Consider the following 129,560-nt stretch of genomic DNA (forward strand, 5'->3'; position numbering starts at 1 on the left):
ATACCGAAGAAATATAATGTTAACCAAACTATTGTCCCAAATTTCTATTAACTTTGGTGCATGAGATTAGTCAGACAACTACACATTTATTACAGTGCACCCAGAATGTATTCACAGCTCTTTACTTTCTCCACACTTAGCATTCATAGCCTTATTCAAAACTGGAAAATATTTTCACCCTTGACACAACACCTCATAATGACAACATACATTTTTTTTTTTTTTAGAAATGTTGGCAAATTTATAAAAAAAATAAAAACGTACATTTCTATTCCCAGTCATTTCTCAATACTTTGTTGATACACCTTTGACAGCAAATACAACCTATGTTAGTATGATGTATCAAATTTGGCCCACCTATTCTTGGGCATTTTACCCTTTCTTCTTTGCAGCAGCTCTCACGGTTCATCAGGTTGGATGGGGCCCGTGCATAGCCATTTTCACATCTCTTCAGAGCAGAGGTGGCAGTACGACTTTGATAGGTACTAAGGCGGCTCCAGCTATCTTTTAATTCTTCTGATGTTTATTGAAAATGCACCCGGACAGAAAATGGTTTTATGGGACAGACTGCCCAGACTTGTCCACTCTGCCCCTCTGGACGAGGGGTGAGAACCACAGCAGAACAATAGTGAGACAGTTTAGATATTTGAATACAAGTAACATTACAACAGTCAAATCGTGTTATTATTTGTGGAAATTGGGGTGGGGGGCGGGTCGGCACACACACCCGGTGAGGACATGCAATAACTAGCCAAGAGAGGACAGAAAAGGATGTGGGACAATGAGCAAGGCAGTGCGACTGACGAGTTGTGCGGTGGGATTCTTTTTCAGTGTCTAGACACCTGTAAGAACACGTGAGTTGATATGTTAGTTATTAGTGGTCCCAGCACAAGCAATTAAAGCCTATTGTGTGTCTATCCAACGTATTAGTGAATGAACACCATATCACATACATGTTAGTCAACTGGTGTACGGAGTTGCTGAGCCGGCACATTGAGGAAGGGTGGGCCTGGCCCCCTTCACCCACATTGGGGTCAAGCCAATGAGCCCGTCCAGCATAGAAGCTATAGAAATTGAAACCATTAATATTATTAAACATTATATTGTATTTTGACATTCACGTTCTGACAAATCAGAAGATACAATTTACTCAGTACTAGAGTAGTTTTTTTCCACTGAGTACTTTCTTACGCTTACTCAAGTAATTTTTTGGAGGACTACTTTTTACTTTTACTTGAGTAAAGTAACAGTAATCTTGAGTACAACATTTCGCTACTTCACCCACCTCTGCTCAGCAGTGACGTCTACAAAGAGAGAGTCCTTTAGGTCCTGAGAGTCCTTTAGGTGCTTTTGGGCAAACAAGGCGGGCTGCCCAACCTTGAAGGTTATCGCGGGGCACATACAGTTATGCTTTCCCTCAGAAGGCAGTTATGACTGGGAAACCAGTTCCAGTAAATGTTCACATAATCAATAAATGTTTACATAATCACCAAATTAATAAATACACAGCAAATTGACATAACTAGTTTTGAAATCAGAAGCAAATGAAAATTGTTCAACTACTGTTCAATTTGTTTTAAAAGGGGGATTGATAACAAAAATTGTTGCAATACCCCTTCTCAACATTATCAACGCACATGATTTGCTTTTGTGGCCCACATAAAATGATGTGGTGGGCCAGATCTGGCCATTGGGCCTTTAGCTTGACATTGATGGTCTGGACACTTTCTTTGAGTTCATGCTCGATTTGTGCTGTCAACTGTGGGACAAATTATGTCTAAGCAGTTGAATTTACCACAAGTGGACGCCAGTTAAGCTGCAGAAACATCTCAAGGACGACCAGTGGAAACAGGATGCACCTGAGCTGAAATTTGAATTTCATTGCAAATGCTACATTTATGCATATGTGAATTCTCATTATTGCTTTTGATAAATTTGCAAAAATCTTTTTTTTTAACACCGTCATTATGGGGTGTTGTGTGTAGAATTTTGAGGAAAATAATTAATTTAATCCATAATGGAATAAGAAACAAAAGTGCTGTAAACACTTACGGGATGTACTGTGGTGTCCTCCACCAATGTAAGTTTTTTCCCCAACTAAATTAAAAGGCTAAATTTAAAACATTTGACATGAATGTAATTTTTAACTTCACTCGACCATGTTTTCAGTGGCTATTAACATGCTTTCGTTTTTGAGGGTGTGCACTAACTGTCCAGATGTTGAAGGGGGTGTATGGCTTAAAAGGTTTGGGAAAGCCTGGTTTAAGGTATTGCATTAAAACTAGAATTAGTTAATTCACCAAGACTACAACTGTCTGTTTGAAATTAAAATATGTTCACTTTATTTAAGTAAACCCCCCCCCCCCAAGAAAAAGCATACAAACAGAATTATTCAGTAATCATAATATTTTGCACATACTGTACAATATATACAAAGAGGCTTTCCACTGAGTTTCAAATGATTTGGAAATGGTATGATAGCAACTTCAGTAAAATCATGCACTTGATTGTCTTTCCTCTGTTTTTGTCTCATCTGTTTTTGCAGGAGCAGTGTCAGCACCTTGACCCATCAATGCTCTCAACATCTCTTTGTACTGCTTCTTATGGTGATGGCGAATTATATTTCCAAATCCTTCAGAAGAGAAAGAAAAGTAAAGGTAAACTGAAAAAAGACATTCAAACATGATGAGACTACTTACTCAGTAAAAGGCTGAAGTTTTCATCTCTCTCTGTGAATAAGGCAACAGCCGCAGTCACCATATTTTCATAGTTGTCTGTCTTCTTGTAGGCGTTAACGGCTTGATAGAGTTGAGCTGATCCCTCTGGGCCAAGTGCTTTTTTCACATCAGCCAAAAAGGCAGCCTGGACTTGACTCTTTGGATCAGTGCCTGGTAAACATGGAGGAGTCTGGACTTTCTTGTTCAATAAGAACACTACCTAATACCTAAGATTGTGATTCCAAAATTACTTTATTCTGCAGAAGCCAAACTTTTGTTTATTTTTGAGACCATTAATAAGCCCTTCGGCCTTATGTAAAATCTCCAAGTTCCAGCTACAGTAAAATAATCAAATGCCACAGCATTGTGCTGCTCACAGAATGCGTCAATGTTGGTGTTCAGGATGTAGTTTGCCAAAAATTCCCCCAAATCAGCTGAACTTTATTTAGACGTAACCAGAGCTTTAATTGTCAGCAGGAGTGAACTGACATTCGTTTGATTTGGCACATCCCTGGTTATATAAAAGTGTGCACATGAAGGTAACCATAAACCTCAAGTTTTTGCCCCCCCAAGAAAATAAACTATTTTCCCCCCCTCCCGGTACACCACAAAAAAAGCAGCATTTACAGGTTGTTCTTTTTTACGTCTCTGCCAATGCGTTACATGACTGACATTCAATGCTCATGTTTATGAATTGCGCTCTGTGCATAGAGTTACATTTCCTTTGTATGCATGACCTACCAGTCTGAGTTTCTCGAGGACCTTGATGTCCTCGTTTGAATTGTTCTACATTCAGCTGCGTACTTGATGTAAAACTGGAACTGGATGATGAAAGCCCACTGGGTTGTTCATCTGTTGGACAGGAAAATAAAGATTAAGACTTTGGATGTACAGCTACTGTCTTGTGTGACTTAGGGTAGGCTGCTTGACTGGACTTGTTTTGTAGTTGTACCACTATGCGACATCCCTGCTCTCTTCTCATCTTTGTACAGAGACTCTTCCAGTTTGTATCCACAGCCAGTACCAGTCAGCTCCAGGCATTTCTCGTCAAATGTCTTCCTGTGATGTGGTCGTATAAAGGAGTATAAACCTGTGACACATTTGGTGACTTTTATTCAACTAATAACTCAGAAATACATGTAACACTGTAATACATAAGGAACATCTCATTCTTTAAGCCCCTGTTTATATATAGGCCTCAGATTTTCCCTTGGGGATCAGCAAAGTTTACAATTTAAAAATGTCATAAGATACTGAGAATTGTAATAGAATATTATAACAGTAGTGCTCTCTTTCCAGAATAGTGCATTACTTGGAGGTCCTAATGCCACTTTTCCACTGTATTAGGATGTGTGTTTATTTTTGTCATGGCTACCCGTGTAACCTCAAACATTACAATGACACGATGATGACGAATCTGCTTGACAAATGAGCAACAATCCACAGTTTATGTCACAAAAATGGTATCAGCTCAGCACGTTTGGACCCCAGACTGACCAGATACTTGAAGTAGTACTAGGTAGTACAAGTACCTCAATTAACCAATGGTTCTATAGTGAAGAGAAGCTAAATATTCTGTCAGTGGGAATTAATGTTCACAACTTCACGCTTGTGTATACACAAAGATATGCAAACAGACTTGAGCAACGTAGTGTGTCAATTTAAAAATGGTCACTGAAAGAACTCAGACAAGTACTTTATAATACAAATGACTTACCCTGGTAAAGTCTGTAAGTATGAGGGTCATGGGTTAATAAAGACGTGTCTAGCAGCAGATTGTCCAGGTTGTCATTTTTCTTGTATGAATACAGAGCCTGGCGAATTTGCTCAAAGTTGACCTGGCTGAGTGATGATTTCATTTCTCCCAGGAAGTTCCTAGCGAAGTTGTTTTTCCCATCACCAGTAACAACACAAGAAACACTTGGCTTCTTTAAAAAGAATAAAGATGAGGACAAATTATTAATAGCTGTTAATACACAATGACAGTGACATATACAGAGACAGCTGTATAAGATAGACCTCCGTTTCCAGTAGGACGCTTGTTATAACAAGCAAAATCTCCAATTAAAGTCTAAAAAACTTGTTTGATACAGGGTCAATGAGCAAGGTTTTTGCTAGGATTGAAGAATAACTGGTTTTGGTGCAGATATATGGATGAGGGGGACCCAAATCATACGTGATTTCCACACTATCATGCTTCAGTGGGGAGGAACAAAACCCCTTTGTGAGACAATAAATGTCATTAAAATACATAATTTTACATTTAAAATAATGGGTCATTACAGCTTAGTCATTCATTCATTTTCCGTACCGTTTATCCTCACTACCTAATGAAATGCTTTAGTGGGGCAAAATAGACACTCAAGTGTTTGCATGGAAGTCATTCTACTGTTCTACTTGAAGTGTATTTACTAACACAGCTGAGACAAATATCGAAACGGCAACTATAGCAGTTTAAATGATCACCTTTTGCTATTATTGATTTATTAATGCAATAACAATTGGAATGACTAAATGCAAGTACATTAGTTGGCTTGGCTTCTTAAGCTTGGTCAGATTTGTTCCACATTTTCTGCTGTCAATTAAAAAATGTGACATAAGGGTAAATTACTTCACAACTGTAGAGGCAGCTGTGGAGGAAGATAAACTGTTTTAATGCTTTCAAAAAATATACTGTAGAATAGGCTCTGCCAAATAGTTCAGGAGTGTCAAACTCATTTTTGTCACGGGCTACGGACTTACGGTTTCCCTCAGTGGGCCAATATGAATGGGAAACCTTATGAATGTTTAACCCCCTCATATTATTACATGAGAACAAATTGATGGATAACTAGTTTAGATATCAGAAGTCAAGGACAACAGTTTGTTCAACTATTGATCAAATTACTGTAAAAACGGGTTTGGCAACAAAAATGTTTTTGCAATAATTATTATCTATTACATATGACAATAATTTTGGTACAGATTTAAACAAGATCCATGGAAGCTGACACACATTTGATTTGCTTTCGTGGGCCACATAAAATGATGTGGCGGGCCCGATCCGTCCCCCAGGCTTTGTGTTTGATACCTGTGAAATTGTTGTTTTATTGAAAATGACAAATACCTTTTCTTGGACCAATTTTATTTTGCGTTTCCCTCCACGCATCATCTCATCCATCCTCTTGTCGTATTGAAGTGACAGTGTGGACAAATTATTTTGCTAGAAAAGAAATGGGCAATTTAAAAAAGATTAAAATAAAAAACCAAAATAATCCATCCATTTTCTATACCATCCATCCATCCATTTTCTTCCGCTTATCTGAAGTCGGGTCGCGGGGGCAGTAGCTTTAGCAGGGAAGCCCAGACTCACCTCTCCCCAGCCACTTCCTCCAGCTCTTCCGAGGGGATCAACAAGGTGTTCCCAGGCAAGCTGAGAGACGTAGTCTCTCCAGCGTGTCCTGGGCTGTCCCCGGGTCTCCTGCCGGTGGGACGTACCCGAAACACCTCATCACCCCTTCTGGATGACCAAACTTCTCACCCTATCTCTAAGGGTGAGCCCGGACACCCTGCGGAGGAAACTCATTTTGGCCACTTGCATCCGGGATATTGTTCTTTCGGTCACGACCCACAGCTCGTGACCATAGGTGAGGGTAGGAACGTAGACTGACTGGTAAATAGAGAGCTTCGCCTTTCAGCTAAGCTCCTTCTTCACCACAACGGACCGATACAAAGTCCGCATCACTGCAGACGCTCCACCGATCCGCCTGTCGATCTCCCGTTCCGTTCTTCCCTCACTCGTGAACAAGACCCCAATATATTTGAACTTCTCCACTTGGGGAAGGATCTCATCCCGACCTGAAAAAGGGTGGCGTGCCCTCCACCCTTTTCCGACTGAGGACCTTGGTCACATATTTGGAGGTGCTGATTCTCATCCGAGCCTCCTCACACTTCAAACTGCTCCAGTGAGAGTTGGAGATCACGGCTTGATCAAGCCAACAGAACCACATCAGTGACATCGGTGACAAAAGGCAGCCTTGGCGGAGTCCAACCCTAACCGGAAAGGAGTCAGACTTGCTGCCAGCAATGCGTACCAAACTCTGGCACTGGTCGTACAGGGACCGAACAGCCCTTATCAGGGGGTTCTGGCACCCCATACTCCCGAAGCACCCTCCATAGGACTCCCCGAGGTACATGGTCGAACGCCTTCTCCAAGTCCACAAAACACATGTAGACTGGTTGGGCGAACGCCCATGCACACTCGAGGACCCTGCTGAGGGTGTAGAGCTGGTCTACTGTTGCATGGCCAGGACGGAAAGCACACTGCTCCTCCTGAATCTGAGATTCAACTTCCCGATGTACCCTCCTCTCCACCACCCTGAATAAACCTTACCAGGGAGGCTGAGGAGTGTGATCCCCTGTAGTTGGAACACACCCTGCGGTACCCCATTTTCAAAAGGCGGACGACCACCCCAGTCTGACAATCCAGAAGCACTGTCCTTGATGTCCACGTGATGTTGCAGAAGCCTGTCAACCAGGACAGCCCCACAACATCCAGAGCCTTTAGGAACTCCATGCGAATCTCATCTAGCCCTGGGGCCTTGCCACAGAGGAGCTTTTTAACCAAGTCGGTGACCTCAGCCCCAGAGATAGAAGAGCCCGTGTTAGATATATTGTAGAAGTTATCATTTATTTGCTTAGCTTGCATTAGTATTATGGACAATGTTTAGAAAGAAAGATGTCTCGCCTTCAAGAAGATGACTCAGCAGGAATCATCTGAGAGAAGGACGTGGCAGGTGCCATGTTTTCACCTTGAAACCCTACCCTTAGTGTGTTGTGTCTTGTAGCTTAGTACGTTATGTCTTGTAAACTTAGAAACCTCCCTATTTTCAAATAAATGCAGGAGCGACGGGAGAGATTGTTCAGAGCGTGTTGAGAGGCTGTAATCTGAACAATCTCCCATGCGCCCTCCTCATGAGAAAAAGAAACCAGCGTCTTCATTCCTTTTGTGTCTATTTTTTATAATGTTGGGCAAGATAAATCCAACAGCCCGCCTCAGAGAACCCAGACTCTGCTTCGTCATGGGAAGGCGTGTCGGTGGAATTGAGGAGATCCTCGAAATATTCTCCCCACCGCCTCACAACGTCCCGAGTTGAGGTGAGCAGTCCCCTATCCCCACTATACACAGTGTTGATGGTGCACTGCTTCCCCCTCCAGAGACGCCGGATGGTGGACCAGAATTTCCTCGAAGCCGTTGGAAATCGTTCTCCATGGCCTCACCGAACTCCTACCACGCCAGAGTTTTTGCCTCAGCGACCACCAAAGCTGCATTCCGCTTGGCCAGCTGGTACCCATCAGTTGCCTCAAGAGTCCCACATGCCAAAAAGGCCCGATAGGACTCCTTCTTCAGCTTGACGGCATCCCTCACCACTGGTGTCCACCAACGGGTTCGGGGATTGCCACCACAACATGCACCGACTAACCCAATCACGCCCTTCCAGGTCATTGCCCACGTGAGCATTAAAGTCCCCCAGGAGAACGATAGAGTCCCCAGCGGGGGGGCTCTCCAGCAACCCCTCCAAGGATTCCAAAAAGGGTGGGTACTCTGAACTGCTGTTTGGTGCATAGGCACAAACAACAGTCAGGACCCGAAGGCAGAGGGAGGCAACCTTCTCGTCCACTGGGGTGAACCCCAATGTACAAGCGCCGAGCCGGGGGGGGGGTACAATAAGTATACCCACACCTACTCGGCGCCTCTCACCGTGGGCAACTCCAGAGCGGAAGAGATTCCAACCCCTCTCAAGACAACTGGTACCAGAGCCCAAGCCATGTGTGGAGGTGAGCAGACTATATCTAGTCAGAACTTCTCGACCTCACATACCAGCTCAGACTCCTTCCCTGCCAGAGAGGTGACATTCCACGTCCCGAGACCCAGTTTCTGTAGCCGAGGATTGGATTGCCAAGGTCCTCGCCTTCGACCACCGCCGAGCTCACACTGCACCCGACAACTATGGCCCCTCCCACAGGTGGTGAGCCCACGAGAAAGGGGACCCAGGTTACCCTTTCGGGCTGTGCTCGGCCGGGCCCAATGGGTGCAGGCCCCGCCACCAGGCGCTCGCCTTTGAGCCCCACCTCCAGAGTGGGGCCCCGGTGACCTGCATCCGGGCAAGGGAAACCTATGTCCATTTATTTTGCTCGTCATAGGGGTTTTTAGAGCCTTGCTTTGTCTGGTCCCTCACCTAGGACCTGTTTTCCATGGGTGACCCTCCTAGGGCCGTGAAGCCCCAAACAACTTAGTTCCTAGGACCATTGGGACACACAAACCCCTCCACCATGATAAGGTGACGACTCAAGGAGGGGATTTTCTATACCGCTTATCCTTATTCGGGTTGCAGGTGAGCTTCATCCTATACCAGAGAAAACCTACGCAGGCACGGGGAGAACATGCAAACTCCACACAGGCGTGGCCGGATTTGAACCCGGATGCCCAGAACTGTGAGGCAGATTTGCTAACCAGTCGATCACCGTGCCGCCGCGTGGATGATTTTAATTCAAATGTAATTTATTTCCTGGAGGCACCTTATAAACAATATTTCATCCTAAATACTAGAAAATGTTGGTTTGGCAAAATATGTCTCCTGTAAGAGCTTGAAAAGTTCCTCACCAAAAGCTGTTGTATGGAACACACAGGGGAGCGAAAATAGTTCATCATATTTCCCTATACTGTTTCTGAAATTTGAAAAATATTTTTCATTGTGGTCTCTCAAGACAAAAACACCCATCCATCCATTTTCTGAGCAGCTTCTCCTCACTAGGGTCGCAGGCGTGCTGGAGCCTATCCCAGCTGCCATCGGGCAGGAGGCGGGGTACACCCTGAACTGGTTGCCAGCCAATCGCAGGGTATATACAAACAAACAACCATTCGCACTCACAGTCACACCTACGGGCAATTTAGAGTCACCAATGAATGCATGTTTTTGGGATGTGGGAGGAAACCGGAGTGCCCGGAGAAAACCCACACAGGCACGGGGAGAACGTGCAAACTCCACACAGGCGTGGCCGGATTTGAACTCGGATGCCCAGAACTGTGAGGCAGATGTGCTAACCAGTCGATCACCGTGCCGCCGCGTGGATGATATTAATTCAAATGTAATTTGGAGGCACCTTAGAAACAATATTTCATCCCAAATACTAGAAAATGTTGGTTTGGCAAAATATGTCTCCTGTAAGAGCTTGAAAAGTTCCTCACCAAAAGCTGTTGTATGGAACACACAGGGGAGCGAAAATAGTTCATCATATTTCCCTATACTGTATATGAAATGTGAAAAATATTTTTCATTGTGGTCTCTCAAGACAAAAAAAAACCCAAAATAAATAAATATATATATATAATAAATAAATAAATTAATTAACCTACCGTCCCTGCTCCCAAAGTCCCATTGCCTCCTCTTTGGTGCTCTACTCGCTCAAGTGCATCAAACAGGTTGCTTGGTTTTATTTCACTCTTTTGAGTCTGAGACTCATACTGTTTAAACATACTAGCATATTCAGTATCTTCATCTACAAGGAGACAGGATAAGACGAAATCAAAATAATATATTGAAGAGGTTAAGCAGAAAGTGTCTACAAGCTCAAATAAACACTGACCCCTCCTTCTTTTTAGAGTAGAAGTGTGCATGTCCAGCATTTTGGCCTTCTGAGTGTATGGTTTCTGGGATGGTGTGTAAGAAGTAGAACCAGAGCACTGAGGGACTGACAACAGAGAACTACTGGCAGCAAACACTGAGGGATCAGAGCCAGGGTTCTTCTCCAACACAGGCCTCTGGTTAGACATTTACAAAAAATAAAAATAAAAAATAAAATAAAAAATAAAGAAAAAGAACAACAACATATCCATTATGTAGAATGGTAAAACTAGTATTGAAAGTCTTCACAACTTTTGAACCCCATCATGATTATACAACACATTTTCACTATAACCAGAAATGCAACAGAAGTATAGCATATATTGTATGATTTACAAATTACAATACATCACATACTGTAAATTCGTAGTAGGAGCATGAGTCAAGAACAACTGGCGTACCATTTTCTGCGCCACCCTGAAGAACTGGCAGACATCACGGACAATGTTCCCAAAGTTGTCATAAAAACGCACACAAGGCCTCACCCATGAAGGAAGGTGAGATTGTGCGTCTCTGTTTTTAAACCTGTGAAAATTACATTTTAGAAATCGGTTTTCATTACCTATCTTGGAATGTCACATAGTTTATGGCTTTCCAATGAGGTGAACTGTTATAGTTTAAGTTGCTGTGGTGTATCTGATCCAAAAGTAAAAGAATAGAAGGAAAGAAAAAGAAAATGAGCAGCCATTGTACAAAATAAACTCCCAGGTGAATCAGAGTATAGTAAAATAATATGATGAATAACCTTGTGTAATTGTTTTAATAATTACACAAGGTAATCCTGAGCCATCACCTTATCGTGGTGGAGGGGTTAGTGTGTCCCAATGAGCCTAGGCGCTACAGTATGCGTGTCCCGTTATCGGACTTCTGTGCTTGTCACAGCTCCGTAACGAACACCATGTTCAGACCATGGTGCTGAGGCCTATCGGGCCTTTTTGGCCTGTGGACTCCGCAGGTAACTGATGGGTACTGGCTGGCCAAGAGGACTGCAGCTCTGGTGGTCACCGAGGCAAAAACTCAGGTGTAGGAGGAGCTTGGTGAGGCCATGGAGAACGACATCCAGATGGGTTCCAAGAAATTCTGGTCCACCAAGCGGTGTCTCAGGAGGGGGGAAGCAGTGAACCATCAACACTGTATAGTGGGGATAGGGCGCAACTGACCTCGACACAAGATGTTGTGAGTCGGTGGGCCGAATACTTTGAAGAGTACCTCCATTCCACGGACACACTTTCCTATGAAGAAGCCGAATCTGGGGACTCTGAGATGGGCTTTCCTATCTCTGGGGTTGAGGTGTATCGAGGTGGTGCAAAAGCTCCTCGGTGGTAAGGCCCCGGGGGTGGATGAGATCCTAAAGGCTCGGGATGTTGTTGGGCTCTCCTGGTTGACATGCCTCTGCAACATCGCATGGACATCGGGGACTGCGCCTCTGGATTGGCAGATGGGGGTGTTAGCCCCCCTTTTTAAGAAGGGGGACCAGAGGGTTTGTTGTAACTATTGGTTGATCACACTCCCCAGCCTCCCTGGTAAGGTCTAGTCTGGGGTTCTGGAGAGGAGAATCTGTTGGGAAGTCGAATCTCAGATTTAGGAGGAGCAGTGTGGTTCTCGTCCTGGGTGGGGAATAGTGGACCAGTTCTACACCTTCAGCATGGTCCCGTGGGTGCATGGGAGTTTGCCCAACCGGTCTAAGCTTTGTTTTGTGAACTTGGAGAAGGCATTCGACTGTGTCCCTCGGTGTGCCCTGTAGAAGTTGCTACGGCAGTATAGGGTAAAAGACCCCCTACTAGGGGCTGTTCGATCCCTGTACAACCGGTGTCAGAATTTGGTTCGCATTGTAAGTCGGATTCGTTTCCAGTGAGGGTTGGACTGGGCCAAGGCTGCCTTTTGTCACCAATTCTGTTCATAACCTTTATGGAAAGACTTTACAGGCGCAGCCGAGGCATTGAGGGGGTCCGGTTTGGTGACCTCAGTATTACATCTCTGCTTTTTGCAGATGGTTTGAAGCTCTGATAGCTTCAAACCATGATCTTCCACTCTCACTGGACCGGTTCACAGCAGAGTGTGAAGCGGTTGGGATAAGAAACAGCACCCTCAGAATCTGAGACCATGGTACTCAGTTGGAGAGGGGTACCATAAAATGCCCTCTCCGGGTCGGGGATGAGATCCTGGCCCAAGTGGAGAAGTTCAAGTATCTTGGGGTCTTATTCACAAGTGAGGGAAGAATGGAGCGGAAGATCAACCGGTGGATCGGTGCAGGTTGTGTAGTAATACAGGCTCTGTACTGGTCTGTTATGAAGAAGGGGCTGAGTCAAAATTCTAAGCTTTTGATTTACTGGTCGATCTACGTTCCTACCCTCACCAATGGTCACGGGTCGTGACCGAAAGAACAAGATCACAAATCCAAGTGGCCGAAATGAGTCTCCTCTGCAAGGTGTCCAGGCTCTCCCTTAGAGACAGGGTGAAAAGCTTGGTCATCCAGGATGGGTACAGAGTCGAGCCACTGCTCCTCCACATCTCAAGGAGCCAGATGAGGCTCTTGTTAGGATGACTCCTGGAGGTGTTCCGGGCACATCCCACTGGGGGGAGGCCCCGGGGACGACGCAGGACGTGCTGGAGAGACTATGTCTTCCGTTTGGTCTCGGAACGCCTCAGGATCCCCCTGGAGGAGTTGGATGAAGTGGCTGAGGAGAGGGAAATCTGGGCTTCCCTGCTTAAGATGCTGTCCCCGCGACCCGAGCCCGGATAAGCGGAAGAATATCACGGAAAATAAAAATTTTCGCAGCAATTAAGTAGATAATTGGCATGCCCTGTGTTCACATTGGAATTAAATGTGTGTCCCATGTTATTCTTAACACTGATGTTATCAAGCATAAACTACCTAGAAGAAAAACACACTCACTTTAGCATCCTTATTCCACAACAACTATTAGGAAATTTATAGCAGCATTTTATAATCAAGAGACTGGTTTACAGCGAATGATAAGCAGTGTATCTGACCTCTGATCACACAGGAAGATGGCTCCATAGTCATCCTTGTGGCGAATGACTCTGCCAATCGCCTGGTTGACAGCTCTGAACGCCTGCTCTCTGTACCACTCCTGCCCTGTAAGGAACTGCAACAGATACATACACACCTCAAACAACAAACATGTCAAAGCAAGACTAAAATAATGTCCTAATACTAGATTTTATTTTACCAAGCAGGTGTTCCAGAATGGCCTTGGAATGCTAAACCTCAATTTACAGTCCTTGTATATGTCAGGTAAATAAGTCTCAAACAATCTTGTCTGTCATTCGGGTAAATTCCCTATTAGGCATTCGTCAAGGTACGAGCCCCAAAATTCTTGGCTCCTCCATAGCAAAATGGATGACTAACTGTTCACTTTCTGGCATATGGACTTAACCTTTTTTGTGAGTAGGGCTGCATGATATTGGAAGAAAATAATGTGCTTTTTGTTAAACTTACGATACATATTGCAATGTGAAATAATACAGGATCAGTGTTGGGAAAGTTCATTTTCAACGCAAACTAGTTCAAAGTTCAGTTCATCGTTCCAAAAATGAACCAGTTCAGTTCATTAATTAAAAGTTTTGAACTACATTCACTGGGACAAAAACTAATTACTCCATAGTTCTGCACCCCCAATATGTTGCTTATGAGCTATTAGCCTCAAAATACTGGCATTTCATTTCAACATTGTTTCCACTCATTCAGTCCATACTAGTAGCCAGCTGCAGCTTTCAACCTACAATCTCAAAAACATGAGGAAAAACGTGTTGCTTGAATGGTCTTTTTTAAAATGAGGAATTAAAACAAAAACAGGACTTTCGTCTTTAATGTGCAAACAAAAACACGAAACACAGTATGACAGGAATGATCGGTGAAAGGACATTGATAACTTTGCATTCCTCGCAGCTCTGGCTGACTATATTAAAAAAAATGTATCTATTCTTATATTACAAAACAAAATCAATTCCATATAATCACAGTGTGATTGTAACTTGTTTTAACTAAAGCGTTCTGATACAAATTTTCCTATTAATTTATTTTTACAATCATGCACTGTATTGCAAAATAACACATTCCCTCCCATTTACATAGTGTCCCTGAACACACCTCGTGCACTCACGTAGCTGCCGTGGCTGTGTAGTTTCATTCTGAAGAGCGAAATAGGGAATGTAGCAGGTTTAGATTCTTTCCCCTGTCCTCATTCATAGTTATCATACATGCAGATGAGTATAAAATACTGGGCTGCTCCGTGTGTTAAAATAAAATAAATAAAAATTACACCAACATCGGTCCTAATCTTTTGAGCATAGCCAAACAGGTCCCTCTGCTGGTCAGTTTTAATATGAAAAGTTGATTCACTGTATATTACAGTACACCAACATCGCAGCAGACTCTGCGCTGTGACTAGTGCGCGGACGTACATCACGATGTCAATGCTCAAACACAATATCATGCGGCCCTAGTGTCGAGGCAAACTTTTCAAGGTGCACTACTGGGTACTGGGTAATTTTTAGGGGGGTTATGTTCAGGTTGCCTAATATACACACATTTACACCAGGATAATGGCACTTGCAAAGATGGGTGAATTTTCAAGCATGGTCAGGCCCACTCATTTAAAAAGGCCATACTGACATCGAAAGTAACAAGTACATTCATTTTGCATGTTCTAAATAATAAATATAATTCATCTTACCTTCTGGCCAGGCAATTTTTTTCGGTTCATCTCATCTAAGAATTGCATCTTCAAAATGATTCGAGGGTCTAACTTCGGTGGAAAGGGGAGTCCAGTGATTATAACACCTCGACCAAATGTATCAGTAAAGTCCAAACCCTCGCTTGCCTACAAAAGAATGTTGAGAGCTGGTGTGACATAAAAACAGTCATGCATATTACGTAAGGATTTCTTTTTAAATAATACATTAACAGTCGTGATCTTTACACCTCCTCTGTTTAAAACGAGGGCTATGTGCTCCTAGTAGGGTCTCCCTCTGCAAGTATGAATCCAGTGGTTGGAACAAAGAATGAGACTGCCTCGATGCAGTGGTGTGAGAGTGTTTGCTTCCTTACTGATTTCTTATTTTTTGCATGTTTGTAAAGGCTTTGATGCAGGACGGGGCACAAGTAAACACAAATGCAGTTTTTAAAGAAGTTTTTTTAAATTAATTAATTGTTTTTATTTTTTTTTTATAAAATGGTAAATGGACTGCACATACAGTGCCGTGATAAAGTATTGGGCCCCTTCTCAAATTCTAATATTGTTTGCATAGTTTTCCCACTTATGTTTAAGATGAAATGCAATGTGAAATGGAGAATGAGAAATGTAAATATCAGACAAATAACATGAGCGAATGCAGTTTTTAAATGGTAATTTCATTTATTAAGGAAAAAAACTATTCAAAGTTACCTAAAAAGTAATTACCCTCCTTTTCCTTTCGGTTTGTCCCGTTAGGAGTCGCCACAGCGTGTCATCATTTTCCATGTAAACCCATCTCCTGCATCCTTCTCTCAAACACCAACTGCCCTCATGTCTTCCCTCACGACATCCATCAACCTTCTCTTTGGTCTTCCTCTAACTCTCTTGTCTGGCAGCTCCATCCTCATCATCCTTCTACCAATATACTCACTATTTCTCCTCTGGACGTGTCCAAACCATCCAAGTCTGCTCTCCCTAACTTGGTCTCCAATACATCGAACCTCGGCTCTCCCTCTGATGAGCTAATTTCTAATTTTATCCAACCAGGTCACACCGAGAGTGAACCTCAACATCTTCATTTCCGCCACCTCCAGCTCTGCTTCCTGTTGTCTCTTCAGTGCCACTGTCTCTAATCTGTCCATCATGGCTGGCCTCACCCCTGTTTTATAAACTTTGCCCTTCATCCTCGCAGAGACTCTTCTGTCACATAACACATCTGACACCTTCCTCCACCCGTTCCAATCTGCTTGGACCAGTTTCTTCACTTCCTTACCACACACCATTGCTGTGGACTCTTGACCCCAAGTATTTAAAGGCCTCCACCCTTGCTATCTCTTCTCCCTGTAGCCTCACTCTTTCCCCTCCACCCCTCTCATTCATGCACATATATTCTGCTTTTACTTCAACTAATCTTCATTCCTCTCCTTTTCAGTGCATGCCTCAATCTTTCTAACTGTTCCTCCACCTGCTCCCTGCTTTCACTGCAGATCACAATGTCATCTGCAAACATCATGGTCCATGGGGATTCCAGTCTAACCTCATCTGTCAGCCTATCCATCACCACTGCAAACAGGAAGGGGCTCAGGGCTGATCCCTGATGCAGTCCCACCTCCACCTTAAACTCCTCTGTCACACCTACAGCACACCTCACAACTGTTCTTCTGCGCTCATACATGTCCTGTATTATTCTAACATATTTCTCTGCCACTCCAGACTTCCGCATGCAGTACCACAGTTCCTCTCTGGTTACTCTGTCATAGGCTTTCTCTGGATCCACAAAGACACAATGTAGCTCCTTCTGACCTTCTCTCTACATTTCCATTACTCTTTCTAGGCATGCAACCATACTGTTGCTCGCAAATACTCACTTCTGTCCTGAGTCTAGCCTCCACTACTCTTTCCCATAACTTCATTATGTGCCTCATCAACTTTATTTCTCTATAGTTCCCAATATAGTTCTTAGTTAGTTATAACTAGTTCGTTATAGTTCTGCACATCACCATTGTTCTAAAAAATGGGCAGCAGCACACTTTTCCTTCATTCCTCAGGCATCTTCTCACCCGCTAGAATTCTGTTGAACAAGCTGGTCACTTCCTGGTCCACCACACTTGCCTCTTGTACTCTTCGTTCTCTCATTCATCAACTCCTCAAAGTATTCTTTCCATCTGTCCAGCACACTATTGGCACCAGTCAACACATTTCCATCTCAATCTTTAATCACCCTAACCTGTTGCACATCCTTCCCATCTCTATCCCTCTGTCTGGCCAACCTGTATAGATATATTTCTCCTTCTTTAGTGTCCAACCTGGCATACATGTCATCATATGCCTCTTGTTTGGCCTTTGCCACCGCTACCTTTGCCCTACGTCGCAACTCAATGTATTCCTTTCGCCTCTCCTCTGTCCTCTCAGTGTCCCACTTCTTCTTAACTAACCTCTTTCCTTGTATGTTTTGCTGTACTGCGAGGTTCCACCACCACGTCTCCTTCTCTCCTTTCCTGCTAGAAGATACACCAAGCACTCTCCTGCCTGTCTCTCTGATCACCTTGGCTGTAGTGGGCCAGTCTTTTGCAAGGTCCTCCTGTCTACCGAGAGCCTGTCTCTCATCTTCCCGAAAAGCTGCACAACATTCTTCCATTCCCAGCTTCCACATGGCTCTCTGCTCTGCCTTTGTCTTATTAATCTTCCTTCCTCCCAACCACCAGAGTCCTCTTACATACCACCATCCTATGCTGTCTAGCCACACTCTCCCCTACTAGTACTTTACAGTCAGTAACCTCCTTCAGATTACATTGTCTGCACAAGATGTCATCCACTTGCGTGCTTCTACCACCGCTCTTGTAGTCCGCCCTATGTTCCTGCCTCTTCTGGAAGAAAGTGTTCACTACAGCCATTTCAATCCTTTTTGCAAAGTCTACCACCATCTGTCCCTCCAAGTTCCTTTCCTGGATGTCGTACTTACATATTACTTCTTCATCACCCCGGTTTCCTTCACCAACATGTCCATTAAGATCTGCACCAATCACGTCACTCTCTCTGTCTGGGATGCTCAAAACTACTTCATCTAGCTCCTTCCAGAAATGTTCCTTTCACCTCTAGGTCACATCCTACCTATGGGGCATAGCCGCTAATCACATTATACATAACACCCTCAATTTCAAGTTTCAGCCTCATCACTCGATCTGATACTCTTTTCACCTCCAAGACATTCTTAGCTAACTCTTCCTTTAAAATAACCCCTACTCCATTTATCTTCCCATCTACACCATGGTTAAAATAATTTAAACCCTGTCCTTAAAATTCTAGCCTTACTGCCTTTACACCTGGTCTCCTGGACACACAATATATCATCCTTTCTCCTAATCATCATGTCAACCAACTCCGAGATTTTCCTGTCATAGTCCCAACATTCCAAGTCCCCACATTCAATTCTAGGTGCTGGGCTTTCTCCCCTTCTCTTTCTGCCTAAGAACCCGCTTTCGACCTCTCCTTTGTCTTCGACCCACAGTAGCTGACTTTCCACCGGGGCCCTGCAGGTTACCGGTATCGGACGTTGTTAACCCGTGCCACGACCAATCCGGTATGGAATTCTTTAGATGAAAAAGTATTTACCCCCCTTAGTTAAATCCCAAATTAATTGTGCCTAATCACAATTTTCACTGATCACACCAAATCTTGATTACCTCCAGACCTGTTCAATTGAGAAATCACTGAAAAAGAATCTGCCCCAACAAAATCATGGAAAAAAAAAAAATCAAAAAAAATCTAAAAAAGCTGCAACAAGATGATATGATCCAAAGAAATTCCAGAACAGTCGAGAAATAATCGGTCTGAAAAGGGTTACAAAAGTTATTTCTAAAGTTTTAGGATTTAGGCGAACCAGAGTGAGAGCAATTATCCTCACATGGAGAAAACATGGAACAGTGGTGAACCTTTCGAAGAGTGGCCAGCCAAGAAAGATTACCCCAAGAGAACAGCAATGACTGATCCAGGAGGCTACAAAGGAACTCAGGACAACTTCTAAAGTACTACAGGTCTCCCTTGCCTCAATTAAGGTCATAAGGACTATAAGGAAGAGACTGGGCAAAAATGCCATCTGTGGCAGAGTTCGAAGGCGAAAACCATACTGACCAAAAAAAACCAAAGGCTCTTCTTACTTTTGCAAAACACATCTGAATGACTCCCAAGACTTTTTGGAAAATATTATATGAACTGACGAGATAAAAGTTGAGCTTTTTGGTAGGTGTGTGTCTCGTTACATTTGGCATAAATGTAGCACAGCATTTCAGAAAAGAACATCATATGAACAGTCAAATATGGCGGTCATAGTGTGATGGTCTTGGGCTGCTTAGCGCCTTCAGGACCTGGACAACTTGGTGATAGATGGAACACGGAATTCTGCTCTTTTAACAGTAAATCCTTAAGGAGAATGTTCAGCCATCAGTTTGTGACCTCAAGCTGAAGCTCACTTGGGTTTCTGCAGCAGGATAGCGATCCAAAACACACCAGCAATCATGTCTTAAAAAACAACAAAACAAAGGTTTTGGTGTACCCTATTCATAGTCCAGACTTTAATCCGATTGAAATGCAGTGGCATGACATTAAAAAGGCCATTCATGCTCAAAAACACCCCTTTTTTAAAAATAGTTTTTTTATAAACTAAATTAAAAAATTCTGCAAGGGAGAGTATCTTCAGAGAGATGTGAAAGACTCATTGCCAGTTATAGAAAACGTTTGATTTGAGTTGTTGATGTTGAAGATGGCCCAACCAGTTATTAGGTTTTGGGGGACATTACTTTTCCCACACAGGGCTAAGGAACTTTGAATAGTTTTTTTCTTTAATACTGTACAGTGCCGTGAAAAAGTACTGGCCCCATTCTAAAATTCTTATATATATATTTTTTTTAAGATCATCAAACACATGTAAATCGACAAATATAGACTTTAAATACTTATGGTCAGAAGTCCAGATCAATGGTGAGTGTGGAAGTAAAAAACAGGTCCAAGCAGGTTGGAACAGGTAAAGTAAATATCAGACAAATAACATTAACCTAATAAATTAACATCGCAAAGAGAAATTATGCAGAAAAGATGGAAAAACAGTTTACTGCTAACAACTCTGTCAGTCTGGCATGGATTACAATCGTTAACCAACTACAAGCAACCATCCCCTCAAGCAGAGAACAATAAAGGACTAGCTGACGACCTGATTACCTTCTACTGCAGCTTTGAAAAGGAAACTTTCACACCCCACACCCACCCAGCCGCACCACTGACCACCATCACACCTCTGATTCCCCCCTCCTGCGTTGACCATCCACGAACAGGATGCAGGTCTACAATATTGTTTCTGGTGTCCTTTGACAGCTCTTTGGTCTTGGCCACAGTGGAGTTTGGAGTGTGACTGTTTGAGGTTGTGGACAGGTGTCTTTTATAATGATAAGTAGTTCAAACAGTTTAATACGGGTAATACGGGTTAATACGGGTAACGAGTGGAGGACAGAGGAGCCTCTTAAAGAAGTTACAGGTCTGTGAGAGCCAGAAATCTTGCTAGTTTGTCGGTGACCAAATACTTATTTTCCACCATAATTTGCTAATAAATTATTTAAAACAAATCAGACTGTGATTTTCTGGATTTTTTTTCTCATTTTGTCTCTCATAGATGAGGTATACCTATGATGACAATTATAGGCCTCTCATCTTTTTAAGTGGGAGAACTTGCATAATTGGTGGCTGACTAAATACTATTTTGCCCCACTGTATATAGCGCTTTATCTACACAATCACAGTATCCAAAGCGGTTTCCAAAGCCTCACATTCACCCATTCACACACACATTCATACACCAATGGGCGACTGCTGCCATGCAAGGTGCTGCCAGGGCCACTGGGAGCAAATTAGAGCACTTCGACATGCAGACAGTTGGAGCCAGGATTCGAACTAGCAACCCTTCCGTCACCGGGTGACCTGCTTGTGTCTCATCGGTGGGTAGGTTAAGGACTCAACGTATTATAGCGTTTGGTTCCATTACTTTCATTGTAAAAATTCACCAGTATCGTGTGAAGTTACCTTTCGTGACAAAATGCTGAGTGCCGGTATGTACCCTCGTACTCCTCAAAATAAAAGGCTACATGCTTAAAACTTGCACATATAAACGATTTGACGTGATAAAACAGTCGCAAGTAACTATTTTAACAATGCTGTATTTAACATTTAGCTGAAACAATAATTAATGAATATTGAGTCAATTGGGTTAGTTCCACACACATTGCCTTTTAGTTCATAAGTTTGCTATTGATACTGGTTATAAAGAAGCCCGAGTCAAATGTTCATTTTAGTTTATGCTGCAGGCTGCTAAGAAAATTGATGGACACCCTTTGGACACCCTTTATTGAAACAATGCAAACTTTTTTTACCCAGACCCCTAAAAGAATTTGAATCAAGAATCATTTCACCGGAATCACTCAAATTCAAACGATGCCCAACCCTACCCCTCAGCCTTGGCCCAATGGTTAAGATCATCGCCTGCCACCGTTGGGGACCGAGGTTCAAGACCCCGACTGGACCATCCACCAACATCCCCCGGACTCACGGCTATGGTGTCCATGAGCAAGACACTGATACCCCAAAATGCTGCCCGGGCGCTTCAGCTGCCCCCTGCTCCAGTGTGTTCCACTAACATGTGTATGTGTTCACTGTGATGGGTTAAATGCAGAGAACAAATTTCATGTGCATGCATGGATGTTCATGACAAGGTAATTCTTCTTCTTCATTATTCTTGGGGACAGCTAACGACTCTGTGTCAGTCTGGTGAAGATTACAAACGCTGACCAACTACAAGCAACCATCCCTCTAGAGAGAGCACAATAAAGGACTAGCTGATGACTTCAATACCTTCTACTGTAGATTTGAAAAGGACATTTTCACACCCCACACCCAGCCAGCCGCACCACTGACGACCACCATCACTCTTCTGACTTCCCCTTCTGCGTTGACAATCAATTAATAGCAGGTGAGACGTATGTTCAAATAACAAAAGATCAACAAAAGCGGCGGGCCAAGACCTTGTTTCCCCAACCTGCCTCAAAGTCTGTGTGGACCAGCTAGCTCCAGTCTTTACAGAGATCTTCAATAGATTTATGGAAATGTGTGAAGTACCATCCAACACTATACCATCATCCAAGTCTCCAAGAAATCTGCAATCCCGGGTCTGAATGACAATAGCCCTGTTGCCCTGACATCTGTGGTAATGAAGTCCTTTGAACGCCTCGTGATCGACTACCTCAAGAGCGTCACAGGGCCCCTGCTGGATCCCCTGCAGTTTGCCTACCAAGCAAACAGGTCTATGGATGACACAGACAACATGTTCTACACAGTAGTCATTGAATCGGTCCAGTTGGGTGCTGCTACAAAAAAGGACAAACTCCGACTACAAGGGACAGTCGGGACTGCTGAAAAAAATCGTTGGGAGTCTATTACCCACTCTTGAGGACTTGCATGCTGCCAGGACTTAGACAAGAGCATGCAAAATCCTCTTGGACCCTCAACATCCTGGTCACCACCTATTCCAGCTCCTTCCCTCAGGTAGGCGTTATCAAACAATGCAAACCAAAACCAGCAGAGATTCCAAAAGCTTCTTCCCTCTTGCCACTAACTTCTTAAACAGTTGACTTACAATGTGACTGTAACAGCTGCCATTTGGACATCTCTGTTGAGACCCTACTACATTATTGATGTACTCACTGTAGTAGTCTAGTCACTCTGCACTATTTTCACATTTGTTGTTGACCAATACTGTTCACTCAAGCGCTTGAGAACTAAGTGCACCATTTGCACAATTGTCACTGTTCCAGATTATCGCACTACGAGTCACTTTAAACTGCTTGAATTTCCTGAGAACCATCTACAAAATTGTTATATTATCAGCATTATCACATTACTGGTAACCTTTCATTGGTCAATGACTCTCCGTAATATGTTTTTTATGTTCTAAAAGTATATTTTGTCACAATGGCTGTCTGTTGTCGTTCAAGAATGACTCCAACTACCGGATACAAATTCCTTGTGTGTTTTTGACATACTTGGCAAATAAAGATGATACTGATTATTGTGATTCTGCTTTTGTCGACCAGAAAAACACTTTTATCCTACGGTGCTCCTGGAGCGTCTGTGGCCTGTTAGCACATTCTGTCAGTATATAATCGTGTTGGAGTGACTTTGTCTCACAGCTGCCTTTGGGGACATACCCTCGGATAAGCGGAGGAAAATAGATTGGTGGATTGACACTGGGTATGTAATGTATAGACAACCCCAATTCCAATGAAGTTGGGACATTGTGTTAAACATAAATAAAAACAGAATACAATTATTTACAAATCATGTTCAACCTATACTTAATTGAATACACTACAAAGACAAGATATCTAATGTTCAAACTGAGAGAGAGTAGAAGAGGCAAGTGTGGTGGACCAGGAATTAGCAATGATTAGTACGGGGGAAGTTAGAAAGGCATTAAAGAGGATGAAAAATGGAAAGGCAGTTGATCCTGATGACATTTCTGTGGAGGTATGGAAGCATCTAGGAGAGGTGGCTGTGGAGTTTTTCACCAGTTTGTTCAATAGAATTCTAGCGCGTGAGAAGATGCCTGAGGAATAGAGGAAAAGTGTGCTGGTGCCCATTTTTAAGAACAAGGAGGAATTAAGGAATTATAGAGGAATTAAGTTGATGAGCCAGATGAGCTCTTTCCCATAATGAAGTTATGGGAAAGAGTAGCGGAGGCTAGACTCAGGACAGGTGGCGGAAATGAAGATGTTGAGGTTCGCTCTCAGAGTGACCAGGTTGGATAAAATTAGAAATGAGCTCATCAGAGGGACAGCCGAGGTTCGATGTTTTGGAGACGAAGTTAGAGAGAGCAGATTTCGATGGTTTGGACAGGTCCAGAGGAGAAATAGTTAGTATATTGGTAGAAGGATGATGAGGATGGAGCTGCCAGGTAAGAGAGCTAGAGGAAGACCAAAGAGAAGGTTGATGGATGTCGTGAGGGAAGACATGAGGGGAGTTGGTGTTCGAGAGGAGGATGCAGGAGATAGGCTTACATGGAAAAGGATGATGCCCTGTGGCGACCCCTAAAAGGACAGCCCGAAAGGAAAAGAAGTAAATGCAGTTCGGCGCTAAAGCCATAAGTGCAACTTGAAACTCTACTATGCAAAGCAAAAGCCATTTATCAACAACACCCAGAAACGCCGCTGGCTTCTCTGGGCCCGAGCTCATCTCAGATGGACTGATGCAAAGTGAAAAAGAGTTCTGTGGTCCGACGATTCCACATTCCAAATTGTGGATGTCGTGTCCTCTGGGCCAAAGAGGAACAGAACCATCCAGACTGGTATGAACGCAAAGTTAAAAAAGCCAGCTTATGTGATGGTTTGGGGCTGTGTTAGTGCCAATGGCATGGATAACTTATACATCTGTGAAGGCACCATTAATGTTGAAAGGTACATACAGATTTTGGAGAAACATATGCTGCCATCCAAGCAATGACGTTTTCATGGATGCCTCTGCTTATTTCAGCAAGACAATGCAAAAGCACATTCTGCACGTGTTACAACAGCATGGCTTCATAGTAAAAGAGTGCGGGTACTAGACTGGCCTGCCTGCAGTCCAGACCTGTCTCCCATTGAAAATGTGTGGCGCATTATGAAGCGTAAAATACGACAACGGAGACCCCGGACTGTTGAACAGCTGAAACTGTACATCAAGCAAGAATGGGAAAGAATTCCACCTACAAAGCTTCAACAATTAGTGTCCTCAGTTCCCAAACGTTTATTGAATGTAGTTCAAAGAAAAGGTGATGTAACACAGTGGTAAACATGACACTGTCCCAGCTTTTTTGGAATGTGTTGCAGCCATAAAATTCCAAGTTAATGATTATTTGCTAAAAACAATAAAGTTCACAAGTTTGAACATTAAATATCTTGTCTTTGTAGTGTATTAAATTAAATATAGGTTGAACATGATTTGCAAATCATTGTATTCTGTTTTTACACAATGTCCCAACTTCATTGGAATTGGGGTTGTATAAAACATGTATCTATATGTAAAACAACCAAGACAAAATAATGAAATTCAAATTTTAAGTACAACCAGGATCCTTATCCATGAATATTCACCTTTCCTCGACACACTGCAGCAAAGATTCCGCCTCGAGATTGGGAGTCACTGACTTTGTTGTAATAACCCCCAATAGTCTAAAAATAGAAACAACACACATACAATACCTACTTTTTTACATGTTCAATATTATTGCAAAACATTCATGAAAGATTTTGGTGAACAAAATAAATTAGGGGATTCGTTAGGGATGCACGATAATTTTTTTTCCACGGATAACATAACTTGCTGCTTCTCTCCAAACCGATAGCAGATAGACGATAATTTTTTAAAATTGTTTATATCAGTGGTTCTCAACCATTTCTAGGCCAAGGACCCCCAAAATGATGGAAAGCTGGAGCAGGGACCCCCTTCTTATGTATATTGTATACAATTGTATTTTATATCAAACTGGTCATATAATAGAATGGCTCTTTATTCATCCATCCATCCATTGTCCGTGCTGCTTATTCTCACTGGGGTCGTGGGTGTGCTGGTACCTCCTGGCTAGAGGTGGGGTACACCCTGTACTGGTCGCCAGCCAATCACAGGCGACATATAAACAAACAACCACTCACATTCACACCTACGGACAATTTAGTGTCTTCAATCAACCTACCATGCCTATTTTTGGAATGTGGGAGAAACCGGAGTACCCAGAAAATACCCACGGAGCCACAGGGAAAACGTGCAACCTCCACACAGGGGAGGCTTACAATTGTATTATATCATATAATTTATTGTCATATATCATGTGTATATAACATATAATGTAATATAATAATAAAAGAATGCCTTTTTATTGTCCCTATACACAAGTATAATGAGACTGAGATGAGATGCGATGTAAATGTACTTTATCATTGTGCAATCAATACTACAGTGCCGGGAAAAAGTATTGGCCCACTTCTCAAATTCTTATATTTTTGCATAGTTTCTTCACTTAAATGTTTAAGACCATTGAGCAAATGTAAATAGAAAAATATAACCAAAGTGAACTTAAAATGCTGTTTTTAAATGGTGATTTCATTTATTAAGGAAAAAAAAAATATTCAAAGTTACCTGGGCCCTGTGTGAAAAAGTAATTGCCCCGTAAACCTCATAACTGGTTGGGCCAGCAACAGCAGTAAGAACTGAAATCAAATCAACTGACATTTCTATAACTGGCACTGAGTCTTTCACATCTCTGTGGAGATATTTTGGCTCACTCTTCCTTGCAGAATTGTTTTAAGCAAAAATGGAGGGTTTTCGAGCACAAACGGCCTTTTTAAGGTCATACCACTACATTTCAATCGTATTCAAGTCCGGACTTTGACTACCCAGCCCAAAACCTTGTTTTTTTAATTTTTTATTTATTTATTTATTAAAAAGCAGTACAGAAGTTGACTTGCTGGCGTGTTTTGGATTGTTGTCCAGCTGAAGAACTCAAGTGCACGTCAGCTTGAGATCACAAACAGATGGCTGAACATTCTCCTTCAGGATATTCTGGTAAAGAGCAGAATTCATGGTTCCATCAATCACAGCAAGTTGTCCTAGCCCAAGACCATCAAACTACCACCACCATGTTTGACTGTTGGTATGATGTTCTTTTTCTGAAATGCTGTGGTACCTTTTTGCCAGATGGTTCGCTGGAAATTGCTTTGTAATAATCTTTTCCAGACTGATAGACTGTTCTTGAATTTGTTGGGATCATGTCATTTTGTTGCAGGTGTTTTTTAGATCTTTTGTCCGACTTGATTTTGACAGACAGATACTGTATAAATTATTTATTGATTGAACAGGTCTGGAGGTAATAAGGCTTGGATGTGATCAGTGAAAATTAAGTTGTGATTAGCCACAATTTATTCATGATTTAACAAGGGGATAATTACTTTTTCAGACTGGGGCAGGTAACTGAATATTTTTTTTCCTTAATGAAATCATTTAAAAACAGCATTTTAAGTCCACTTGGGTTGTATTTGTCTGATATTTAAATATTTTTGATGATTTCAAACAGTGTCCCAAAACTATACAAAAATAAGAATTTCAGAAGGAGGCCAATACTTTTTCACAGCATCGTATAGTATTGATAAGTCGAACTTTTTTTCCGCTTCTTGAATAATACACAGGTTTAAATATTCATGTTCTTTATTTTTACACAATATAAGAACTGACGAACGTTCATGTTAATGTTTGTTTATTTGAAGACATTTGAATTTGTGGCTGGGCAAAGAGTGCCAGAGCGGAAAGGTGTGTTGGTGTTGAGAAAACGCGTCATTAGTGGATACATACTCGCGCTTTCCCTGCCAAACGATGGAGGGCCATTGTGTGTTTTGATGTTAATTTCATTTGGAGATGACATAAATTTATTGTCCAGTGCGTGAATGTTGGAACATAGGAGCAGCGTTTGCAGGGGTTAGCTGTTGTTACCTTAGCTGTAAGCCCATCAAGACAACCGTGCTTTTGCAAGCAGCCAAACCGTCCCCCCGTGTTCCTCTGTCGGCTTGAGCAGCTAAGTGAGTCCGCTGCTTCGTAGGCCGCTGGGTCTTATCGCGAGCGTCGTTACGAACTCAAAGGTACTGGATGATCTTAATTCCAGCAAGTGCTGGTGATGATAAGACATTTTTAATGCAGACATTGACTATTTTTGGTGTCACAGGTAAATAATTTTGGGCATAATATCCATGACTGTAAAGAGTCAATAACAGGCAGGCGAGTGGTGTCCAGCACAGCGGTGAAAAATGCGGCTGTTGTTATCGGTCCAGTTTTTTGGGGTATCGGACCAATGAGTGTGACAACGCCCGACGCCCCCCGACCCCCCCCAATATCAGGTCAATTGTTATCGTGCATCCCTGTATGAGGTTTTACAGAAAGGTGGTTTGTACCAAACGCAGAGGTATTTTGCAGAAATATATACCACATTTACATTTACCTCAGTAAAAGCTCCCTTCCCTTTAGGTTCGACAAACATTGGCTTTACACTTTCAATGCGATCGGCATGTCCATTGTCCTGGTGAGAATTATTGCAATTTTATAGTGGAAATACAGTACATTGCCAAAGGTATTCACTCACCTGCCTTGACTCACATGATTTTAAGTGATATCCCACTCTAAATCCATATGGTTTAATATGATGTTGGTCTTTCTTTTGCAGCTCTAACAGCTTCAACAGCTTTCCACAAGGTTTAGGAGTGAGTTTATGGGACTTTTTGCCCATTCTTCCAGGAGCTTATTTGTGAGGTCATACACAGATGTTGGACGAGAAGGTCTGGCTCACTGTCTGCTCGAAATCAACCCAAATATGTTCCATTGGGTTAGGGCAGGACTTGTGCAGGCCAGTCAAGTGTATCCATACCAAATTCTGTCATCCATGTCTTTAAGGACCTTACTTTGTGCACTGGTGCACAGATATGTTGGAACAGGTAGGGGTTATGTCCAAAATCTCTTGGTGTGCTGAAGCATTCAGAATTCCTTTCACTGGAGCTCATAAGCTAATATTTTGGATATTTCCAAGAACATTTTGGAGATGGTCCCTTCCTATTCCAACATGACTGCGCATATGCGCACAAATGAAGGTTCATAAAAACATGGATGAGAGAGGTTGATGTGGATGAATTTGACTGGCTTGCACAATCCTGACCTCAACACTTTATATAACACTTTTGGATGAATTAGAGTAGGGACTGAGAGCCAGGCCTTCTTCCAACATCAGTGTGTAACCTCACAAATGCGCTTCTGGAAAAAATTTCATTAATTCCCATAATCACACTCCTAAACCTTGTGGAAAGCCTTCCCAGAAGAGTTTATGTTGTTATAATTGCAGAGGGTGGAGCAATTTCATCTAAACCCCTGTGGATTAAGAATGGGATGTCAATCAAATTCATATCTGAGTCAAGGTAGGTCAACAAATACCTTTGGCAATACAGTGTATTTTGACACAAAGGATAAAACATTTAAAACACAAAATATAATAATAAGTTAATCTTCACTCACTCTCCAGAACTCCAAAGTTTTTTCCATTAAGTAGAAGGAGGGAAAAAACAATAGGAGACCATGGGGTACAATCCGGGTAAGGTTTACTGAGGAGACAGCAAAAGAATAGGGTTGTTCGCCGAGATAATCATTGTGAGGGTTCATGAATATTGCATTAAAACATTGGTATGCAGTTTGTACTTACCCACAGTGTTTCCTAAAGACGACAAATTTTCAGGAACAAATCTTGAAGAGAAAAACATTTAACCTTGTTAACATTAAGGGCTTTTCACACCGCATTTGCTCCATGTGAAAGGTCCGTGCAGCTGCGCACAAGTACGACGGCACCCCGTGCGGCCAATGCCAATATTTGGAAGTGCTGACGTAGCAGCCTACAAGGAAGTCATGAGGCTATCAGCTCTTAAACTAAACTCAGAGCTATTTTTTCTCTCATCATTATAACTGTCCAAACAAATGTACCTTTAGTTGGATAAAGCATTAAAAATGCACAAGAAAATGAAGAAAGGGTGGTCTCATAATTTTTTCCATGACTTAATACATTTTACAAAGCTATAAAGCTTAAGCTAGACACGTGTTCTTAAGTTCAGGAAAAGGAAGAAAAGGGATATTTGTTCTGCACAGCTAACAATGTCGAGAGCAGCTCGTGAAAACACAGGGCTTGACACTAAAATTTCTTTGCTCACCAGCCATTGTGGCTAGTGGCTTCCCAGAGTCACTACCCACTCAGCATTTTTACTAGCATAATTTTTTTTTGTTGAATAATTATGATCCAAATGATTAAAAGTACTCTGGATTTCCTCCCACATTCCAAAAACACACAAGATAGATTCATTGAAGACTAAATTTCCCATAGGTGTGAATGTGAATTGCTGTTTGTTTTTACAATATATGTGCCCTGCTATTGGCTGGCGACCAGTTAAGGGTGTGGCCTGCCTCTCGCCAGTCAGGTGAGATAGGCTGAGCACATCCTAAAGCGACCCGTCAGGAGGATAAGCAGTACTGAGAATGGATGGATGGATGATTAAAGCTAGATGAAATAACTAGTCCTATATACTAGCTATTGAAAACTTTCGATTTGTAGCCACTGGGTGTTTGCAAACAACTCGAAAGTAAATGCTGAAGCTTTTTTTTTTAATAATCCAAACATGCATAGTTATTTGGCTTACTACAAGTTTATTTTTTTAACAGTGTTGCTGCTTTCAAAATGTATAATAATTCATCCATCCAATCCAAGTTCGGGTCACGGGGGAAGTACCTTTACCAGGGATGTCCAGACTTCCCTCTCCCCAGTCACTTCATCCAGCTCTTCCGGGGGGAACCCGAGACATTCCCAGGCCAGCCGGAAGACATGGTCTCTCCAGCATGTCCTGGGTCATCCCCGGGGTTTCCTCCCAGTGGGACGTGCCCGGAAAACCTCATCAGGGAGGCATCCAGGAGGCCCAGCCACCTCATCTGGCTTCTCGCAATGTGAAGAAGCAGCGACTCTACTCTGAGCCCCTCCCGGATGTTTCTCACCCTATCTCTAAGTGAGAGCCCGGGCACCCTGCGGAGGAAACTCATTTCGGCCGCTTGTATCCGGGATCTTGTTCTTTCGGTCACGACCCACAGCTCGTGACCATAGGTGAAGGTAGGAACGTAGCTTGACCGGTAAATTGAGAGCTTCCCCTTTTAACTCCTTCACCACAACGGACGGATACAAAGTCTGCATCATTGCACCGATCTGCCTGTCAAACTCCCATTCCATTCCAGTCTTTGAGTGTACTTTGTCTGTTCCCTCACCTTGGACCTGTTTGCCAAGGGTGACCCTATCAGGCGCGTGAAGCCCCAGACAACTTAGCTACTAGGATCATCGGGACACAGAAACCCCTCAACCACAATAAGGTGACGGCTCCAGGAGGGGTATAATAATTCAAACTACTACTAAATTCCAAGATGGCGCCTACCAGTGTGGTCGCCTCGGTAACGCGCTCTCTAGTATTGTCTTTGTTTTTGTGTTTTTCGTCCGTCTTTGGAGACCTTACACGACTCACTTACACAAGGGGAGACCTGCTAACCATCAAGGAGGCTACTCCGGACTTTCTGTCACCAACTTTCTAAAATCCGCTCAGTTTTTTCCTCGAGTTACTCACCGGAGCGTCGTCCGCGGTTTTCGGCGCATGGATGCGGAAGCGGCGCCACAGAGGAAAACGAGCCGGCATTCAGGTGAAACTCCGCAAGAGAGGACACAGATTGGCGTTCCCGTCGATCCACCTCGCGAATGTAGGCTCCCTACCCAACAAAATGGACGAGCTTCATCTTCTGTTAAAGACCAGTAAAGACTTCGGACGTTCCGCGGCCATGTGCTTCACGGAGACCTGGCTTTGCGACGCTGTACCCGATGGCGCCGTCACGCTTCCCGGCTTCAACATTCATCGAGCGGACCGCGACATGGAATCATCGGGGAAAACGAAGGGCGGCGGGATATGCCTCCATATAAACGAAAAATGGTGTACGGACGTCACGGTGCTCAGCACACACTGCAGCCCGCATTTGGAGTCGCTGTTTTTGAACTGTAAACCATTTTACTCGCCACGTGAGTTTGCATCGTTTATACTGGCTGGAGTCTATATTACACCGCAAGCTAACACGAACGCCGCATTGCTAACGCTCGCCGAACAAGTCAACGAAATTGAAAAAAAACACCCTGACTCACCCCTCATTATTCTCGGGGACTTTAACAAAGCTAAACTCAACCACGAACTCCCTAAATACAAGCAGCACATCGACTGTCCTACCAGGGAAAATAATACTTTAGACCACTGCTACACTACGGTAAAAAACGCATACCGTGCTATACCTCGTGCAGCCCTGGGCTCGTCTGATCACTGCTTAATTCACTTAATACCGACGTACAAGCAAGAACTTAAATGTGCGAAGCCTACAGTGAAAACAGTCAAAAAGTGGACCAATGAAGCAAAGATGGAACTTCAAAGCTGTTTACACTGCACAGACTGGAGTGTCTTTGAAAATTCAGCTGGCAGCCTGGATGAATATACGGACACTGTCACATCCTATATCAGTTTCTGTGAAGAGGTTTGTGTACCAACAAAATCATTTTGCACATTCAACAACAACAAGCCGTGGTTCACTGCTAAACTTAAGCAGCTTCGCCAAGCTGAGGAGGACGCATATCAGAGCGGGGACAGGGCCCTGTATAATCGAGCTAGAAACCAGCTGACTAAAGAAATTAACATTGCAAAGAGGATCTATGCAGCAAAGTTGGAAAAACAGTTTAGCGCGAACGACTCAAAATCAGTCTGGCGTGCATTCCAATCGCTGACTAATTACAAGCGACGATCCCCCCAAGCTGAGAACAATAGCACACTAGCCAACGACTTGAATACCTTCTATTGCAGATTTGAAAAGGACAGTTTCACTCCACACACCCACCCGGCCGCACCCGCGACCACAACCACACCTCTGACTTCTGCGTTAACCATCCATGAACAGGATGTGAGACGCATCTTCAAACAACAGAAGATTAACAAAGCGACAGGACCGGACCATGTGTCCCCATCCTGCCTCAAAGTCTGCGGGGACCAGCTCGCTCCACTCTTCACTCAGATCTTTAACAGATCTTTGGAAATGTGCGAAGTTCCATCCTGTTTCAAACGCTCCACCATCATTCCAGTCCCCAAGTAACCTGCAATCTCTGGTCTGAATGACTACAGGCCTGTCACTTTGACATCTGTGGTCATGAAGTCCTTTGAACGTCTCGTGCTGGACCACCTCAAGAGTGTCACAGGTCCCCTGCTGGACCCCCTGCAGTTTGCCTACCAAGCGAACAGGTCTGCGGATGATGCAGTCAAAATGGGACTGCACTTCATCCTAGAACACCTCGACAGTGCAGGGACCTACGCGAGGATCCTGTTCGTGGACTTCAGCTCAGCGTTCAACACCATCATCCCTGAACTCCTTTCAACCAAGCTTCTCCAGCTCAGCGTCTCACCTGCCATCTGCCAGTGGATTTACAGCTTTCTGACGGGCAGGACACAGCAGGTCAGGCTGGGGGGGGGGCCACCTCATCCGCACGCAGCATCAGCACTGGGGCGCCCCAAGGTTGTGTCCTCTCTCCGCTGCTCTTCTCTCTCTACACGAACGACTGCACCTCAGCGAACCCGACTGTCAAGCTCCTGAAGTTTGCAGATGACACCACTGTCATCGGCCTCATCAAGGACGGTGACGAGTCTGCATATCGACAGGAAGCGGAGCGGCTGGAGCTGTGGTGCGGCCGACACAACCTGGAGCTGAACACGCTCAAGACGGTAGAGATGATCGTGGACTTCAGGAGGCATCCTTCGACACAGCTCTGTCAATTGACTGCCTGTTGTCGTACTAGAGCGGCTCCAACTACCGGAGTCAAATTCCTTGTGTGTTTTTTGGATATACTTTGCAAATAAAGATGATTCTGATTCTGACTGCAGACTTGACAACTGGCCAGAAGATCATTATTGATACCCTCCATAGGATGGAGGGTATCAATTTCCTTCCTGGGAATTACAATATCTCAGGACCTGAAGTGGGCGAACAACATCAACTCCGTCCTCAAAAAGGCCCAGCAGAGGATGTACTTCCTGCGGCTTCTGAGAAAGCACGGCCTGCCACCGGAGCTGCTGAGACAGTTCTACACAGCGGTCATCGAATCAGTCCTGTGTTCTTCCATCACAGTCTGGTTTGGTGCTGCTACAAAAAAGGACAAACTCCGACTGCAACGGACAATCAAAACTGCTGAAAGGATTGTCGGTACCCCCCTACCCACCATTGAGGACTTGCACGCTGCCAGAACTAAGACAAGGGCGTGCAAAATCCTCTCGGACCGTCTGCACCCCGGTCACCAGCTCTTCCAGCTCCTTCCCTCAGGTAGGCGCTACCGATCAACGCAAACTAGAACTAGTAGACATTCCAACAGCTTCTTCCCTCTTGCGATCAACTTCTTAAACACCTAACCTATAATTCCATTACAACAAGCTGGCAATTTTTTGACTTGATTTCGTTGTCACATTTCTGTGGGGCCAATTATGTATTACTCGTGCACTCACCGTAGTTGTCTCGCCATGCTGCACTATTTGCATATACTAGCCACTCATGCCAGAGTAGCATCTGTTACATTTGCACACTGATTGAGGAGTATCTGTAACATTTGCACAACCAACATTGTCCCAGATGATCGCACTACTCGTCACTTTAAACCGCATACACTCCTTGAAGTCTCAGCGCCCTTTGCACAATGGTCATTGCACCGGACTATTGCAATATTAGTCGTTCGAACTGCTCTAAGTGCTGGAGGACTCTGCATCTTTTTGCACAATTGTTTTTTGTCAATGTCTTTATGTCCCCAAAGTGTTCTGTAAATTGACTGTCTGTTGTACTAGAGCGGCTCCAACTACCGGAGACAAATTCCTTGTGTGTTTTGGACATACTTGGCAAATAAAGATGATTCTGATTCTGATTAAGCAACTTCGCCAAGCAAAGGAAGACGCATATCGAAACGGGGACAGGGCCCTGTATAATCAAGCTAGAAACCAGCTGACGAAAGAAATTAACAGTGCAAAGAGAAACTATGTAGCAAAGTTGGGAAAAACAGTTTAGCGCTAACTGTTTAGCGCGACCCTAAATCAGTCTGGCATGCATTACAATCACTAACCAATTACAAACGATGATCCCCCCAAGCTGAGAACAATAGTAGACTAGCCGACGACTTGAAACCTTCTACTGCAGATTTGAAAAGGACATACCTGTATGTACGTACTGACCTTCTATCAAATGCTGAACTCAACGGTACCCTATCTGGGCCCTGTTCAATGACGCTTACAAAGATCTGATCCCGCTCAATTACATGGTTGTTTTCCAAAGACACTGGAAACGGTCTGCACATGAAGCAAGAGAAAAACACATGATCAACAAAAACACTTTTTCGACAGGTTATTCTAGGTCCGGCAAGAAAGGGCATCAGATATTTAAAAAATAATAATTTACATATATAGTTAACTATTTGGTCAATTTTCAGACAAGTGTGCTCTATGAAGCTGTAATGGGCTTGACTAAAAAAAAAAAAAAACGTACATCCTCATCTCTGAGGTAAAGGAGCTCAGGGGAGAAAGGGTACCGCTGGTCAGAATGATGCAGCGAACACCTTGATTTTTCAGGTCCTGCATGCTGAAGCTCGGAGAGAAACACCAATAACTCAGAATGTTTCCTGGAAGATACAAAATACATAAAAGTGAATAAACACCACTAAAAATGTCAATGTAAGGTTAAATATTACATACAGTACTGTTTTCCACATTCATAAAGAAGATATTTCAGCAGCACAACAAAAGTCATAAGTTGCTGCAGTTTAGAACACTAACCTTAACAGTAATACCCCACAGCAAACTCTCTTTTCTCAAACCAAAAACAATTAACAACTCAATCAAAGCACTCTGGACAAAGTAGTAATTGAAGTGGTGGATGGGTCAGTAGCTTCTGAATTGTGCAAAGTTATACTGCATAAAGTTATTTGCAATCCATTTATCATTCGATATTCATCATCTCTAAATCCTGCGATTGGCTGGCGACCAGTCCAGGGTGTACCCTGCCTCTCCCCCAAAGTCAGCTGGGAAAAGCTTTGCCCACCAGTGATCTTCATTAGGATAAGCAGTATAGATAATGGATTGATCTCTTAAGCCTTGTGTGTGCATGTGTGTATGTTAGGACAAACATGTTGGATATGTAAAGTGCTTTAATAAAGTATAAAATAATGTGATTGATTTATCCATCTAATAAGACAGTGGTAACACTATTTTGGCTGGTCTGTATATGTATGGAGCAGTCATAGACTGGTTAAGTAAAGAAAGGCAGAATAAATTATGGTATCTGAATTCATTTAGTACCGTATTTTCACGACCATAGGGCGCACCGTATTAAAAGGCGCAGGCATGCTAAAACATACGCTATCTTAAAACATACGGTAGTATGCATGCACGCTAAAACAACGTTTTTAAAAAGGCAGCGGGAGCAAAATTGAGTTCGGTTGCATTTTATTGAAGTATTTAACAACGTACTCACATTATTTTTTTAATCAATTCTCAACCACAAATCCATAAAAGTCCTCATCGTCTGTATTCGAAATGAACAGCAGGCCAAGTTCACCAACAAACACGCCGGGTTCCCTCTCGTCATTGTCAGAGTCAGTCTCGTTGCCGGAGGGCTGTTCAGCAATGATGCCGGCTTTCGCGAAAGCTCGGACAACAGTCAAAGCAGACACGTTAGCCCAAACATTCACAATGCATTCACATATGATGGCGTAACTCGCCCGGCGTTGGCTCCCAGTCTTAGTAAAGCTCTGTTCGCCATGTTTACACTGATGTCCAGTGGTTCTTCAAGCCTCCCTGAATGATGGCAAACTCCAAGTTATTGCACTCAGTCGAATGTTGACTGAAGAGACGCTTCTCCCGGCTGTTCTTTGCTCATTAATACAACTAGGGCCACCTCGCCTTGTTTCCGCGTTTTCTTTTTTTCCCCGCGGAAACTCAGCTTCGTCTTCTTGACTTGGCGAAGCTCGTTTTCCTGCTTCCTCCACTTGCGTACCATGGATTTGTTGATCTTGAATTCTCTCACGGCTGCTCAATTCCCATGTTCCTCCGCGTAACTGATAGCTTGCAGTTTAAACTGTGCTTCGTAAGCGTATCTCTTCGTAGGTGCAGTTTTCGACTGCGGTCAAGCCAGCCTCCACTCGTAAAGTAGCAGTCAAGCCAGCCGCCCCTAATTTTGTTCATACTAGGCATTACGGTAATAGGTCGCCAACTCGCGGCAAAAGCCACCTTCAAAATAGAAGCTTCACAATAATGCGGACTTTAGTGCTCTTCAGTTAAGGAATGCAACCAGCAAAGTTAATTTGAATCTTGAGATACATTAAAAAGAAATGTAGTTTATTTGATATCTTAGGAAAAATTAATGGACTACACTTACATAGCACTTCAGCTACATCATCACAGTGCCCAAAGCGCTTTACAAAGCCTAACATTCACACACACATTCATAAACCAATGGGCGACTGCTGCCATGCCAGGCCCACTGGGAGCAAATTAGGGTTCAGTGTCTTGCCCAAGGACACTTCGACATGCGGACAGTCATAGCAGGGATTCGAACCTGTTCTACCTACTGAGCCAAAGCCACCCCAACATAATCCCATTGGTATCGCAAGACAAGTCCAGATGTGTGTGACAGACCACCAAGGACTCCACTAAAAGAGGTTTGATGAAGATCTGATATTGTATTTCAAAATAAAAGTCTCAGAAAACTAATAATTTTTTTAACGCATCTCAAGAGTCCAATTAACCTTGCTGGTTGCATTCCTTTAACCGAAGAGCATTGACGTCCGTATTATTTGGAAGCTTTTATTTTGAAGGTGGCTTTCGGCACGAGCTGGTGACTTATTACCGTAATGCCTAGTATGAACAAAATTAGGGGTGGCTGGCTTGATTGCTACTTTATGAGTGGAGGCTGGCTTGACCGGCGCTATATACCTACTGGGGGCGTGGCTTTAGCATTCTCCTTCATGCGCACCCTTCCCCCTTTACGTCCGCATGCTGTCCTCAGCCACGTCCGCTTTTCCTCTGTATAAGCAGCGTGTCGGTAGGAAATGCTCCCTGTCAGTCAAGCGGAGTGCTCATCACACAACAACATTTATGGATTTTGGAAATCAGCGCACACAAGGTGCGCTGCATTATAAAGGTGGCCCGTCCATTTTGAAGAAAATTTAAAACTTTTAAATGCGCCTTATGGTCGTGAAAATACGGTACTCTATCAGCTGGACAAAATCAACAATACTACCAACAACAGCAAACTCATGGACTCCTGCAGATCAAATCCCAGATTACCCTATTCCTATAGGAAACATTAAATATTTAGGTATTAATATTTTGTCAAAACTCACGGAGCTAACCAAAACCTTATCTCAAATAAATTATTTATTTTCAATGATTCCATTTAAATGGTTTCAAACCTTAGATTCTGCTGTAATAAATTTTTATTCAAAAAACAAGAAAAATAGAATTAGTCTATCCACTCTTCAGAAAAGTAAACAGGAGGGAGGCCGAAATGCACTATTATTTAGCTAACCAATTACAATACCTCATCAAATTGTTGCACTACAATGAGTAGTATGATTGTTGTCTAGAATTGGAACAAACAGACTGCAACAACATCAAAATCCCAAAACTCCTATTTATTTCCACAAGTCTTAAACACCTTAAATGCTTCAAGAACCCAATAATTGCATCCACCTTAACGGCTTGGTGGAAAAGTTTAGAATCTACAGGATCTCAATTAGCTCCCAGTATGCTCTCCCCAATCTGGCATAATCCAGATTTCGAAATCAATAATATACCCCTTCATTTTAGTACATGGGAACAACATTGACCACGTACAACTATTTACGAATAATGTTTTTAGGACACCTGATGAACTGTTCCAAGAATTCCAAATAACAGGCGGAAGCTTTCTTCAATAATACAATAAATTAAAAGCAGCAATTAAAAAAAATAAAAATAAAAAAATAAAAAAATACCAACAATCCAGAGCATTCTCTAACTGCCGGAGTTTGTCAAGTAAATAGTGAAGCTTCTCCCGCAAAGTAAGCTCTATATAAGGAGCGTGTCGGCAGGAAATGCTCCCAGTCAGTCAAGCGGAGCGCTCATCAAAGTCACACATAAGGCGCGCCGCATTATAAGGCGCCCGTCCATTTTGGAGAAGATTTACGACTTTTAAGTGCGCCTTGAGGTCGTGAAAATACGGTACTTAATAGCTCAACAACTTTGAACAGTGGTCATATTTTGACAGTGGCTTGGCACTGCATTTAAAACAAAAAGGTAATAATGTGCACTGAATTTGTTTTACAGCTTAACCACTACATACTCAACTCATTTACCTGCTTTCTTTGTTGATGAAGCCCATGGGCCATTTTTTTGTTTTCTCTGAGCGCTGGTGTCTTGATGGATGTGAACCTGCGGCCAGTAAACAAATATGATGGCTGATGTCCTGTGCCTAATACTGATGTTACTACAAAAAAAAAAGAGACCATACATGTGTAATCATCTTGTGAAGTGATTATTATTATTGAGGAAAATAAAAAACTGGCAAACAAAAGGTGCTGAAAAATAATAACAAAACAAGAATGAAGGAAGGAAGAAAGAAGCAAAGAAAGTAATTTATGTGGCTGCAGTGGGAAAATTCCAGTTTAGAGACTGAAATTATTAGGGGTGTAACGATTTGTTTTAGCAATAATTCGATTTGTGATTGCCGATTCAAATCAAGGACAATATTGGTTCATTTAAAACAATCTGAAACGATTCTTTTGGGGTGTAAATCGATTCAGTAACTTTTTAGCAAAACAATTCATCCAGTGTGTCTGTGAAATAAATAACTGCATACAGTTGAAATTTCTGAGATTCTTGTTCTTTCTTGTAAGGGAATCGGGTAAACACTAATTATGGTAATTACACAAAGATTTTCCCTCCTTTTCCCTCCACCTTATCGTGGTGGAGGGGTTTGTGTGCCCCAATGATCCTAGGAGCTAAGTTGTCTGGGACTTTACGCCCCATGGCAAACAGGTCCTAGGTGAGGGACCAGACAAAGTACGGCTCCAAAAACCCCGATGAAGAACAAATTAAATGGACATAGGTTTCCCTTGCCCGTACGCGGGTCACCGGGTACCCCCTCTGGAGCCAGGCCTGGAGGTTGGGCTCAAAGGCGAGCGCCTGGTGGCCGGGCCTGCATCCATGGGGCTCAGCTGGGCAACAGCTCAAAAGGGTAACCTGGGTCCCCCTTCCCGTGGGCTTATCACCTGTGGGAGGGGCCATATGGGTCGGGTGCAGTGTGAGCTGGGCGGTGGCGATCCGACCCCGGCAACAGAAACTGGCTCTAGGGATGTGGAATGTCGCCTCTCTGGTAGAGAAGGAACCTGAGCTGTTGTGTGAGATAGAGAAGTTCCGACTAGATATAGTCGGGCTCGCCTCCACACATGACTTGGGCTCTGGTACCAGTCCTCTTGAGAGGGGTTCGACTCTCTTCCATTCCGGAGTTGCCCAGGGTCCTGACTGTTATTTGTGCCTGTGCACCAAACAGCAGTTCAGAGTACCCACCCTTTTTGGAGTCCTTAGAAGGGGTGCTGGAGAGCGCTCCTCCTGGGGACTCTTATCGTTCTGCTGGTCGGCCCGGGAAAGTTCCACCGGGATGAGACCCCAGGGATGACCCAGGACACGCTGGAGAGACTATGTCTCTCTGCTTGCCTGGGAACGCCTTGAGATCCCCTTGGAAGAGCTGGAAGAAGTGGCTGGGGAGAGGAAGGTCTGGGCTTCCCCGCTAAAGCTACTGCCCCCACGACCCAACCTCGGAGAAGCGTAAGAAAATGGATGGCTGGATGGATGGATAAAGATTTTCCTGATGTACTTTTCCTTTTGTGTGTCTTATTGTGTACTGTACTGTATGTTTTCTCTAATGGACTAGGAGTCTCTTAATAAAAGTTGATTGGTTGATTGCATTTCTTTGCTATAAAACAAAGGAGGAAACAGCAACCCATTGATATTTTTAATATTTCAGATTTTACTTGTTGGGACAGTTTTTTAGGGGGTCCTTGGAAAAATGCCTCTCTAGACGGACCCAAAGCTTGAGAATCAGTGTTCTAAACAGTCAAATACTAATGGCTAGAAACGAAGTACTGTCAGGTTACCATGAGGAAATGTTTTTTGTTATAGTGTTGATAATACATCGAGAGCTAGATAAATAAACAACCCTTATCTATGTAGCAGGAACGTGGGCCTTAAACCGCATCAAGTAGTTGACGACGTCGCTGGTTCTCCTCGTTCGCCCGAGTTTCCCCTCCTTGTACTCTGCTGTTGTTGTCAGCAGCTAGCGAGCTAAGATAACCAGCTTAAAAGGCTTCAAATTGCATAGCGAGTTGCCGCGAGTCACACACACGCATACTTAATGATAATTTCTCGCTACCCTCATTCTCATCTGCCATCCAACAGACAGACCGACATCCTAAACGTCAATAAACGTGGTTAAAAAAAATAACATGCGCACATACTGTGGTGTCTTGTCCAACTACTAGGGGCACTACGCAAAGGAGTGATTCAATGTGGGACGTAGATTAAAAACACGAGGAAGAAAAAAGACAACGAAGAAAGTAGCGTTGTTCTAACTGCTGTGTGCTAACTGAAAATAAAATCAAGTTAAAGGAATTACGAGGCTTTTTCTTGGAAATACAAGACAGAGACACCTCCATATAAAGCCTGCCTTGTTTAAATCCAATGCGTTACTTCCTGGTATCGAAACAATCGATTGATTACCTTTTAAAACTGTTTAAATCGATGTATTTATTTCCGGAAGGCTAACTTGCTGAGCACAGATCGAGCCACTTGGATTTTAGGAATAAATCGATGTCAATATAATGAATAAATCGTTACACCACTAAATATTATGTATAATATTGTATGTATAGTAAAATCTTTTAGAAAATTAAGAGCTTTACTGTGACAAAAAAAAAACACCTTAAAAGGAGCTGTATTAGCTTCCATTTTCTGTTGCCGCTCCATCGGTGATGATGATACTTCACCACAGAACACCAGCTGTAAGAGGAAAAGTTACACACAGTGCTACAGTAGATTGCAATGTAATGGTTCGTGCTGCTGCTACTGTACGTGTATTTTCTTAGTAAAAGGCTTTTTTGAATCATGTCTGTTGTTGTAAACTGGTGTCTGTTGTCTTCTATGATTTTTGTGAGTGTGTATGTCCATATTATGGCAGTACATGTCAGATTTGAAGAGTTTGGGTGCCAGGAATGTGGCATTTTTCTACATCTCCCTATAATACAGGAGTGATCTTATCTAATGTATTATATTAATCGTGAAGTGAAATTATGTTTGTGGATATACAGCATTTATGTACAAGTATTTTTATGGTTCGCACATCTATTCCTTCCACATTCCAAAAACATGCATGGTAGGTTAATTGAAGACTATAAAGTTAATGATAGTTTGTCTATATGTGCCTTGCAATTGTTTGGCGACCAGTTCAGGGTGTACGCTGTCTCTCACCCAGAGTTAACATAGATTGCCGCCAGCACGACCGTGACCCTAGTGAGGATAAGTGGTACGGAATATGGATGGATAGATATTTTTAACAGCTGTTACAGGCAGTGTTTCATATTATGCTGGACCAAGACAATCCTATCCATACAGCACTACCCATATTAAATATCAATTTACTAAAATATTTAACTACTCTGGATCATCAGATGACCTACCTGTATGATATCCAAGAGCTTCTGCAATCCACTCGTATTGAGAAAGATCCCCGGCTCTATGAAAGACAGCTAATTTCTTACAGTCGCAAGAACATTTGCATCAATATGAAGTTTCGGTCTATCTGGCAAAGAATGAGCCTGAAAGTAACTTAAATGTGGTGACGACCGAAAATGTTTTCCGCAAAAAAATATTTATGTAACAGTATGTTACAAGTAAGTGACAAAATACAGTATGTATTAGACAACAAGATAGTGAGCCATACTTACGTCCTGCTAGGTATCCAATGATCTGCTCCAGAGCTTCAAACACACAGTCCTTGGTGTCGTATGTCAAGAGGGCTCTCTCTAACAGCTCATATATGAAGCTAAGCACGTGAAAAGGATAAGAAAAATCTATTTAAAAACATGAAGAACTAGCTAACTATTGTGATTGCAGTCACAGCCATATGTTTGCTATTTTTCTGTTTTTTTTGTCGTCTTATGTGATTAAATCAGTACCATTGGTGACTGCACTTGAATAGTCAAAGCATGAAATTTACATTTATTATCATACTGTCACTTACATTCCAGGTTTTGTTATGCCTTTATCACCTGCAACATCAAAGGAATCAATAGCAGCCTCCAGTTTCAACAGAATCTCTGTAAATAACAACAACAGTTTTGGTATTCCACAGTAGGCAGATCTAAATGCCAGTGCCTATTCAGAATAATAAATGGTCACAGTCATGAGGAGTGAATCTGTATTCATTCATTTTAATTTTACTTACCTTTGAGATTAGCAACAACTTTTATGTCTGTTTTTAAACCTGAAAAAAAACCAACTACTTTTTCAGTCATATTCTGGCATAATGTTAGTGAATGTGAGAACATGTGGGTGTAAACTTTATAGTTGATACTGACAACCATTTTGACAATTTTACATTACAAACCTTGAGAAGAAGCTTCCACTAAACTGGCTTCTTGAGCATGGTCACTCAGCACTCTGGTAAGCGCATTAATGGCTGAGGCTAAATCATATGGAGTCATATCAAATGATGTTGACTCTTCACACGTCCTTTCCTGGATACAAGTAAACATAATTTGGGACTCACTAATATAACGTGTAAACGAAAGCTATCTACAGATAGTGTACATTGCTCAAACATGAAAGGTGAAAGCACACAAATGCTAGAAAGGCATCAGAGGACGCAACACTGATTAGTGTGTCATAGTAACCCTCACAGTGCCTTTATTGTTAAAACAATAAAACTAAACCCACAGATAACAGTTAATTGAGAGTAATAATGCAGTCATACTACATTATGGGCCTCATCAAAGATTACAACAGATCCAGTCAACTCGATGCTGTGAGCTTTGCGGCTCTGTGGAAAGACAAGAAGCAGAAGAAAACATAGCATTTGGTTACCAAAGGAAAGAACACTATTCACACACACACACACACATATATATGTATGTGTGTGTGTGTGTGTGTGTATATATATATATATATATATATATATGTATTTTTATGTATATATGTATTTTTTTCTACACACACATATAATACACACACACACACACTATATGAATGGTCCAATTAGCATCTGGTGAGAATGCATCATAAGATCTACTAACGTCACTGCTTACTTACCTTTGGATCCAGCAGGTAGTTGTAAGGCATAAAAATCATATCAGCCTGCTGTTTTAAAGAACGTGAGAGATAATAAGGGCAAGCCCTGCAGAAAAAAAAAAAAAATTTAATAAAATAAATAAATTACAAAATTAAAAAAAGAAAACCACAAAATTATATTTTTACGAGCCAAAAAATTCAATCAAAAAGCTTAAGGCAATTTATTACTGAGATTGTTTTGTTGCATTGAAATTATGTTGTAAGTGTATTACATGTTTCTGCCAGGTGGTTTGCTGGAATGCCTAAAACCATGCAAACATTATGGGAGAAACAAAACAAATCCACCAAAATGCTTCAATCTATAATATTTTGCATGTTTTTGCGGTGCTCCTTAGTCTTCTGTTCTCTTGGAAAACACCTAAACAACAAATGTACCGTAATTTCTTTTGTATAATCCGCTCTCAAGTATAATACTCACCCTCAAAAATCAAGCCCCAAATTCAGGAATGCCCTTCTTCCTATGTATAATAAGCACCATCGATTTGCTGGTATTCATGGTCAAAACATGAAGTATTAGCTGTATTTTCAAAGAAATGTTCTGCTCTGTGTGCATGTGCTGACGTTTGCATCGCTTCCTCACTATGCATTTCTACTCGAGTACTCATATTAGCAAAGATCAAAGACTGTGATCGACTGAAATCAATGCTCAATGATACGGTAATTCTAACATTTTCATAGGACTGGTGAAACTAGTCTTAACGGGTAAGAGGTTTTCTTTGGACTTCCTTTATAATTTCACAATAGATTTATGTCAAACTATTAAGGTGCTTCACGGATCCCTTCTGACAGCAATCGTTACTTTCTTTAAAAGCAGCCGTGTAACTTTTCCTCATTCTTTAACTCTTAAATCTCCTCCGAGAAGTGGCAGTACAAGAAATCAATCTGCCGTCCTGTAAAGACGCTAAATCCTTTGTCCCTCAATCGGATGTGACCACAGATATGAGGAGGGATGCGTTTGGAAATGCACGCCGAGCACACGCTGCAACATCCCGCACCGTTTACAGAAATGGTCATGGCAGATCCCGCAAGGATGTCATGATTCTCGGTGAGCAGTGAAAATTTACCATATGTATACAATTGTAACATTAGACATTACATAACAAATTGGAATTAAAGCACTGTGGTGGTGGGTTGACGGAAGTAAGGGCCGATTAATGTGTTCCACACATTAGTTTTTGGTGTCCCGCATTTCCACTTGACTTTTGAGTTTTCTTTCGAACAATGTGTTCTTTTACTCAACATCTTTTAACTTCGGAGTTGTGCTCTGTGAAGTGGCGGTACAGTATAACAAATTAATCTGCAGTCTAGTAAAGACATTAAATCCGATGGTGTCACCAGACTGACACCATAGCAACAGTTAACAATAAAAAGAAGAATGCATACGACTTACATAGCGCTTTTCAAAGCACTCAGACGCTTTACAATTGCAGACATTATTCAGTCACTCCACAGTCACACCCTAGTGGTGATAAGCTACTTGTGTAGCCACAGCTGCCCTGGAGCAGTCTGATGGAAGCCTGGCTGCCATTCTGCACCTATGGCTATAATAATATAATATATATATATATATATATATATATATATATATATATATATATTATATATATAATATCCAACCACAGTCATTCATGGGTAATGTGGGTTAAGTGTTTTACCCAGGGACACAATGACGACGTATGCTTAGGCTGGGATATACACTGGCGCCCCTTCCAGTTGCAGAGCATACACTTTTCACTATACCCCAAATATGGTATGATATGGCAGCGCCCGCAAGGACGTCATGATTCTTGGGTGAGCAGCTAAAATTTACCTTGTTCCATATAAATTTGTAACATTAGACATAAATATGATAATGGAGTGAAAGCACACTTTTTTCACAACCCCTAGGTTCATACGTGAACATTCCTTTCCCCATTTTTCTTACACTTATGTATAATACATTATCGACTTTTGATTATTTATTTAGGGAAAAAATGGTTCATCATACACGAGGATTATTATTATTATTTTTTAAAACAATTTTGTTTAATTTCTGTGGTCTCATGCGCTTGTTTGGGTTCTCTCTGGGAAACCCTTCCTCCCACAGTCCAGTTTAATCCTAAGTACCCATCGATGTTAATGTGTGAAAATATTTTGCAATAAAATTACCATGCTTGGAAGCACATACCTCGAGACAAAGGTTTCCAACATGTGGATAAATCACTGATTTTGCAATGTATAAATAGGCACCATGTCTTTGGCAGCACGATTGACTCTGTGATTGCTTTCACTCTGGCTACATTCTAGTCATAGGGAAAATGGTTCTGCTCAACTGCTAAATTGCGACCTAATCGCTCAGTTGGTAACACTTGCAGCCATTTCATTCGTATAAGCAGTGCATGTCAGAGGGAACAGGCTTTGAACTATGGAACAAGCAAAAAATATATTTATATTAAAAATATATATTGCCCTGATGAATAAATTTTAGTTAATCAATATAATCTAGGCTGGTCACAATAAAAATATTTTTAAAGATGATATATTTTCCCAAAAAATATCACAATAAACGATAATACTGTTGTTTTTTTAATGCCTCTGAAATCATGAAAAATAAGGCCCACCCAATTGTTATTTATTAAATTTTTTTGGTTTTTGAATCAGTGTTATTGTTATTATAATTTCTTCTCGTTTCTCTATTAACTTATTTTTCTTTACTCTGTGGTATGGATGCCCCTGTCTGAAATAAAACCGATAAAAAGTAAATTTTAGCACTGAACCGTCATTCTGAAGAGCGGGGAAAAGTTGTCTGTGCAAAGTTGTCTGTGCAGCTCTGTCTCGACGTAAATGCGCGGTGAAGTCATTTACGCACGGCATAAATATGACGACTACGGACGGAGCTCCTATTCCACGGAGATCTTGTTTTTTACTACTTTAAGTTGTTTTTAATCAAGCGTTTTTTTTTTTTTTTTTAATAAACAAAAACAATCCCAACTACTGTGCTGAATAGACGACGGACCTCAATCTTGATAAATGACAGTCACAAGAAGTGTGTATGTCACATGGCTGTTCGATTAAATATAGTACACGTATACACGCAATTGGAATAGATCATGTCAGATGTAAACAGTTGACCAGAACTCTTCAATCGGAATTATTTCAATCAGAATGACAAAAAAAGTCCATGAAACACGGCTCCTGTGTGGTTGGTCCACTGAAGACGAAACCTTCACCTGTCAATCAAATCTAAGTTGGAATACGTTGGCTGAATAGCGTGTGCCACTGAGTTAACGTTCACATGTTTGCGTTAATTGGGGACTAATAAACAACAACTCGAAGCGCTGATGTTTTAATCAACATCGCCGCGGTGGAGTGAGTTGTTTAGTTCAACTTACTAGCTCGTTAGCTAATAAACAGTTAACTTTCCCTTAAGTGTCTCTGGTGTGTGAATCTACATGCTGCACATGGAGCAAGGCTGTGGAGTATTGGACAGAGCGAACACAGACAAGAGTGCACCGGTCCACTGGCGTTCCATGAGCCCACCAGCAGCTAATGACACAGCCGTCCAACTCTTTCTCTTCATTGTGTGATCCGCACGTTGGCTCACCATAACAATGACAATTACCATATTTTCACGACCATAAGGCGCACCGTATTAAAAGGCACAGTCTCAGTTACGGGGTCCATTTCTGTATTTAGCACATACATAAGGCACACCATATTATTGGGCGCAGGCATGGTAAAACATACGCTAGCTTAAAACATACGGTAGCATGCATGCATGCTAAAACAATGTTTTTAAAACGGCAGCGGGAGCAAAACTGAGTTCGGTTGTACTTTATTGAAGTATTTAACAATTTACTCACGTTATTTTTTGATCAATCCTCATCCACAAATCCATCAAAGTCCTCAGGTTCTATATCCAAAACGAACAGCTGGGCAAGTTCTCCATCAAACACGCTAGGTTCCCTCTCGTCATTGTCGGAGTCACTCTCGTTGCTGGGTGGGTGTTCAGAAATTATCCCGGCTTTTGCGAAAGCTTGAATAGACACGTGAGCCCAAGCATCCACAATCCATTCACAAATTGTGGCGTAACTCGCCCGACGCTGCCTCCCAGTCTTAGTAAAGCTGTGTTCGTCATCTGTCATCCATCGCTCGCACGCCGCTCGCAACTTCACTTTGAACGCCCTGTTTACACCGATGTCCACCGGTTGGAGTTCCTTCGTCGAGCCTCCCGGAATGATGGCAAGCTCAGTTACTGCACTCAGTCGAATGGTGACTGTAGAGACGCTTCTCCCGGCTGTTCTTTGCTCATTAATCCATTGCTCGAGTTGGTCTACCAACTCGGGCCACCTCGCCTTGTTTCCGCGGAAACTCAGCTTCGTCTTCTTGACTTGGCGAAGCTCGTTTTCCTGCTTCCTCCACTTGCGAACCATGGATTCGTTGCTCTTGAATTCTCTCGCGGCTGCTCAATTCCCATGTTCCTCCGCGTAACTGATAGCTTGCAGTTTAAACTGTGCTTCTTTAAGCGTGTCTCTTCATAGGTGCCATTTTCAGGGGTCATTAGCCAAACCGATGTCGTTTTGCACAATGCACATACCGGCACTATATACCTACTGGGGGCGTGGCGTGCCTTTAGCGTCCTCTTTCACGCGCACCCTTCCCCCTTTAACATCCGCATGCTGTCCTCAGTCACGTCCGCCTTCCTCTACATAAGCAGGGTGTCAGCAGGAAATGCTCCCAGTCAGTCAAGCAACAACATTTACAGATTTGGGAACTCGGTGCACACATAAGGCGCGCCACATTATAAGGCACCCCGTCCATTTTGGAGAAAATTTAAGACATTTAAGTGCGCCTTATGGTCATGAAATTACGGTAATTGACTCCGGAAAAACTATTGTGTCCATTTTATTTATCGAAAGATAAGTTGATATAGTAATTACCATGGCAGCCCTAATATAATCGAATAATCGCGCAGCCCTAGTTAAGATAAACACAAAATATGAATCACTTTTTTTTCTTGCCAAATTTGACCAGGTCTTCCACATCCACAATACCATCCACCAATTCTCTGTCAGTGCTGTTCTCTGAGGAAAAAAAGAAAAAGAAAATGCCATAAGAAGTTAATTAAGACAGCTGGAATGAACAAATATATATCAAACCACCTTCAACCTAATTATACTGTATTATCATGATTTATCATACACCAAAATATCAACTGACAATTAATTAGATTTTTTACTTCCTATTGAAGTCCTCCTTCCACAAAAACAATACAGAGTACAATCTTGAATACAATCTTGTGTTGTGTTGATTGTAAATTAGTGATGTCTATTGCAGATATAAAACTATTACCTTCAACATTGTTGTAGAAGACACAAGACCTTGAGGAGACCTTTGTTCGACACATATGGACCTTAAAAAGAAAAACAGGCAGTTGCATAGAAATTAGGGCTGCACGATACGAACAAAATGACATTGCACTTTTTTTTTTTTTTTTTTTAAACCCGCAATATATTGTGATGTGAAATTATACGGGGTCAGTGTTGGGGAAAGTTCATTTTCTACATGAAGTAGTTCAAAGTTCAGTTCACCGGTCCAAAAATAAACTAGCTCATTTCATTCATCTTCCGTTTCGCTTATCCTCACTTGGGTCGCGGGCAAGCTGGAGCCTATCCCAGCTATCTTCGGGCGAGAGGCGGTGTGTACCCTGAACTGGTCATGTTCTGGGGAAGACTGGGTACATTGAGTCCGAGTGGACCATGCTATGCGGGTGTTGGAACATTTATGTTTTATATATACCAAATCTTACTTGTATTAGTTTTATACAATCTTCACAGGCTTTATTGTTATATTGTGACTACTAGCTCTTTCCCGGCCATACTGTGCTTACTAATTGGTCCTAGCTGTGACTACTAGCTCTTATTCGGTAAAGATGAGTTGAGTGCAGCTGGACAAAGATAATTGTTTTGTTTTCTGTCTCTCTCACGTCGACATCAAAAAGCGGATTTTTGTCTGGGATTGAAGTAAGGGGTGACAACTCCTTGTACCTTTTCCTCTCTTTAAAGTCACAACATAGCCAGGAACAATTAGTACACACATTATGGCCGGGAGAGAGCTAGTAGTCACAATATAACAATAAAGCCTGTGACGCTTGTATAAAACTAATAGAACTAATATTTGGTATATATAAAACATACATTTTCCAACACACGCGCCTCCATTGCTGAGGCGGCCGACGGGAGCTATGGCCGTAAAGTGGTCGGTGCCTGTCTTGGCGGTAATCCCCAAACCCATTGGTGGACACCAACGTTGAGGGATCAAGCTGAAGGAGTCCTATCGGGCCTTTGTGGGCTGTGGGACTCATGAGGCTGCTGATGGGTACCGGCTGGCCAAGCGGAATGCAGCTTTGGTTGTCGCTGAAGCAAAAACTCGGGGGTGGGAGGAGTTCGGTGAGGCCATGGAGAAAGACTTCCGGACGGCTTCGAGGAAATTCTGGTCCACCATCCGGCGTCTCAGGAGGGGGTAGCAGTGCACTATCAACACTGCATAACACTGCATATAGTGGGGATGGGGCGCTGCGGACCTCGACTCTGGACGTTGTGAGTCGGTGGGGAGAATACTTCGTAGAGCTCCTAAATTCCACCGACACGCCTCCCCATGAGGAAGCAGATTCTGGGGTCTCTGAGGCGGGCTCTCCTATCTCTGGGGTTGTGGTCACCGAGGTAGTTAAAAAGCTCCTCGGTGCCAAGGTCCCGGGGGTGGATGAGATTCGCCCGGAGTTCCCCAAGGCTCTGGATGTTGTGGGGCCATGTTGACACACATCTACAACATTGCATGGACATCGGGAACAGTGCCTCTGGATTGGCAGACTGGGGTGGTGGTCCCCCTTTTTAAGAAGGGTGGACCGGAGGGTGTGTTCCAACTATACAGGGGGATCACACGCCTCAGCCTCCCTGGTAAGATCTATTCAGGAGTGCTGGAGAGGAGGGTCCATCGCAAAGTCGAATCTCAGAGTCAGGAGGAGCAGTGTTGTTTTCGCCCTGGCCATGGACCAGCTTTTCACCCATTGGCAGGGTCCTCGAGGGTGCATGGGAGTTTGCCCAACCAGTCTACATGTGTTTTGTAGACTTAGAGAAGGCGTGTCCCTCGGGGAGTCCTGTTGGGTGTGCTTCGGGAGTATGGGGTACTGAACCCCCTGATACGGGCTGTTAGGGCCCTGTACGACCAGTGAGTTTGGTCCGCATTGTTGGCAGTAAGTTGGACTCGTTTCCGATGAGGGTTGGAGGCTGCCCTTTGTCACCGATTCTGTTCATTACAGACATGGAAACACCAAAGGCATGAAAAAGGTGACAAAACAAACAAACAGACAAACAAACAAAAAAAACATTCTAGGGGGAGGGCTGGGGGTATCCTCGGGTCCCCGCAGAGAATTTTTCAAAATGTTCACCTAAATTAAGCAATCTGGAAGACACTTAAGGCAAAATCAAAAAAAAAAAATGTTCACGCATAAAAACATTTATTTACACTGCTCAAGTATATGTTGATTTACAAATTTAAGAGTAAAATAAAATTTGCCTCATTTCTTTTCTTTTTTGTTTTGGCTTCCAAATTGAACCAGGCCCATCTCTACCTGCACCTGCTGCAAGCTGTGCCACATGAAAAACATTCTCCTCTTTAAGCACTCTCATTCTGGATTTTTTTTTTACTAAAATCATTGTCTGTTTCGTTTCATTTTTCACCATTACCAATTTCAAAGGCTAATCTCAAATGCATCCTCCAGGAAAATCCGTCTATCCATATATGTTCTGTACTGCTTATGCTTATAAGGGTCGTGGACATGACGGCACCTAACCAAGCTATCTTTGGGCGAGAGGTGGGGTACACCCTCAATTGGTCGCCAGCCAATCGCAGGGCACATATAAACAAACAACCATTCGCACTCACATTCCCATCTACGGGAAATTTAGAGTATTCAATCAAGCTACCAAGCATGTTTTTGGGATGTGGGAGTGCCCAGAGAAAATTCACGCAGGCACGGGAAGAACACAAGCGAGGCCGGGATTTAAACCCGGGTCCTAAGAACTTTGAGCCAGATGTGCTAACCAGTTGCCCTCCAGGAAAATTTTAAGTACAATATTTTTCTGTTTTTATTGGCCATTTCTGAATTTGAAGTTCATTCTGCGTTGTGACATAATTGCTAACATCGCTACGTCGCTTAATACATTTAACAAAAACATTAGTTAATTGTAGGCGTGTTTCCTAATCAACAGAACAATTACTAGTGGATCAGCTCTTGTCGCCAATGTTACGTGTGCTTCGCGATTCCGCTGGGACCGCAACCAGGGCCACGACCCACAGCACATACGACTTGTGCTTATCTGATTAGCAAAAATGTTGCTTAAACGTAAGAGTAACAATAGACGATGTCCGCTCCAGGCACGTCCCACTGGGAGGAGACCCCGGGGACGACCCAGGACACACTGGAGAGACTATGTCTCCCAGCGTCTCGGAACGCTTCGGGATCCCCCGGGAAGAGCTGGAGGAAGTGGCTGGAGAGAGGGAAGTCTGGGCGTCCCTGCTAAAGCTACTGCCCCCGCGACCCGACCTCGGATAAGTGGGAGAAAATGGATGGATGGTGATTTTTAAAATGACTGAATTAAAACAAAAACAGGACTTTTGTCCTTAATGTGCAAACAAAACACGCAACACAGTATGACAGGAACGATGGCGAAAGGACATTGACAAGTTTGTCTGACTATATTAAAATTATCTAGTCTTATTACAAAACAAATACATTATCACAGTGTGATCGCACAGTGTTTTAACTAAAGCATTCTGGAAAAAATAATTTTCTTAGTAATCAATTTTTATAATTATGCACTGTATTACAAAAAAACACATTCACTCCCATTTATGCAGTGTCCCTGAATGCCCCTGGCACACTCCTGTGTGGCTCCCCTGTTTCATTCTGAAGAGCAAATAGGAAATGCAGCAGCAGGTGTACAAATTTTTCATCTTTGACCATGTCAAAACAATTTCCTCTGCTGGTCACTTTTAATATTACAGTTGATTTGCTGTATAGTACAGTACACCAAAACATTGCTCACACGTACATCGTAATGACGATGCTCAAAAACAATATAAATATAAACAGATTTGCACATTCCTTTCATACCAGTTAAAATATTTGTTCTTACTTTGTAGCTAACATCTGCTCGCAGCAACCTTGAACATCTTATTGGGATATTGCTCCAAATAAAAAAAATGAGGACTTTTCTAAAATGGTAAATTATAATTTATTTGGCTTCATATTAACAATGCACCCGCGCACAGGCGCACACACACACACACACACACACACACACACACACACACACACACACAACTCTTACCTTAGCATGGTGGCTTTCCTGACGCATTACTTCTGGATTTATACACAACTGCTCTCTTGACCCCAACACAGATACCTTAGGTCTGAATCACAGATTAAAGGACTTTAGGTTAACTCATATACAGGCATAAATTGTCAACTTGTGTTTAACATTATAGACAGGTTACATCATTCTTTTTGAAGCAGATCCAAGATAGTGCCGTAGAGGCCAGCTCTGGTACAAAGTTATAGTTGCTCAATTATTTTAACCATCTCTGTTTTTCGCTATACAGTATAAAACAAAAATGACTTAGACCAGACATTAATGGCTCAGCATCAGGCAATCCCCCTCAGAAATGTTAAGCAGTAATTAATTTTACATAAACCTGCAAATTCCTAAGGAAGTAACTAGAGGAAGAGTGGCTAGAAGAGATAGAAACACCAGGTTTCTCGGGATGTCCCAATCACATTTCTTTGCACCCACGTCAGAGTCTTTGATCTGCCGTGCCGATACAGAGTCCCAATCAGATACCTCGGCAATGCAGTAAGAAAAAAAGAGTGCACATCCAAATTGTGTGTGCTCGTGTGTATATACATGCGTGCATGTGTGTGTGGGGGACCTCAATAAAACAGACCCCGATATAACGGATATCAGATAAAACGGATCATTGGGACTGAACAATGTGTCCCAAAATATTTTCCATCTGTCACTTTAACTGCCATTGACAAAGTCTGTTAGTTCCAGAATTGGCTGCCGTTGTTTACTGGCGCTGAGGTGCAATGCAAGCAGAGAATGGGACTGAGTTTTTTCAGGGTCACAGATATAAAATATGACTAGATCCAATTCCAAATGATGTGCCTACGTGGCGGCCATGTTGAATGTGGGGAAGTGACGTGGTGGCCATGTCATGAATGAATCTACTGTGCCTTAGAGCACAGCACAGAAAGACAGAGAGCGGCATGGCAGAAGTGTTAACTCTGAGGAATACACAAAACACGTCTCTGGAATCTGGAACATGCCATTTTTGCTACAGCAAAATTTTTTTGGTCAAGCCGTTCACCTTTGGCAACAGATTTTCGAACTAGGAAGCACACTAATTCCTCGCAGCTCATGAAAGCGACTTGCCTACGATGAGTACTGTATGTTAACAATGTCACTATGACCAAGCACACCGGCGAGGTAAGTTTGGAAAAAAAACATGAAACTTTCATACATTTTCAAGCATACAGTGCTGTGAAAAAGTATTGGCCCCTTCAAATTCTTATATTTTTGCAGTTTCCCCACTTTGTTTGTGAATGTAAATAGACAAATATAACCCAAGTAAACTTAAAATGCTGTTTTTAAATGGTGATTTCATTTATTAAGAAAAAAAAACTATTCAAAGTTACCTGGCTTTGTGTGGAAAAGTAATGGCCCCCTAAACTTAACTGGTAAGCCCATCCTCGGCAACAACAACTGAAATACAGTAGAGCGTTTTCTATAATTGGCAATGAGTCTTTCAGATCTCTGTGGAGACATTTTGGCCCATTGCTCATTGCAGAATCCTTTGAATTCAGCAAAAATTTAGGGTTTGCGCATTAGCAGCCTTTTAAAGGTTATACCACTGCATTTCAATCGGATTTAAGTCTGGACTTTGGCTAGGACACTCTAAAACATTTTTTTTAAGCCATTCAGAATTTGATTTGTTGGTGTGCTTTGGATCGTTATCCTGCTGCAGAACCCAAGTGTGCTTCAGCTTGAGGTCACAAATTGATGGCTAAACATTCTCCATCAGGATTTTCTGTTAAAGAGCTGAATTCATCTTTCCATCAATCACAGCAAGTTGTCCAGTTCCTGAAGGAGCTACAATTAATTAATAATTTAACAAGGGGTGTAATTACCTTTTCACACAGGGCCAGGTAACTGTATAATAAATTTAATCATTTAAAAACAACATTTTAAGTTCACTTGGGTTATATTTGTCTGAATTTTACATTTATTTGATGATCTTAAAGTGGGGAAACTATGCAAAAATATAAGAATTCGAGAAAGGGGTGTAGTGTATTTTATAGTACCTTATTTTAGAAATTCTCACAATTTTTTTCCTCAAATGGCTGGTGGACCCTCTCTCTTTTTTAGCCGCACCATTCAGAAATTAGGGCACAAATGCGAATAAATTAGCCCCACTCTAGAACCTTGTCCAAAAAGAAATTAATACGCCGGATTTCGGGCACCTCGCCAGAGTACTAATCCATAGCATTGAGTCCTCAGATGCAGATAAAGTTTACTTTTCTGCATCCCTGCTAATTTTTTTGCGTTTCCGATGCGGAACGCACATCAAGAGAGATCCCTGTATAATGTATTATATTATATGCATGGTGTTGCTGCGACCAACTGAAAATATTGGTCAAACTAGTTCTACCAGTGCAAAAGTTAGTGTAGAGCCCTGCTAAGGGTGGGTTGTCTGTGTTGTGTCTCCTTGCTCTGAATGAGCATGTTGCAACGGGCCTATAGAATCAAGGCAGTGTGTCTCACTCACACACTCACACACAAACACACACACACCGTGTCTCTTTCACAGAGACTGGACACATACTAAAAAAATGTTACATTGTGTAATATACAATTGAGCTATAAATGTTCCATTTGGCAATATCTTTGTACCTTTGGATAATTTTGTGACTTTGTGACAAAATGTCAGAAAATGAATAAATCGAGCTTTTGTTCTGTTGTGTTTACTGCTTGAATTGAATGAATTCTGGGTTAATTATTTCATTTATTCATTCATTTATCTTCTGTACCGCTTAGCCTCACTAGGGTCACGGGCGTGCTGGAGCCTATCCCAGCTGTCCCGGGGCGAGAGGCGGGGTACACCCTGACCAAGTCTCCAGTCGATCGCAGGGTACATACAGGATAAAAAAACAACCGTTCGCACTCACATTCACATCTATGGGCAATTTAGAGTCTTCAAATTAACCTACAATGCATGTTTTTGGGATGCGGGAGGAAACTGGGCTTTACACAATCAGGATTTTTGGGGCCGATCAGAGAGTTTAAAAAAAAAAAAACGATAACCGATTACAAGATGGAGCAATGTGTCTATTTAAATGACCCGTTCATTTACTGTATATACTTAATGGCTCAAAAAAATTATATTTACAATAAATAATGGATCTTTGTTCATCTATTTATGCCAGTGAGGCATAGTGACAGACAGAACAAAAGAATGGTCTTCTATAAAGGTGGCAGGAAGTACATACAGTAATTAATGTATGCACTTTTTGTGACATTTTTGTTTGTTGGTGTGCCGTGAGATTTTTCAATTGTAAAATATGTTCCTTGGGTCCATAAAGGTTGTAAATCACTACTCTAGTCAGATCGTGTATTCTCATCAGTCAGGTCAAACCAACATTAGAACGTGACAGAAATACTGGGTGCTAACTTACTGTAATTACTTCACCCACACCGAAACTTTACAGCATGATTCGACAGAATGGCGGTATGTTTACGTACAACCGTTAGCACTAGCTTGCTAGGCTACATAACATTTTTTTGTTGCTTGCAGACGTATTGTCTGTCTCAGACGTGTTGTCTGTCCCACACCGCCGACGTTTTTTTTTTTTTTTTTTTTTTTATAAATAACTTTATTGGCCGTCAGATATTTACAGTATTAGGTCAAAAGTTACGCGACAAGGTTAAAAATAAACTCTCTTTTGGCTTCAAATATACTGTGCACGATGGCGACGCGGAGTCAATGTCTTTTGCGGAGCCGATCAATGACGTCTTTGATCGGACTGATTATTTGAATCCTCAAAATCAACTGCTATGGAAATAAGATATCTTACTTGTATGACGTGTTCTTTAACTCATTAACAACTTGGGTGAGCTGCGAGTGTGTCCGTGATGCATATATGATCTTGGGAACATCACTGTAGGAAGCTGGAAAACAATAACAACAAAAACAATAAATAATATACATTTCTTAGGGCTACTGAGAGCATAACTACTATGCTCACTGTAGTCAGTTGTTGTTTTTCTCCAGAGACTAGGTGCTGTGCAGGCCAAAAATAACATTTACCTCTCTCTCTCTCTCTCACACACCTTTTTTTTCTGTGTATAAGGGTTTCTTGTTTTAGTATGAGGGTTTTTGGTGAATAATAGAACTTTTTTAAACTGTGAATTGTGTGACAGAGTTTTGGTGTGAGAAACCTTTTGTTGTGTAAATTTTTGTTGTATTGTGAGAGGATTTTTGTTGTGGGTGAATTTTTTATTGACAGATTTTTTTTCAGTGTAACTTTTTTTTTGTGAGTGTGAGAGGTTTTTGTTGATTGTGAGAATTTCTTAGTCACGTGTGTGAGTTGTTTTTTTTGTTTTTTTGGCGAGGGGGGGGTTAAGTGTGAGAGATTTGTTCCATTTCTAGTGCTCTATTTTCCATTGGAAAAAGTCTTAAACTGCATCTCTATTTTTTTCTGCGATGTATCTGAATATTCTTGTTCTTATTTGTTTTTATATTTGGTGTTTGAGATGTGAGTGTGAAACATACAATTGAAAGTAATAAAAAAAATCTCTCTGTAAGCTTTATGCCCCTGGCAGGGTCACCCATGGCAAACAGGTCCTAGGTGAGGTACCAGACAAAACACAGCTCCAAAAACCTCTATGAAGATGAAAAATTCAGGAAGACGTTTTAACACTTTTAACGTGGGTCACCGGGGCCCCCCTCTGGAGCCAGGCCTGGAGGTGGGGCTCGAAGGCGAGCACAGCCCGAAAGGGTAATGTGGGTCCCCTTTCCCATGGGCTCACCACCTGTGGGAGGGGCCATCGGGGTCAGGTGCAGTGTGAGTTGTGCGGTGGCGGAAGGCAGGGACCTTGGCGTCCGATCCCCGGGTACAGAAGCTGGCTATAGGGACGTGGAATGTCACCTCTGTCACCTCACGACCTCACAGCTGGCGTGTGAGGTCGAGAAGTTCCGACTAGATATAGACGGGCTCGCCTCCACACACGGCTTGGGCTCTGGTACCAGTCCTCTTGAGAGGGGTTGGACTCTCTTCCACTCTGGAAGTGCCCACGGTGAGAGGCACTGAGCAGGTGTGGGTATACTCATTGCCCCCCGGCTTGGCGCCTGTACATTGGGGTTCACCCCGGTGGACGAGAGGGTAGCCTTCCTCTGCCTTCGGGTGGAGGGACTGGTACTGACTGTTTTTTGTGCCTGTGCACCAAACAGCAGTTCAGAGTACCCACCCTTTTTGGAGTCCTTAGAGGGGGTGCTGGAGAGCACTCTCGCTAGGGACTCCATCGTTCTGCTGGGGGACTTCAATGCTCACAATGACAGTGAGACCTGGAAGGGCGTGATTGGGAGGAACAGTCCCCCCCGATCAGAACCGGTGTTCTGTTATTGGACTTCTGTGCTCATCACGGATTGGCCATAACGAACATCATGTTCAAGCATATCCACGTGTGACACAGTAGGTCGCAGTTCGATGATCGACTTTGTGGTCGTGTCATCGGACTTGCGGCCATGTCTTGGACACTCGGGTGAAGACGAAGAATCACCTATTATTGTCATGAACACCGAGAGGGGCGGAGCTGTCAACTGATCACCACCTGGTGGTGAGTTGGCTCCGATGGTGGGGGAAGATGCCAGTCCAACCTGGCAGGCACAAAACTATTGTGAGGGTCTGCTGGGAAAATCTGGCAGAATCCCCGGTCAGAAGAAGTTTCAACTCCCACCTCTGACAGAACTTTGCTCACGTTCCGGGAGAGGCGGGGGACATCGAGTCCGAGTGGACCATGTTCCGCACCTCCATTGCTGAGGAGGCCGACTGGAGCTGTGGCCCTAAGGTGGTCGGTGCCTGTCGTGGCGGCAAGCCCCGAACCCGTTGGTGGACACCAACGGTGAGGGATGCCGTCAAACTGAAGAAGTCCTATCGGGCTTTTATGGCCTGTGGGACTCCTGAGGCAGCTGATGGGTTTCGGCTGGCCAAGCTGAATGCAGCTTTGGTGGTCGCTGAAGAAAAAACTCGGGCACGGGAGGAGTTTGGTGAGGCCATGGAAAAAGACTTAGACGGCTTCGAGGAAATTCTGGTCCACCATCTGGCGTCTCAGGAGGGGGAAGCAGGGCACCATCAACACTGTGTATAGTGGGGATGGGGCGCTGCTGACCTCGACTCGGGACGTTGTGAGTCGGTGGGGAGAATACTTCGAAGACCTCCTCAATGCCACCGACACGCCTTCCCATAAGGAAGCAGAGTCTTGGGTCTCTGAGGCGGGCTCTTCTATCTCTGGGGTTGAGGCGACCGAGGTGGTTAAAAAACTCCTCGGTGCCAAGGCCCCGGTGGTGGATGAGATTCGCCCGGAGTTCCTAAAGGCTATGGATGCTGTGGGGCTGTCCTGGTTGACACACCTCTGCAACATCGCGTGGACATCGGGGACAGTGCCTCTGGATTGGCAGACTGGGGTGGTGGGCCCCCTTTTAAGAAAGGGGGCCGGAGGGTGTGTTTCAACTACACACTCCTGAGCCTCCCTGGTAAGGTCTATTCAGGGTTGCTGGAGAGGAGGGTCCGTCGGGAAGTCGAATCTCAGATTCAGGAGGAGCAGTGTGGTTTTCCTCCTGGCCGTGGAACAGTGGAGCAGCTCTACAGCCTCGGCAGGGTCCTCGAGGGTGCATGGGATTTCGCCCAACTAGTCTACATGTGTTTTGCGGACTTGGAGAAGGCGTTTGACCGTGTCCCTCTGGGAGTCCTGTGGGGGGTGCGTCGGGAGTATGGGGTACTGAACCCCCTGATATGGGCTGGTCGGTCCCTGTACGATCAGAGTTTGGACCGCATTGCCGGCAGTAAGTTGGACTTGTTTCCGGTGAGGGTTGGACTCCGGCAAGGCTGCCCTTTGTCACCGATTCTGTTCATAACTTTTATGGACAGAATTTCTAGGCGCAGCCGAGACATAGAGGGGGTACGGTTTGGTGCACTCAGTATTGCATCTCTGCTTTTTGCAATGATGTGGTTCTGTTGGCGTCATCAAGCCGTGATCTCCAACTCTCACTGGGGCGGTTCGCAGCAGAGTGTTGAGCGGCTGGGATGAGAATCAGCACCTCCAAATCTGAGCCCATGGTCCTCTGTCGGAAAAGGGTGGCGTGCCCTCTCCAGGTTGGGGATGAGATCATGCCCCAAGTGGAGGAGTTCAACTATCTTGGGGTCTTGTTCACGAGTGAGGGAAGAATGAAACGAGAGATCAACAGGCGGATTGGTGCAGCATTTGCAGTGATGCAGACTTTGTATCGGTCCACTGTGGTAAACAAGGAGCTAAGGCGACCAATTGACCGGTCGATGTACGTTCTTACCCTCACCTATGGTCACGAGCTGTGGGTCGTGACAGAAAGAACAAGATCCCAGATACAAGCGGCCGAAATGAGTTTCGTCAGCAGGGTGTCCGGGCTCTCCCTAAGAGATAGGTTGAGAAGCTCGGTCATCCGGGAGGAGCTCAGAGTAGAGCCGCTGGAGTCAGATGAGGTGGCTGGGGCATCCACCGGGAGGAGACCTCTGGGACGACCCAGGACATGCTGGAGAGACTACGTCTCGCGGTTGGCCTGGGAACGCCGCCCCAGAAGAGCTGGATGAAGTGGCTGGGGAGAGGGAAGTCTGGGCGTCCCTGCTAAAGCTATTGCCCCCGCGACCAGACCTCGGATAAGCAGTAGAAAATGGCTGGATGGATGGTTTTTGGTGAATAAGAGAACTTTTTTTAACGGAGTTGTGACAGATTTGTGTACGAATTTTTTTGTTGTGTGAGTTTTTGTTGTATTGTGAGAGGATTTTTGTTATGTGAGAGATTTTAATTGACGCTGAGTTTTTTTTTTCGGTGTGATGTTTTTTATAGTGAGTGTTTTATTTTGTTGGGGGGCGGGGGAGTAGTGTGAGAGATTTGTTCTATTTCGAGTGCTCTATTTTCCATCGGAAAAAGTCTTAAACTGCATCTCCACTTTTTTTCTGCGATGTATCTGAATATTCTTTTTATTTGTTTCCATATTTGGTGTTTGAGATGTGAGTGTGAAACATACAATTGAAAGTAATCCATCCATCCATGGATGGGGGGGGGGGGGATAAACCCTCACTGCAGTGGTTTTGGAATCCTCACGATAAATGACATTCAAAATAAACACTAACCTTTCATCTAAAATGACAATGACTTTTGCAAATATTGTGTTATGTACATACTTAGTGTTGAACCATCTTTTGAAGCTGGCCCCCAAGATTCGAGAGGACTATCAGCAAACATCTCCTTCCCTTTCAACCTTTCCGCTATTTTACGTGCAGAGATGGTGTCTTTGAAGTGCTCCCTCCAAGCCAAGGTGGCACATAGTAGACACAAGGTTTTCCCAGTGCCTGTGGGACTCTCAAGGACGCCATTAGCCTCCTGGGGGGGAGAGAAGTGGACTAGCACAGTGTTTAAGGAACACACAGTTTTCCTGCATAAAAACGAAAGAATATAACAAAATGCAAAGAGTAACTAAAGGGAAATGTTCCAACGTATTGCAATATTCTACAAGAGAAAGTAAACTGATTAATTTACGTGTATGTACTATGACAAGGCACCAAAACAAGGCACCCAAGGAGACAGTAGGACAGAATAATGTGCCTCTGGATATCATTTAATGACACAGAACAATGAGCAAATGACTTTTAGCCTCGCTTGTTTCTCTGATGTAAAGACTCACCTTCTGAAGACATTCAATCACTTTAGTCATGTAGTCCTTCTGACAGTCATACGGAGTGAAAGGAAAGTGCACTGTCACTCCGTTCAAACTTAATGAAGTCATGATACGTCTCGAAGTGTTATAAGGAGCTTTGCTGTTTAAAACGGTAGAAAACTCGAGTAACCAACTCCTTCGTCATTAGAAGTCACTAGAAGAGCTAAAATACATTTTCAGCATGGACTGCCTGAACACAATTGGCGCCAGCACGCCACTTCCGCCTCACGCCAACTGCACATGCGCATTGCAACTTCTAAGGATAGCCTATACGGATGGATGTTTATAATGTACAGTATTTAAATTTGAAGCGTTTTCGAGTCTGCATAACCATGTGTATTCCTTGTAGAGAACGCGCAAGTAGCTGAAATAAATATTTATATTTGTACATTTTATTTTATATTTATTTAAATAGATAAGTAAAGACTTTGTCACTCCGTGCACTGCATGATCTATATATTTTTTTATTTTATACTCCATACATCACGTTCGTGAATGTTTCCATCTGCATTTACCTCATCACACCGCCATGGACACACTCTCAGCCACCAGTTACCTTTCCTTTTTGAAGGAAACAACATGAATATGTATAATTGCACATTCCTCAAAAGTAAAACAGTGAGACCAATCATTTTATTTTTGTCAATCAATCAATGCAATATTCAATATATTCCATGTATTTCCAGTGTCTGTATGCAATAACCAGGGGCGTAGCATCAGCTCAAAATAAATTTTCAACAGCTGGGGGGAACGTTGTGATCAGATACACTATATTGCCATCGGCTGACGTCTGTCCACCCTTTACCACTATAACAGCTTCAACTTTTCTGGGAAGGCTAGCCACAAGGTTTAGGAATGTGTTTATGGGAATTTTTGACCATTCTTCCAGAAGCACGTGTGAGGTCACACACTGATGTTGGACGAGGAGGCCTGGCTCTCAGTCTCCGCTCTAATTCATACCAAAGGTGTTCTATTGGGTTGAGGTCAGGATTGGGCTGCACAATGTCAAGTTCATCTGTACCAGACTCTGTCATCCATGTCTTTGTGCACCGGTGCAGTCGTGTTGGAAGAGGAAGGGGCCAGCTCCAAACTGTTCCCACAAAGTTGGGAGCATGGAATTGTCCCAAATCTCTTGGTATGCTGAAGCATTCAGAGTTCCTTTCACTGGAACCAAAGAGCCAAGACCAGCTCTTGCGAAGCAACCCCACAGCATAATCCCCCCTCCACTAAACTTTACACTTGGCACATTGCACTCAGACACGTACCATTCAACCAACCCCAACCACCAAACCCAGACTCATTCACGTGATTGCCAGATGGAGACACGTCACTCCAGAGAACGCATCTCCCCTGCTATATAGTCTAGTGACGGTGTGCTTTACACCACTGCATCCAACACTTTGGATTGCACTTTGTGATGTATAGCTTGGATGCAGATGCTCAACCATGGAAACCATGGAGCTCTCTGTGCACTGTTTTTGAGCTAATCTGAAGGCCACATGAAGTTTGGAGGTCTGTAGCGATTGGCTCAGCGGAAAGTTGGCGGCCTCTTCGCCCTATGCGCCTCAGCATCCGATGACCTCACTACGTCGGTTTACGTGGCCTACCACTTTAGGCTGAGTTGCTGTCGTTCACAAACGCTTCCGCATACTTATAATACAGCTGACAGTCGACTGTGGAATATTTAGGAGCGAGGGAATTTCACGACTGGACTTGTGCACAGGTGGCATCCTATCAATTAATCCGTCATTGAAGTCTGAAGAGGGCAGCAGAGTGGACGACTAGTTAGCACATCTGCCTCACAGTTCTGAGGACCTGGTTTCAAATCCGATCTCCCCTGTGTGGAATTTGCATGCTGTCCAATTTCCTCCCACATTCCAAAAACATGCATTGTAGGTTAATTGAAGACTCTAAATTGCCCGCAGGTGTGAATGTAAGTGCAAATGGTTGGTTGTCTGTGTGTACCCTGTATTGCCTGGTGACCATTTGAGGGTGTGCCCTACCTCTCGCCCAGTCAACTGGGATAGGTACAGAAAATGGATGAGGTGTGTCTGTATATGAGAGAGAGAGAGAGCGCCGACAGACACACACACACACAATCATATTTTTTTTAATGTAGGTAATAGTCAAAAACAAAATTCTGAACCTTGATCTACATTGTATCAGTGTTGGGAACCAACGAATCCTGAAGCTTGGCTTTAAAATATTTTGTTTGATTCACTTTGAGAAGCATAGTCTACACATTTTATTTACAGAATCAAACAATTACGTTTTATTTTCTAATAGTGAAATACAATATTTGTGAACTACAGTAAGTGGATCATTGTTCACTCTACTCCTCTCCATCACTGGGAAGAACAATTTTGTTGGGATCATAGTAGTTTTCATCGATCAGAGGCAAACCCTCCTTCTCTCTCTGCAGGATCACACGTTCTGCTTCCCTTCTGGCCCACTGGCGCATCCTGGAACACAAACACAGAGAAATAGAAGAAGAGAATGAGTGGGATAGCATGAAGGACAGGTCTATTTTCAGATACCATGTACTGCTACTACCACAAAAAATTGGAACACAGGCGAAATAAAACTGGAATCTGTGATTCTACATTAGGGTAAACATTAGTGGTGCAATGGATCATCTTTGATCCGTGATCTTTACGGATCACTCTCCACGGTTGGAGCGTGGTCCGCGGACTGGTCCAAGAGTATGTGCATGCAGTCTGGAGTCACCTCCAAACCTCTCTGGCTTATGCCCCAGAGGCATTTGCATGAAAAGATCCCACAACTAGCTAACGTTAGCTAATATGAGCTAATATCGACATTTGTAGAAACACTCCTGCATAATAACGAGACTTACCCGTGTCTAGTCCAGGTTGCTATTTTGAAAACTACAATCTCACTGAGTGAGCAGAGAGGTGGTGAGAAGAAAAGTGTGGAGGTGACTCCACAGCATGGCTTAAAAATACAAGCTTCGACGGCTGTGTGTGTGTTTTCATATTTCGCGGTCCCACTATTTTGCAGATTTTAATTACAGTTGTTTCTATATTTTTATTATTATTTTAAAAATTATATATTATATTTTTTCTGTTATCCAGTTCCTGTTGCGCTCTCTAAATATGTGCTTAAATGTGTTTGTCTTGTTTTATTAATGACCTTTCAAAAAATTTCAGTGGTGTAAATGCAACAAAACATGCGTAGGGTGTAAAATAAAGAGTGTTAAATGGGGTATTTCTAAGTCACGGATTTCATTTATTGTGGAGGTGGACTGGACTGTACCCCGTGATGAAGGGGGGATTACTGCATACAGATGATCAGTTTAGGACTGTATAACCAATTTATTATAAAAAAATTACTACTTTAGAAACATATAATTGCGAGGGCTTGTCATGGCTGCACGGCTCCCCACATGAAGGCCAGTGAGCCTGTCGGCCAAGCCCGCAGCGAGCGGTCGTTCCTCTTTGCTTGGAGGAAAAACTCAATTGAACTACCCCTCAGTAGCAGCGAGAGGGAAATACAAGATAAGCACACAATTACAAACTATGGTTGATGTTTTTACAGCGCACATACACATCTAACTGCTGCGCTCACTCGCATGTCACGTGAGCTTTTTTGTTGTTTTTTTAAAACACACAGACACACTTAGGGCGACACTTTTAAAAAAATTCATATGCCGAATTTACAGCACCACGCTGGAGTAAATTAAACCATGCTGCACACGTCTCAGTTGGTGTTGTGTGAAAAAAAAATAAGATTTGCATGTTCGCACGAAAGCACCATGTTCAATCCACACTCGTCAAGCGCAGCGATAGACAGCAGTCATGGCTAGCATAGTAGAATGTCCCAATTTTTGACCTTTTGAAGCCTGAGTTCACATACATGAGTTTTTTTTATCCGTTGTACCCCTAGTAATCATGATACTACCTGAGGAATTAAAAAAACAAAAGGAACCTACCCATGGTCTGGTAAGTAATGAATGAACGTTCCTCCAATGACAAGACACAGAGAAATGCCAAAGAAGAAGCCTATTCTCATGTTCCATTCATCAACCACTGGGTCACTGGAGAAGCCATGGTAATCTGGATTCTGTAAAAACAATAATTCAGAGAATATTAAGAAATTTGTTAAGCAACCAGTCCGATTTTCCATAACTGCCACGCTAAGTACACCACAATTTGAACACAAAACTGCAGTACAGCAACAATGTGATGTGTTCCAAAATAACTTAAGTATTAATGTTACAATTGGTTACTTTATGTCATTGGCTTTTGGTCTCCTGAGGGCAATTATTGTGCAAGACAGCGAACGATAGGCTGAGTCAGTGATTCCCAACTAGTGTGTCGTGAGAGAACATCAAGGGTGCTATGAGAAAATTATCCAATTTAATTTATCCATCCATCCATCCATTTTCTGAGCCGCTTCTCCTCACTAGGGTCGCCGGCGTGCTGGAACCTATCCCAGCTATCATCGGGCAGGAGGCGGGGTACACCCTGAACTGGTTGCCAGCCAAGCGCAGGGCACATACAAACAAACAACCATTTGCACTGACAGTCACACCTATGGGCAATTTAGAGTCACCAATGAATGCATGTTTTTGGGATGTGGGAGGAAACCAGAGTGCCCGGAGAAAACCCACGCAGGCACGGGGAGAACATGCAAACTCCACACAGGCGGGGCCGGGGATTGAACCCCGGTCCTCAGAACTGTGAGGCTGACGCTCTAACCAGTCGGCCACCGTGCCACCCCAATTTCATTTAATTTATCCCAAAATTATTCATAATTATTCATCTTTGTTCATTGTGTATGACAGCGACATACAGTGACAGGAAGAACAATTAAATGCTCTTTCAATAGATGGCAAAGGGAGAGATGCCAACCCCTATCACCACCTCTCACGGACACTCTGGACATTTTGTCAGGAACATTTGCATCTCCGCCAAAAACAAACAGACGCCACCAGAAAAACTGAACAACACTCATATTTTCTTTCTTTTAATAGTTTGAGCAAAATATTGACTTGTTCAGTTTTGACATTCAATATGAAGTTGTGGCATTAAATTGCAAAATATACAATAATGTAATGACAGTTGTATTTGCAGAATGACACATGACAAGAAATAGGTTCTATGGTCCTTTAGCAAAGCCAAATTGATGAGAAATAAAAAAATAAAAAAAATATATGATGTGATTTTGAGAACAGCTATTGTGCAGATCTCAAAAGTCGGAATCAAAACTCAGCACTCCCACAACACGCTACAAAATATGTTATCATGTACATGGTGGTTGTATGGTGGTGAATATTGTGTGTAAATGTGTGGGCACGTATACCTGTTTGTGTTTAAATACATATGTGCATGTTTTCACATGTAGGTGATCATGCCGGTGCTCATTAAGGTGAATACATGTACTTATGTATGTCTAATGATGTAAATGTGTACTAGATACAGTATGGACAGTGGAGGAAATAATGATTTGATCCCTGACTGATTTTTGTTTCTTGTAGTTGATGACCAGGTTTGCACACATCTTGGGAGGAATTTTGGACTAGTCTTCTTTGCAGATCCTCTCCAAATCCTGACGGGTTCGAGGCTGTGCCTTGGCAAGTCGAACAGTCATCTCTCGCCACAGATTTTCTATGGGATTTAGGTCTGGAGAATTGCAAGCCAGTGATATCAAATATACGGCCCGCCAAGGGGTCCAATACGGACCATGGGGATTGTTCTGCCTGTCAGGCAAGTTTCACTTCATTTATACATATAGACTCTTATTTTGATACTCATGCTTTTATTTTTACACAAGCACTGCAGAACCGGAAGTGCTGTGAGTTGCGTGACGTAAGTAATATGCACAAAGCTGAGAGAGTGAAAAAAGGTAATCAGGGCGGGGCACGCCTCCAATCCTTATGCAGTAAGAGCGTGACACTTTGTGTGAAGCAATGCCTTTATATATATCATATAATGTGTTGTTTGTTAAATAATTTCATCTGCAAATGTGAACATGTGCAGTTAAAAATGAGTTTGTGAAGTTGGGTGTACCCCCAGCCTCACCTGCTGTAAATCCACTGGCAGATGGAGAAGCTTGGAGGAGAAGAGTTCAGAGATAATGGTGTTGAACGCAGAGCTGAAGTCCACAAACAGGATCCTCGCATAGGCACCGTGCCGTCGATGTGTTCTAGGCTGAAGTGGTGTCCCATGGTGACTGCGTAATTCACAGACCTGTTTGCTCGGTAGGCAAACTGTGCAGGGAGTCTTGCAGGGGTCCCATGATGCTCTTGAGGTGGTCCAGCACAAGGCGTTCAAAAGACTTCATGACCACAGATGTCAGGGCGACAGGCCTGTACACATTCAAACCCAAGATTTCAGGTTGCTTGGGGACTTGGATGATGGTGGAGTGTTTGAAACAGGATTGTACTTCACGCAGTTCCAGAGATCTGTTGACGATCTGTCTGAAGATTGGAGCGAGCTGGTCCACGCAGACTTTGAGGCAGGATGGGGACACAAGATGTGGGTCTGCCAGTCTGTTGACCTTTTAAAGTTTGAAGATGTGTCTCACATCCTGTTCATGAATGGTTAATGCAGAAGTCAGAGGTGCGATGGTGATTGGTGCTATGGCTGGGTGGTTGTGAAAGTGTCCTTTTCAAATCTGCAATAGGTGATCAATTCGTCAGCTAGTCCTTTATTGTTCTCTGTTTGGGGGGGTGGTCGCTTGTAGTTGGTTAGCGATTGTAATCCACGCTAGCCTGACTTGGAGTCGTTAGCAGAAAACTGTTTTTCCAGCTTTTCTGCATATCATTTCTTTGCGATGATAATTTCTTTAGTCAGCTGATTTCTGGCGCAATTATACAGGGCTATATCCCCACTTCGATCGGTGTCCTCTTTAGCTTGGCAAAGTTGTTGAAGTTTGACAGTGAACAACGGCTTGTTGTTATTGAATGTGCAAAATGTCTTTGGTGATGTAGTACTGTAAATTTCTGTTGGCCAATGAAGTTATTTAAAAAACAAAACAAAAACAAAAAACATGTCGGAGGTGTGGAACAGACAACACGTAATGCCCGGATCAGACTACAAGACAAATTTTCTCTTTCACGATTGCACTATGTCAGACTACTGCAATAACATCTTGTATTCCGATACCACCGCATCCCGTTTTTTACGATCATTGGGCTTTACCTTGTCAACTCAAATGTGACCTGATACACCCGTTATCGTGGCGACGACAACAAGAGTGGAGCGCGCCGACTTTGTATTAGAAGGACAAAATGGGGAAAAACGTGCGCTGGTTGTCACCGGTGCTCAGGACAGGAGAGGATGTTTGTTTAAACCTTGCTTGAGGTATGTTCACGTACATTTAATACGATACGGCTCGCAAGCCGGCAATAAAATGTTATGTAGCCTAGCAAGTTAGCGGTACCACGAATGGTTGGACGTAAACATGCTGCCGTTCTGTCAAATCATGCTCTAAAGTTTCGGTGTGGGTGAAGTAATTTAATTAAAAATAAAGTAATTTAATTATAGTACGTTAACACCTGGCCGACTGGTTAGAGCGTCTGCCTCACAGTTCTGAGGACCGGGGACCAGTTCAGGGTGTACCCCGCCTCCTGTCCAATGATAGCTGGGATGGGCTCCAGCACGCCCGCGACCCTAGTGAGGAGAAGCGGCTCAGAAAATGGATGGATGGATGGAAGTTAGCACCCATTATTTCTGTCACGTTGTAATGTTGGTTTGACCTGACTGATTAGAATACATGATCTGACTAGACCAGCAATTTCCAACCCCATGGAGGTAAGGAACATATTTTACAATTGAAAAATCTCACGGCACACCAACAAACAAAAATGTCACAAAAAGTGGATACACGAATTACTGCATTTACTTCCTGCCATCTAATAGAAGTCCTTTCATTTGTTCTGTCTGTCACTATGAACAAAGATACATTATTGATTGTAAATATATTTTTTTAGCAATTAAGTACGCAAGTATATACAGTAAATGAACAGGTCATTTAAATAGACATTCCTCCATTTTGTGATCGGATCGGTCGACCAGTTATCGTATTTTTAAACTCAGTGATCAGTGATTGGCCCCCAATATCCTGATCGTGTAAAGCCTATTGATTTCTGGTTTCCGGACCTTGTCTCTATGTAGCTGTCTAGTGTTATTGAATATATTTTCCTCTATATTTTCCTCTTTAAAAACGTACTAATTTGCCTGCTATTTTAGTCTTCAAAGTTGGCTTACCTCCGTTATAACCCGGTTCCGGCCAGACCAATGTGACGAGTGTACTGTACCACCAAATCACTTATTTTGGTGTTTTGCGACTTCATGTGATGGCTTAGTCTCTTCTCTTATCCTCTAGGATTCGTCATTACGATACTTGTCTAAAAGTGTACTTTATTCACTGTCATGGAGACGATGATTAGTGACTTATGCTGCCTTGACAACGGACACGAGGTGAACGTTCCCCTCTGAGCCTCTGCATCGTATTTAGCCGGGATAGCTGTAGCTTCTAGGTAAATGGGGGAGCGCTAAACAGCATGCAACAAGCTTTCCACCCATGAAAAGTGGGTGACAATAGGGACGCTCTGTTTGGGCTAGTAGCTGCAAGCATGATGATGAAAAAAATCAATCGGTACCCATAATTCATTGCAACATGCAAATAACAGCAAAAAAGACGCTCGTCTTTGTTATCAATGCGTTTATGTTACTAGTAGTTTGTTGAATGTATGTGTTATTTAAACTCTTAAGCTTATTTCACATTTATGTTTGCTGTATGGAACTATGTCATTATCAAACTGTGAGTGTAGGGTGTATGTAATAAAGTGACCTCCCAGTCAATTCAACTGGATAATCAGCAAAGCTCTACAGGGCATTGCTTGTTAATAGTAAAGGATTCTTTATTCTGATGTGTATACACTCACTCTCGGTAATTTTATTTTTGTCTTGCGGTCCGAAACCGAAAATGCACTTTTGGCCAAAACATTTCGGTGGCTGAAATTTCAGTGCATCACTAGTTTTTACAAATACTGCGGCTGAAATATGTATTTAACACATCACCATTTTTTTCTCACTAAATATACTTCCTAAGGCTTGACTTGGAAATTTCACCAGATGTTGGGAACAACCCAAGTAAGCCATACATACCAAGAAAGTAGAACAAATAAGATCAGAAATTAAGTTGTGTGTAAAAATGTGAAATGTGACAGGGAAAAAGTATTGAAGACAGGAAGGGAGGTGCAAAAAGGCATGGAAAGCCAAGAAAACACCTAAAATCTATCATTAATCAAACAGCAATCTAGCCCCTTGTCAGTGCAAATGAGCTGGTTCAGTCCTAATTGATGGCCTACAAAAATGTCTCATTGGCAAGGTGTGACTCAAGACACATCTCATGATGAGCAGAGAGCTGTCTCAAGACCATCGGAAACTAACTGTTGCAAAACATAATGATGGCATTGGTTACAGGCGCATATCTAAGCTTCTGAATGTTCCAGTGAGCACATTCGGGGCCATAATACGTAAGTGGAAAGGCAATCATACCACCATGAATTTGCCTCGATGAGGTGCTCCTCGCAAGATTTCTAACAGAGGACTGCAAAGAATAATTAGAAGAGTTGAGTTGACCACCTGTGGAAAGTTTCAAAAAGACCTGGAATTAACAGGTACTGTTGTCACAAGGAAAACAGTGAGTAATGCACTCCACCGCCATGGCCTGTATGCATGCTCACCACGCAAGACCCCATTGCTGAAGAAAAAGCATGTTAAAGCCTGTTAAATGTTTGCTGAACAACATTTGGACAAGCCAGTTAAATACTGGGAGAGTATAGTCTGATCTGATGAGAGCAAAATTGAACTCTTTGGATGGCATAATGCACACCACATTTTGAGAAGACATTACACTGCACATCACCCTAAAAGCACCAAGTGAGGTTCGGAAGTGGGAACATGATGGTGTGGGGCTGCTTTTCAGCAAATGGTACTGGTAAACTTCACATTATTGAAGGTAGGATGAATGGGCAAATGTACCGAGACATTCTTGACAAAACTCTGCTGCCATATATGAGGATGATGAAAATGAAACAAGGGTGGACATTTCAGCAGGATAATGATCCAAAAAATACTGCCAAGGAAACTCTCAATTGCTTTCAATTAAAAAAAAATAAAGCTGCTAGAATGGCCCAGCCAGTCACCTGACTTGAATCCAATCGAAAATCTATGGAATGAAACTCATGGTACACAAAAGAAGCCCACAAAACCTTCAAGACCTGCTTGTGTTGAGGAATGGGCCAAAAGCACACCAGAGCAATGCATGAGACTAGTTTCTCCATATAGGATGCGTTTTGAAAATGTCGTTGCAAACAAAGGCTTTTGTACAAAGTAGTAAATAAAAATACGAGTTGGCGTGTTCAATACTTTTTCCCTGTGTCATTTTACATTATTACACATTACTTGGGTTGGTCCCAACATCTGGTGAAATGTTCAGGTCAATAGCACCTTTGGATATATATTTGAGAAAAATGGTGACATGCTAAATACTTATTTCAGCCGCTGTATATATTCGGTATATTTACATGTGATGGTTGATGCAAGCTCTCACGCTGGCAACGCTGTACTCTCTGGCAGTCTTCGTTGACTGTATGGCAGTCAATAAATATGACAATAAAATTGTCGCAGGGTGTTATTCAAAACATCAACGGTGAAGGGTTCAGTTTATATTTGTCAGCTTTTGTGCCAGGAAGTGTCTCGGCATTTTAATCGAATATTTTGTTGTTTTTTTTCGCATCAATTTCCTCCTCCTCTTCTGCTTGTTGTTTTAATAATGTGTTTATGTGTTCTTTAACAACATTCCTCAATTAAATATACAAATTAAAGACAGCCTTGATGTTCCTTTAACCATCACAGAATTACATAACACATTAAAAATATGCAATCGGGACGAGCACCTGGCCCGGACGGAATCCCTGTCGAATTCATTAAACATTTCTGGCCAATACTAGCACCTCTATTTCTCAGAACAGTCAAGGAGATAAACGATAAAGTTAAAATTAGTAGCCATATGAAAACAGCTTCAATTAAGTTATTACTAAGGTCAGGTAAAGACCCCACTCTCCCGGTTAATTATCGACAATATCACTGATTAATGTAGATATCAAGATTATCTCGAAAGCCCTCGGAGCGAGACTTGAAAAGGTACTCCAGTCGATAATCCACTATGACTAGACAGGCTTCATTGAAGGTAGTAAGGTCCACAAATAATGTCAGACGTCTGTTAAATTGAATAAGCATGTCACAGCGTAAAAATCTAAACGCAATCATCATGTCATTTGTGGTAGTTCCACACGCATTCACTTTTAGTTCATAGGTTTGATATTGATACTTGTTATAAAGAACCCCGAGTCAAATGTTCATTTTAGTCTATGCTGCGGGCTGCTAAGAAAATGGATGTTCATAATTTGGACACCCTTTATTTAAACCATGCAAACGTTTTTGACCCAGCCCCCTAAAAGAATCACAATCGTGAATTGTTTCAATCCGGAACCGAAATGAGGAACCAGAATCGGGACCGTAATTGCTCAAATTGAAACGATGCCCAACCCTAGCACTGTATATGTCCAACATTATTTAAATCTGATTAAATGTCAGTTAAAGGGGACATATTTTATAATAGATTGACTTTTTAATGATTGTATGTTGTGACGTTGTGTCTAGAGTGCCTCGCCAATAATCAAGTGTGAATTTTATTTTTATTTTTTTTACTATTTCTGAAAATGTGTCTGTGAGTGAGCGGTTCTGCACATCCGCCCACTGGTAATTAAGATATTATAACATAACATAGGGGCAAAGTAGCATAATAAGAAGACCCACACCACGTTTCACAGCTAGGCTGGACTAAATTGCCTACGTGGACGTGGAGGGGTGTTTGTGTTTGGAGATATCATGCGCCACATTGCTACATTAATAGACAAGTGTATTTCCGTGATGAAATGCTGCATCCATCAGTGAAAATGCGATCGAATCTCTATGGGCGCGCAAGTGGAATTACAGAATTAGCTGTTTACGATATATATTAATATGCCTCCTCTAACTGGCAGCTAGGTGTGCCACTCTCTACTAAGACTAACAGTGACATCAAATTGAATGTGGAATGATTTGTAACATTAAGATTATCTACGGCCTCGTCGGCGTCTGTCATTACAAACACGACAACGTCAACAAGACATTCAAATGTAACATGCAGAAATCTTTTTGTTCGTTCCAGTAAGCCCGAATGAAGAGGTAGCGTGTAAAATCAGAGGAACTCACCTTGACATAACGGCTGACCTCACCATGGCTGCCACTTGGTGCAGCCTGCTGCAGTTCAGTCACAGAAGTCGCACCGGCAGCGCTGCTCGGCTTCGACTGGGATACGCACCGAACCGGTACACGAGTGCTTAAGCGGGTCAAAACTGGCCCGAGACGTGCCAGTCGGGTCAACATTTTGCCTTGTTTTTGTGTGAGATACGGCTGCCCCGGAACGGGAAACAACAGCGTCGGCCTTGCGGGGGCCCTCCTTCTTCTTTGACGAACCATGGCTGCTCACACGTCACCAATGTCGCATTATTGCCTCCGTCTGGAGTCACACGCTCATTGCGACTCATCCCCCCCAGATGTTTATCTAACAATGTTTCGTTTATTTTATTAATTTGTTAATTATAACTACATTTATTAATATTAGTAAACTTCTAAAATTAGAACGTATTTCTTTATCAAAATAAAAATGGTACATATTTTGCATACTATTTATTTAATATTCTTTATTTATTATTTAATTTATTTCAATATTTTGCAATTTTCTTTTTATTATTTCTAATCAAAAGGGGCTCTTGAACACAAACGTTTGTCCACCCCTTTGTTCGAGGCTGACCAGAGCTCTTTTCATAAAGCTCGTCTAGAAGACACACTGCAACTAACTTGTACCTTTACAAAAATCACAGTAACAGTACCCAGTATTACCACTACAAGGATAAAAGGAAAAACTGAATAGATTATAACAAAGATGAGATGCAGGTAGGACACAAGGAAGGCAAGGAGCTGATTTGCTGACAAGCTTACCTTCTGTAAAATTAATAACTGGGTCAGGAGTACTGGCTCCGGACTATAGGCTAAGGAAGCACTTTAAAAATTTAACAAAGAAATGGTATACATCTTTTATTAAGTCATGCTTATGATGATAGCAAACAATCTATTGAACTTTGCCAAAATGTAAAAACAAACACTGAGTTGCAGAGACTATTTATTTGTGCCCATTATACAATCATACTGTAAGTATGATTAAAAAGTGTAACTGCTTTGCAATTCTTGATTGTAATAATTTTACAAATTCACATATTGGCTCATAGTCCAGCCAGGTACTCTTTAAAATATTAAATATGATATTCGTAAAAGGAGGGTTGGAAGGCAAGAGAAAATGTTAGCGTAGTAAATACAAAAAAATATTTCAAATTACACAATAAAACAAAGGCCTCTCAAAATAAAAAATTGTTAGAAAAAAACAACCCACCACACTTCTGAAATGTAGATTAATTCAAGTAACTCACTGGTCGTGGTAAAAAGGCCCCTTGGACCATAATGTTGTGTTCATATTTTCAAATGCAAAACAGTTCAAAAGTGTATGAATACAGCCCATTGTTTTGGCATACAGCGTCAGGTGCTCAAGGTTCCAAAACTAACAAGGAGGGGGGAGAGAAATAATTGGCATACAATCACTGGGATTCGAGGTGATGCTTAAGCAAATCATTTTCCATTTCATGTGTATGAAAAGTGAACAACAGGCCTAACTCAATCAGCATGTTCATAACTTGATAAGAAAAAAACAACAACAATATTTTGGTCCAACCATGATATAGTAGCACGTTATACGTTCTTCTTTGTTGACACTGTCAGGTACATGTAAAAAGTTGACAAGAATGGAACACAGTATAATAACCTCACAAAATAAATTGTGTTGTTTCTTTTTGATGGTAGTTTAGGAGGTGGTAGTTTCAGTTTCAATTCACATCGCGTCAAATGGGCCAAAACAGCATTTCGCAAAGATTTCGGGTGGCTCATTTGTTCATGGAACCAACTAACCAGTTAATTTAAATGCTGCTGAAACACAGCAGTAATGTTTATTAAATCAACCAGAAGGGCAGCAGTACAAGTACATCATAGCGAGAGATATTTTCAGCACAGATGAAAATACACTTGAAGGCTTCAGACTCCCGAGAATTAGGCACTTCTAATAATGCAGCATCACATGCTATTACACTTTATACTGCAGTCTTAATCTCAGAGAAGCAACAACAGCAAAAACGTTGGTTGTAAGAGCTGGAACTCATTAGCAGCCATCAATATGTGGACATCAGAAACTATAGATCAACATATTGAGACGTTTATGTGGTTCTTTTGTTCAATTCAACTAAACAGCAAAAAAAAAAAAAAAAAAAAAGTGCAAAATTGTTTCATCTCTTGAAATAGTGACCAGTCCATATAATTACATTTACATTGTTGTCAATTAATCTTAGTTTTATTATATAATAATTCAATGGAAATAGGACTACAAATACTATTACAGTTTGCTTGGAATCGTATTAAAGGCTCTTCAAGAAAAATGAGTACAGTATACAGGCTCTCATCTCATTTGTTATGGGTTTTCATATTGAAATCCAAGATTTTTTGTGTCATTGTGAACTTATCAAGAAAACACTTATGATATATCAGTTTCGAAGTTGTTGACAGACCCACTCAGGTTTTGTCATGTCTGTGTAGCTCAGAGAGGAAACAAGAACTCATAAGACACCATTTTGTAAAAGCAAGTATGCGCATTCATATACATGAGCACTTAAGAAAACAATGTCAAAGTCCAGTGACTAAAAATATAAATAATAATTCATAGGTGGACCGAGTTTGAAGATGACCAAACTAAGTACTACGATGACCAGATGACAGAAGACAGGGGATTTTCACATTGCTAAATCCATCCATCCATTTTCCATACCGTTTATCCTCATTAGGATTGCGGGTGTGCTCGCGCCTATCTCAGATGACTCTCGGCAAGAGGCGGGGTACACCCTGGACTGGTCGCCATCCAATCGCAGGGCACATATAAACAAACAACCATTCGCACTCACATTCACACCTACAGACAATTTAGTCTTCAATTAATCCCCCATGCATGATTTTAGAATGGGGGAGGAAACCGTAGTACCCGGGGAAAACCCATGCAGACACAGGGATAACATGCAAGCTCCACACAGTTGACACCGGATTTGAACCCGGGTCGTCAGACCCGTGAGACGGATGTGCGAACCAGTCAACCACCGTGGCGCCACATTGCTAAATTGTTACCCTGATTTTATTTTCCTAATAGCCAATGCACGGGCAGCTATTCCCTATATGCAGTGTCATCTATGTCTTATTTCAAAGTAATTACAGTTTATTAGGAGACTGGTAGGTATGTATAGTATTCTTCTTTGTCTTAAGAATGTCTGACATAACTTGAATTTATAAACCACTAAAGAGGACATAATGGGTGCTGTGCATTAAGTGGCTGGAGTTATGTTATTCTGACTAAATTATCCAGCCACACTTAAAAACTGGAGGGGGGGGTAAGAGATTACTGTGCATGCAGTCATCTTGGAAGGATACAGTAGAAGCTCTATCCAATTTGTTGATAACTCCAAGCGACGGCGACACAAATAACATGATCAGTACTGGAATCAATCATATATTTTATGTAATCAAGCTTATAAATATTGCCCAATTCACCATGAAAAGCACTCTAAAATAGTCCACGCATCTGGTGGGCCACCTTACTGAAAGGTTAGTAAGAATGGCAAGTCAGGGATACTTGTGCAAATCACGACATATGTGAAAGGGAGACTTGAGATGTTGGTGAAGGAATGGTTGATGTCAAGTTGTAGGTTGAGTTCCGAGATGAAGACTGAGGGGAGGATAAAGGGCTATAAATGGGTCGAGCAGAGATGGTTAAAGATGGGGAGAATTGAGCAGCAGTGGCTGATGTTGGAGAGTCTGAGCTAACCTCATCCCCCTCCTCAGAGTCCCACACTTCACTCTGCAAGTAGTCTGCAAATAAGGCCTTGGCCCGCTGCAGTATCCTGCTTAGGTTGTGGCGCCGCACTAGGCGATCAAAGTGCATAGCGAGCTCATTGTAATCCAGGCTGTTCTTGATTATGTGGTCCCGGTGTTCCAGCAAGATAGACAAGCACAAAAAAAGCATGAAAGGATTGCCTTTTCCAAACTCTTGGGGAGGTGGAAGAGAACAAGGTTTGATGGTGGTCTCCAGTTTGGGGGAACTGTCCATGTTAGTAGCTGTGGTGCTTGAGGGTCTGTTGCTAGGAGAAGGAAGGTTGTTGCAGGATGACTTGGAGCCAGGCTGTGAAGGACCTCTTCCAAAAGGCAAAATTGGTGATGAGAGAAAGGATCGATTTGGAGTATGGGCGTGAGATGTAGCACATGTTTTTACAGTAGGATTTGTCAAGTTCAACCCCGTACTCCTGAGTAATTGTGCAGAAGATGTGATTACTTTTGGGACAGTTCTTGATAAGGCCTCTTGTCCACTGGTTGTGAATCCAAATGTAGTTTGTGCAGGAGAGTCGGGAGTTCCAACTGACCAACCAGAAGGTAAGGCTGAAGATGAATGAGGTACTGCGTCACTCTTCCAGATTGGCAGTAGGGGAGGTGATAATCCTGGTGAAAAGCCATTGCTGTAGCATTTTATGAGCGGTGTTCTTTCTCCAGGATCCTCTTCACTGTCAATGGTAGACTGACGAATTGGAAACCGTGATAATGACTGTGAATTAGTCAAACCCTGTTGCTGCTTAGTGTCCTTGATATCAACGCAATCTTCATTTTGCGCAGTATAGTATTTAAACTCGCCAAAACTCTCCTCAATAGAAGGACTCACCAAACCTGCCTTACCCACAATTGCTTGAGGAATACCTCTTTCACTTCCAGGTCCAACTTTCTGACAGTCTTCTGAGACAGTATTCCAACACACATTTTGTTCTTCTCTTGATGGTCGAAGCATATGTCGTCTACGCTGCTTCTCTTTTATTTCCCAGTCGGGCCCAAGACGACTGTCAGTGGTCATGTCTCTGTCTGTAAAACGTGTTCTATCGGTCTGTAATGGTGGTCCAAGGAGTTCCACTTCAGTTTCAGGAGGATCTGGGGGCAAGGAACTCCAAGTAACCTCAAGCATCCTTAGGGCATCATCAAAGGCAAACTCGCGCTTGAGCTCCAGAAGTAACCAGCGGTAACAGAAGAAAAGGTCATCAGCTCCGCAAGAAATCAGATATGAGTAGAATTCATAATCGGAGTACTGCAGAAGCAATTTTAGATGCTGGAACTTAATAGACATAAGATGTCCATCAGGTCGGAAGTTCCCCTCCAAACGTTTCATAATGCCGCAAAAGCAAATGTAGGCATGTGCTTCATTGTCCATCACAGCTAATATAGGGGAAGCGATATCACTCATTCCTTGACAGTACGATATCTGAAAAGGAAGCGATACACAAAGTTCAGAACACACATTTTTCATTTTTAAGAGAAACAACCAAGAATCAATTTTGGTCACATAAAAACTTCTCTAGTTGGCTGTGTATGTCTAAACAAGTTTCATCCAAATCTGAGCCAGATACAAAATTGACAGCAATTTTACATGTAACACCCCAACAAGTTTTTTTTCTCATCAGATGAAGTCGTAATTTCTTGCACTTATGTAGAAATTCCCCCCATCGAGACATTTAATTGAATTTGCAGGTGAGTATTGGTCAAGCCTTGGAAGAGAATGCGTTTTTACAATATGCTATTTTAAGTCCCTTGCCATTTTTGTTGTCTGTCTGAACTATTCCTCTTTTTTTTCTTTTATGAAGACGACGAGGACGACGAATAAGAGGAAGAAGCCATGTTGTCGTGGCAGTATCTAAAAGTGGTTTGAGTTTCAAACCCTGACTCAAGTGTACCCAGTATTAATTCTTGACAAATATTGTCTTACCACAAATTTTCAGAAAAACATTTCGAGATTAAGTGTGTGTGTGTGAGCTATATTTTAACCAAAATCAGACTAAATTACTATCATTATCTTATTCATCGAATTTGAAATGGACATATTCAACGTAAAGCCAAAAAATTATGAGCTATAAACACCTGTGGATGTGTGATGGCGAAGGTAGTAAGCAAATCTGTGAGAGCAGTCAAATGTGGACTGTCTTCTGAGCCTGCGTAGTAGGGATGGGCACGGTCTGTCCTTAAAACGTCTTTGAGTACATTCCCCCGGATAAATTCAAGGTCTTCGTGACTGACGTGGGCTGTCCATTCTTTCTTCAACTGGTCATACTCTCTCGTCTTTCGCTTCATGTAGTCCATCCTTTCCTGTCCACTCAGTCCATCAGGGTAGACATTAAGGAGGTACCGCCAAACAACCTGAAAACAACCGAAGAACATTTTATTCAGAGGAATGCAACACAACATCCTGTGCGAAAAATAAGAGGCCCCTGTTGTTAAGTCCGTGGAGGCTCCCAGTGACCTCCATGTAACATCAACAAGGAAAAGCAAGACATAACCAAGCATATCCCGAGTCCTACCTCGGTAAATCTCATCCATAACAGGCACCTTGCTACAGAGAAGTTTGTTAACTATGTCAGTGGAGTTTTAGGAGACTCTCTAAGTGTCTGTCGTCGGTTTTCTACTATTGCATTGCACAACTAGTGTCAAGGCCTGTTTCCCCTTCCCGAGTTGTCATGACGGTTTGCCCGCTCCTTTTTGAAGACACCTGAAAGTCATGCACCACTACAGGCCCTCTCACAGCACTCTGATTGCTCCCTGTAGTTTCTGAAGACCACTGGGGTAGTCAAAGCCAATCAAATCCCTTTTCCACTGGTGGAAACCCAACAATAAGCTTTGAGGCGCACTTCCAATCAGCTGCGTCCGTAACAGTAACTCTAAACATCAAGAGTCTATGCTAAAAAAACTGTCCCAGAAACCTAACAAACAGTTCCACCAAAATACCCATATGGAATACCAGGTCTAACTGATAGGCTTTTGACACCAATGTGTTTTTGTACAGGGGGCCAATTTACAGTTAAACATTTTTACCAAATTCTTTACAAGAATGAGCACTGGGAATTCTTTGCTAATGTATTTTAACAGATTAGTATTTAATGGACCCGCCGCACCTTGCGTAGTGAAGGTTCAACACCCCCATGGTAGATACGCAGCCTTAATTCCTCTGGTCGTGTCAACTGTCCTTGACCATTGAGATAACTATGAAACTCGGTGTCACTCAGAGGGGGCTTGAAAGGCTTGATCTCCTCCCCGTAAGACCAGCTGAATGCCTGCTGGACTCGTGTCAGTGTCCGACCAACCTAAATAGAAATGTCACAACCACATGAGCACAGAGACATGTGTAAATTATAGGGGCGTATGGGGAAGGTTACACATTTACCTGGGACATTAAAGACTGGGTGAAGGGAAGCGCAGCAGATGCCAACGACTTAGTCCTCTCTGCAAGAAGCTGTTCAGAGCCAATCACATCTTTGGGGCTGATGATGTCCCAGTCCTCCATAACAGGACCTAAAATTGAACAAAGAATGACACATTGTAAATGCATTAGCAATAAACATTGATTAAGCAGCTACCATTTTTTTGCTACATAAGGCTCTTCAACACTTCTTAAAATATAGACACGGAACAACTTTGTAACTCAAGCAGCCGAGAGCCCCCCCACACAGTCTTTTTTCTTTCCAAGGTGACTTCCAGTTGGACTTTATTCCCTTCTCCATTGTTGTCCTAAACTTGCTATGTGGGAATTGAATACTTTGTAAGTTGTACGAATATTTTCTGTCTTTGTCACACCCATTCTCACATGGCATTGATTTATTTGGGAGGACATTAATTCACACACAAAATTATTCCTAGAAAGGATGCATGTTGTATGATTATTCTGGTCAACAAAAACATCTGACAGGAAAATATAAAATATTGCCATGACATTCATCTGCAGGGTGAGTGTGTGGAAAAACTTATGATGACTCTCCCTAGTAAGTCTGGTGCGCCTTCAAGATGATCGAGGATGTCCCGACACACTTTTACGCGTCTATCCTTCTGGTCATTGTTCAGCAGTTTCGGCACCATCTTTGTGCAAACTTTCTTCTTCAGTGACAATCTGCAGGACGTTGACCCAGTTCCTGCCCAGCTCCTTTGCGATCAATCAATGATCACCATGCACCATCTGCTTGACATGCTCAACGTTGGCCTCAGTCCTGCTCATGGAAGGCCTTCTGCTCCTGGGGTCGTCTTCCACATCCTCACCTCCCTCTTTAAATCTCTTCCACCACCCAAAAACACACGCGCATGACATCCTCGCATCTTCTCATCGTTTGTTTTTAAATATCGTTTGTTGTTATCTAAAATCATGTGGGGAAAAAAGTTCAATAGATGCAGAGAGCTGAGGTCACAGTCCAAAGCGATTACAGTGAAGGGGAAAACTTCTACTTTGTAGTTTGGATTTGAAGTATATCTTTTTTTGACATCAATCGTGGAATTTTTCTGACATACCTCGTAACACCAGCCTCCTGCTCACCTCCCTAATGATACCATAACTATACAATAGCAGTCTACATCATTCTGAAACATGAAAAATTTCCCAAAAGAGGCAGGCCTGGCTGTGCTACATTTTACACCCAACAAACATTTCTGACATCAGTATGGTGTCCAGAAACATATCAAGCTTAAATGATTTGGGTTTTTGGTTCTGTAATTTAAGTACCAGTATACACATGTGTGTGTGTTGTTATTTGTGCTCTTACTGTCTTCTGAAGGTTTCACATCCATCTTGAGTTGCAGATAGGGTTTGGCTGCACTGGCAAATGCAACATTTAAATCACCATCAGACATCAAAGACAGGTACATCTCTGCAACGCTTCCACCTCGAGACATGTAACTGATCTCAAAATTTCGCCGCCTAGATTGGAAACAAAAACAACATTTTGACACATTGCAAACAGATTTGCTTGCTATTTTTCATGTCGAAATAAGTTTACTCATGGGGACCAGACTTACCCATTCAAATCAAAAGCTTTGATTAGGATATGCTGCAACACCTCCAGTGATGTAATTTGAGGGTCAACAGCAAAGGATCGAAACTCCACCGGAAGTGCTCCATCACATTTCTGAAATACATTACAGTACAGTACATTACCATATTTAACCAAATCATCACTCGCATGTATACATATGAATATCCGTCCTGTGTTACATTACCACAAAAATAGGTTGTAGACTTTTTGAAACAACATAACATCAAGTTCGTGTTGCTTTAAATACTGTTGATAAAGAGATAAAGTACTCTGTGTTGCACAGAGGGCACTCGGACAGTTGTAGCCGGGATTTGAACCAGTGATCCTTCGGTCACTGGACAACCTGCTCTACCAACTACAACAATGTGTAATTCTAATTGATGTTTTTGTAAAGGAACCACATAAGTATGGACTGGGGGAAAACAAGTTTATAATAAGCTGTGTATATGTTACTGGACAAAACTGCTTGGCACATCTCTTGTAGTGAAAATGTCTGGCTAATGTTGTTTAGTTGGCATCCAGAACGTAAAAGAAATACAATTAAGCAATATAAACTAAAAAATGCCACAAACACCTTGATACTCATGACCATATTAATGCTGCTGCTTCGTTTGATTTAACAGTGTGACGCACACGCGTGTGTTGTGCATACTAGGTGACGTCATCCTGGACCGCTTTAACGTTAGTGCTCAAGTAGGTTAGTAATTCTTGCAGTGTGTTCTCTTTTGTTTCAGTTAGGTCAGACACGTTAAGGTATACTTCATGGTCGATCAAAATAGCATGACGTCAACGCACGCTGACTTTACACAACAATGTTGACCATTAAAAATCTCGCAGGTAGCACGATCCGACCTCTGTCTCTGATATGTAATTGAAATGGTGGAGTACAGTTTACATGTAGTCGCACAATATATACATGAAAAGTATATAATATGGCCCAAAATCATTTTGGACAGGGTAGCAAGATTGCAGGCTAACTGGCCGACATACCTTCACTTTGACTCGAACCACCCCCCTCTCCTCGTCGCTTGCCATTTTAAAAACTTCGTTTTAGATCAAAGTGGCTCCGTAAAACAATCCCTTCTTCCATCTACACGAATGCAGTGGTCAATAACATAGCCGAGTGGCTTGGCTCCGCTAGTGGCCTTCTTCGGATTTCTTTCCTTTCATAAAAGACCTGCACATTTTATTACTGCCATCTATTGACCATCTCCTATGTTGTTGTAATATTTCCAATTTGATTCAACCTATTTTTAAAAGTACTTTCACGTGAAACAAAACTATTCTCTGATTTAAATGTGTATTTTTAATAATTTCAATTAAAAAAAATAGATTCCATATTCATGCAACCATTCTGCAACTCTTGTCATGAGACCGTAATCGTGATGCACGATGGGAAATATAGTCATATTGTCATTTGCTTGCATAATTATTCGGGCGAGAAAACTCCATCTCCCAGAAACCCATCCGTAATTTTTCATTTTGACTGCCTTGACAGTCGGACAGAATTGTAAAATTGAGTCTGTAGCGGTAGCAGATTTGATTAGGTTGTGTATGATTTATATGCCTCGTTTAACTTGGAGAATAGAAGTAACTTTTGAAAGGTGAGGTTCTGCTCACGAATAAGTAGCTAAACGCTAACCGACTGAAGCTTGTTCTCCTGCCGTTTTGCCACCATGGAGAAGCCACACTTTGCCCATTGACTGGTTAGTCCAAAAAGCTGAAGGCGCTACTTGAATCGTGCGCGTTGATTCAAACACTCGAGATGGAGGAAGTTGACAAAATCTTGATACACGCCCTAAAACAAGTTGGCACGTAAGTATTTGCTGTGGTTAGGGTTCTAATCTTAGATAGAGATACCTTTTTCTTCCACAAGGGAAATTCACTGGTCCAGTAGTCTTCACAATGGAAACAACACAAGGAAAATTAGGCATGTAGTGTTAATATGAAGAAAAATATAAAACATGACATCAATACAAGTCTGGAAAAAAAAGAATCAGGAGTAGAATAAAGTGCATGTTGATCATAAGAATAAGGTGTACAATTTAGGTGCTTGGCGACAGATGAATAGGGTGTTCTATTTGTTCGTCAATTGTTGGCAACAATACAAGACAACATTTATTTTACTTTGTAAGTCAATCAACTAAATATGTAATGGGCATCATATGATCAAACACATGGGTGTAAGACTGTCATCTTGCAGTTAAAAAAAAGCACATTCCAATACATTTGTTCTGCTTCTTGTAGAGAGCTGAGTGAGGGGGTTGGTAGCCTCAAAGACTTCACCAGTGAGCTGATAGTGGAGGCGGTGGTGAGATGTATCAGGGTGATCGATCCTGGCCTGGGCAGCGCGCTGCCAACCTCCCTCCCGCCTGGCATGTCTGCCCGCTTCAGGGTAGGCATGAGCCTGGCACAGGCCTGCCAGGTAAAAACATATATAAGACATATTGACGTGTTGAGCAGTCCTGTTTTTAATTGAGAGAGGCAAAGAAGCCCTTTGCTCAGTGAAAAGAAGCCCTTTGCTCAGTGACACCAGCCCAGCTGCTGTCACTGAACAATTTGGAATGTTACTATTTTATATTATTATACTTGTTAGTTAAAACTAACTGTATTAGTTAGTTTTAACTAACTGTGTTTTAAAACTTAAAACTTTAAAACAAAAAAAATCATCACCTGCTTAGCGCAACACGATGAAATAGTGGTTGGCACGTCTGCCTAAAAATTCTGAGGTTCAGATTATTGTAATCTGGGCTCCTTTCTGTGTGAAGTGTGTAAATTCTCCCGGTTTATGCTGCAACCTGGATCAGTTCTGGATTGAATTTGCTTTGACTTGACACGCTTTGAGACTACATACAACTTTAGACAAAGAAAACCCTACAATAGAGGAATAATTTAGCTCATTATAGGGATAGATTTATTCATTATAGGGATAGATTTATTTATTAACTCAGTATTTCAACATTCACCCTCCCCAAAAATTGTATGAAATTTATTTTAAAAAACTGTTACTAGTTGCAAAGAGACAAACCCACACCATGAAAACCATTTTCATTTCCGACATTTCCTTCGGTGCTTTTCAGTGTTCATGGAATGAAACTTTCTCATTGGCTAAATTTAGACGATAGAAAAAATACTAGTTACAAGTGAGCATTATTTCTCAAATTTTCATTAAAAGAAACAACATAAACACACCTGACCTAATAATGAAATATCATATTTGTTTGCAGGACATTGGTTACAAAGGCGAGATAGGTTATCAAACCTTCCTGTACAGCAGTGAGACAGAGATTCGCTCCCTGCTCATGTTCCTTGTGGAGAAACTGCCCAGAGAAAATGCTGAGGCCTCTGACCAGCCAACAGGTATAGGATCACCGCCATCATAAAACATAAAATAATCTAGGTTAAATAAAACAGGAATAAAATAAATCTACTCACCCTTTGACAAAAAAAAAAAAAACTCATACAGTACAGTATAGTGCGGTACAGTACTACTTTTCCTTTGGGCTTGTCCCGTTAGGGGTCACCACAGCGTGTCATCCTTTTCCATGCAAGCCTATCTCCTGCATCATCCTTCTCGAACCAATTGCCCTCATGTATTCCCTCGCTACATCGATCAACCTTCTTTTTGGTCTTCCTCTAACTCTCTTGCCTGGCAGCTCCAACCTCATCATCCTTCTACCAATATACTCACTCCCTCTCCTCTGGACATGTCCAAACCATCAAAGTCTGCTCTCTCTAACTTTGTCTCCAAAACATCTAACCTTGGCTGTCCCTCTGATGAGCTAATTTCTAATTTTATCCAACCTGGTCACTCCTAGAGAGAACATTTTCATTTCCGACACCTCTGCTTCCTGTTGTCTCTTCAGTGCCACTGTCTCTAATCCGTACATCATGGCTGGCCTCACCACTGTTTTATAAACTTTGCCCTTCATCCTAGCAGAGACTCTTCTGTCACATAACACACCTGACACCTTCCTCCACCCGTTCCAACCTGCTTGGACTTGTTTCTTCACTTCCTGACCACACTCACCATTGCTCTGGACTGTTGACCCAAAGTATTTAAAGTTCCTCCACCCTCGCTATCTCTTCTCCCTGTAGCCTCACTTTTCCCCCTCTACCCCTCATTCATGCACATATATTCTGTTTTACTTCGGCTAATCTTCATTCCTCTCCTTTCCAATGCATGCCTCCACCTTTCTAACTGTTCCTCCACCTGAAGAACAAAACAATAAATTGTGTAGTTAGACCTAACTTGCGTTATGCGCTGACCAACTTGAAGAGGGAAATTATTTTCATGATGGATGTGAGTCTCTTCACATAAGGATCAAGCACAGCAACAAACTGTACAAGTTTCTTCCTTATTAATCGAAATGTATTGTTGCATTAGCCATATTTTACTAAGCCTTGTCGGCGGATAAACGCTGGAATTTGGAAACTGATTCAGTGTGCCCACGGCCGCCATTCATGACAGGCACGTCGTAGCTGCGTGAGAATGCAAGTTGTGTTCAGGGACACGGCGTAAATGGGAGTGAATGTGTTCTTCTGTGGTTCTTTTGTAATACAGTGCATAATTGTAAGAATTGATTTCTAGGAAGAGTATTATTTGTATCAGAATGCTTTAGTTAAAACACTGTACGATTACACTGTCAAGAAACATGTTTTTCCTCATGTTTATGAGATTGTACAAAATAAAACTTGCCCGACAGGGAGAACAATCCCCGGGGGCAAGATTGGACCCCCTGATTCGCCCCCCTGCTTTAGCGGCATATTTTATACAGACAATTTTGTCATGTTGCGAAACAACTTAAGGTGAGTTTCCACTGTAATAAAAAAGATAAAATAATGTAAATTCCAGAATTGTTTCAGGTGGCAATCAGTGTACATTTTAAAGAAATGTTCAGTTGTATAAATAGTATGTAACAAGAACTATAGCTCTTGAATTGTAGAAATATTTTTTTATTTTTTTTTATTACTGCAACATTATTAACTATGAATTGTACAAAAGTGGAATAGTGTGGCATCACCATAGGCCAGGGGTGGCCAACTAGTCACAGACTAAGAGCCACTTGTTTTTCTGTGTTACTGCAAAGAGCCACATCATACACATGGGTACACATGAACATCATCTTTTAATCATGTATGCACGCATACACAGACCTCTGCTCAGCCAGATCTAATGAAAATAACCACACCAACATGATAATATCAGTAATTTTCAACAGTTAACATTGTGTGCACTGTCTCACACACACAAACTCTCAGTTCATTTTTGACGCATGTCATGTGACAGCTCCTGAAGAGCCGCATGAAACTAGTTAAAGAGCCGCATGAGGCTCGCGAGCCGCGGGTTGGCCACCCCTGCCATAGGCAATGCAATCCTTTAAAAGGAGACTTATGTATTATTTTCTGCAATTTAAAATAGTTCCCAGGTGTGCTAATAACAAGTATCTGACATGCTTTGCTCAAAACACCCCAAGGATCAAGAATTATATACAACCTCAATTCCAATGAAGTTGGGACGGTGTGTTAAACATAAATTAAAACAGAATACAATGATTTGCAAATCATGTTCAACCTATATTTAATTGAATACACTACAAAGACAAGATATTTAATGTTCAAACTGATAAATGTTATTGTTTTTCGCAAATAATCATAATTTTATGGCTGCAACACGTTCCAAAAAAGCTGGGACAGGTGGCAAAAAAGAATGAAAGTTGAGGAATCCTCATCAAACACCTGTTTGGAACATCCCACAGGTGAACAGGCTAATTGGGAACAGGTGGGTGCCATCATTGGGTATAAAAGTAGCTGACATGTACATACAGGTTTTGGAAAAAAATATGCTGCCACCCAAGCAACGTCTTTTTAATGGACGCCCCTGCTTATTTCAGCAAGACAATGCCATTCTGCACGTGTTACAACAGCATGGCTTTGTAGTAAAAGAGTTCGGGTACTAGACTGTCTGTACTAGACTAGACTGTCCTGCCTGCAGTCCAGACCTGTCTCCCACTGAAAATGTGTGGCGGATTATGAAGCGTAAAATACGACAACGGAGACCCCAGACTGTTGAACAGCTGAAGCTGTACATCAAGCAAGAATGGGAAAGAATTCCACCTACAAAGCTTCAACAATTGGTGTCCTCAGTTCCCAAATGTTTATTGAATGTTGTTCAAAGAAAAGGTGATGTAACACAGTGGTAAACATGAGCCTGTCCCAGCTTTTTTGGAACGTTGTTGCAGCCATGAAATTCTAAGTTAATGATTATTTGCTAAAAACAATAAAGTTTATCAGTTTGAACATTAAATATCTTGTCTTTGTAGTGTATTCAATTAAATATAGGTTGAACATGATTTGCAAATCATTGTATTCTGTTTTTATTTATGCTTAACACAACGCCCCAACTTCATTGGAATTGGGGTTGTACATAATTATATTTCTTGCAGTGCTTAAATGAGCTTGTTCTACAGGTGGTCCATTGAGCCAGCCTTCATCCAGCCCCACATGGTCCTGGGCCAGTGGCGACTGCGGCTTTGGTTAGATTGACCACCAGTGGGCTAGATTTGGCTGACACGATCCTGCAGGTGTTTGACCATCTCCTCTTTTGCCTTGGTCGGGCAAGTGTTCGCGGTGGCCGGCTGCTTGCTTCTAAGCGGAGCCCAGAGTGTGGAAAACAAGCAGTGGCCCTCATCTTAGAGACAATGAAAGAAAGGGTTTTAATTTGTGGAGGCTGCAGTTCCCTCTGTGTATGTAGAGCATGGACACATTGACAGACATTAAGTGGTTGTTTCACTCTGGATCTTTGGCCAGCCTGGCTGCCAAGTCATTGTTGGAGAATAACTTGGAGTATGGGTGCTTATTTTGTTATCTCGACTGTTACGTAACAGTGGAGTGAAACTTCAAAACAGCTCGCTCACAGCCACATTTTCAGAAATGAGCAGATAACTAAAGATTTATTTGGCTGTTTGATTACACACTTGATGGATGGACAGGCACTCCGCGACCCTAACTATTTGTATACAAGCAACAAAAGTCAAATGTTTAAATATGTTCCCTTTAAGCTATATATTACACAAACAGCCATTAGGCTAAGTGTCCACATTCTTGGCATGACGAGTAATTTTAATACTGTATTGACAATTTTCTTTTTTTTCCCCTATAGGCAAATCAACTATTCTTCAGAGAGCTATTGCTGCTGCTATTAAAGCCCAGCTTGTTGCACCTTGGGTCCCTCCAAACTGCAGGCTGCCACTGCATGGTGAAACACAAGTAAACTCTTAAAAATTGCACTTTGCTGTCGGTTTTGTGGTTAAAATATTGAAAAGGGAGTGAAACAGCACCCACTGATCTGGTGTATACTGTCATCTTGCTACTGTAGGTTCACCACTGTGATGGTTTCAGAGAATGTGTTATCACTTTAAAAGCTATTTAAGCACACTTAAAAGAACTCGTATGCATATTGTTTTGTTCTCTGACGTGTGCTTTTCTGTCAATAGAATTTTGACACCTTGCACAACTTCCACATGCAGCCCCTCAGTTTACCTCATTGTATTAAAGATCCAGGGAAGAAATCACTTAAAGGTAGGCGTAGGTTGACACTAATGGCTGATGATTAATCATCTCTCTCAGTAAAGTCGACATAGTGGTGTGAAAAAGTGTTTGCCCCTTCGTGATTTTTATTTATTTATTTTTTTTTGCAGGTTTGTCACACTTAAATATTTCCCATCATCAAACTATTATATTATATTATAAACTATTATATAAATATTAGTCAAAGACAACACTAGTATAAACACAAAATGGAGTTTTAAAATGTTTTTTTATTATTAAGGGAGGAAAAAAAATCGAAACCTACGTGGCCCTGTGTGAAAGTGATTGCCCTCCCTGTTAAAACATAACTGTGTTTTATCATACCAGAGTTCAATTTCTCTAGCCACACCCAGGCCTGATACTGCCACACCTGTTCTCACTCAAAAAATCACTTAAATAGGACATACCTGACAAAGAGAAGGAGACCAAAAGATCCTTAAAAGCTAGACATAATGCCGAGAACTAAAAGAAATTCAGGAACAAATGAGAGAGAAAATAATTGAGCTCTATCAGTGGTTATAAAGCCATTTCTAAAGGTTTGGGACTCCAGTGGACCACAATGAGAGCCATTATCCACAAATGGCAAAAACATAGAACAATGGTGAACCTTCGCAGGAATGGCGGGCCGACCAAAATTACCCCAAGAGCGCAGAGACGACGACTCATCCAAGAGGTCACGAAAGAACCCACAACAACATCCAAAATACTGCAGGCCTCATTTGGCTCAGTTAAGGTCAGTGTTCATGACTCCACCATAAGAAAGAGACTGCAAAAATTGTCTGCATGGCAGCGTTGCAAGACTAAAACTACAAAAATAAGCAAAAATAATAATAAGGCTCATCTCAATTTTGCCAGAAGACATTTTGATAATCCATCCATTTCCATCCATTTTCAACACCGTTTAACCTGGTTAGGGTCACGGGGCGCTGGAGCCTATCCCAGCTGACTTCGGGCGAAAGGCGAACTACACCCTGAACTGGTCGCCAGTCAGTTGCATGGCACATATAGACACGGACAACCATTCGCACCCACATTCACACCGTCACTGAGTGGGAACTGAACCCACGCTGCCTGTACCAAAGTCAGGCAAGTGTACCACTACATCATCAGTGACATCTTGATAATCTCAAAGACATATTTTTTTTTGTTTTTTTTTGTCAATGTCTTATGTCTCAAAAGTGTTCTCTGTCAACTGACTGTCTGTTGTCGTACTAGAGCGGCTCCAACTACCGGAGACAAATTCCTTGTGTGTTTTTTGGACATACGTGGCAAATAAAGATGATTCTGATTCTGAAGTAGAACTTTTTGGAAGGTGTGTGTCACATCTGGTATAAAAGAAACACAGCATTTCAGAAAAGTAACATCATACCAAAAATAAAATATGGTGGTGGTAGTGTGATGGTCTGGGGCTGTTTTGCTAAGTCAGGACCTGGAAGACTTGCTGTGATAAATGGAACCATGAATTCTGCTGTTTACCAAAAAATCCTGAAGGAGAATGTCCGGCCATCTGTTCGTGACCTCAAACTGAAAACAAACTTGGGTTCTGCAGCAGGACAATGATCAAAAACACACCAGCAAGTCCACCTCTGAATGGCTAAAGAAAAACAAAATAAAGACTTTGGAGTGGCCTAGTTAATGTCCTGACCTGAATCCTATTCAGATGCTGTGGCGTGACCTTAAAAAGGCGGTTCATGCTCAAAAACCCTCCAATGTGGCTGAATTATAACAATTCTGCAAAGATAAGCGGGCCAAAATTCCTCCACAGCGCTGTAAGAGACTCATTACAAGTTATCGCAAACGCTTGATTGCAGTTGTTGCTGCTAAGGGTGGCCCAACAAGTTATTAGGTTTAGAGGGCAATCACTCTTTCCACACAGGGCCATGTAGGCTTGGATTTTTGTCCCCTCCCTTAATGAAAACCTTCATTTAAAAACTGCATTTTGTGTTTACTTGTTGTCTTTGAGTAATTTTTAAATTTGTTTGATTATGGGAAATAGGTGGACGACTGTTTAGAGCGTCTGCCTCACAGCGGAAATAGGTGGACGACTGTTTAGAGCGTCTGCCTCACAGAGCGTCTGCCTCACAGTTCTGAGGACCGGGGTTTAATCCCCGGCGCCGACTGTGTGGAGTTTGCATGTTCTCCCCGTGCCTGCGTGGGTTTTCTCCATGCACTCCAGTTTCCTCCCACATCCCAAAAACATGCGTGGTAGGTTAATTGGCAACTCTAAATTGCCCATAGCTGTGAATGTGAGTGTGAATGGTTGTTTGTTTGTATGTGCCCTGCGATTGGCTGGCAACCAGTTCGGGGTGTACCCCGCCTCCTGCCCGATGATAGCTGGCATAGGCTCCAGCACGCCCGCGACTCTAGTGAGGAGAAGCGGCTCAGAAAATGGATGGATGTATGGATGGATGGATGGATGGGTGATTATGGGAAATATGGAAAAGTGTGAGAAGCTCGGTCATCCAGGAGCATCTAAGAGTAGAGCCGCTGCTCCTCCACATCGAGAGGAGCCAGATGAGGTGGCTGGGGCATCTGATTTGGATGCCTCCCGGACGCCTCCCTGGTGTGAGGTGTTCCGGGCACGTCCCACCGGGAGGAGACTGCGGGGACGACCCAGGACACGCTGGAGAGACTACGTCTTTCGGCTGGCCTGGGAACGCCACGGGATCCCCCGAAGAGCTGGATGAAGTTGCTTGGGAGAGGGAAGTCTGGGCGTCCCTGCTAAAGCTACAGCCCCCGCGACCTGACCTCGGATAGGCATTAGAAAATGGATGGATGGGAAATACTTAAGTGTGACAAAGATGCAAAAAAAAAAAAGAAATCAGGAAGGGGGCAAACACTTTTTCACACACCTGTGATTCTAGATGGATTTTTATAATGCTGACCTGTGCTCTCATCTGACATTGCTTGATGTTTGAAGTTCACCATATTTTGCAATTGAATTGAATTGTGTGACATGATTTCAGAGATCAAAGACTACCAGCGAGATTTTCTTCCCCTTGTCACTGCTCAGCTCCCCAATAATGCCTCTGTGGCGGCGTCCTTACTGGAGCAGCACACAGCTGAGCTCAGTGCGGCGCAGGAATGGGACAATGAGTGGAACAGTCAGGGACTCCTCTCTCGTCTTACTCCACAGGTAAATAATTTATTTGCCTTGCCACTGAAATATGTCAAAATGGAAATCGATACAAACATATGATCATCAGGGCTGTTGTGTGCTATGTATAGATGTTTTTTCTTATTTATTTTTTTTTTGTAAACAATTGGTGCCAGGGTATTTTCGAGTGGTAAAAGTTCATTGAATACCACTGACTTGAATTGAAAATGATGACAAAAACTTGTTGTGTTTGGGGATGTGCTGCCAGAGATAGACATTTCATGTTTGTAAATTGGCACTGAGATACTTCGGTTGGCAGAACGTGAGTGACTACCGCTGACAAGGACTGAAAATTATGACAAAAGCTTGTTGTGTTTGAAGTTGCTCTGCCAGATATACCGCAATGCTTTAGTTTTTTTTTTTAATTTTATTTTCTTCAAAAAAATTTAATCCAGCGGAAATGTGGGTGAGGGGGATAAATCGAGTGGATGTCGTAAATAGTTGTACAGAGAAGATTACACGACAGCTACTTCTAAAGGGACATACTGAAAAGCAAACATTCATCATTGGGTTTGTGGAGTACATTTTCTCTCGCAGGCATGTATAAAATGTTTGGTTGGGTTTTCTTTGAGTGATTTAGCAAAACATAATGGCCTGCTAGCTAATGTCAGCTCCACGGCACGTTATTCATGTCACAGTCAAAAGAGAGCAGTGGGAGGAAAAAGGATGTGAACTCTTTGGAAGTTCTTTCTGCATTTCTGCATAAATTGGTCATAAATTGTAGTCTGATCATCTAAATTACAAGAATAAACAAACACAGTCTGCATAAACAGGGATCTCGTTTGCTGTGCGTCCCAAATCTGAGACGCCCAAAAATAAGCAGGGACTCATAAAACATGCTCAATCTGCCTCCACAGACGCATAGCATTGCTTACCTACGTATATGTGTGTGTTGCTGAAGCGCTTCACCGAATCTGTCTTGGTGCTAGCCAGTAGCCAATCAGAGGCAAAGTTATCTTTCCATAAATTCAACAGACACTTTTTTTTCCGGACTCGATAGATTTTCATGGTTTGGTAACACCCGGCGTGCTGCCTACAACGCAACAAGCCGTTGGCGGAACGGCGTTGGCTCCTAGATGCACACAACTGGAACACTTCTGGGAAAGTTAACTAATTATTAGGTTCGTCTGAGCTGGGATTCGAGCCCGCGACCCTTCGGTCGCTTGACGATCCGCTCTCCCTATTGATCCACAGCCGCCCATAGGCTAGGCGCGTCCCACTGCAACATGATTGGCTCCTGTGTCACGGGAAGGGCAGGCTATTCAGATATATTGAGATGACCATCCACAAAATGCATCACATTTCAGAATCAGAATCATCTTTATTTGCCAAGTATGTGAAAAACACAAGGACTTTGTCTCCGATAATTTGAGCCGCTCTAGTACAAGAACAGATAGCCATTTTGCCCAAAAATAATTTTGAGGCAAAAACATGAAAACACACTACGGGAGTCACTGAGCAATGAAAGGTTACCGGTAATGTGGTAATGCTAATACAATTTATTTATTTATTTATTTTATTTGGACAATTGTGCAAATGATGCAGACCCCTCTAGCAATTTAGAACAGTTTGAAATGACTAACAGAACAATAATCTGGTACGGTGACAATTGTGCAAATGGTGCAGAGTCTTCAAGAAATTTAAGCAGTTTAAAGTGACTAGTAGTGCAATGATCTGGAACAATGACAATCATGCAAATGGTGAAGATAGTTCTCAAGTATTGGTCAACAACAGATATGCAAATAGTGCACAGTGACGAGGCTACTACAGTGAGTGTACGAATGTAGAAGTGTCCCGACAGAGATGTGACAACAATCTCAAGACACAATTGGCAGCATGTTTCACTGGAATTGTAAGTTAACTGTTTAGGAAACGGCAACATTTGTGCTCATATGTTTGATTACCAGGGCAAAATTTGTAAGCTGTGTAAAAATTTTTATTATGCTGTAATATAATTTTATCAGTAGCATAAAACATCAACAATACTATCGTTTGTCATGAAAGTTTTTGGGAAAATATTCTAAAACAAATTGCTGTCGTGACAGGCCTAAACAGATATGCGAGAGAGAGAAAGCAATGAACATAGTCTCTCCAGCGTGTCCTGGGTCGTCCGCGGGGTCTCCTCCCAGTGGGACGTGCCCGGAACACCTCACCAGGGAGGCATCTGGGAGGAATCCGAATCAGATGCCCCAGCCACCTCATCTGGCTCCAGCGGCTCTACTCTGAGTTCCTCCTGGATGACCGAGCTTCTCACCCTATCTCTAAGGGACAGCCCGGACACCCTGCGGAGGAAACTCATTTCGGCCGCTTGTATCCGGGATCTTGTTCTTTTGGTCACGACCCACAGCTCCTGACCATAGGTGAGGGTAGGAACATAGATCGACCGGTAAATTGAGAGCTTCGCCTTTCGGCTTAGCTCCTTCCTTACCACAACGGACTGATACAAAGTCCGCATCACTGCAGACACTGCACCGCCTGTCGATCTCCCGTTCCATTCTGCCCTCACTCGTGAACAAGACCCCTAGATACGTGAACTCCTCCACTTGGGGCAGGATCTAATTCCCGACCTGGAGCTATGGTCTCAGATTTGGAGGTGCTCATTCTCATCCCAGCCGCTTCACACTCAGCTGCGAACTGCTCCAGTGAGAGTTGGAGATTACGGCTTGATGAAGCCAACAGAACCACATCATCTGCAAAAAGCAGAGATGCAATACTGAGGCCACCAAATCGGACCCTCTCTACGCCTCGGCTGCGCCTAGAAATTCTGTCCATAAAAGTTATGAACAGAATCGGTGAACAAAGGGCAGCCTTGGCGGAGTCCAACCCTCACCGGAAACTAGTCAGACTTACTGCCGGTTATGCGGACCAAACTCTGACCCTCTCTATGTCTTTCGGTTGGCCCGGGAATGCCTCGGGATCGCCCTGGAAGAGCTGGGTGAAGTGGCTGGGGAGAGAGAAGTCTGGGCGTCCCTGCTAAAGCTACTGCCCTCGTGATCCGACCTCGGATAAGCGGTAGAAAATGGATGGATGAATGAAAAAGCAATGGATAACAAAAATATTGTACAATCAATATAAAAGATAGAGTAACAAGTGCAATATAGCGAGACCACGAAGCAAGAACATTGATATTGTGGAGGTTTACTGTATCTGTATTCCGTGATGATAAGTTGCAGGTACTCATTGTTCCAGTGCTGGGACTCATTGTTTCCATGACATGTCCATCCCAGACTCACATAGCCTCAAGTGTAAATTGATCTATGCTTAAACTAATACCACACAAACAGTTATTTTTCTATAGAGCTTAGCATGTGAACATGTACAGGATAGGGAGGAAAAAGTAAGTAAACCTTTGGATTTAATAACTGTTTGACCCTCCATTGGCAACAATAACCTCAACCAAACATTCCCTGAAGTTATATATCAGACGTGCACAAAGATCAGGATGAATTTTGGACCATTCCTCTTTACCAAACTTGCAGTGCAACAAGATTCCTGGAATGTCTGAATAGTTTTTTTGTCAATGTCTTTATGTCTCAAAAGTGTTCTCTGTCAATTGACTGTCTGTTGTCGTACTAGAGCGGCTCCAACTACCGGAGACAAATTCCTTGTGTGTTTTTTGGACATACTTGGCAAATAAAGATGATTCTGATTTTCTTGAGGTCATGCCGCAGCATCTCAATCAGGTTTAGGTCAGGAATTTGACTGGGCCATTCCAGAACATGTATTTTCTTCTTCTGAAGCCATTCTGTTGTTGATTTGCTTCTTTGTTTTGGATCATTGTTCTGTTGCAACACCCATCCTCTTTTGAGCTTCAACTGTTAGACAAGTTCTTCTGCAAAATATCTTGATAAACTTGTGAATTAATTTTTCCAATGATAGCAAGCTGTCCCAGCCCTGAGGTGTTGTCATTGTCATTGTCAAGGTGTGAGTGTTGTGTGTTCTTCCCAAACAATTAAACTTTGGTTTCATCTGTCCACAGAATATTTTGCTAGTAGTGCTGTGGAATTTCGTAAGTGCTCTTTAGCAAAATTCAAACGTGTAGCAATCTTTTTTTGGGCCACAACGGCTTCCTCCGTGGTGTTCTCCCATGAACCCCACTCTTGTTTAATGTGTTAAGTACAGCGGCTGAAATAAGTATTTAACACTTCACCATTTTTCAAACTAAATATGCTTCAATAGGTGCTATTGTCCTGAAAATTTGACCAGAGGTTTGGAACAACCCAAGTAATCCATACATACACAGAAAGTTGAACAAATAAGATAAATTGTGTGTAATAATGTGAAATGACACAGGGAAAGGCTGGCACGGTAGACAACTGGTTAGCACACCTGCCTCACAGTTCTGGGGACCGGGGTTCAAATCCCGGCCCCGCCTGTGTGGAGTTTGCATGTTCTCCCCGTGTCTGGGTGGGTTTTCTCCGGGCACACCGGTTGCCTCCCACATCCCAAAAACATGCGCAGTAGGCTGATTGAAGACTCTAAATTTCTTGTAGGTGTGAATGTGAGTGCGAATGGTTGTTTGTTTCTATGTGCCCTGCGATTTGCTGGCAACCGGTTCAGGGTGTACCCCACCTCCCGCCCAAAGATAGCTGGGAAAGGCTCCAGCAACCCGGGGCCCTAGTGAGGATAAGCGGTAAAGAAAATGGATGGATGGACACAGGGAAAAAGTATTGAACAAATGAAGTCAGGGAGGTGCAAAAAGGAATGGAAATCCAAGACAACACCTAAAATCTATTAGTAATCAAACAGTAATCTAGTGCCTTGTCAGTGCAAATTAATATCAACTGGTTCAGTCCTAATTTCATGGCCTATAAAAAGGTATCATTGTCAAGGTGTGAGTCAAGACACATGATGGGTAAGCGCAGAGAGCTGTGTCAAGACCATTCAAAAACTAATTGTTGTAAAACGTAACGATGGCATTGGTCACAGGCGCATATCTAAGCTTCTGAACATTCCAGTGAGCACGGTTGGGGCCATAATACGTAAGTGGAAAGCTAATCACACCACCATAAATTTGCCTCGATCAGGTGCTCCTCGCAAGATTTCTGACAGAGGAGTGCAAAGAATAATCAGAAGAAACTCCTGAGGAGAGCATCAAAAAGACCTGGAATTAGCAGGTACTGTTGTCACAAGGAAAACAGTGAGTAATGTACTCTGCCACCATGGCCTGTATGCACGGTCATCACGCAAGACCCCATTGCTGGGGGGGGAAAAAAGCATGTCAAAGCTTGTTAAAAGTTTGCTGAACAACATTTGGACAAGCCAGTTAAATACTGCGAGAATATACTCTGGTCGGATGAGAACAAAATTGAACTGTTTGGATGCCATAATGCACACCACGTTTGGAGGAGAAATGGCACTGCACATCACCCTAAAAACACCATACAAACGGTGAAGTTCGGAGTTGGGAACATGATGGCGTGGGGCTGCTTTGGTACTGGTACTGGTAAACTTCACATTATTGAAGGAAGGATGAATGGGCAAATCTACTGAGACATTCTTGACAAAAATCTGCTGCCATCTATGAGGATGATGATAAATGAAATGATAGTGGACATTTCAGCAGAATAATGATCCAAAACATACTGCCAAGGAAACTCAGTTGGTTTCAAAGAACAAAAATAAAGCTGCTAGAATGGCCCAGCCAATCACCTGACTTGAATCCAATCGAAAATCTATGGAAAGAACTAAAACTCAAGGTCCATAAAATAAGCCCACAGAAACTTCAAGATTTGAAGACTGCTTCTGTGGAGGAATGGGCCAAAATCACACCAGAGCAATGAATGCGACTTGTTTCTCTACACAACAGGCGTCTTGAAACAAACAAAGGCTTTTGTACAAAGTATTAAATGATTACCAGTTGGCATGTTCAATACTTTTTTCCCTGTGTCATTTCACATTATTACACACAGTTTAATTTCTGAGTTTATTTGTTCTATTTTGTTTTGTATGTATGGGTTTACTTGGGTTGTTCCCAACATCTGGTGAAATCTTCAGGTCCATAGCACTTTTGAAACTATATTTAATGAGAAAAATGGTGACGTGTTAAATACTTATTTCAGCCGCTTTATGTACTAGATTTGTCAACAGAGATGTTGGCATGTGTGTGCCGTGCTCTTGCAGTCATCTTTATAGGACGGCCACTCCTTGGAAGAGAAGCAACAGTGCTGAACGTTTTTATATTAATTTCTTCACATTTATAGACAATTTGTCTAAGCAAGGACTGAAGAACATATAGACCTTTAGAGACACCTTTGTATCCTGTTCCCGCTTTATAAAAGTCAATCATAGCTCTTCTGAGAGCTCTTTTGAGCGAGGCATGGTGTACATCAGACAGTTCTTCTAAACAGGTACAATTCTAAACTGGTGTGTGTTTTCTCATGGCCAGAGCAGCTCTAAGCCACACCTTCAATCTTGTCTCAGTGATTGGACAGCAGGTTGGCTCACACCTGACTCTTATTTGCTCTTGGAGAATCCATAGCCTAGAGGTTCCCTTACCTTTTCTTTCCTGTCCTGTGAATGTTATTTTCAGTAAAAATATAAAAACGGTTTCTTTGCTATAAGGTTAAGCAGACACTGCAGGTTGATTATAGTGATTTAGATGAATATCAGACCACATTTTATGAGCAATTTATGCAGAAATGTAATAAATTCCAAAGGGTTCACATAATTTTTCCTCGCACTGTATGCCAGTGCCATAAATAGACCAATAGCAAAGTCAATTCGCCAGTCCCTCAATGATCTATCTGAATTTCCACCATGTCTATTTTTTAATCCACTTTCTTGTTGAAATGTAAGTTACGGCCAGCGTTGCATCTCACACCCAAGCAATTTACCAAATTTAACGTCTTCTTTTCGACTACTGACACGTCACACATTCAGAACTACAATAGTAGAGAAGGTTAAAATCATCATTTAATCGTTTTCCTCAATTGCTCTGCCTAGTTTAAAAAAAAAAAACAAAAAAAAAAACGTAAGGGTTTGTGTACTACCAGTGCCTTGGTTAAGGCATTTGCTACCCCCAAGTGTGTGCAACATTATGGTGAAAAGGTCTATATATTAACATTTCCTGTAGGTATTCAAATTAGTTGTACATGTTTATTGTCTGCTTTCACACAGGACTACAAGGCCCGAAAACTGACTCGGCTGCATAAACGTATTGAGGAGCAGTTGCGTTCTGCTGCTCTTCCCCCCATGGAATGTGCCTTTGGTGGTCTTGGCTCCACCTCTGATTTGTCTGACATACTGCAATCCTTCAGGGGGTCTGCTTCTTCTGACCACAACCTAACAAAGGGCTCTCACTTCACCCACTCCCAGAAGTTCACTTTTACACAGGTGCATACTCCTGGTGGTGCAGAATCAAACCAACGAATGGTGTAAAATTATCCACAGCTGCCTGTGTTTGTGTGCATTTGATTAGGAAGTAGAAGCAACACCATCCCCTGGGTGGCAGACAGATGGTGACAACCATCAGAGTCAGGAGGAGGAGCTGGCATCTTTGCAGCAACAATTTCAGCAGCTTTGCAATGATGTGGACCAACTAACTATGGAAGTGAAGCACCTGAGTGTCACTAATGCTCAGGTAACATCAACCCATTAACTCTCTCATCTGCACTGACTTGATAGTCCTCTGTTTATCTTCTAATGACATCATACACCCTGTTATAACAGAAAATGTGTGCCTCATAATCATGCCTTGTGTTTTTTCTGCTGTCTGACAGGTTATTTTAAGTAATACATAGACTGAATGTTCTCTTAAAGGTCCCATATTTTGGCTATTTAGAGCTCCCTGGAGTGACTCTCTAACATGGCCTTATTATATAAGTGTCAATATCATTTTAAAAAAACACCTTGGTTTTGTCTAATGCGTAGCTACAATAGCTATTAATGTTATCTCACTAGAGCCCACTTATTCTTTGGTCAAAACTAGGAGACGACAATCACTGAAATTTTACTAACGTCTTTAAGCAAAGCAAACTACATCAACACAATATTTGTTTTCCTCCTTTCGTGGTGATTTCAAGTAGCAAGCTGTTTTTTTATCTGTGAGGCTGGCCATTTGATTAGGGACAGCGAGCAAGACTGCAGCCGGTCAGGCTTGTTGTCACCGTGCTTTTGCACACTAAACATTCTGAACTCGTATTCCGTATTTAACGGAGGGTTTTGCGCTTTGTTTGTGCAAGGCTAACAAATATATAATACTGAAGACTGTAAAATAAAACAAAAACTGATCATTTTGGGGAAGCCAGCAACTGCACAAGTCATTGTTTTATTTAACTTGCCCTGAGAGCATAGCATTCGTATGTGCCCATCTTGTGTTAGAACTTGGGACAATACGTACACCCGCAAAAACATGGATATGCACAGCTGCAAGGAGTTATGTCGTAGTTAGGTGACTTCATAGCGTGGCTCGACGCCTTGTGACTGACTGGCTCCAAGTAAGCCTTTGATCATCCACAAGCTCCAAAATAGAATTGGCAATGTCCATCCATCCATCCATCCATTTTTCATACTGCTTATCCTCAATAGGGTCGCGGGCGTGATGGAGCCTGTCCCAGCCGACTCTGGGCAAGAGGCGGACTACTGGTCGCCAGCCAATTGCAGGGAACATATAAACAATGTGTCCCAATATTTTTCATTGGTGTAATTTTTACATGATCGGAAAAGTTCTCCTTGTCGCTCTTCATTTTGCCCGGCCTATGCTTCGCTCAGCGGTCCTGTGGGCTGTGCGGCTACAGTTCACACGGGCTAATATTATAGAAACCTCACACAAAGGCACATATAATAAAAAAAAAAACTAAAAAAAAAAAGAAAAGACAAAAGCACACGTCAATGATCGACACTAGTGCTTTTTGTTCCTTGAACCTTGCACTGTGTTTACTTTGGGAGCATGCCGTTGCATTGACTGGCAGATAGTGTTTACAAATATCTATCCAGTGACTGTGGGCTTTGGAAGTACTTGTGGTGGCATAAATATTTTGCCGGAAGTCCCGCCCCATCCGTGGCATAAATCCCACTACTGGCTGAATAAAGTGTGCCACTGAGGTTATGCTAAACAGTTAAGTTTGCCGCGTTTGTGTTAATTTGGGACGAACACACAACAACTCGGTGAGAGTCGCTGACGTTTTAAATGACACCGACGCGGTGGAGCGAGCTCTTTAGTGCCTTAAATCGGTAGCTTGTTAGCTCGAGGGCTAGCCAACATAATACACAGTTAACGTTCCCTTAAGTGTCTCCAGACACTTTCCAAAAGATTTGAATGTCATGGTAAAGTTTATCTATTCAGAGCCCACAATTTAAACAATTTGAATTATTTATTTTTTTATTTTTACATAATTTGGGCTTCCAGCTCATTAAACCCACAATCAGGAATTTAAAAAATTTGAATACTGTGAAGAAATCAGCCTACATTTTGCAGGCCACAAATGTTTTAAACTGAGTGTCACACACTAATCATCTACTAAACTCAAAGCACCTGTACAGGATTCCTAGGTGTCATTAAATTGCTTCAGTTTGGTTCAATTGTCTCAGTTGGGTTCAATATGGGGAAGACTGCAGACTTGACAACTGGCCATAGGATGAGTAAGCCACAAAGGTTCATAGCTAAGGAGGGTGGCGGTTAGCATGTCAATGGAAGGACAAAAAGGGAGGGGGGGGGGATTGGCGGGAGTTGGGGTCTTACATGTTGAGCGTTACCCAGAAAAATGATTAACTAACTTATGCTGTATCGTGGCAACTGAGTGAAGAACATATCGCCGGCCAATTAAGTGGATTTTATATTTCCGGCAAATTATCCGACTTGAAGAAAATAGCATTAGTGGGCATTTTTGATCATGGTTTAAACGTATTATTGGACTTTGGGAGAGGGTTACTTCTGCTATGCTGTGTTTCGGAGCGTGAAATCCATTTTTAGTCCATCAGACCAAATATCCCGTGTGGATTTATCACCCGTCTGTGTAGGTACTTGATGAGTACAAGCAACGGGAGCTACAGAACAATGAGCAGGAGGAAAAGATCCAACTGAAGAAGAAGACCATTGACCTATTGCCAGATGCTGAGAACAGCATAGTAAAGCTTCAGGTTGGAGAGATAAGTGTACTTGGATTTCTTTAAATGCAGCAGGGCCTCAAAGTTCATCTCTGCCTTCTCCTCCAGGCTCTGGTGGAGGCCAGTGCCAAGCGTGTGTTGAACCTGGCCTCTCAGTGGGAGAAACACCGTGCACCACTCATCGACGAGCACCGCAGACTTAAAGAAATCTGCAGCAATCAGGATGTAAATATGCATGGGAAAATAATAATTCATTAAAATTTATTCTGTACAATTCTTAGTTTATCTCCTTTTTTCTCAGATGGAATCATCCAAAAAGCTGTTAGAAATAAAGGTTCTACATGACAAAATCCGTGTATCAACAGAGGAGGCCAAGAAGAAGGAGGACATATACAAGCAGCTGGTATCAAGAGTTTCTAAAAAATATAATCTGGACATTTTTTTATGCAACCACATGTCCATCCATCCATTTTCTGTACCGCTTATCCTCACTAGGTTCCCGGGCCTGCTGGAGCCTATCCCAGCTATCTTTGGGATTGGCTGGCGACCTGAACTGGTCGCCAGCCAATCGCAGGGCACATATAAACAAACAAACATTCACACTCACATTCACACCTACGGGCAATTTAGAATCTTCATTCAACCTACCGCACATGTTTTTGGGATGTGGGTGGAAACCGGAGTACCCGGGGAAAAAAAAAAAACACAGGCAGAGGGAGAACATACGAACTCCACACAGGTGTTGCCGGGATTTGAACCCCGGTCCTCAGAAATGTAAGGCAGATGTGCTAACCAGTCATTCACCATGCCGCCAAAACCACATGTATTATATAAAATAACTCTTCTTATGATTGAATACTATTTAAAATGCAAGTTAATTTGCATTACAGGTTACATGCTTTTTTTTTTTTTATATAGAATTCTGCCTTTTCTCTTTCAATACAGTTAACAGAGTTAGAAAGCCTTCCCCAGGATGTGTCTCGGGCATCATATACACAGAGAATTCTGGAGATTGTGAGCAATATCAAGAAACAGAAGGAAGAAATCACCAAGGTAAGACTTGTAATGAGACTTCGCCAGCACCAATTATTATTTTTATTTGTATTTTTTTTTAAGAAAACGCTAGCAAAGATTCAGATCCTTCAATGAATAACTTTTTACAAACCCCTCAAATGCTTTTAAGTGTGTGCTTCAGTTGTTTGTGGACTTAAAATGATGTGATGCAAGTAGTTCTCATCTCTACAAGAGGCTGGTACCTCTTACATGATGTCAGCAATCGGGTGACATTGTGAGTAGAGTCTTGACAAGGAAGAGGATTTTTCTATTTTTTCACATTTTTCAATTCAATAATACCTTAGTGCACTAACAACCATGGTCTGTAGTGACGCCGTTTTAGGAACGCAGTGATGCTTGACTTCTCTGCGCATCCATTTAACAACCTATTTGTTTCTTTCTTTCTGAAACAGATTTTGTCTGACACTAAAGAACTACAGAAAGAGATCAACAGCCTCACAGGAAAACTGGACAGGACATTTGCTGTGACAGATGAGCTTGTCTTTAAGGTCCTTAAAATACAAGTCTCTTTTAGTTAGTGACTTTCATTCTATTGATGACTTTGAGCAAATTGCCAAACTCCTGTGTCTAGCAGTGTATAATTGAGTTTTAAAAGGTGTTTGAGGCTTTAGAACACTTTGTCTCTATGAAATTGCAAGATGTACCTCAGGCTCTTTTGCTACCTTTCATGTATGGACAAAATGTAATGCTTTATTTTTGTGATCATTGCCAGGATGCCAAAAAAGACGAGTCGGTCCGCAAATCATACAAGTTTCTGGCTGCGCTACATGAAGTACAGTCAGACATTCAGAATTTTCTCTACTACAGTTATTTTTTCCCCCTCCTCTTTGCAATATTGTATTTCACTATCTCTCTCTCTTGTGTAGAACTGCAATCAATTGATCCAAACCATTGAGGACACTGGTACAATCCTGAGAGAGATACGAGATCTTGAAGAGCAGGTAGATTTTGTCATAGGCTATCGTTTTAGATAAAGAATTTTGGACTTAAACCCGGAAAACGTGAAGCATTGCAGTTCCTGGTTGAATCAAGCATTTACATATTTTAAGTTGTATTCTAAGTCAGTGTCGAAGATGAATATTTGATCCAATTTGTTACCGTCAGTTAGAATTTAAGGCACAAGTTTAACTTATTTCGAAATTAATATAGTGCACAATGTGAACGCAAGACTTGGATGAGGCGGCATGCAGAATGAATAAAACTCAGAAAGGTGACACAACTTGGACATAACTAAGGACAATGATTCCCCCCCCCCCCCAAAAGAAATACTATCCATTCAATGTGGTTATGTAATGGATAAGGCTAATGCTAAGCGTTTGGAATGGCCTTCCCTTATTGAGAAAAGAACAATCAATGAAAGCTCAAATGATTAACCTAGTGAGGACTGGATTGACTGTTGCGAAAGCTCCACTTGTGGACGTCAGGCCCTGATGCCAGAATAAAATGCAAACAACCGCGCTGGGCAAAAATGGCATGTTCCTCCTGTTTCTTCTGACGTTAAAGGAGCAGGTTTTACTGCAGGGTTGTTGCATTCCCTACGCCCCCTCCACGTCTCCTAACTGGCTTGTATCCTGATAGCGCCGTGCTCTTTATGCTGTGCAGACAGCAGTGTAGATTATGCCTTTGTATCTGAATTCCTTTTATTTCAATAATTAACATTTATTTAATTTGTCCACAGATTGACACAGAAAATAGTAACAAAACAGTGGCTAATCTGGAGAGGATTCTAGAAGACTACAAGGCCATTCGACAAGAGAATTCTGCACTTGCTGCCAAGGTCAGAGAGGGCTGACTCTGAACTACCTAGTCATGCTTAAGCTTAAAAACAACTCTTGTTGCTCTGAACATGACTGAAATAGGTCTTAGACCGAAGCAATCGCTGTTCATTAACACCGCCTCTTGTTGCCATTGGGAGCTGCTTTTGTTAAGAAGCTGAAATTATATTTGTACTACAATAACTGAAAAAGCCTTTTTTCATATGTAAATATGGATCCCGATACCTCATTTTTGGTGTTAAATATTTCTGTGGCTACACATCTTATGAGTATTTACATATCTGGACAAAATTGTCAGTCCGCTTTGGTTAAAGAAAGAAAAACCTATGTTGGTCACAGAAATAATTTAAACTGACAAAAATAATAATAAATAAAATTATACTGAAAATAAAGTAATGAAAGTCTGCACCAACAATTCTGTCCATGTTTAGATCTGCCATTCCAATCCTTACCTAAATTGAAATCAACAGCAAGTGGTGCTTCCAAACCTGCCTTCTTTGCTCAAGGGCCATTCTCATTATTGTTTGAAAAAGTGTGTGTTGTGGGAGTGGGGGGAACGACAACATGTATTAGTTCATTTTTTCTTTAATACAGCAAGCATCCTTGTAATTTTCAGAATGAAACATAGTTGAACTGAATGTTGAGTGAATGGTATTTGAATGTGTCATCCAGATCTATTATTAAAATATTGTTTATCAAGTGTTTGACTTTAGAATGTTTATTGCCAGATCTAACGCACCGTCAAATCGTGTAATAATTAACTGCCACATTCTTCATCAGAAATGTATGTCAATGTGATCAGTTGTTATTATACATTATTCTGCTACAAACAGTGTGGATTAGTTATGGTTCTACACTGGTTAAGTCAGCACTGATGGAGCTTGCATGACATCACAGTGATGTACAGTATGTTGATATAGTAATGTGGATCGCTGAGATTAACAATAGTGTTAAGTAGCTTAGAGCAATACACTGACTACTGACCCACACCATGTCAGGTCTTAGTGAAAGTAAACACGCTGTGGTAGACATGAGATGTCCTCATACGCTTGTCCCGTCTTATAGATCAGGGGCCTCCGATTAGAAGTCCAAGCGATCCAGTTTAGGAAACACCTTTCCTTTTTCGTCATTGTGTTCTGGTTTCAAAGCACATTATTATCTCTCACCAAACCTATTTGGACTTCTTTCCCCACCGCTATTTTTTTGTGCATACCTTTATTTGCGTTTGACCAGAAAAGATGCCAGACTGTGTAGGATAAATAATTTTAAGACTTCAAATTCAAGTACACGTCGACGGCGCAGGTACCTACGCAAGGATCCTGTTTGTGAACTTCAGCTCTACGTTCAACATCATCAACCTTGAATTTTATTCCTCTCCTCCAAGCTTCTCCAGCTCAGTGTCTCGCCTGCCATCTGCCAGTGGATGGAGCCTATCCCAAGTGACTGGGCGAGAGGCAGGGTACACCCTGAACTGGTCTCCAGCCAATCGCAGGGCACATAAACAAACATTCACACCGATGCGCAATTTACACTCTACGATTAACCTACCATACATGTTTTTGGGATGTGGGAGGAAACCGGGTTACCTGGAGAAAACACACACAAGCACAGGAGAACATGCAAACTCCACACAGGCGAGGCTGGATTCGAACCCGGATCCTCAGAACTGTAAGGCAGATGTGCTAACCAGTTTGGTCACCGTGCTGCCCAAATGTTTCATGTGACCAACAATAAAGGATCTTAAACACAATGTTGGCCACCTGAAAAGTGTATTAAAGTAATATGCCCTCAGTGCTTAGGTGGACCTCCTTTTTGCATTACTTACATCATCAAGGTGGCGTGGCATGGAGGTGATCAGCCTTTGGCACAGTTCAGGTGTTATTGTAGGCCAAGTTGCTTTGATATTGGCCTTCAGATAGTCTGCATTTCGGGGTTTCTGCTCCCTCATCTTCCTCTTGACAATACCCAATACATTTTTCAAATGGGTTCAAGTCAGGCAAGTTTGCTGGCCAATCAAGTACTTTTATTCCATGGCTATTAAACCAGGTTTTAGTTGTTTTGGCTTTGTGGGCAGGTGCCAAATCCTGCTGGAAAATAAAATCATTGTCCCCAAAAAGCTCGTCACGGGAGAGCTGCGTTGACTGTGGACTTGATAAAAGGCAATGGACCCACACCAGCAAATGTCATGGCTCCCCAAACCATTACTGACTGGAAACTTCACACTGGACTTTAAGCAGCTTGACTTTTGTGCTTCTCCAGTTTTCCTCCAGACTCTGGGACCTTAATTTCCCAAATAATATGGAAAATTCACTTTCATCTGAAAAGAGGACATGGGACCACTGGGCAACAGACCAGTACTTTTTCTCCTTAGTCCAGCACGGACGCTTCTGATGTTGTTTTTGGTTCAGGAGTGGTTTGACACATGGAATTCTACAGCTGGAGTCCATGTCATACAGACGTATGTATGTGGTGGTTTTTGATGCACTGACACCAGCCTCAGTCCACTCCTTGTGAAGCTCCCCCAGATTTCTGAATCTCCATTGCTTGACAATCCTCTCAAGGCTGCGGTCATCCCTGTCACTTATGCACCTTTATCGGCCACATTTTCCCCTTACTTTTAACACTCTCTTAATGTACTTTGATACAGCGCTCTGTGAGCGTCCGGCTTCTTTTGCAATTTCTTTTTTAGCTCTTTTCTCCATATGCAGGGTGTCAATAATAGTTATAATAACAACAGTCAATTGACAGAGAATACTTTTGAGACATAAAGACACAGTCACAGAGCAATAAACGGTGACCAGTAATGTGGTAATGCTCGTACAAATTTTATTTATTTTTTTTGTTTTGTTTTGATAATTGTGCAAAATGATGCCGGGTCCTCTAGCAATTAGAGCAGTTTGAAATGACTAATACAAAAATCGTCTGGTACAGTGAATATTGTGCAGAGACTTAAAGAAGTTTATGAAGTTTAAAGTGACTGATGTAAATGTAAATGATGAGAGAGTTTTTTAAAGACTGGTCTTACTTTTCAAAAATAGAAATCATTTGCCGAATGCATAAATCCTTGGAACTCCTAGCACTGTTGCAGATTGAAAAGTTAATCATACGCTTATAAAGTTGATTCTGGTCCAACAAGAAACCTCTGGAGGAGATTGTCAGGGTTGCATTGGAAGAAGAAATGTTGGACTGGTTCAAGTAGTCGGCCGGAGGTCTCAGCTTTAGTACCTGACCCTCACGTGGCAGCGCCTGAGCCACTCGACTCAGGCAGCTGCAGCTGAGACGCACGATACTCACAGTACTGTACTGCACTTTAGGAACAAGAATTTGATCCTCGGATGACTGCAGCACAGGCCCTGGCTCGAACACAAGGGGAAACAGAGAACAGGTTCTTGGGCCAGGAGAGGGCGCTGGAGCCAGAATCCTGGGTTGCTGCGGTGTAGAAACGGGAGCAACAGGGGCCAGTGGTGTGACTGTGGGCTAGAGTGCTGGAGATTTAGGACTAGACAGAGGAAGCACTAAAAACTGAGCCCTGGACTGAAAACTAGCAGATTAAAGATTAGCAGGTTAGAGGAGGGCTGGTAGAAAATTGGCAGGTAGAAAATTTTCTATTTTGAGGGGAAAGGAGTCGCTAGTATTGCTGATGTGGCATGCCGGCAAAAGTTCAAGTGCTTTTTTCTGCAGTCCAAAATGTGACACGTCTTACCAGTTTTATATTTGGTTGGCTGGCTCCTTAAACCACTGGCTTAACTTTATGGTAGGGTCATTCTGTCAGAGTTTGTGTAGGAGGAGTGAAAGGACAACACTCAAAATACAGGCCAAGCAGACAAATGCAAATCGGCCGACAACAGTAGTGAACAAGTATATTCACCAATGGCAACAATCGAACAGACCATAAAAAGCCTATTTATCTTTTAACTTGAGCATGCGTCCTCTTTATGGTAGCAGGTGAGCTGGAGGCCATCCCATCTGATTTATGGCTAGAGGCGGTGTATACCCTGGACTTATTGTCGATTACCCAATCACAGGGCACATACGGTAAATAAATATACGGACTTGTTAAAATGCCAAGTTTTTGTGATATAAAAGACCAAGATTAATTGTTTCATTACCTTTTTTTTAACCATTAATTTGACATCTAACCTGTACAACTCATTTTTTAAAGATTGAAATCTTTTAGAGAGGAAGTAAAGTATGGAAAATGGAAACCATGGTATGAACATTTTTTTCCAAGACTGTTACAAAAGCTTTATTTAAAAAAATAAATAAATAAATAAATATATGAATAGCTACAAGATACTTTATATATAGATCGGGCCGTGTTATTTTTAAGGCACTTGGAAGTGCAGGTTTAATGTTTGTGTGAGAGCATGCAGTATTATACCATGGTCTTGTTGAATACTTGATTCTGATTAGCTCAGAAAATTCCATTGGTGTACATTATCAGCTGATAATGACCCTTCCAACGTCAAAAAATCATTACATTGTTCCGAACTGATGCACAGCCCCCTTAGCCGTTAGATTATACAAGCAAACACAGCAACCTGACATAGTCAGATTTTAGTAAAAAAAAAAATACAAATAAAATTGAGTAAACGAAGTACTCTGAGGACAGAAATTTGTTCACTTAAAATAATTATGAATTATTTAATAATTTTATTTGGTGATTACAATACCTTTGATGACTGGGTTGCTGCTGAAGAATTGAGGGGAAAATGAACAGACACAAGTGGCACAGTTAACGCCGTAAGATTGAAATCAACGTAAAGAAAGCAAACAAAATAGGCGATTAAAACCCTGAGGCACTTCCTGCAACAGAAACTGACAAATACGAACTGAACACTTCACCGGTGATGTTTTGGATGATACCCTGCCACAATTTTATGCTGCCGTCCAGTTAAGGAAGACTGACAAAAAGTACACCGTTACAAGCATGAGAACTTGCATCAACCGTCACATATACCGAATATGTGTAATAGTAACAACTGATTTTATCATCATAACTTTGGTTGATATTTAACATTGTCAAACTAGAAAATCTTTTTGCTGGAGTCCTGAATAACATTTACATTCCCTTAGAAAGTTATTGGATTGGAATGAATCTTCCTAGTAAAGCCCTCAGGTGTTGCAAGGGAAAATAAATTGTTTGAACAAAACGTTCTATTTTGACTGCAAAATGTATGAAATTATGATTTGGTAGTTTCAAAAATTATTTTCATTGGCAAGTGCCCGTGGGGCGGCATAGTGGACGACTGGTTAGCACATCTGCCTCACTCTGCAACTTTTTGCATAATTGGCAAAAAAATATATATACATAAATGTACTGGCATTACCAGATAACTAGCAACTCTTTATTGCTCAGTGACTGTTTTTTGTCAATGTCTTTATGTCTCAAAAGTGTTCTCTGTCAATTGACTGTCTGTTGTCGTACTAGAGTGGCTCAAACTACCGGAGACAAATTCCTTGTGTGTTTTTTGGACATACTTGACAAATAAAAATGATTCTGATTCGTATGCCTCTCTACTCAGTTGTTGCATATGACAAACAGGTTTTATATGCCAGTTAAAAAAGCACAGAAATGTTATTTTGACAATATTTATTGAACTTTATATAATGTCCACAGTAAATTTACACAACCAAGATAATTGGTTATACCAAATTAATTGGTTCACAGTATAGTCATGCAATACCAGAGTCTTTTTGACTGAGGTTAACATTTCTTTTGCAGTTTGTGAAGTACTGCTCCGCAGTATTACAAAGTACAACACATCTAATGACCTCAAATGCCTCCCGCCCCAGAGTGTTTGGTCTTCAATGTCATTATTCTGCTCCATTTTATTAAGCACTGATTAAACAAACGTTTTGCTTGCAGACATCAATTTCCTTCTCAGCGTTACCCTCCACAATTTAGTGACACTTAGTGAAGATGGACAATTGCAAATATGGTGGCTTCCATGGTCAACGTGAGCGGGCCGGCACTACCTGTGTCCTGAGTGGCTTATCGGACATACTTTGCTATTGTCGAAGCCATGGACGAACAGCGTGTGCTCTCATAATTAACGAGCGCTCCCAGCTCAAAACCACCCAACAGAAAGTTGAGGACTGTTAGAATAAGTGAGGATGCTGTGTCTATAAAGCATGGAAGCACTTTAATGCCCACCCAGATTTCGTTTTCCCCCGCTCGTCCAATCAAGTCCAATGAAAGTGAGACTCATGGTCATAAATAGAAACCCGAGTGCTGTGAAACACGCAGCCTGAAAACAGAAACAAAAAGAGGAGACATCAGTATGGAACAGTCCTTCCTAAAGGCCTCAATAGAGACCTACCTGGATCTTTGGTCTGGAGTTCATGGGCTCTTGCTCAGTGGGGATGATGCGGATGTAAAAGAGTCCAGGAAGGATGAAAATCAGACTGGGAGCGGTAGTTGCCCCTGGTTACAAAAAAGAGACACTATATCAATGTTTTACTTGGAAAAACAACAACAAAAAACCCTTCTCGTTCTCTAAGTGAACGTACAGTACTTATAAATGTGTCTGGCCTCTTTGTATATAGTATATCAATGCTGAAAATCCATGTATGCAGGGCAGAAATATGGAGGAACCTTCATAACTACAAACTTACACAAAGGGGGAGACCCATGTTCAATTTCATTTTCGCTCATAAAGAGTATTGGTGGAAAATGTGTCTAACAGTACAGAAATCGTATCTTTGTCATCGAACAGGAAGTTTGATCTACTTTTGTAGCGCAAAATGACACATTACGATTACATTTCCCAAACATTTTGGCTGAAAGATATACATAAATGTCATTTGTCCCTAATTGACTGATTTTGATATTTGAGGTCGTTTAACCCATTAAAAAAATATATACTATACAAATATATATAAGACTATATTCTTTATTTAGCAAAAATACATCCATACTTTTTATTTTGATGGCAATACTGAAATTACTTGATCCCTATTTTGTTGCAGTTGACATTTTGGCATCTTTGCTGGTTAGTTTGGTACTGGTTTTCCCAGTTTTATTTGATCTTGTATAAAAATATTTCTAAACTAATTAAGCCACCCTATTCTTAGTGTTATCTTTATCTTAGTGCTATCTTTATCATTTTAACTATGGTCTGCCCAATTACTTGGCTTTGTTTACAAACCCCTCCGATGTTTCAATGAGCTAAGTTGGTTTTATCCAACAAGTTCGATGTGCATTTAATTTTTATTGTAATGATCATATTTGTCATGATTTTGACAAAATAACATATCAATACATGAGTTCTATATAATTACAGCCATAACAAGTGTGTCAGTTGAATGCGATACCAGTAATGCCGAAGATGTCTCGAATGTTGGGCACGAGGATGACCAGCAGGTTGACAACAAACAGCAGACACATGGCAATAACTATATGGCGCACCCAGTGGAAAGGCTTCCCAGGGAACAGAAGCTGCTGCAGGGCACGACGGATCTGATGGAAACGCACACAATACTTTACAGTAAGCACCTCCGACCACATCCATTTATTTATTTATTACTCCAGCATGCCTTTCTGTCTGAAGATTATTGAAAATTCATCTGAGTGTGCTCTCGCTGTGCTCTTTCAAAGTGAGAGGAATGCAAAATACAAAAACATTGGGGGACAGCATTTCAACATTTATAGGGCAAGGAACAATTATTTGGTAACAAGTCAAACTATGAGGTGGTAGAACCTTATGATTACTCCCAGCATATCAGGGATAGGAAATTTATCCATCCATCCATTTTCTGTACTGCTTACCCTCACGCGGGTCGCGGGCGTGCCGGAGCCTATCTTCAGGCGAGAGGCGGGGTACACCCTGAACTGGTCGCCAGCCAATCGCAGGGCACATATAAACCAACAACCATTCGCACTCACATTCACACCTATGGGCAATTTAGAGTCCTCAATTAACCTACCATGCATGTTTTTGGGATGTGGGAGGAAACCGGAGTACCCGGAGAAAACCCACGCAGGCACGGGGGAGAAAATTCAAACTCCACACAGGCGTGGCCGGGATTTGAACTAGGAAATTTATGAAAATGTTAAATATAAGGAAAGATATTGGGTGTTTAATTCTAATTTAGGGTGTGCATGGTCATACAGGAAAGAGGACCACGGGGACAGTGAGAGTGACGGCGACCAGGACAGCCAATCGCACGCAGAGGATCAGCGTGTCCAGAGGGTCCACTTTACTGTAGGTATGGAGGAGCTCTGCTTCTGTATTTTCTGCGTTAAAAAAAACAAAACAATTCACAACCTGATATTAAAGTTCAAATGATAAAATCTCTGGTCAAACTATGAGGACTGGGTCACTCACCGTAAAAGGTTAGATAGCCAAATGTAGCAGTGAGGAAGTACATAATGAACATGCCAAGGATGGAAACATTGCCAACATTCTGCATTCTTCTCTTGGTTGGGCTTGAGGGAATACGATTTAAAAAAATACTCAATAATGGCAGGAAAAACAAATTTGTTATTTGTAATGTTTTTTTTGTGTGCCTTACTTTCTTAGTTCTGTGTAGATGGGAAGAACTTCAGGGTGACATACAAAGGCAAATGCCAGAATTGGGATAGCATATGCTGTCTGCAAATAAAGTGGGAAAATATCCATCCAGCCATTTGTCATATGCAATACGGCACTTAAATATAGCCTTATCATACATACACTAAGAAGCGCTGCAGGCTCTGGTGTCTGTGCTTACCTCTTGGTTGATGGTGAAAAATGCAGTGGTGCACATATCCCCTGAGAGTTCTGTGCTGACAGAGTAGTTGCCAAACGCCTCCAGAGGACACACAATGTGGAATCTCTTGTAGATGACCTTATGTGACAGCAGAATGGAATTTAAGGATGTTCCACATTTTTTGATGATCACTTTTTTACAAGAAAATCTGAAATTGCATGGCATTAAATTTAGTTTTAAGGCTTTATATAACACAACTGTTCATTTAGAAGTTGAGATAGTCAAAGGCAGCTTTGTTTATGTTAGGTTTGCCTCTATACCACAGGTGTCAAACTCAAGGCCCAAGGGCCAGATCGGGCCCGGCACATTATTTTATGTTGCCCGTAAAAGCAAATCATCTGCATCAACTTTCATTATTCATTCTAAAACCTGTACCAACATTTCAAATTGTCATATGTAATAAATAATAATGACGACATATTGCAAAACCATTTTTTTGGTTACCAAACCCCTTGATCAATAACTGAACAAACTATTATCCTTGACTTCTAAATTTCATAACTAGTTATCCATCAATTTATTGTGATGTAATAATAGGAGGGGCTTAACCTTTATATGGTTTCCCAGTCATGGCGGCCCTCTGAGGGAAACTAACTACAATGTGGCCCATGACAAAAATAAGTTTGACACCCATGCTATATAAAATATATTTATTATTGTGAGTGTAGTTTACAGTGGGCAGCATGGTGGGCTAGTATGTAGTGGCACATCTGCCACACAGTTCTGCGTCTCAGGATTCAAATCTCAGCTCTGGACTTCCAGTATGGAGTTTGTATGTTTTCCCTGTGCTTGCATGGGATTTATCCGGTGTCAATGGTTGTTTGTCTATATGTGCCCTGCGATTGCCTGGCGACCAGTCCAGGATGTACCCCAGAGCCATCTGGAATAGGCTCTAGCTTACTGGCGACCCTAATGAGGATAAGCGGTATAGAAAATATGATGGTTGGATAGTTTGCAGTAGTATAGAATGCAATGCATCACACTGAGAGCTGTTCTTTGGTTAAACCGTTTCGGGACACTTCTCTAAAAAAGTACTGGCCCCTTTCTAAAATTCTTACATTTTTGCACAGTTCCGCCACTTTAATGTTTAAGACCATCAAAAAGTGTAAAAGTCAGGCAAACGATAAACCAAGTCAACGTAAAATGCTGTTTTTATTTTTTTATTTATTTATTAAGAAAAAAAAAAACTACTTAAAGCTACCTGCATCCTAGCACTGTGTGGAAAAAGTTTGTAGTGTTACACTCGCCTGACTTTGGTGTGGGCAGTGTGGATTCAGTTCCCACTCAGTGACGGTGTGAATGTGAGTGCGAATGGTTGTCCGTGTCTATATGTGCCCTGCGACTGACTGACTGGGACAGGGTCTAGCACCCCGTGACCCTAACCAGGGTAAGCGGTGTTGAGAATGGATGGATGGATAATTGCTCTTTTTCTGAAAAATATTGTTTGCAAAGACAGCATTTTTCAAAAATACAATTCATTGTGCATTTAATGGCATAGTTTCAAACAAATGATCTGTTTCAATTTGCTAAGTCTTTCCAAAGTCATTTTGTGTTATCTAAGAGCCTTTGTTGAAGCCAAGAGCAGGTTCAGCCTGCAGAAGAGACAATGGTAGGCAACCAACCTTAAGGCTTGCATTCTCAGATGAAGACAGTTTGGGTCAAATTTTTGGCCTAGTATTTGTAGAAAGAAGACAGTTACATACCCCTACCATTGTGAGTCATGTTTTGCAAATCTCAGTAAAAGTGTTTCATCCATCCAGCCATCCATTTTCTATAGTACTTGTCCTCATTAAGGACAGGGGTGAGTGTTTTTGTCTTTTAATTCAGATAATCTCTGTTTTGTCGTTACTTAAGATTTCACCGCTATGTGCTCGAGGAAAGGTGTTTTATTCCACCCACTATGAATTTTTTATGTATTGAATTATCACAGACCTGCTGCATGAAGTGGTTGTCAACTCCTACACTAAATATGTGGGGATTAGGTCATAGTTTAATTTACATTTGCTGTGTATGTTAGAAAAAAATCTCTGTGTGGTGTGCAGCACAAATATACACCGGAGTGTGAGTTTAGTGTCCCCTTGAGGGATTACAATGGGTGTAATGTAGAACTGAAATACCCCACATTTCTGTGGTCCACAATCATAATTTTTCTGTCTTTCATTTTGTTTTGACAGTGTCCGCATAATACAGTTAATCTATCAAAGCGAAATACACTTGGTGATGCGATCTGAATGTCAATACAACCATTAACTGTATAACTGGCCTTAACAATAACGGGGCATTGTGTATTTCCCATGCACTTACTGCAGAGAGGAAGAACACCATACAGGAGAGAGAGAAGCCACTTGTGTAACCCAGATACCCTGAGGAGCACAATACAATCGAATTGATTCAGGAACATTGGTTATGATGGGACATCTGGTAATCTACAATGTTTTTGTGACATCACCCATTTCCAACATAGCTCTAAAGGCTGTATTTTAAATATAGGATCATTTGAGTAAAGACAAAAATTGAGAATTACCAAGGTGCTTCATGAGGGCCAACGGAAGGATGATACTGATAGTGACGATGATGATGAGGTAATTTCCATTCATGAACCAATCACTAGGAGAGGAAGATAAAGAGAGACTCCTTGACGCAATTCTACCACAAATGTGTAAATGACACCTGTGTTATTATACACATACATTGCTCTTGATTATATTGCATGGATTTGGTCAAATTATTATACCTTTATTTATCATTCTTCTATACTGATTATGGATTGTACAAAATGTGTCGATAGACTTATGTCAAAAAAGTAACTAATATAGATTTCTTATGTGATGTACATGTTAAATAGAACTGAATATAAACTAACTGCAAAAGTATTAGGTTTTTTTTGTGCCAAAAGATCCCATGCCCAGAATTATTCATACTCTTGCTCAATAAATGCATATCCATATTAATTAGAATACTTTTCTTGACCAGGATTGAATTGTCCAGTCAGCTCAGGAACTTACCAACTCAAAAATTGGCCAAAGTATGAATCATTTTTAGTATAACTTCACATTTGCCCACTTACTCTGACCCGGATGTTTGGCCGAGAAAAGCCTGGATGACTAGTGGTAACTCCGACTTCACAATGAACAGGTAGCTGGACATCGCTGCAGAAAAAGACACAGATTTATTGGCATGGCCTTCATTGTCAAAGCATAGGTCTCATGGCATTTTCCTCTCGAATTACATCCCATTTATATTGACAAATGACCTCCAATATTATGTAGCGTTATGATGACAGCTGCTATAATCTTCCCTGGATGTCCAAATGCTCTCATGCCCAGGTGCTCATAGGCACGGATTCCTGGACAAAAAAAAAGAAATCAAATTTAAGAGGTAGAAGTTGAGAGAAACTGACATTGCCTTGACTCAAGGTTTTTACTGTATTTTCTAAATGTTTTGAAGACTTACCCACGACTCCTGCACTGCGTAGCAGCAGATGGATGGAATAGGAGGACAGGCATGTAATACATATCAACAGGACCCTGTCATACACACACAGTAACAAGAGAAATGTGGTCAGCGAGGGCAGAGAGGTGAAAACATGGCCTGGGTAAAAACTTACTTCAATAGTGTTTTTAGAAAGGGAAAATCGAGGGGGCACCAACCATTGCGTTAGTACTGGCCATTAGTGTCAGATGTACATTCTACAGTAATTTTCTAATGGCAGTCTTCCATATCAGATGAGACACTCATTTGTTATTCTTGATGAAACACAGCAACAGAGATTGATTTGCCCAGCCACTTGTTGCCAGGCAGAATTTATAGGGCTCAATCATAACTGCCCCATAGGCAAATGAAAAAAGAAAATGGCATCTGCTCGCCAAGCACACCAGGCTGTTGAGTGACAAACGGGGCTGACAGTGGCATGCCGCGACAGGACATTGGGGCCGACAGGAAGAGGAAGTCAGACAGACAAACACTCGTGAAGAACCTCCAAAAACAGCATTCGAAGGATTATGAAACAAGCGCTCACAAGAAAAGGACGATGCCTGTGTTGGACATAGCGTACGAAAGACCCAGAATTCCGCTGCCCATGATGGCGTTGCTGAGGTTGAAGACTGACATTCCCAAGGAGGTTTTACCCTCAAACTGAAAGAGAATCAAGACGGAATATAAACATTAGAGAAAAAACAAAAAAAACAAAAAAAAACAACAAACTCAAAACATAAAGGTGATGACACATTCAATAGCAGTACACCTAGCAATACTCATTACTCATTTTACTTGTATATCAAATCAATTTTCCCAATTGAAATGAAGAGAAATATCATTACGTTTAAAAAAAAAAAAAAGAAAAATAGAACATTCTTGTAGAAAACATAATAAAGGAGAATGTAAAGAAATAAACTAGTTTTATGTAGTGTGTTACTGCGCATTGGGACAAGGCGGCACGGTGGACGACTGGTTAGCACATCTGCCTCACAGTTCTGAGGACCGGGGTTCAAATCCCAGCCTCGCCTGTGTGGAGTTTGCATGTTCTCCCCGTGCCTGTGTGGGTTTTCTCCGGGTACTCCGGTTTCCTCTCACATTCCAAAAACATGCGTGGTAGGTTGATTGAAGACTCAAAATTGCCTGTAGGCGTGAATGGTTGTTTGTTTACATGTGCCCTGCAATTGGCTGGCGACCAGTTTGGGGTGTACCCCGCCTCTCGCCCGAAGATAGCTGGGATAGGCTCCAGCACGCCCGCAACCCTAGTGAGGATAAGCAGTACAGAAAATGGATGGATGGATGGGAGAAGGTGAGTCACAACAACATATATAGTGTTATATGTGTGCCTTCAAGGGGCATGGCCTAGTGAGTGACATCAGTAACATATCCAGTTAGTCTTCATGCAAGCTTCTGGATGTGGGTTTTTGGCCTACTGTAGCTGGTTGCGAGTGTTCTCCTTTTGTATTGGTGTGTTTGACTGTTTGTACCGTTCTAGTCTAATATTGCAACTGCTAAATTAATTTTAGCAGATGTAAACGTGTTGCTGTTGTTGACTAAACTTCAGGAAGCACAGAAACATATTAATGGTGAAAGGGGACAAGGAACAACAAAGTAGCAGTGTTGTTGTCTGTGGCACAGTAGGTTCAATCTGATGACAATGATTTAAATTTTTTAAGTCAAAGTCCTCCCAATTTGCAAGTATCTTCTTGGCTTTCCTAATTAGCATAGGTAAACACTCTCCTGTTTCTTATTGAAGGATTTGATTTTGTTCTTAGCTATTAAAAATGGCTTTTAAGAAAACATGCATTTCTTGAAAGAATAGGGAAGCCTGATTTAAGACCCAAGTGGATGTAGGTGAATGATTCTAAACGTTCCCTTGTCCTGCCATACTTACGTCGGTAAACTGGGGCGTCTTTGTGGGCCCGCTCTTGTGCTGTAGAAACAACTGTTCCTCTTGTGGGACCCTGGAAGTAGAACATTGTACTTTAAATGTGAACAATATAAACGCGCGAGAGTTAGTGGTAATCTGCAACACGTTAACTAAAGTGAAACAATTAAAGCATACTCTTCATCCATTGGCACAGCAGCTCCATGTCCATTTGACAATTTCTCCATTTCCATATTGGATGGTAGAGTCTCTTCTTAAATGAAGTAAAATTAAAGGTGAATTCTGAAAAAGGAGTGTAAAATATAAATAATGAATAACAGTATATATATATATATATATATATATATATATATATATATATATATATATATATATATATATATATATACATATAAAGAATATATATCATATATCATATATTTACATACATTTCTTTTCATTTTTCATATGGAAAATGTATGCTTCATAAAAATGTTTAATTGTGGCGGCACGGTGGCCGACTGGTTAGAGCGTCAGCCTCACAGTTCTGAGGACCCGGGTTCAATCCCCGGTCCCGCCTGTGTGGAGTTTGCATGTTCTCCCCGTGCCTGCGTGGGTTTTCTCCGGGCAGTCCGGTTTCCTCCCACATCCCAAAAACATGCATTAATTGGAGACTCTAAATTGCCCGTAGGTGTGAAGGTGAGTGCGAATGGTTGTTTGTTCGTATGTGCCCTGCGATTGGCTGGCAACCAGTTCAGGGTGTACCCCGCCTCCTGCCCGATGACAGCTGGGATTGGCTCCAGCACGCCCGCGACCCTCGTGAGGAGAAGCGGCTAAGAAAATGGATGGATGGATGTTTAATTGTTCCATAGCTCTTAGCACAGTACTTCTGTTTGTCCTTGCAAATATGCTCAGGACTGTTTTGACTACTCCCTGTTTTTCTCTTCCTTTCTCATCCTCTGCATATACTCATTCCCTTAAAGATAAGTTTGAATGCAACTGGACGAAGCTAATTATGTGAGAATGTTTTTCGTTGCTTCTCTGTCTCTCTCGCTTCTGTATATAGGCATATGCTAAATGTACAAACGTATTTGAGCGACAGGCGAATGTTGAGCGGAGCCTGTTTTCAGCGCAGTCTGCGGACACAACCACAGCGTCTGAATGCTGAGATAACGTTGCAACATTCACCATTTTGTAGCCTGATTTCATATACTTGGAGATTTGTTTATTCATTCATATTCGCTTTTTAACAACATCTCTTCTCTGCGGTTTGTAAAATTTATAAGAAAAAATTTTATTTTCACTTTTCAGGGATGTTAAAAGTACGAGAATTCGGCCCACACTGAAATGAACATAAAAGTACCACCACGAGACTAAAGTCATACAATTACACGGAAGTCTCAATTTTACAAGAAAAATCATTTGAGAGAATAAACACATATTTTGACCATTATCTCATACCTGTATTAAAATGAGCACTGTCCAGGATACTGTGTAAAGTTACACTTTAGTATAGGTTTCACAACAACCAACTAATCAATGTTTAAGCACATTCACCCCATGATTAGTATGAGCAGTTCAATGTTATTATGTAAATGAAATCACCATTATCATCTAAACATAAGTGACAAATATTTAATTATTCATACTGTATATCCCATAGCAGTCTTGAGAATCAAGATATCAAATCAGTCATATCAAATAAATTACTAAATCAGCATCTGCTGGTCTCTCTGCATGTTGATGTGTGAATTTTGAATTTTATTCTAAATATTGTATATTTAAAAAAAAATTCACTAATGGTACGATCTTTTTTTCATTATATTCCAAATTTTCTTGTGTAATATTACGACTTTATTCACTGAAGTCCTAATGATTTTTTATTTTTTTTTTGTAAGTTTCAGTGTGGCCGTATACTTATATACTTGAATTGATTTACTGAAACAAACTTTTAAAGGATTAGAATATTTTAAAATAATTTGGAACATATGCTGATACTTTGTTATTTCTCAGTAATGAAGCAACACACAGTCAAGTGTGTCATAGGGAAAATAACACAAACAACACAAAAGTTGTAAATGGTGGTCCGGCCGATTTCATCATAGTCAAAGTACACAACTGAACCCATCCAGCCAAACATCAATTTACATCAATTTACCTCATAATTTTTTTAAAAATGTATCTATCACGAAAAGAGGATTGCTGTTACTAAATACCTGCAGTCAATCTCTTTAAAAATCAAAGACCAAATCCGAAACCTTGGTTTTCTGATTGATTCTGACCTGACTTTCAAAAGTCATATCAAATCAATTACGAAAACTGCCTTCTACCATCTGAAGAACATATCCAGAGTGAAGACTTGCATGTGCCAAGCAGACCAGAAGCTTATCCATGCTTTTATCTCAAGTAGACTTCCATCGATCCATTTTCTGTACCGCTTATCCTCACTAGGGTCGCGGGCGTGCTGGAGCCTATCCCAGCTATCTTCGGGCGAGAGGCGGGGTACAGCCTGAACTGGTCGCCAGCCAATCGCAGGGCACATAGAAACAAACAACCATTTGCACCTATGGGCAATTTAGAGTCTTCAATCAACATACCACGCATGTTTTTGGGATGTGGGAGGAAACCGGAGTACCTGGAGAGAACCCACGCAGGCATGGGGAGAACATGCAAACTCCACACAGGCAGGGCCGGGATTTGAACCCCGGTCCTCAGAACTGTGAGGCAGATTTGCTCACCAGTCGACCACCGTCCCCTCAAGTAGACTTGACTATTGTAATGGTCTTCTGACTGGACTCCCCAAAAAGAGCATTAAACAGCTGCAGCTCATTCAGAATGCTGCAGCTCGGGTTCTGACCAGAACAAAGAGGTCAGAGCATATTACTCCAATTCTAAAGTCTCTACACTGGCTCCCAGTCAGCTTTAGAATAGATTCTAAAGTTCTGCTACTGGTCTATAAATCACTAAATGGTTTAGGTCCTGAATACATGAAAGAAATGCTAATGGGATATAAACCCAGTCGGGCTCTGAGATCAGGTCAAGTAGTGGAGCACAGAATCCAAAGCAAACATGGTGAAGCAGCATTTAGCTATTATGCTGCACACAAATGGAATAAGTTGCCAACAGAAGTGACGTCAGCCCCAAGTGTGAGTGTTTTTAAGTTCAGGTTAAAAACTTCAGTGTTCTCATGCTTTTTAGAGCATTTCCACTTTGAAATGATATTTCTTGCGCTGTACACTGTTTTAATTGTACTTTCATTTGGGCTCTCTGTTTTAAATGTTCATAAGCTCTTTTTTTCTTTGTTTTTAAATGCTTTTAATCATGTAAATCACATTGCGTTACCTTGTGTATGAAATGCGCTATATAAATACATTTTATTTGCTTTGCTATTGTCAATAATGAAATACAAATATTAGTAAACTATACAAATTTACATATACATTTAAGAACTTCTGCATTTAGCTGGCAACCATCCTAGGGCAAAGATGTAGAAAGCAAAGTCTGTACCCTGACATGCGTTGGTGCCATGTTGTCACCACCTTGACATACCATCACTATACAATGCGAGGCAACGCAACTGACGATTTCCAAAATTTACCATATAAAAGGGATATTTTCCACAGAAACCTCAAAATATTTATTTTACGTTCATCTGAATTTATCACCAAGGCCAGTTAGTGAACTATAGGCTACGCTTATTAAGACAACATGTTTTTTTTTTCACCGAGGCTGTCAGAAGGGGGCAGGGCGTGCGCTGCCAAGCACACCACCCTTTTCAAAATTATAATCCATTCATCCATCCATTTTCCGTACCCGTTATCCTCACGAGGGTCGTGGGCGCGCTGGAGCCTATCCCAGCTGACTCTGGGCGAGAGGCGGGGTACGCCCTGAACTGGTTTCCAACCAATCACAGGGCACATGTAAACAAACAATCATTTGCACTCACATTCGCACCTATGGACAATTTAGAGTCCTCAATTAACCTAAGTTTTTGGGATGTGGGAGGAAACCGTAGTACTCATGGAAAACCCATGCAGGCACGGGGACAACATGCAAACTCCACATAGGTGAGGCTGGATTTGAACACGGTTCCTCAGAACAGTGAGGCAGTTATCCACCGTGCCGCCCAAAATTATGTTTGAGATAAAATGTATTCATTGTTCATAAGTTTAAAGTAATGATGCTAGATTTTGTTTTTCAGATTTAATATAGGGTTTTAACTTCCACTGGCGTCGCTTTTCTGGGGTTTTCTGGAAATGATACATGGACACGCCAGGTGTAAGATGACTGGAACAGTCTACAGCCACACAGCAAACCCTTTTGCCAAAAATCCTCTTAAAAAAGTCCACTTAAAAAAGGCAAAAAAACTGAACAATTCAAATGCAAGGCAATGGAGAACCTGATTGACATCATGAAGTCCATAAACCATGTGACATGGATTTAACCATTGACACAGCAGTGTGGTGAGTTGAAAGAGTGTCTGGACGTTGTTTTCTATGGCTTTGGTCCACGGTGTACCCCACCTGCTGGGATAGGCAGCAGGTGGGGTACACCTGCCCACACTCAACCCTAGTGAGGATAAGCGGTATAGAAAATGCATGGCTGGATTTAATATTTTAAAAAGCACTTCTTAACAACGGTTTATTTTATTAAATAATTGATTGAGTCCATTTAATTTAAGTAATAATAATAACATCAGAAAATGAGTAAATTATTTATTTTATGATTGTAAAAGCATTTAACAATATATTACATTTAACCTTTTATTTTTGACCAGGTCCATCTGTCCTTTTTAGAAATCAAATATTTGCCCACCCCTGGTCTAGGCTGTAAATTCACTTGTTTACTAACAACCCGACCGTCCATCATAGGCTAGCACATGGTACATTTCCTGGGAGGGGGCAGCTCTAGTTTAAATACATTTGTGGCCTAACTAAAAGTACACAGTGTACAGTCCGATCCATCCACAGGCATTTCAGGTCACTGCGTCATACACAAATGTAACTGCTACTTTTGCTCATATCTTTATTTATCTTGTTTTGTTTCTCTACATTTCTTTCAATGAATTTCTTCTATAAGATGTGTAGAGTTCCACATATCTTGTCACACAACATCCATTCTTGTTTTGACAATGGTAATTGTAGTTTATGGAATATTTAAAAACACATTTTTCTAGGGTCATGAACATATTTACAACCTGCCTCTTTACCTGTGCTCATTGGTTTGCTTTCCTGTTGTTTTGACTGTTTTGTTTTTAAAATCAAAGAAAGAAAAGTAGAAGTTTTTTTACCAAGATGGCAGTGCACCAGGGGCAAGGCGAGCGCAAGGCCAAACGTTTGGCTGCAATAGTGGATATCTGCACTTGGCGGGCTTCTGTAATGACAGACAACATGATAAAAGCTGAGAATGACCTCCCTGTTCAAACATGACAGAGCCGCTTTCTCAGATAGTGACACAAGCAGTCACGTGGCTCTTTCTAAATACTGTCCCTGCACAAATAGACATCATAAATGTCTATAGTGCCATGCACTTCAGTATAAGGTCTTACTGACCATGGTCCAAAATTAAACACGCTAAAGGATTAAGACATACAATATAGTGAAATAGCAAAGGCGATGATCCACCCTCTCGAATAACATTGTGAAATAAATACCTATTTTCTGAAACATCTCATCCAAGGTCAAAGGTCAAATACAAACAAAACCTGTAAAACATGATCTCCATTCTGCTATATAGAGATTTTACAAGTCAGATGGAGTACCAACGCCTCAGAGTGTCATATAACCAAAATTGTGTTGCATTGACTGGGATTCTGGTGTCCATTTGTCAATTTAATAGGCTTTATCCTATGATGCCAAGACAGATTCACATTAATATGCATGTTTGTGAATGCAAAAATATGCATAGATAAAAAAACAATCAACACATTTCAGGTGAAACAGTTTCAACCTTCACTTGGCCTTCAGCATAGAAATTAATCATCTCATCAAAACAAACAACAATCAGAAATGTCACATTATATTGTAAACTGGTTTTATTCCTATTTCCCAACCGAAAACTTCTCCCTTTCATACTTTGGTTTCAGGACAAATCCTCAACTCCATCAAATAAGCTCAAACAATATCTCACTACATCCTTTTCACCTCCAGTATACTTTTGCATGATTCGGAAATATCTTTCACAATAGAAAAGTGCAATGGCTTCCTATTCCCGTCCTCTTTCCCCAACCCACAATCAAACTGGATGCCTTCCTGCTGTGAGGGGACAACCAACCAACGAACCACTGCGCTGCCACCTTTGCAAACAACCAGTCTTATTTTAACGTTAGTTTCCAAGCTATGATCACACACACACACACACACACACACACACACAAAAGGTCTACCGTAGCGCCTATAAGACTCCATTAAAATGTCAAAATCAACTTTGTCACATTTAAAAAAAATCCATATCGACTTACTGTTTTTATTTGTAAAATTACAGTAAAATGAGCTTCAAGTTTAATGCCACCTCCTTGAGCCGTCACCTTACCGTGGGGGAGGGGTTTGTGTGTCCCAATGATCCTAGGAGCTAAGATGTCTGGGGCTTCATCCCCCTAAGCAGAGGCCCTCATGGCAAACAGGTCCTAGGTGAGGGACCAGACAAAGCACGGCTCCAAAAACCCCTATGATGAGTAAAATGATTGTATCGTGTTTTCCCTTGCCTGAACGGGGGTCACTGGGCCCCCCCTCTGGAGCTAGGCCAAGAGGTTGGGCTCGAAGGTGAACGCCTGGTGGCCGGGCGTCCACCCATGGGGCCCGGCCAGGCACAGGTAACATGGGTCCACTTTCCCATGGTCTCACCACCTGTGGGAGGGGCCATAGGGGTTGGGTGCAGTGTGAGCTGAGCAGTGGCCGAAGGCAGGGACATGGCGATCCGTTCCCCGGCTACAGAAGCTGGCTCTAGGGAAATGGACTGTCACTTCTCTGACAGGGAACAACCTGGAGCTGGTGTGTGAGGTTGAGAAGTTCCGACTAGCTGTAGCCATGCTTGCCTCCACACACAGCTTGGGGTCTGGTACCAGTCCAGTCTTGATAGGGATTGCACAGTCTTCCACTCTGGAGTTGCCCACGGTGTGAGGCGCCGATCAGGTGTGAGTATACTTATTGCCCCCTGGCTCTACGCCTGTACATTGGGGTTCACCCCGGTGGACGAGAGGGTAGCCTCCCTCCGGCCTTCGGGTGGGGGGACGGGTCCTGACTATTGTTGGTGCCTATGCACCAAACAGCAGTTCAGAGTACCCACCATTTTGGAGTCCTTGGAGAGGTTGCTAGAAAGCACTCCCGCTGGGGACTCCATTGTTCTGCTGGTGGACTTCAACTCTCATGTAGGCAATGACAATGAGACCTGGAAGGGCGTGTTTGGGAGGAATGGCCCCCCCCGATCAAAACCCAAGCGTTGTTCTGTTATTGGACTTCTGTACCCATCACGGGTTCTCCATAACGAACACCATGGTCAAGCATAAGGAACTCTGGTCCGCACTGCTGGCAGATTTGTTTCCAGTAAGGGTTGGACTCTGCCAAGGCTTTGCCACCAATTCTGTTCATAACTTTTATGGACAGAATTTCTAGGCCCAGCCGAGGCGTAGAGGGGGTCCGGTTTGGTGGCATCAGCTTTGCATCTCTGCTTTTTGCAGATAATTTGGTTCTGTTAGCTTTATCAAGCCGTGATCTCCAACTCTCACTGGAGCGGTTCGCTGCTGAGTGTGAAGCGGTTGGGATGAAAATCAGCAACTCCAAATCTGAGACCATGGTACTCTGTCGGAAAAGGGTGGCGTGCCCTCTCCAGGTCGGGTATGAGATCCTGCCCCAAGTGCAGACGTTCAAGTATCTTGGGGTCTTGTTCACGAATGAGGGAAGAATGGAACGGGAGATCGACAGGCGGATCGGTGCAGCGTCTGCAGTGATGCGAACTTTGTATCGGTCCGATGTGGTGAAGAAGTAGCTAAGCCGAAAGGCGAAGCTCTCAATTTACCGGTCAATCTACGTTCCTACCCTCACCTAAGGTCACGAGCTGTGGGTCATGACTGAAATAACTAAATCCCGGATGCAAGCGGCCGAAATTAGTTTCCTCCGCAGGCTGTCCGAGCTCTCTCTTAAAAATAGGGTGAGAAGCTCGGTCATCCGGGAGGCGCTCAGACTGCTGCTTCTCCTCATTGAGAGGAGCCAGTTGAGGGGGCATCTGATTAGGATGCCTCCTGGACGGACGTCGAGGATGACCCAGGACACGCTGGAGAGAGTATGTCTCCCGGCTGGCCTGGGAACGCCTCGGGATGCCCCGGAAGAGCTGGACGAAGTGGCCGGGGAGAGGGAAGTCTGGGCTTCCCTGCGAAAGCTACTGGCCTTGCGACCCAACCCCAGATAAGCGGAGGAAAATGGATGGATGGATGATTGGATGGATATTTTAATGCTGAACA

The 129,560-nt window shown here is 42.1% G+C and overlaps 5 protein-coding genes across 13 annotated transcripts in view; 1 reads left to right on the top strand and 4 right to left on the bottom strand.

Moving 5' to 3' along the window:
• Window positions 1-2,363: 2,363 nt before the first annotated feature.
• rtel1 (regulator of telomere elongation helicase 1) lies at window positions 2,364-62,483 on the bottom strand. 7 transcript variants are annotated; one of them, XM_061686861.1, is made up of 32 exons: window positions 62,232-62,483; window positions 61,732-61,930; window positions 57,370-57,463; window positions 53,567-53,648; window positions 49,527-49,587; window positions 49,183-49,258; window positions 44,157-44,241; window positions 43,822-43,887; window positions 43,456-43,585; window positions 43,294-43,332; window positions 43,090-43,117; window positions 42,794-42,891; window positions 42,527-42,582; window positions 41,772-41,849; window positions 39,149-39,224; window positions 35,302-35,434; window positions 34,992-35,105; window positions 29,384-29,424; window positions 29,200-29,285; window positions 28,139-28,216; window positions 25,248-25,325; window positions 15,082-15,228; window positions 13,376-13,491; window positions 10,783-10,906; window positions 10,344-10,518; window positions 10,114-10,256; window positions 5,824-5,919; window positions 4,435-4,645; window positions 3,670-3,807; window positions 3,459-3,569; window positions 2,700-2,888; window positions 2,364-2,632 (listed from the first exon to the last, which is right to left on the bottom strand). In XM_061686861.1, the coding sequence occupies exons 1-32, from the start codon at window positions 62,331-62,333 to the stop codon at window positions 2,496-2,498; spliced, it is 3,387 nt and encodes a 1,128-aa protein (XP_061542845.1). In that variant the 5' UTR covers window positions 62,334-62,483; the 3' UTR covers window positions 2,364-2,495. The 7 variants fall into 7 exon arrangements, 5 of the variants coding, with proteins under 5 accessions (XP_061542845.1, XP_061542837.1, XP_061542855.1 ...); XM_061686853.1 differs by having other exon boundaries at window positions 43,090-43,165; XM_061686871.1 differs by lacking the exon at window positions 43,294-43,332.
• A 1,875-nt stretch (window positions 62,484-64,358) lies between these two features.
• Window positions 64,359-74,806, bottom strand: ndufb11 (NADH:ubiquinone oxidoreductase subunit B11). The gene is made up of 3 exons (XM_061700078.1): window positions 74,555-74,806; window positions 66,214-66,344; window positions 64,359-64,726 (listed from the first exon to the last, which is right to left on the bottom strand). Exons 1-3 carry the CDS (start codon window positions 74,726-74,728, stop codon window positions 64,597-64,599), a joined length of 435 nt encoding a protein of 144 aa, XP_061556062.1. The 5' UTR covers window positions 74,729-74,806; the 3' UTR covers window positions 64,359-64,596.
• A 679-nt stretch (window positions 74,807-75,485) lies between these two features.
• On the bottom strand, window positions 75,486-84,716 carry tbc1d25 (TBC1 domain family, member 25). Its single transcript, XM_061686910.1, has 7 exons — window positions 84,358-84,716; window positions 83,351-83,460; window positions 83,098-83,252; window positions 81,735-81,862; window positions 81,466-81,654; window positions 80,438-80,713; window positions 75,486-79,784 (listed from the first exon to the last, which is right to left on the bottom strand). Exons 1-7 carry the CDS (start codon window positions 84,400-84,402, stop codon window positions 78,129-78,131), a joined length of 2,559 nt encoding a protein of 852 aa, XP_061542894.1. The 5' UTR covers window positions 84,403-84,716; the 3' UTR covers window positions 75,486-78,128.
• A 131-nt stretch (window positions 84,717-84,847) lies between these two features.
• Window positions 84,848-107,711, top strand: ccdc22 (coiled-coil domain containing 22). 2 transcript variants are annotated; one of them, XM_061686922.1, is made up of 16 exons: window positions 84,848-85,182; window positions 85,615-85,792; window positions 86,595-86,727; window positions 90,530-90,636; window positions 90,864-90,948; window positions 93,924-94,093; window positions 101,234-101,449; window positions 101,535-101,696; window positions 104,075-104,194; window positions 104,270-104,386; window positions 104,463-104,564; window positions 105,107-105,214; window positions 105,628-105,723; window positions 105,948-106,007; window positions 106,102-106,176; window positions 106,914-107,711. In XM_061686922.1, exons 1-16 carry the CDS (start codon window positions 85,133-85,135, stop codon window positions 107,025-107,027), a joined length of 1,893 nt encoding a protein of 630 aa, XP_061542906.1. In that variant the 5' UTR covers window positions 84,848-85,132; the 3' UTR covers window positions 107,028-107,711. The 2 variants fall into 2 exon arrangements, with proteins under 2 accessions (XP_061542906.1, XP_061542915.1); XM_061686931.1 differs by lacking the exons at window positions 84,848-85,182; window positions 85,615-85,792 and having other exon boundaries at window positions 86,612-86,727; window positions 90,530-90,625.
• Window positions 107,712-112,628: 4,917 nt separating this feature from the next.
• LOC133408292 (sodium-coupled neutral amino acid transporter 3-like) overlaps window positions 112,629-129,560 on the bottom strand; it is an 18,295-nt gene continuing 1,363 nt past the window's right edge. The window contains exons 2-17 of one of the 2 annotated variants that reach the window (XM_061686979.1): window positions 126,396-126,478; window positions 121,304-121,408; window positions 121,133-121,202; window positions 119,783-119,898; window positions 119,218-119,291; window positions 119,018-119,110; window positions 118,832-118,913; window positions 118,289-118,371; window positions 118,069-118,127; window positions 115,726-115,842; window positions 115,528-115,607; window positions 115,341-115,441; window positions 115,125-115,249; window positions 114,328-114,472; window positions 113,334-113,437; window positions 112,629-113,261 (exon numbers count right to left, since the gene is read on the bottom strand). In XM_061686979.1, coding sequence (XP_061542963.1) covers window positions 113,157-113,261; window positions 113,334-113,437; window positions 114,328-114,472; window positions 115,125-115,249; window positions 115,341-115,441; window positions 115,528-115,607; window positions 115,726-115,842; window positions 118,069-118,127; window positions 118,289-118,371; window positions 118,832-118,913; window positions 119,018-119,110; window positions 119,218-119,291; window positions 119,783-119,898; window positions 121,133-121,202; window positions 121,304-121,359 — 1,410 coding nt within the window. In that variant the 5' untranslated portion in view covers window positions 121,360-121,408; window positions 126,396-126,478 and the 3' untranslated portion in view covers window positions 112,629-113,156. The remainder of the gene's footprint in view (window positions 113,262-113,333; window positions 113,438-114,327; window positions 114,473-115,124; window positions 115,250-115,340; window positions 115,442-115,527; window positions 115,608-115,725; window positions 115,843-118,068; window positions 118,128-118,288; window positions 118,372-118,831; window positions 118,914-119,017; window positions 119,111-119,217; window positions 119,292-119,782; window positions 119,899-121,132; window positions 121,203-121,303; window positions 121,409-126,395; window positions 126,479-129,560) is intronic. The other variant, XM_061686987.1, reaches the window with a different exon arrangement.

Source organism: Phycodurus eques, chromosome 1 (genome assembly GCF_024500275.1).
Source record: "Phycodurus eques isolate BA_2022a chromosome 1, UOR_Pequ_1.1, whole genome shotgun sequence".
NCBI lineage: Eukaryota > Metazoa > Chordata > Actinopteri > Syngnathiformes > Syngnathidae > Phycodurus > Phycodurus eques.

Excerpts from the sequence above, each read along its gene's own strand:
- ccdc22 (XM_061686922.1), top strand. The coding sequence starts at position 85,133 with ATGGAGGAAGTTGACAAAATCTTGATACACGCCCTAAAACAAGTTGGC. Across the intron at positions 101,697-104,074 it reads TGAGTGTCACTAATGCTCAG|GTACTTGATGAGTACAAGCA; the intron begins GTAACATCAACC and ends CCGTCTGTGTAG. Across the intron at positions 106,008-106,101 it reads TTCTGGCTGCGCTACATGAA|AACTGCAATCAATTGATCCA; the intron begins GTACAGTCAGAC and ends TCTCTTGTGTAG.
- tbc1d25 (XM_061686910.1), bottom strand. The coding sequence starts at position 84,402 with ATGGCAAGCGACGAGGAGAGGGGGGTGGTTCGAGTCAAAGTGAAG. Across the intron at positions 83,461-84,357 it reads TGGTTCGAGTCAAAGTGAAG|AAATGTGATGGAGCACTTCC; the intron begins GTATGTCGGCCA and ends AATGTATTTCAG. Across the intron at positions 79,785-80,437 it reads TCGCCATCACACATCCACAG|ATATCGTACTGTCAAGGAAT; the intron begins GTGTTTATAGCT and ends CTTCCTTTTCAG.
- rtel1 (XM_061686853.1), bottom strand. The coding sequence starts at position 62,333 with ATGACTTCATTAAGTTTGAACGGAGTGACAGTGCACTTTCCTTTCACT. Across the intron at positions 43,333-43,455 it reads AGTGGAAGCTTCTTCTCAAG|GTTTAAAAACAGACATAAAA; the intron begins GTTTGTAATGTA and ends GTTTTTTTTCAG. Across the intron at positions 43,166-43,293 it reads AGTTGTTGCTAATCTCAAAG|AGATTCTGTTGAAACTGGAG; the intron begins GTAAGTAAAATT and ends TGTTATTTACAG.
- ndufb11 (XM_061700078.1), bottom strand. The coding sequence starts at position 74,728 with ATGTTGACCCGACTGGCACGTCTCGGGCCAGTTTTGACCCGCTTAAGC. Across the intron at positions 66,345-74,554 it reads AGGTCAGCCGTTATGTCAAG|AATCCAGATTACCATGGCTT; the intron begins GTGAGTTCCTCT and ends TTGTTTTTACAG. Across the intron at positions 64,727-66,213 it reads CATTACTTACCAGACCATGG|GATGCGCCAGTGGGCCAGAA; the intron begins GTAGGTTCCTTT and ends TTTGTGTTCCAG.